Below are 144179 nucleotides of genomic sequence, written 5' to 3'. Positions count from 1 at the left end.
GACAGGTGCCAAGTTCTTTGGCCAGGTGCAAGAAGCTAGATGTGTTAAACCTTGGAAACAATCAAATACATGACACCTTCCCTTTCTAGATAGAAAATTTATCCCAGTTGCACATTCTCATCTTGGGATCCAACAAATTTCATGGAACCATTGGGCACCCCCAAGCAAATCATACATTTCCACTATTACAAATCTTTGATCTCTCTGACAATAGCTTCATAGGTGAGTTGTCATCAAATATGTTTAAGAGCTGGAAAGCAATGATGGAGACCAAATCTCAATCTCAATTTCTTAACAAAACATTTGGCAGTGGATACTATCAAGATAAAGTGGCTATCGTGAGTAAAGGGCTAGAGATGGAGTTGGTAAAGATCCTTATTGCTTTTACGGTAGTGGATCTCTCAAATAACAATTTCATGGGGACATTCCAGAATCGGTTGGGAATTTAAAGTCATTGGTTGTGCTTAACACGTCTTGTAACCATTTCACAGGCCAAATTCCAGCATCACTTGGAAACATTAAAGCTCTTGAGTCATTGGATTTATCACATAATAATGTGTCTGGAGAGATTCCTTGGCAGCTGACAAAGCTAAACTTCCTTGCTGTGTTGGACCTTTCGCAAAATCTCCTCACTGGAAGCATACCACAAGGTCAGCAATTCAATACATTCACGAATAAATCTTTTCTTGGGAACTCGGGATTATGTGGCACTCCACTGTCAAAGAAATGTGAACATGTTGAGGCACATGCATCACCACCATTGGCACAATCGGAAAGCAAATATGACTGGAAATCCATGTGGATTGGCTTTGGAGTTGGATATGGAGTGGGAATGGGAATCCTTTTTTGGACTCTAGCACTTTGGACAAATGGAATGAGAGAATTCACTATATTTATTGATAAAGTGCTTATGTTGATTTTTCCATGTGAGGCATTTATTCTAATGCATCGATGCTGAGAGGATTGGAGCTAGGAGGAGCGAAAGAACTCAAGGGAATAGAAGCGTAAGAGAAGAAGGATGATATTTATATTTTTGTATATGATGTATTCAAGTATATGTTTATGGCTATATAATAGGCGAGGCATGTCCCCTTTATGTGGAGCCCACCTGCATGTTTGTACACATTTTTGTTAAATCAACAAAGTTACAGGTGGTGTGCTCCCACCTTTCTGGGAAAAAAAAAAAATCTATATATTGATGGTTTTGTAGTTCATACTTGTTGCTTTCATTTAATTAGTTTTGTTAATTTTCTAAACAGAGTATTAATTATTCAATTTCCACTACTTGAGTCTTATATTATTGGCACTACGGTTGTTCAAGTTGTTATCTGATCTCTAGTCAATACATGACATAACCGAGTCATTGGCAAATCGTCTGGGTGACTCATGGGGTGAAACTGGATAGGGTCCATCTATCAGATAAGCTTAGAATTTTGTTGGTGGTCCATCTAATTGAAAAACTATAATTTAAACAGTTTAGTTTGAATTATGCAATTTTCGAGTAGCCTGCATATTGTCAATGGCACCTTTGTACTCTACAAGAGTATCGAGGTATTTCTCTAATATATTATCAGAATTGTTATCTTTTTGCACAATAGCTGAAGCACATGTATCAAACCATTGAAAGAAGAACCAAAGTGGAAAGGTTGAGGCGCAATGCATCCAATAATAATACACTAGACTCTATTTTAGAGAGTATTAATTACGGTGGATCACACATGAAGGTATTTCCAGGACTCAGATTGGGTGTTCAGCCTGCTACCACAATATGTATGGTGACCTTGTGGGATGCCGGAGTAGATTAGGTCTTACCCGATAAGACGTTGGTGTGTGTTACTCAGATCCAAAAATCTCAGGTGAACCACACCACTGGAAACTGTTGTGATTGACAATTAAAACCATATTGCAGGCCATAAGAGTTTTGGATGAAGCTGATCTTATGTATTTTCCCTTCAATCAGGTCCCTTTGACCTTATCAACAGGTTGGATGGCAAAGAAAAATTACGGTGGGCACTAGGGAATTTTTAATGGTGACATTCAATCAACATTGTTTCCTGTAGCGTGGTTCACTTGAGATTTGGATCTGATTAAGTTCTGGGACCACGTCATATTTGATCTGGAAGAATGAATGAATGCATGGATATATAATACATTCATAAAGGTGGACCCCATGATCAGAGTAACAACCACTAATGTGTTACCCATGTAACACCTAATCCGTCTGACTCGCTGCTGGAAAAGCACCATGGCCCCACCATGATGTAAGTGTTTTATCCGTATGGTTTATCTATTTTTCCAGCTCATTTTACCACGTGAGCTGAAAAGTTAGGCAAATCCAAGTATCAAGAGGTCCACACAATAGGAAACAGTGGTGATTGATGCCCACCATTATGAACTACCTGAGAGCCATAAAATTTGTATCAAGTTGGTATTAGGGTTTTCCCTTCACCCATGTATCTGTGTTGTGTCAATGTTGTATCAGCAAATAAACATTACAGTGGTCCCTGGGAAGTTTTTAATGGTGGGCATTCAATCACCAGTCTTCCTGATCAGGTGTGGTATACCTGAGATTTGGATCTCCTTTTTGGGCTCATGCCCTAAAATGAGCTGGAAAAATGAATGGACAACATGAATAAAGTACATATATCATGGTGGGACCCACAGCATCGACCAGTAGCCAGGTTGCCATGGGCAGGGTCAGTATGGTTAGGTCGAATATGTACCCAACCAGGCCCATCCTGACAGTAACACATGTTCCACTCAGATCCCACCACATCATGTCACCATGAACATCTGTGGTGGCAGCGTCACCATGCAGTTCTTGTTCCTCTTTCCATTGTCACTATCTACACAGCTTTCTAGGAGAATAAATAAACCACGCAGATTATGTTCTACCCCTGCTTCCACTGACATTGGCATAGGCAGGACATGGGAAGTGAATGGTGGAGCCTAGATTGTCAAAGATGGGGCAATGCATAGCATGTTTGGCCTCATCTCTGAGAGACTGGGCTCTACCTATCACACCTGCCATGTCGGGCTTGAACCAATGTTGCTACATTCAAGGGCAGTATCCAATCTACATCCTCAATGGGCATGATTTTCTGATCTGATTCGGCACCACAAGTCGTTATTAAAAATAAGGATGACTCGGGCGAGTCATGACTCAACTAAGGACCGAAGAGGGCCAGGTTGATCTTATCCTATTCCCTAACCTTCTTTCTTATTGTCAAAAGCTTCTTTTCTAAGATGGTTTTGCCAAACACTCCTACACCCACAAAATGTGGTTGAGATGACTTACTATCCCACAGACCATTGATTGGCAGACATCCAAACAATCCCTTAATTTCTAGGACACAATAAGCTTAACTTGATCCACCAAAGACCAGCTCACCAGCAAAAGGAAAAGGCCTGCTTATCAATTGACAAAGAAAAAAATTACATTAATTTCATACATTGTGATATTACAGTTCTAATTCAGTAGAAACTGAATTCAGTAGAAACTGAACTGTTTCTTGATTGAGATTTGGAGCAATGTAATTCCGAAATTTACAAAAATTACATATGAAGAACAATGCTCCATTGAGAAACGACCAAAGAAATTTCTCTATCAATCTTGATAATGAAAATCATGCCATCCCAGTGAATCTTTTTTCAAGTCAGCTGTTCATACCAATGCCATGGTCTTGGGTTCAAAAGTCTTCACAAACCATCAACACATCAATGCCCTGCCACCCCTGCCTGTCTTCTCTCATTACCATCCCACACTTTCCAGCCACATACATTGGGCTATCAACAGGCAGTGTCTGGGGTTGCTTCAGGCCCCCCTTTTGATCTGGTCAGGCTGGACTTCCTTGACCAGGCTGCGTCTGTTGCTTTAGGCTCGTCTTTTGAACTGATCTGACTGGGCTTCCTTGGACGGGCCAGTCCATCCCATACACCAATGATTTGGACTCAGCCAGACCTGGACCTACCAAATAATAATAATACACAATGATTTGGACTGAGTACGGTTTTATTGGTAGGTATTCAATCCCCACTGTTTCTTATGGTGTGGCTACTAAGGATTTTTTTTGTCTCATTTTTGTGCCACATCCAAAAATGATCTGATAAAACTAATAAACATCATTGTGGGCCCCAAAGTGCTCTGAGTTACAAGAGCCTAAAAGTAGGTAAGTGTAAAATTTAAATAAATCCAGCATTGCTTATCTCAATAAAAAAATAAAAAATAATAATAATAAAATCCAAACATGCACTAAGCTGTAAATATCTTGCCATAAATATAAGCTTGGCAGTGTATTAATAGAAGGAGAGCTACCATGTAGTGCCAGCCATGTATTCAGGATTACACTGATGGTCACTTGTGAATCATACACCAGTCCAACCTGCCACTGATTATATATTTTATTTAGAATGCTCAATGCTCATCTAATGACTAATGACTGGGAAACATGAAGAAGTAAATGAACATGAGGCAATTCTTACCTTTGACCACTTTCTTGATGAGTCTGTATTCATTCCTCTGTTTATCATAACACCGACCAGGTCTCATCTCCGAGTATGTTCAAAAATAGGGGAAAAAAGAACATGAATGGTTGCATCTTTCATGCCTAATTTGCAGTGATAGCTGTCACAAATGGTTGTACAGTTGCCTAGTTAGAGTTCTTGTGTTTAGGCGACCTCTATTAGGGGACCCACTGATTTGGAGTGGCTCTGGAAAAGTGCAGAAGTGTGCTTCATAAAACCGTACATACGGTTTTGATATCATTTGAATGAGTTATGATGGATTTATGGAAGGGTTGTATGATGGTATTTAGATAATTTGTCTTTTTTAAAAATATTTTATTAAAATGGATGGTCAGAATTAGAATAATGAGTGATGAAGACTAAATCAAAGTTTGCTTGGAAAAAAGTATATATGCATTTAATGACTTTTTTATGACTGAATGATGAATGGAATTTTAGTTTACTTGTCCCAACTCTTTTTATTTCTGTTTCATTTTGGTCTACTGACATGTTTTGTTTCTAGATGACAAGACAACTATGGCTGTACTTCAATCCTGACATTTGATTAACTAATCTTAGAATGTATTTACACAATTACCAGAACAATGCCTTTTGGAAATCTAAACATGGCACACCATAACATAAATGCTTACTATCAAAAGTCTTAACCCGTATTAGTTATACAAGGCCGAGTCCAAGAAAGGGAGAGTGGAATACAAGTGAAAAGGGCAACTGCCCACCTTCCGTAGCAGATAGATGGAACCGGCTTGGAGATCACAAGTTAATGCCTACATCTCCATAGTCACACTCTGTTAGAGAATCGAGGTATTATCTCTAATAGAAATACATTTCCTATACCTCATGATATATTTTTGCAACCAAGATAGGAAGAGGAAAGAGAAAGGAGTAAGTACAGAGTAAACTCTGTGGGCCCACCGGAGTTGTATGTGTCTTATCCAAGCCATCCGTTTTGTTTTTCCAGATCATCTTAGGGCATGAGTCAAAAAATTAAAGTATATCTAAAGCTCAAGTGGACCACATTACAGGAAGAAGCGGGAATAATGATTTCCAGCATTGAAACCTTCCTAAAGCCCATAGTTATGTTTATTTGTCATCCCACCTGTTCGTAAGATCGCACATACATAGATGAAGGGAAAACACAAATATCAGTTTGATCTAAAACTATTGTGGTCCGCAAGAAAATTTAACGGTGGACATTCAATTCACATTGTTTCCTGTGGTGTGATCCACTTGAGCCTTGAATATGCTTCATTTTACAGCTTATGCTTTAAAATTATCTGGAAAAATGAATGGACGAACTGGATAAAAGAAATACAGTAGGCCCCACAAAGTATAGTCAATACGCATTCTATTTCACAATTTCAAAGTAGAGAAAAAGGTTCAAAATTTCTTCTCCAGCCATCACGTAGATGCTGGTAACGTGAAGGTGCCTAGCTAGAGAGAGAGGTATGGTTAACAGGAAAGTGAGAGGCGGGACTTTAAGAGGGAAGGGAGGGAAATTTTTAAAACAGCCCTGGGCTTTTGGACACGTGAGTCTTAGCGGAAACAGGCTCGAAAACAGGCCTGAGTTATGATCGTTGGACAAGTGAGTCCAAGAGAAAACAGGCTTGAGTTACAACCACAAACTTGGCCCTTGAGCCTAAGCTTCAGCCCAAGTCCAGCCCATGGTGGGCTAGGCTGAAAAGCACGTCCAGCTAGGCTGATCCATTGACATACCCTAGCTTCGCACCACTATCTTGGAAGTGAATTACTTGTGCCCCAATATAAGAATCTCTTCCGCAACCTGTTGTCGAAATCTATGTGGTCCACAAAATACTCGTGATAAATTCACTCCACCAACATGGAAATAGGACATGAGTCTAAAATTCAGGCAAATCCAAAATTCATGTGCGCCTTATTGTGGGGAAAATCGAACTATACTCTCACACGGGGAGAATAAACGTGATCTATAAGTGGTATGCTTCTGAGCTAAGGAAAACTCCATAAGCTACGTTGACCAAAGCCCAACTAGAAGGGCCATCATCAAAAGATGGGGAGTTCATCCAGCTTAGAGACGAGTTATCAAGCTGAGTCATCAGAGGACAAAGCTCAGTAGGAGAGGATTCACTTCACCAGGAATGTCTACAACATAGATAAGGAATCCATGGGGACGAGCTTAAGTCTCAAGCTCCCCAGCATCTCGAGCTGACCAAATCGACCACTGCCAGAGAGGCAGTACGAGTATTCCGGAGAGAATCTCCCCCTGAATGTGAGAGAGGAAGATCCGGCCTTATCTCGGCCGAAAATCACTCTAGGAAATCCGGAATAGGAATCCCATTAAAACAGGGACTCTCTGGCGTTAAACATTTAGAGATGGAACTTCCTCTGAAACTCTCTCTCTCTCTCTCTCTCTCTCTCTCTCTCTCTCTCTCTCTCTCTCTCTATATATATATATATATATATAGAGAGAGAGAGAGAGAGGCATGCTCACCTACGCACGTGCGCACCTTTGCACACGTGTCATAGGCGTCGAATCCGAACGGTTCATAAGATGCGGAATCCCATGAGACCTTAGGGGGTGAATTTTTACCTTGATCTAAGATTCTGGTGGGCCATAGCAAAGAGACATTCAAATCAAGGGAAGAAACTGTTTTCATTTTTCATGGCCCACCAAAGTTTCGGATCGAAGTAAAAATTTGTACCAAGGGGTTTCATGAGGTTCTGCTTCATGTGGACCGTTCAGATTTGCGAGATTCATCATATATGATGAGTTCTCAAAAAAGTTCGTATGTACTACGAATTGGTTCACAGGTGAGTGTTTCCCCCCGCGCGCGCGTGTGTGTATATATATATGACTACTCTAAACTAGAGAAAGAGGGAACAAAGTAAGATTTAAACCCTATTATACGTTGTTGAGATTATTACCTACAAGCCTAACTTAGGCACTAGAGAATCCACAGCCAACCACCAGCACCGCCCACTGCTAATATCTTACCCTCCGATGCCAAAGTCAGGCCTGGACTCGGGGTCTCAAAGTATTGGAAGGTTTTTAGGAGGAATTTGTTTCGTACCTCTCAAGGTGACAAGGGTCCTCCTTTTATAGCTGCTGGGGTCCTCCTGATATTGAGCGCGGGATCTTCTCGGGTATCACGGAGATAGGATCGTGCCCATCTTGAGCCATTATCCGATCCCGTGAGCTTCGGGGTCGGAGATCTTATCCCAAGATATCCGGGATGAGATCTGACCTAGCGACGGTCGGTCTTGCAAGGCGGTCCGCCCGACACATGCCCGGAACGCTGATAAGTCGTTCGAACCGACTCAACCATTGTCTCGGTTTAGCGAACCAAGCCTCGGATTTGACGCATCCTTCGGCGACCCAAGGTATCAAGTCCGAGTCCCGAGGCATTAAGTCCGAGTCCCTGGACTTGTATTTTTGCCCCCAACAGTAAGCCCCCTTACTCCGTGTGTTTCATATGACACTGAGGAGTAGCGAGTTTGGAGTCGGTTCGTAACTCAGTCCGAGATGAGTCGTGATCATTAAATGCATTCCATGAGGCCTTTGATGGGGGACGGTTCAGCTTCTGACATCGCATGCGCCGTCAGCCGTCAAATCACACATCCCGCCAATGAGGATTGGACACGTAGCGAATGTATTATTGTTGCCAGTTGACGTGCGCCACATGTCGAGCGAGGGAATCGACGCAGGCGTCGAATCATTTCCTCATTAATTGTCTCCGCCGTATGGCGACCTTATATAACGTCAGGGGCCCCGCACTTTAAACTTTTCTGCTCTTGCCATTCCCGCTCCGCATTTTCTTTAGGGTTTACATAGCCTTTCGTCTCCTTCCTTTTCTTTCTCTTTACCGTCGGTGCCTCTTTCCGCCATCTCCGTTTTCCTTTCTCCCTCCGGTGAGTTTCTCCTTCCTCTTTATTTGGTAATAATGGCGGATAGGAGTTCTCAAAGTCCCCAGGGGGGAGCTTCCGGAGACGAAGGCGAAGCGCAACGTTTTTGGAACGTTGCGGAATCGCCTTCCTTACTGACGGAGATAGCAGTGGACGCCAACGCTGCTTGTCTACCGGAGAGAGTCACCGAAGCTCCGGCGGAGCGCCCTGCTTCCGTCGTTCCTTCTCGGGGCGGGTCGTCTCTATTAACCCGCCCGGGAAGGCCTAACTTGCCAAGGGATATGGAGGAGGATGAGGAGGAAGAAGATGAAATTTTAATCGCCGAAGGAACCCCTGATCTTGCTCCTGTTGGTGAGTCGGCGCAGGCCGAATCTGAAGAAGGATCGGGGGAAGATTTAAGCGGTCCGGTTCCCTCAGTCTTGACTGAGACGGACTTGGACAGAATCCGAGTCGGGTACCATATTCCCGAGTCGGTCATCACCTACCTTCCCCGTCCGAATGATTTACCGGATCACCCTCCTGCCGGGGCAGTCGCGATTTACCAAGTGTCGATGCAATGCGGCTTGCGTCTGCCCCTTCAGACCATCGTCCGGGGAGTTTTGTCTCGCATAAAGATTGCCCCGGGGCAGATAGTCCCGAATGGGTGGAGGAACTTACTCGGATGTGCAGTGTTGTGGGCTGAGATGGAACAGCCACCACTTACAGTCGACGAATTTCTCCACCTGTATCAAGTGCGGGTAAATCCGAACTACCCCGGCTTCTACGTCTTCGCTGCTTGGCGAGGCGGAGGCGGTTCCCTGATAACCGACCCTCCCACTTCCAACAAACACTGGAGAGAGCGTTGGTTTTGGGCATGTGGTCGCTGGGAGACGGATGAGTCCGAGTCCTACGAGGCTCGTGTCCCTCGGGCGTTCCAAAGAGCAGGTGACTTGGGTCTTCTCTCCCTCTCGCCCCGCCCCCTCTTTTTTGTTTTTGTAATATTCTGAGTCTGACGAGCTTGTGTTTGGCAGATATTCCAAAGAAGCGGCCGAAGCTCGGTACTACTGCCTCGGCTCGGATCAAAGAGTTGAGGTCGTTGGATCCGAGAGACAGGTCTTGGAAGGTGCTTCTACAGCCGGAACGCCTTCATCTTGCAGGTCTGGACTCGGAAGTTACAGGTAATTGGGAATGAATCTTCTGGATTTTCCGAATTTCCCCCGACTTACTTCGTCATAACTTATCCTATATTTTTCTTTTTTTTTTTTTTTTTTAGATCTGCCCGAAGCTCGTCCCAACCTCAGGATTGTCCCTGAACCGGAGATGACTGGAGCTCGTCCTGCCCTCAGGCCAGTTACGAGGTTGAAGGCTCCTCCGCGGTCGGTTCTTCTTTCGGAGCCTCGGCCGCCGAAAAGGCAAAGGGTGCTGCGGAAGGAGAAAGAGCCAGCGAGCTCTTCTGCTCCTTCCGTCGTCGTGATTCCCGACCCGGACGAAAGGGCGGAAGAGACGGCGATTGCTGCTTCGGAGCCTCAGGCGGCACCTGACTCGGCACGCGTTGAGACGGCTGTGCCGAGTCGGGAAGAAGAGACCGAGGCCGCGTCCTCCAGGGGGGAGGGAGAGACGAGGACCGCGTCCTCCCGAGGGGAGGAGACGAACCAGGAGGGGCCGTCAATCCTGGAGCAAGTGGTGTCGGGGATGGTTCCTTGGGCCCTGGCCCGCGGGTGCGAAAGAGAGTTCGTGAAACTCTACAACGCCCCGTCGTCGCAGACCGTTAGCCACGCTGCCCGGATGCTTTTTGAACTCGCTCCTTGCTTAATCAAGGCCAGCAAGGAGCTATCCTCAACTCATCGGCTGCAGGCTCTTCTGTCTGAGGCCGAAGGTCGACGCGGGGAGGCCGAGATCCGGGTCGGCGTCCTGACAGGCGAGGCGTCCCTTGCCCGGAAAGCTGCTGAAGACGCGAGGGCAGAGGCGGCTTCCTCCAGAAGAGCCCTGGACGAAGCGAAGGCAGAGGTCGCCCAGGCACTGGCTCGACTCTCCAAAGCTGAAGAGGAGAATCAGCGAGTTCTAGCAGTCCATGCTTCGTGCGCGGATGACTTAGCTCGGGCTAAGCTTGAGGCGGCGGAGCACATTCAGCAGGCCGTCGAGAAGACTCGGGAGGCCGAGAGGGCTAGGGACCAAGCCGTCCAAGCATTCCTCGAGTCGGCGGAGTTCGAGGATGAAAGGGACCGCTTGTTCCAAAGCGGATATCTGGAATGCGTCAAGGACATAAAGAAATCCTTCCCTGACCTTGACCTTTCAGAAATTGAGGGTGGAGCAGCCTCGGGATCCGAGAACCCGGACGCCACTGCTGAAGATACTGCTGGGGATGAGGCCGGTGCATGAGGACAGTTACCGGGGCCCTTGGACATGTATATTTTTTTGCTTTGATGTATTCACTTGCTTTGTACTTACATATGTTTTGAGGAATGAAAGAGAAATACCTATTTTTACTTATTTGACTTGGCTTTATCCTTTCTTTAATCGTTGAATATAGAACTAGGGATAGTAGACTTTGAGGTGTTCAGCGTTCCAAGGGTGAGGCAACGGCTGTCCGTTTAGGTCTTCCAGCTGATACGTTCCCGGTCTAATAGTGCCCGAGACGATGTAGGGTCCTTCCCAATTGGGTCCCAGTGTACCCGACCCAAATTCCTTGGTGTTAGAAAACACTTTCCGAAGAACCATATCTCCCATTCGAAATCTTCTAATCCTAACTCGGGTATTGTAGAACCGAGCCACTTGTCGCTGCCGCGCCTCCGTGCGCAGCCGTGCCACTTCCCTTTGTTCGTCCAGAAGGTCGAGTCCGAGTGCTAGGAGTTCTTCGTTTGCTTCTGCATTGAATGTGGTGATTCGAGCCGAAGGTAATCCGATTTCAACGGGAGTGACGGCTTCCGAGCCATAAGCTAGTGAAAACGGAGTCTCTCCCGTGGCTGTTCGAGCAGTGGTTCGGTAGGCCCAAAGAATTTTCGGGAGCTCTTCGGCCCATTCTCCTTTGGGCCGGCCAAGCTTGGTCCGAAGATGTTGCTTGATAATCTTATTAACCGCTTCAACTTGTCCGTTGGTTTGAGGATGATGAGGCGAAGAGTAAACGTTTCGATTCCGAGGTTGTCGTACATCCCGCGAAAGTCGTTATCAAATTGCCTTCCATTGTTTGTAACGATGGTACACCGAATCGGCAGATAATGTTTTTCCATATAAATTCGGTGATCTTCTGCTAGGTTAGCTAATGGTTCCGCCTCGGCCCACGTCGTGACAGAGTCAACCGCTACCACAGCACACTTGGTCTGACCTTTTCCCATAGGGAGCGGTCCTATGATGTCGACGCCCCACTGGAAAGGCCAAGGACCAGTCATCGGCGTTAATGCTTCGGGTGCTTGCCTCGGAATTGCCGCGAACCGTTGGCATCTGTCGCATTTTTGAACGAGCTCGCGGGCGTCGTGTTGGATAGTGGGCCAGTAGTATCCCTGTCGTAGGACCTTGTAGGCGAGGGATCGCCCTCCAGAGTGGTTTCCGCAGATTCCTTCATGAATTTCCCGTAACACATAGTTTGCCTCGGTGGGTTTGAGGCACCGCAGCAACGGGGCGTAGTAACCTTTCTTGTAGAGGGTTCCGTTGAATATGGTATAACGGGAGGCTCGAATCTTAATTCGTCGAGCCTCGGCACGATCCTCGGGCAACTTTTCTCCGGGATGAGATCTGACCTAGCGACGGTCGGTCTTGCAAGGCGGTCCGCCCGACACATGCCCGGAACGCTGATAAGTCGTTCGAACCGACTCAACCATTGTCTCGGTTTAGCGAACCATGCCTCGGATTTGACGCATCCTTCGGCGACCCGAGGTATCAAGTCCGAGTCCCGAGGCATTAAGTCCGAGTCCCCGGACTTGTATTTTTGCCCCCAACAACTATAAACTGACTTAGGCACAAGAGAATCCACAGCCAACCACCAACACCGCCCACTGCTAATATCTTCCCTAGCTTTTATAAGTTTATCGGAGGGCGCGGTTCTACATTGATCGTACATGTTGGCCATAATCCAACAACAACAGGCCATACCATAATAGGGAAGATTCAAATCTCAGCTAGACCACACCACTAGAAACAGTAGTGATGAATGTCTACAACACGGATAAGGAATCCATGGGGGACGAGCTTAAGTCCCAAGCTCCCCAGCATCCTAAGCTGACTAGCTGGTTGACCACTGCCAGAGAGACAGTATGAGTATTCCGAAGAGAATCTCCCCACCCTCGATGCAGGAGAGGAAGATCCGGCCTTATCTCGGCCGAAAATCACTCCAGGAAATCCGAGATAGGAATCTCATTAAAATAGGGACTCTTGAACATTTAGAGATGGAACTTCCTCTAAAACCCTATATATACGACTACTCTAAACCAGATAAAGAGGGAACAAAGTAATATTTAAACCCTAGTATACATTGTCGAGATTATTACCTACGAGCCTAACTTAGGCACAAGAGAATCCACAGCCAACCACCAACACCGCCCACTGCTAATATCTTCCCTAGCTTTTATAGGTTTATTGGAGGGCGCAGTTCTACATTGATCGTACATGTTGGCCATAATCCAACAACAACAGGCCATACCATAATAAGGAAGATTCAAATCTCAGCTGGACCACACCACTAGAAACAGTAGTGATGAATGCCCACCGTTAAGAACTCTGTGTGAGCTATAAAAGTTTTGGATCAAGCTGATACTTTTTTGTCCTCATCAATAGGTTGAATGGAAAATAAGTATTACGGTAGGCATTACAATGGACCCTAGGACATTTTTAATGGTGCGAATTAAATCAAATCTGTTTCCATTGGTATTTTCTAGTTGAGATTTGGATCTACTTAATTTTTGAGTTCATTTCATAAAAGGAGTTGGAAAAACAGATGGACCAAATGGATATACAATACATACATCAAGGAGGGCCTCATGGTCAGGGCCTCACCGTGTTCGGTGAATGTTGATGCAAAGATCTAGATCGTCCCTTCTAAGGGAAGGGGACCCTACGATGGTCTTGAAGAACCTTCTCGGGGGAGGTTACCTGCACAAAGAGGAATGTAAAAGGTAACCTTGGCTATGACAGGGGGACCCTCCAATGCTAAAGTCAGTAGCAATCTAGGTTCAATCAGGCACTAGAAGGTCTGAATGGTGCCTTCTAAGGGTAGGGGACCCTACGATGGCCTTGAAGATTCTTCTCGGGGGGGAGGGTACCTGCACAAAGAGGAAGGTAAAGGGGGACCCTGGATATGGCAGAGGACCCTCCGATGCTAAAGTCAGTAGCAATCTAGGTCCGTTCAAATCTTTTAAAAGGAGTATGCGTGTAGTTGTGTGTACCTTCCACTATAAATGGGGGCCCTATTTATAGGCCAGGAGTAGTCATGTGGCAGGAAGCGTTTCCTGAATTAGAGGCATCCGTTTGGCAAACGTTTCTCCTGAGATCGGCGGAGTCGTGCATTATACGGACGTCTCTCAACCATTATGCGAGATCTGCGATGAAGATAAGATCAATTGGTCGAGGTCGAAAAACCTGATAGGAAGCCAAGGTCGATTGTCCGAGCTACTCTCTACCATCATCCTGTCAAAAGAGTATCTCGAGTTGGGCTCTCCGGTGGTCATAATAGATTGTCAAGATCGAGCTGAATCAGGGCTCAGGCTCTTTCTGACAAATGGTCGAGCTGAGTCTCCGAAATGGATAGGACAGTGGAAGGAGCTCGTCGTCTGATAGAAGCGAAGATACTTCATCTACTGACCATTAAGGAGATCCTCAGTCTTGTTTAGTTTTGGCCAACCCTGCGGTGTTCATAAATATGCTAGGTTGACCTTATTCCTTAGTCCATTTTTACCCATAAAAGTGAAGCAAGGGTCGAGCAGATTTGTTTCAGCGATCTGTATCAGTTACCGCCATTTCTAACTATAGGAATTTCCTATGCCCCAGGACCATGTCTGGCAAAGATACAGCAGCAGTGCCTTTAATCCCAGATTGCATGTTGTGCACCGTGTGCCCCCAACATAATGTATGTGTTTAATCCACACTCAATTCATTTTTATTTTTCAAATCATTTCAAGGCATGAGTGAAAAATAAGACAGATCCAAATCTCAAGTGGACCACACTATAGGAAACAGTGGTGATAAACCCCACTATTAAAAATTTATTGTGGGCTATAAATGTTTTCACTCAAGCTGATATGTGATTTTTCCCTTTATCTAGGTTTGTATGACGTAATCAACATGTTGATGGAAAATAAAAAATTATAGTGGGCTTTAAGGTGTACCTTAGGAAATTTTTATGGTGTTGGTTAAATTACAATTGTTTCCCATGTCCTAGTACACTTAAGATTTTGATCTACCTTATGTTTGGGTTCATAATGGATGGATGACGATGGATAAATCATGGTGAGTCCTCCATAGCATCAACTAGTAGCAAGTTTCTACTGGTGTTTATATATATATATAAAATTTTCTTTTCACAAATTTTTTTTATAAGAACACAGTTATAAATAGGGAATTTCCAGTTTAATTACCTACATTTTAGGCTATTCCTAAATAAATGCATATTATCAACATATTTAGAATCTGGATCCTCTGTTCTTAGGAAAGATAAATTTTTTATTTCCTCCATTTTTTTTTTTATTGAATCACATCATCAACTAATACTGCATTTTAATGACCACATCATCAGCCGCTACTGCATTCGATGCGAATTGATGACATCGGTGATAGTGTAGCCCAATGAAAAAGGAAACTGCAAAAATTCGTGTTTCCTGAAAACAGAGGATCCAGACTCGACTTACCTTGACTAAGGTTGAGCAACGAAATTGTGATGGATTTGTCCCTACAACCTCTATTTTTTTAGACAATCATGCAGAAGATTCTACCGGGCTTACTTTTATTCATGAGTGTGATCGAAGCCGTCCATCCATTTTGTGATCTCATTTTAGGCCATGAACCTAAAAATGAGCCAGATCTGAAGCGCAGGTGAACCCTGCCACATGAAATGCTAGTGATGGAATGCCTTGTCAACTGGTTGGATGGCCCTGATAAGCATCAGGGTGGGCCCTAGGAAGTGTGCAGCGGTGGTTGTAAAAACATGGGATGCCGACTGGAATCGTCAACGGCCGCTTTGGTGGATCCAGGATTGTGGGGCCCACCTTGATGTATATACCATGAATCCATACCATCCAGCCATTTTGAAAACTCATTTTAAGGCATGATCTAAAAAATGAAGCATATCCAATATTAAGTGGACCATAGTACATGAAACAATGGTAATCAACTATTAAAAAATTTTCGTGGGAACAAGAGTTTAAGCTGATAATTGTGTGGTCTTATCAACAGGTTAGATGGAAAACAAAAGTCCGGTGGTCCTTGTGAAGCTTTTAACGGCAGGAATTTAATAAAGGACTGTTTCCTGTGGTGTGATCGGCATAGGATTTGAATTTCCCGCGGTGTGATCTGCATACGATTTGAGTTATCAAAATGCATGAATGGTGTGGATATAAGGCGTATACATCACAGTAGTTTCAAAGTTAGGAATGCACCGACCTCCATGAATCCGAAATCGGATTGCGTACTGGGTTACTCAGTAGCCTCTTATTGTACTGGGTAGACTCAGTTGGGCCCACCTTGAATGTATGTGGTCTATCCACACCGTCCATCCATTTTTTTCATCTAATTTAATGGGCTGAGCCCAAAATTGAAGTATATCCAAACATCAAGTAGATCGTACCACAGGAAACAGTAGGGATAATGAATTCAACCGTTGAAACCTTTCTAGGCACCACGATGATGTTTATTTGTCATCCAACCTTTTCATAAGATCATATAGACATGGATGAAGAGAAATAAAAAATATAAGCTTGATCCAAAACATCTGTGGCCCCCAAAAATGTTTCAACGGTAGACATTCAATTTTACTATTTCCTGTTGAGTGGTCCATTTGAACATTGTATATGCTTCATTTTTTGGTTCCAGCACTAAAGTTATCCTGTAAAATGGATGGATGGAGCGGATACAATACATAAATCATGGTGGACCTCACATAGTTTACCCAGTACCCTGCGCGCAGTGAGTTACTACGCAGTCCGCTTCCGATGAATCCTTGGATCTACGGAAACGGACGTCCAGGGTTGCATATGGCGCTGCCAGTAGTAGCGGAAAGAGGATTGCGTGGTGGTGACACCACCAAACTCCGTGGTGTTGTTCACGTCACCAATTTATATAGGGACACGGACTGGCTACTCCCCTGCCACCAGCCAATGGCAGTGCTCTGTGGGCCCCACCATGATGTATGTGTTTCATCCATGTGGGCCACACCAATGAATTTTATTATATCTATTGATCTTCATTGATCCAATGATTGGATTGATCCCAATTTGAATATCAACAGCCAAAAGAGTCATGGGGATCATTTGTGTGTTCAGGCCCACCTATTTCATGCGTTGACAATACCATTATTGCTATTAAAATCTCTATAATAATAGTATTTACATTATTATACTATTATCATTTTTTATGTTATTATTATATGTGTCTACATATATATATATATATATATATATATATATATATATATATATATATATATATATATATATATATATATATCCCTCTCATTTTCGGTATCATGCCTGAAAATGACTGTAAAAACGTATGAACAGAATGGATGAAACACATACATCATGGTGGGGCCAGAGAGCACCGATCACCATCCATCGGGCTGGTGGCAGGGAAGTATGTGTGTTATATCGAAACTGTTTATACATTTTGCGATATCATTTTAGTGCTTGAGATAAAAGAGATGCAGATCCAAATTACCTCAGGTGGACCACACCCTAAAAAGTACTGGGAGTGAATGCCTACCCTTGAAAACTTCCTGTGGGGTTTGTATGGGAGAAATCTACGACTGTGGACCCCACCTTTTATCCATTGGATATTCTTGAAACAATACAAACTTAACATACTCACTTAGACCTCCTCGTACGGACGACAAATTCCAGGACGAAAATACCCCTCCTTTTCACAGAAACGGATTGGCTACTCCGCCTGCCAACCGCCAATGGCGGATCATCGGTGGTCTGTGGGCCCCACCATGATTTATGCTTTTCATCCATGCCGTCCATATATTTTTCCGGATCATTTTATGGTATGAGACAAAAAATGAGGTATATCCAAATCTTAAGTGTACCACATTACAGGAAACAGTGTTGAATGAGCGTCAACCATTAGAAATCCTCCCCCGTCTAAGTTGGGGCCCACTGTGATGTTTGTGAGAAATCCTCCCCGTCTAAGTTCATTCATAGGGTCACAAAGACCTGGATGAAGATGAAAAACAAATTTCATAATGATCCAAAACTTCATTAACCCCTGAAAGGGTTTCAATGGTAGACGTTCAATTCCCCACTGCCTTTTACAGTGTGGTCCACTTGATAGTTATATCTATCTTTTTCTTTTTCCTCAAGCCTTAATATGAGCTCACCAAATAGATGGACGGTTTGGATATAACACAGACATCATAATGGGACCCATGAAAATAACCTAACAAAAAACGGCACTGTCGCTGAAACGTGGCTGTCTGGTAGTTTTTTTTTTTTTTAACAGAGAGAACTTTTTCTCTCCTACATTTTTCTCTAATACATAATTATGTAAATATGTATATATAAGTATATAAAAATATTTTTCTATCTTTTAATTCATTTCTTTGTCTATTTATTAAATAAGCATATCTCTTAAATTAAAATGTTTTTTTCTCTTTTTTTTTTTTTAAACATGCACACACACCCCCATGCACTCACACTAGTGGAATTTCACCACGTATGGATACTCTAACACTTGACCGGGTGTTGAAACTCCTACGAGTCTACCACCCGAGTAAGAGTAAAAATCCTAAACTAGCGGGAGAAGCATGAAAATTAGTGGGGTAAGCATGTAAATGAGTGGGGCAAGCATGATAATCAGGGGCAAACCGAAATATGAGCAGGGGTAAATTAAAAAAACAACGGGATAAATTGAAATAAGGGGAAACATGAAAAGCAACGGGGAAACATGAAAAGCAACGGGAAACATGAAAAGTAGCGGGAAATGAAATATGAGCGGGCAAACTAGAAAAACAATAGGCAAACTAGAAAATCAGCGGAAAAAACATGAAATCAATGAGGCAAACTAGAAATCGAGGGAAACATGAAAAGCAACGTGGCAAACTAGAAAACAATGGCAAACTGAAATATGAGCGAGGCAAACTAAAAAAAAGCAGGGCAAACTAGAAAATCAAAGGGGAAACATGAAAATTAGTGGGGCAAACTAGAAATCTGGGAAACATGAAAAGCAATGGGCAAACTAGAAAAACAACGGCAAATCGAAATATGAGCGGGCAAACTAGAAAAACAATGGGCAAACTAGAAAATCGGTGGGAAAAACATGAAAAGCAATGAGCAAACTAGAAATCGGGGAAAATAAAAAGCAATGAGTAAACTAGAAAAGCAATGGGCAAACCGAAATATGAGTGGGGCAAACTAGAAAATCGGCGAAAACATGAAAATCAAAGAAGGGAAACATGAAAAGCAGCGGGGCAAACTAGAAAATCAGCGTCCCTTTTTCTATATTTAGAATGGTTTATAACAGTTCCATCTATTTTGAGAGATCATTTTAGGACATGAGACCAAACATGAGGTGGATCCAAAACTCAAAGTGGGCTACACAAGAGATGAGAAATTCACATCGTCCGTTTTTCTATACTTAGAATGGTTTATAAAAGTTTCAAATTTGGAACAGCTTAAAACCAGCTCAATATATTAGTTACTTATAAATTATAATTGAGTGTGGATTGTTTATGTAGAAGGTACATTAGTGATGTTGGGTCTCATTTGTCCACATCATTTCCAAGGACTCACACTAACAAGATATGCCGGATTTCTCTCTCCCAAATAGATTGCGTGCTATGCTACATGACTTTTTGAAGGAGTAGTCCTATATTTTAGCTTGGTTTTTTAAAGAAATAAAATGAAGTTCTTTATGATGAATAATCACGTATATAATTAATAAAATCATAGATACAAAAAATAAGTCATATATTGAAATATAATAAGCTAATGTAATAACGAAAATATTAGCATGCATTCACCCGCCCACCCCAATCAACCCGTCGAGCCCTCTTGTGTTAGGCTTGCAGCAGCATTAAGCCTGGAGCGTGCAGCGGTCTTATGGGGCTTTGATTTATTTTATATATGTATTTCCCTTTCAGTATTGTACTCAACGATTATATTAGTGGATATGTGATTATGATGTTGCCTTTGTGATTTAGGTAATCTTGTAGTTATGCTCATTACGAGACAAATGTACATTGGAAAATCCTCCTTGTAGGATCCCAGGATCAGAATCTGGCGTATATATGCTGGGAGCCGAGAATGGGGTACTACGGAGGCTGTATCACTCGATTTATACTTACTGCATATATCTTGAGGATAATGCAAAAATCGCTCGGCAACCACAACATAGACTAAATCCAAACATGAAAGAAGTGGTTAAGGCCGAGGTTCTTAAACTATTGGATGTGGGTATCATATATATCCGATAGTCAAAGGGTGAGTCCAACTCAGGAAGTTCCTAAGAAGTCCGGGATCACCTTCGTAGCCAATGCCAATAATGAACTCGTGCCAACTAGAGTCACTACTAGTTGGAGAATGTGCATTGACTACAGGAAGTTAAACACCGTCACGAGGAAAGACCACTTTCCTTTGCCCTTCATTGATCAGATCTTGGAAAGGTTAGCTGGTCATTTCTATTACTGTTTTCTTGACGAGTATTCGGGCTATAATCAGATAGAGATCACCCCTGAAGATCAAGAAAAGACTATGTTTACATGTCCCTACGGCACCTTTGCTTACCGAAGGATGTCATTCGGACTATGTAATGCCCTTGCCACCTTTCAGCGATGTATGCTTAGTATCTTTTCTGATATGGTAGGGCAATATCTAGAGGTCTTCATGGACTATTTCTCTGTTTACGGTCCATCTTTCAGCAAGTGCTTAAAAAGTCTTAAATGTGTGCTAAAAAGATGTGAAGAAAAGAACTTGGTACTTAATTGGGAGAAGTGCCATTTCATGGTTCAGAAGGGAATTGTCCTTGGGCATATCATCTCGTCCAAAGGAATCGAGGTAGATAAGGCAAAAATCGATCTTATCTCTAACCTACCTCCACCCAAGAACATCAGAGACGTGCGATCCTTCTTAGGACACGCAGGATTTTACAGGCGATTCATAAAGGACTTTAGTCTCTTCTCTCGTCCTTTATGTACTCTTCTTCAAAAGGATGCTCCGTACGAGTAGACTGAGCAATGCCAGGAAGCTTTCACCAAGCTTAAGGGCACGTTAACCACTGCACCTATCATACAGCCACCCGACTGGAGCCTTCCTTTTGAGCTTATGTGCGACGCTTCTGATTATGCTCTTGGAGCGGTTCTAGGCCAGAGAAAAGATAAGAGGCCCTACGTCATTCATTACGCAAGTAGAACTTTAAATTCTGCCCAGGTGAACTACTCGACTACGGAAAAGGAACTCTTAGCTGTAGTGTTTGCCTTGGACAAATTTAGGTCCTACTTGATCGGATCCAAGATCATTATCTACACAGATCATGCGGCACTTAAGTATCTTCTTTCTAAGAATGATTCTAAGCCCCATTTGATACGATGGATCCTTCTACTCCAAGAATTTGATTTGGAAATTAAAGATAAAAAGGGAGTAGAGAACGTAGTGGCCGATCACCTTTCTCCCCTTAATACCTCGATTCCCTTGAGGCGACCCATATCAATGATATGTTCCCCGATGAATAATTTTCGAGTCTCCCATTCACCTTGGTTCCGATATTGCTAATTATCTTACTACGATGTCATACCGACACAGTGGATCGCAAGATAAGAAGAAATTCTTCACCAAGGTGCGCAACTTTTCCTGGATGATCCTTATTTATTTAAATATTGCCGCACCAAATCCTAAGGAGATGTGTACCAGACGATGAGCATCGAAGTGTCATCTCCTTGTCATTCTCAAGCTGTGGTGGTCACTTTTCTCGCTAAAAAGACCATGACCAAGATTCTGCAGTGTGGCTTTTATCGCCCACTATGTTTAGGGACACTCATGAGTTTTGCAAAGCTTATGAGCATTGTCGAAATTGGGAGCATTGTCCCGTCGAAATATGATGCCTTTGAACCCCATCCTTATCATTGAAGCATTTGATTGCGGAGCATCGATTTCATGGGACCATTCCCTCAATCATTTGAAAATCTGTATATTTGCTCTCTGTGGATTATGTCACTAAGTGGGTCAAGCAATTCCGTGTCGAACTAATGACCATCGCACTCATTAAATTCCTAAAAGAAAACATCCTTTCTCGATTCAATGTCTCGAGCCATCATTAGTGATGGGGGCCCACACTTTTGTAATAGGCTGTTTGAGAGCTTAATGAAGAAATATAGTATCTCTCATAAGGTGAGCACCCCATACCATCCACAGACAAGTGGACAAGCTGAGATTTCCAATAGGGAGATCAAACATATCCTAGAGAAAACGGTTAACCCTGATCGTAAGGATTGGTCAATCCGATTGACCGATGCCTTATGGGCATACCGTACTGCCTTTAAAACCCCTATTGGAATGTCTCCCTTTAAACTTGTTTATGGGAAAGCTTGTCACTTGCCTGTGGAGCTGGAACATAAAAGTACTGGGCGATTAAAAATCTTAATTTCAATCTGCACAATGTTGGCTCGCTACGCAAACTTCAATTGAATGAACTTGAGGAAATCCGGAATGATGCGTACGATAATTCGAGAATTTACAAGGACAAGATGAAAGCATTTCATGACCAACACATTTTGCGAAAATCATTCACGCCTAGTCAGAAGGTCCTTTTGTACAATTCTCGATTACATCTCTTTCCGGGTAAGCTTCGATCTCGTTGGACCGGCCCTTACATTGTTGTTACTGTTTTTCCTCATGGGGCCGTTGAGATAAGAGATCCCGACAATGGCAAGGAGTTTAAAGTTAATGGACATCGATTGAAACCATTTGTCGAGAAATTTGATTCAGAGGACATGTCCATGACTTCTGACTGATCCTGTGTACCAGGATTGATCTCCTAGTCCGATGGAGGTATAGGTAGGTTTATCACTTTCATAGGACTAGGGTAGTTTGCTTCTACTGTATATGATAGTTTGCTTATACTCTATTGAGTTTTGTCCAGCTCTTTATTTCATTTCGTTAGTTAGTTCAATATTTGTGGGTAACATTACTGCAAACCCTCACGAGACTACAACTCGTCCACTAGGGGTAACCTAGGGGTTTAAAGGCTTGTTGCATATGCTAAATGTAATCGAGAGTACCTGCGAAAGTGGTGTAGGTAGGATTTTATTTTTGTTATTTTATTTTACTTCTGTTGGTTTCTCTTTTGTGCTGACCCGCTCTTACGTAGATATCTTTGGAAAGCCTCTTGATTCTTTCGTCCAGGTACTATCTTTCCATCACTCCTCCTATATTTCCGTTGTCCCATGTGCATTGCATGTTTATTTCTTTTACATTGAGGACAATGTAGATTTTTGGTTGGGGGTGGGAGATTAGGTTTCCTAATCAGTGTTTTCTTGGTCTTGAGCAAAAATTGTGAAATTTTTTAATTTTTCTGGACTTTCTTGTGAATTCGAAGAGATTTTGACGGCTATCTAGGGCACTTAGAATTTCAAGATGCGTGATGTTGGTACTTTATGACTCTTGGATTCAGTTATCTATTAAATTTCACAGCTAAGTTTGAATTGTTAATCCATTACTAGAATTTGTAAACATTGATTGAGACATGAATTCGCAGGACACATCTCGCGTGTATATTAAGGTTTCAGTTCGATATTGAAGGATTAACTTGGTAATCACTAAACATGAAAGGAACCGGCCTGAGAAAATTGAAAGGATTAGGTGAACAGTCTTTACCATAGGTTTGCTCCCTATAGGTGAGGATTTGATTCCCCATGGATGATATTTGAAAAAGAGTTGGGTGTACCTTAGGTTTGCTCCCTATAGGTGAGGATTTGATGCCTCTTCTTGGCGTTACTTCTAATGAAAAAGTCAAAAATTAAAAGAATAAAAAGATAATGTGTGAGGCAAGTTCTGGTTATCGTAAATTCTCTTATTGGTTACCAATGATATCCTTAAATAGAGAAGTGAATTTTAATGTTGATAATTCGAGATTAGACTATGCATCCATGGAATTCAATGTTTAGAATTATTCTAATTGATGAACTAATACTTTGAACTTGATTATGAAGTTTACTATGAGCTTGATTTCAGGAGAAAGTAATGCCAACATTCATGATTTTTTTAAAAAAATTGTTGCTTTTTTAAAAAAAAAAAAAATATATATATATATATATATATATATATATATATATATATATATATATATAAATCACTCGAGTGCATATAAATTGTCCTGTAATTCTCAACTTATTTTTCGCATACTTTGCTCGGGACTAGCAAAATGCTGGTTGGGGGTTGTGTTGAGGGTCAAATATTGCATATCAGACCCCAGTTATTGCCAGGATTTACAAACATAGTACTGTTTAAAGGCCTGATTTAATCATGTTTGTGATGCAAGGCGTATTCACGAGCCTAGACTGGGAAAGGGTACTAAAAGCATGGATTTAACAGTCTGAGGTCACCAAGGCAAGCGACGGACCCTAAGAGACCAAGATCGACAGATTTGCAAGCCAGGGATCCAAGAAAATTGAGAAATTGAAGCTCAAGTGGCCTGGAAAGTGTCCAGAATGCAAGATCATAGGGTTCTCACCATCTGATCAGTTCGAAACTCCATATGTGGCCTGAGGACCATAAATGAACCGTACAAGTAAAATTTCATCCATTGGATCACTGTGGAAGTGGCCCAACGGACAGATCAGCCCACAATTTACTGATCTGGGGCCCACCTGATCTCTGGATACACCTCATCTTCGGTCTCAACGCCTTAAATCATGCGGAGAACCAGATGGACAAAGGAGATTTTGTACATACACCATGATGGACCCCACGTGTGCATTGCATGTATACAGTGTGCACGTGCACCAGTCGTGCACCCGTGCACTCAAAGTCGGTCAGCAGGCGCTGACCGACAAAAAATAAAATTTTTCAAAAAAAACGCAACAGCGTTGGCGCTGTCATCTGCGGCTGGCGTTTGTGGGCCACCACCGTGTTTCAACGGTCCAATTCGGACGGTCCATCAGATCCCCATGACGCATATTATCACTGCCTAGGTGGCGGAATTGCAAAAGATCGAGAGGAGAGAAATTCAGCTGTTCAAATGCAGGAATGGACGGCTGAATGAAAGCATCCATGGACCACACCGATTGTGATTCAAAAACAGTGATTCCCGCCTGGCTTTTCAAGCAGAATGCAGTGGACGGCTTGGATTGATCATTTGAAGCTGATTGTGGACCTCACCATCGTCACAGCGTAACGATACGCAAGCCCTGTTTTTACGCCGGACGCTGTCTGAATTTTACGGCAGGTTGTGCGCCCTTGGGGGCGATCGGACGGACGATCTGAACCGTTCATCATGTAGGTCTGTCAAAACACCCCCAGAGGACGCTGTCCTTTTGAAAAGAAAGCAAAGAAGAAGAAGAGTGGAGACGCCGAATTCCTGACTGCGTGAGGTATCTCGCAGTAGAGGGCGTGCGTGAAGTCCGACTCCAGGAAGGTCTCTCTTCAAAAACCTCCGTCCGCACCATCCAACCGAGACTTCTGCATGGAGTCTCCAGCTTCCACAGCCTAATTCTTTTAGGACTCCACAGCAGTTCCGAGAAGAGCTTTTTGTCTTTAAAAGGGAGCTTGGCTGAAACGTGAAGGGGAGATGTGAGGAGCAAGACAGGAGGCAGAGGAGAACGGGGTGGCGGACGTCAGGGAGCTGAGGAGCTGGACGTCAGGGAGCTTGGAGGAAGGTCGTGTGGATCTTAAGCTGGACATGGAAGGAGGCAGAGGCTGGGCTTGAACGTCAAGATAGGGAGAAAAAAAGGAAAGTTTTTTTTCCTATTTGCTGGCCTATTATTTTTTTTCTTTTCTTTCTTTCTCTCATGACTTCTAAGGTTATTAGCCTAATCATGCTTGGCTAAATCTCTTAGCTGGGGCTAAGAGGGGAAGCTTGTGGTGTGATGGGACTGATTCTATGCCTTTGATTTATGCTAGACTGATTGATGTTGATGTTAGTTCAAATAAGAGGAATATTTTCAGTTGGTTTTAATGGTTTGTTGTGACTGAAATTACAATAGATCTGCGATGGCTTTGAGTATTTCTCCCTCCTTTTTATGACGTCAGGAAGTCCTGTTGTTCACCATCGTCTCATGGGCATGGTTGGATGGCGGTATCCTTCCTAATCTTCATACATTGTTGAGTGGTTGGTAATTAGTTTAATTCTATTGTTCACCATCGTCTCATGGGCATGGTTTGATGATGGAATCTATTCTAATTCATTTATCTTTCATCTCTTTAAAACTATATCAAAAGAAGTTCAGTTTAATTAACATGGTGATGGCATAAGATCTCCCTGATCTCTACAAGTGGATCCTCTGAATCCCCAGTTTCCCTTCCTCTAAATTCCTTATGTTTAGATTAATCTCTCACCATTATTCATCAATTTACATTAGATTTTGATTGCATCTTAGGCTAGTTCTATTTCTACCTAGTTTCAGGAAACGTACAAGTTTCATCCCTATGGATTCGACCTCGGTCTTACCGAGTTTATTACTACATCACAACCCTATACTTGGGGAGTGAACATTAGTCTGCAAAAGAAAAAGAGAGAGAGAGAGAGAGAGAGAGAGAGAGAGAGAGAGAGAGAGAGGAGAGAATGCAGAAGATCGATGGAGAGATAGCACACTCTTTTATTCTGCGCTGAAGATTTTGGAACATCTGGTGGTTACTTTGCCTCTTCTTGAAGCTCCTAAAGGAAAATCATAAGAGGCTCAAGTTTCCAAATTCAAAATGAACCACGAAAACTTCAAAGTAGAATTAATGGAGAAGTGCCTCTTCTATAGGCAATCTAAACTCATATGATTTGTCTTTGATATTGAGCTGCAATTCTACCTCTGTATCTTTTAGTTCTCTTGCCTTTTCCTTATCAATTGCTCTAGGATATCCAATCCATCTGAATACAAGTCAGAACCTGAATATGAATCTTTCTCTACAACGCGAAAGAAAAACCCATAAGAAACAAATTCAAGGAGACATCATACAATTCCACTGGAATAATCACTAATCAACATTCCATATGGGCTAGCATTCCATACTATTTCTTGTGGTGTGGCCACTTGAGTTTTTTATCCGCATCACTTTTTGGTTTGCATCAAAAAAGGATACGACCAAACTGATGGACAGAGTGGATGTCATATGGACATCGCGGTGGGCCTCATAGAGCTTTCAGTTACAAGAGCTTGAAAGTACTTGGGCCACATCCACAATTCGTTCCTCCTGAGGAGCAAGCACCATAACAGGCAAGAAAGAGCTGGTGCTTTTGCAACGGTAAACACATTCAATTAGAAATTTCACAGCCATAAAATGTAAATAGATCCAACATTAGCAAGCTCAAATTAAAATCCAAACATGTACTAAGCTGGAGATATCTTTTTCCCTGAATGAAAGCTTGGCATGCATACTACTAGAAGGAGATTTACCATGTAGTACCTAGCCATGTATTCAAGAGTCACACCAATGGGCAGTACTTGTGAATCATACACAACCAGTCCAACCTTCCATTGATTATAAATTTTACTTAAAATGCTCAATGTGCAGTGACAACTGACAAATGAATAAGTAAATGAACATCAGGCAATTCTTACCTTTGATCACTTTCTTAATGGGTCTAGACTGACTCCTCTGTTTCTAAAAACACCTGTCAGATCTCATCGACGAGTCTGAACAAAATCAGAGGAAAGAAAAGACATGAAGAAAAGAAATTCCACAAAACATGATAATCAAACAAACGCATCTTTCAAGCCTAACTACATTGATATCTGTCACGAATAATTGTAAAAATAATTGTAAAGATGCCTTGATAGAGGTCTTCCACTTGGGGAACCTCTACTGGGGAACCCACTGATTCAGAGTGGCCCCACAAAAGTATAGTAAAGTGCCTTCAATACCATCCATACAGTTTTATGGGCCCTAGGTGATGATTTGATTGATCCGTGGGTCCCACAAAGTGGTTCAATTAATTTGTGCAAGAGTGTCTTTCTAGGCAATTTTTTTTTTTAAAAAAAAACTATTTTAGCCACTTAATTTGTAGGTCACTTTTTGGGCAATATATAATTTCTAAATGACATGAAATTGGTCTTGTTTGAAAGCCAACCAAAGATCATGTGACTCTAATGTCATTTTTTACAAGTACGTAGCTTTGATATCATTTGAATGAGCTATGATGGATTTATGGAAGGGTTGTATGATGGGATTTAGATAGTTTGACTGTTGTTAATATTTTAAGAAAATGGATGGTCAGAATTAGAATAATGAATGTTTAGGACTAAATTAGGGTTTGCTTGGGAAATATATATATATATATATATATATATATATATATATATATATATATATATATATGTGGGAAAAGGTACTATGCGCTCGAGCTGATGGGACCGTCCCATGAGGTCGAGCTGTGTGGGCCCCACCGTGATGCGTTTCGAACATCTACCCCATCAGTCAGATGCACCATTCTATCATGGGCCTAGGTCTCAAAAATCAAGTCAATCCATGACTTGTGTGGGCCACACCACATACAGAAGTGGGAGGGGCTGTGCACCATTAAAACATTCATAATCATTTTTTGGGCCCAATGAGATGTGGTTTGCAAATCCAGCCCATCCATTATGTGTGTCCCACTTTGATGAGGGTTCAGACCAAGTTTCAGCAGCATTCAAAACTCAGGTGGGCCCCACCAAGTGCTTTTATATGTTTTTGGCATGTCTTCACATGATTTTAGATGGTATGGCCCACCTGAGTTCCGTATACGGCTGATTTTTGGGATATCCCATAATTTAGAGGGGACCCATCAAATGCACGGTGTTGATGGTCGACACCATCAACCTAGACCAACCAATTCATAGGCCACCTCAAGGATGGGTTGTTGCCCAAGAATTGCAATGAGTGGATGATTCTAAGCATTTTTAAACATGGCCATTTTTGAACTATTGCTCCAAAATCTTTTTGGCCATCCAAGCATTTATATGAATCAGATAATTATGAATGTCAAATCATTGATGATCTTGGGGTATGCCTAATCCTAGAGTTAACCAGCTGATTAGATGGTTAGGAGTCTGAACCAACAGCAGATGCACCAATCAACAATTTATACGGTTTTCTGCCATTTAATAAATGGTACCTGACGTAGCCAATGCCTAGACCAAATCAATAAAAACAAAACCTAGTATATGCATTACCTCAACCAAATCCCCAATCAGGAAGTCATTGCATCCATAATAAGAACTAAATCGAATCTGACTTCATCTGCTTGACATAATCCTTCCTTGTGGAATCTTCTTGCCTGAAGGAATTAAAAATTGGATAGCATTTGAATAACTGCTCGAATACTCAGACATTAAGTTAAGAAAAAAAAAAGAGAGTCATATAATTGAAAGCTAGGAACATTCCACCAAGGAAATTCTTGGCATCATGGGCCATCCAGATTCAAATGGTTCAGATCATTGAACCATTGACAGCTCAATGTGAGCCTTTGCTCTACTTTCAGTATTATCCCTCTATTTGGTAACCACCTAATTGAAGACTATGAACTTCCCTCGTAGAAAATTCTCAACAAGGTGGGCCATCCACAATCAATGGTTCAGATCACTGAACCGAACGCTAAGAACTTTCCAACTAGGAGATTTTCAGCAACGCGGGGCCATCTACGGCAGGGCCAGTAACATCAATGATTAGGATCACTGAACCATGGGCCCCACTTGTACGAACTGAAATCCCAACCTAGAATCGTATGATACCTCTTCTTATAGGGGAAAACTAAAAAATGGGAAGATCAAGTCAAGCCGAACTCGAGCTAGGGTAGATTGCTGACCGAATCTAGCCGAGTGGGGCCAAGTTTAACTTAGTTCAACCCAGTGTTTTATACAATCCCGATTCTTTCCCGGCCTGTGATGGGCCAAACGAGTCCGGCAGAGCCCAGCCCTGTGCCAGATCCAAATAGTCTAGCTCAAATCTAACCTGGACTAGTTATACAACGCTCAGTACAACAAAGGGAGAGTGGAATACAAGTGAAAAGGGCAACTACCCATCTGCCGTAGCAGAGAGATGGAACCGGCTCGGAGATCACAAGTTAATGCCTACATCTCCATAGTCATACTCTGTTAGAGAATCGAGGTATTATCTCTAATAGAAATACGTTTTGTATACGATATCATATACTTTTGTAATAGAGATAGGAAGAGGAAAGAGAATGGGGGTACAGAGTAAACTCTGTGGGACCCACCATAGTTGTCTGTGTCTTATCCATGCTGTCCATTTGTTTTTTCAGATCATTTTAATACATGAGACAAAAAATTAAAGCATATCTAAAGCTCAAGTGGACCACATTATAGGAAAAAGTGGGAATAATGATTTCCACCATTGAAACCTTCCCAAAGCCCACAGTGATGTTTAATTGTCATCCCACCTATTCATAAGATCACACATACATGGATGAAGGGAAAAAACAAATATCAATTTTATATAAAACTATTGTGGGCCCCAAGAAATTTTAAATGGTGGACATTCAATTCACACTGTTTCCTGTGGTGTGGTCCACTTGAGCCTTGAATATGCTTCAATTTAGAGATTATGCTTTAAAATTATCTGGAAAAATGAATGGACGAACTGGATAAAAGAAATAAAGTAGGCCCCATAAAGTTTACTCGATACGCAGTCTATTTCACAGCTAGAGAAAAAGGTTCAAAATTTCTTCCCCAAGCCATCGCGTAGATGCAGATGACTTGAAGGTGCTTAGCTAGGGAGAGAGGTATGGTTAGCTGGGGAGTGAGGGGGGGACTTTAAGAGGGAAGGGAGGGAAATTTTTAAAACAGCCCATTCAAGCTTGGGCTTTCGGACAAGTGAGTCCAAGCAAAAACAGGCTTGAGTTACAAGTACAAAACTTTGGACAAGTGAGTCCAAGCGAAAACAAGCTTAAGTTACAAGCACAAACTTGGCCCTCGAGCCTAAACTTCAGCCCAAGGTGGGCTAAGCCCAAAAGCATGTAGGGCTAGCCCGATCCATTGACATACCCTAGCTCCACACCACTAACTTGGAAGTGAATTACCTGTGCCCTAGCATAAGAATCTCTCGTGCAACCTGTTATCAAAATTTATGTGGTCCACAAAAATACTCGTGATAAATCCACTCTGTCTATCAATTTTGAAAGACCAACATAGGAATGAGACATGAGTCTAAAATTCAGGCAAATCCAAAATTCATGTATGCCTTGTTGTGGGGAAAACCAAACTAGTCTCTCACACGAGAAGAATAAATGTGATCTATAAGTGCTATGCCTCCGAGCTAAGGAAAACTCCCCAAGCTAAGTTAACCGAAGCCCAAGCAAAAGGGCCATCATCACAAGATTGAGAGTTCGTCTGGCTGAGAGACGAGCTATCGAGCTGAGTTGTCAGAGGATAGAGCTCGGTAGGAGAGGATTCACTTCACCAAGAATGTCTACAATACGGGTAAGGAACCTATGGGGGATGAACTCAAGTTCCAAACTCCCCAGCATCCCGAGCTGACCAAGTCGACCATTACTAGAGAGGCAGTACGAGTATTCTGGAGAGAATCTCCCCCCGGACACAGGAGAGGAAGATCCGGCCTTATCTCGGCTAAAGATCACTCTAGGAAATCCAGGGTAGGAATCCCATTAAAATAGGGACTCTCTGGCATTGAACATTAAGAGATGGAACTTCCTCCAAAACCCTATATATACCACTACTCTAAACCAGAGAAAGATGGAAAAAAAGTAAAATTTAAACCCTAGTCTACATTGTCGAGATTATCACCTACAAGCATTGAACATTAAGAGATGGAACTTCCTCCGAAACCCTAAACCTACAAGCCTAATTTAGGTACCTGAGGATCCACAGCTAGCCACCATCACCACCCACTACTAATATCTTCCCTAGCTTTTATAAGTTTATTAGAGGGCACAGTTCTACATTGATCGTACCTATTGGCCATAATCCAGCAACAACAGGCCATACCACAATAAGGAAGATTCAAATCACAGCTGGACCACACCACTAGAAACAGTAGTGATGAACAGCCACTATTAAGAGTTCCTTGTGAGCTACAAAAGTTTTGGATCAAGCTGATTATTTTTTGTCCTTTTCAATAGGTTGAATGGGAAATAAGTATTATGGTAAGCATTACAATGGACCCTAGGATGTTTTTAATGGTGTGAATTAAATCAAATCCGTTTCCATTAGTATGGTCCAGTTGAGATTTGGATCTACGTAATTTTCGAGTTCATTTCATAAAAAGAGCTGGAAAAATAGATGGACTGAATGGATATACAATACATACATTGAAGTGGGCCTCACAGTCAAGGCCGCACTGTGTTCGGTGACTGACTGACTGTTGATGCAAAGATTTGGATGGTCCCTTCTAAGGGCAGGGGACCCTTCAATGGTCTTGAAGATCCTTCATGGGGGCGGGGGGTACCTGCTCAAAGAGGAGGGTAAAGGGGGACCTTGGCTATGGCAGGGGGACCCTCCAATGCTAAAGTTAGTGGCAATCTAGGTCAGATCGGGCATTAGAAGGTCTGGATGGTCCCTTCTAAGGGCAGGGGATCCTACGATGGCCTTGAAGATCCTTCATGAGGGGAGGGTACCTGCACAAAGAGGAAGGTAAAGGGGGACCCTGGATATGGTAGGGGGACACTTCAATGCTAAAAGCCAGTAGCAATCTAGGTCAAATTGGATCTTTTAGAGGGAGTATGGGTGTAATTGCTAAAGTCAGTAGCAATCTAGGTCCAGTATGGGGCCCTATTTGAAGGCTTGGAGTAGTCACGTGGCAGGAAGTGTTTCCTAAATTAGAGTTGTCCGTTTGGTGAATGTTTCTCACGAGATCAGTAGAGTCGTGCATTATGTGGACATCACTAAACCATTATGCGAGATTCACGGTGAAGATAAGATCAAGTGGTTGAGGTCAGAAGACATGATAGGAAGCCAAGGTCGATTGTCCGAGCTACTCTCTACCGTCGTCCTATCAAAAGAGTATCTCGAGTTGGGCTCTCTAGTGGTCGTAATAGATCGTCAAGACCAAGCTGATCGTAATCGACTATCGAAACCAAGCTGGATCAGGGCTTGGGCTCTTTCTGACAGATGGTCCGAGCTGAGGCTCAGAAATGGATAGGACTATGGAAGGAGCTTGACGTCTGATAGAAGCAGAGATACTTCATCTACTGACCGTTAAGGAGCTCCTCGGTCTTGCTTGTAGTGTTCACATATATGTTGGGCTGACCTCATTCCTTAGCCCATGTTCACCCATAACAGTGAAGCAAGGGCCGAGCTGATTTGTTTCAACGATTTGAACGATTTGTATCAACTAACACCATTTCTAACTACAAGAATTTCATGTGCCCCAGGACCAAGTCTGGCAAAGATACCGAAGCGGTGCTTTTTATCCCAGATTGCATACAATGCTTGGTGTGCCTCCAACATAATGTATGTGTTTAATCCAGACTCTATTCATTTTTCTATTTCAAATCATTTTAGGGCATGAGCCAATAATAAGACAGATCTAAATCTCAAGTGGACCACACTGCAAGAAATAGTGGTGATGAACCCCACTATTAAAAACTCATCGTGGGCTATAAATATTTTCACTCAAGTTGATTTGTGTTTTTTCCCTTTATCTAGGTTTGTGTGACGTAATCAACAAGTTAATGGAAAATAAAGATTATGGTGGGCATTAAGGTGTACCCTAGGAAATTTTCTTGGTGTTCCTTAAATTACTATTGTTTCCTATATCCTAGTACACTTAAGATTTTGATCTACCTTATGTTTGGGATCATACACTAAGATGACCGGGCAAAATGGATGGATGGCGTGGATACATCATGGTGAGTCCTCTATAGCATCAACTAGTAGCAACGTTTCTACTAGTGTGTGTGTGTGTGTATTCACAATTTTGTTTTTATAAGAACACAGTTATAAATAGGGAATTTCCAGTATAATCCCCTACCTTTTAGGCTAATCTAAATGAACACATATTATCAAAATATTTACAATTGGATCTTATGTTCTTAAGAAAGATGAATTTTTTATTTCCTGTATATTTTATTAGACCACAACGTCAACTACTACTTACATTTTACTGGATCACATCATCAGCCATCGGACAACCCCCACCATAGGATGATTATTAAGTGTTCGGCATGCGTAGAAAGGAAAATGAACGGTCAAGAGAAATTAACCACATTCCTTTTCCCTTACATTTTGGACTGAGATTTAAGACGGCGGAGAATGGATGAGCGGCTCTGATATGACACACATACGCCTCAAAATCGCTCGATAGTCCAACACGATTTGTCAACTAGTCGTTGAAGTTACACCTGGGCCCTCCAACTAATCTATTGACCCTTGGATATCAGGCCGGCCAGGACCATCAACATCAACGAAGGGCATGTTCTCATATTTCAAATCCAGGCCACACACAACCCATAGATAGGGCTGCAAAGGGCCGTAATGGGTCTGTCCAAACCTGGCCCACAAACTGGACGCATGACAGAAAAAGGTGTGAACCCAAGTTCGGCCTCCCACCTTTGTGCATGATCTGAGAGTTTTTAAGTGTACCCTACCCTGAATTACATATAACAAAAATGCCCTTGAAATTCTAAATGAACCAGGTCTGGGCAAGCTCTTAGACACAACCAAAGCCCAGCCCAATTAATAAACAGACTTAAATTTTAGGCTCAATCTCAGACAATGGCCCTACTATTTCATTCCAAGCCTCAAAGGCCCGGATCGGTAGCCAAACAGGGCATCTAGATCAGATGACAGCTGGAACTGCAGCCATCCATTACTGGTGTGTACTTGACCTATATCTGACGTAGACCTGAAACCCAGATGGCCAACCCAACCCAGATTATTGCTATCCCACAAATTTCCCACTATATAGTACGGTTGGATATAGGGTTGCTTCGGGCCCACCTTTTGAATTTGGGCCGGGTGGGGCGGCGGGGCGGAGAGCAGAAATATCACAACCAGCATTTCCATAAGGTCTAGAAGTCCATACAAGTGGAAAGCACGTTTAAGAAATCCCGATCATTCATCCAACACTTACATTGGATTTCTGATGAACCCAAAATCTATTTCATAAAAATATGTAAGCCAGTTTTCCTAAGTCAACTGATTGGCTATTTTTTTGTGATAACTTTCCAATTTCATTCAAAGAATGAGATGGGCAGGAGTATCTGATGGGGTAATTTCTTGCTAGTATCGTCTTTCATCAGTAGGACCCACTAAATGATTGGCATGGGTAACTTGAAAGGTCAGCCACTCAATGGTTCAGATCACTGAACCATTGATACCTGAATGCGATCATTTCCATATATACTTTTAATGTTAACCGTCTACTTGGCCTTTCTAACTTGGAGATTTTCAACAATGCGGGGCTATCACATCAATGGCTAGGATCTCTGAACAATGGACCCCGCTTGTACGAACTGAAATCCATAGGGAAGAAACTAAAAAACATAAAACGGGAAGCTTCTAAAAGATGGAGTTGTTTGGTAAGTTTTTGGGAGAGAAGGGATTTCTTCTGTTTCTTTATTGAATTAGTGTTAAGGTTTTTGTGCTTCAGAAAAGCTGCCGCCATTTGCTGCAACGGAGACGGGATAAGAAGAGGAAAAAAAAAAAACAGAATGGATTCCGTTGTGTGCCGCACACCACCGAACTTGGGCCTCAACATTATGTACGTAATATATCTAAACCATCCGTTCATTTTGTGAGATCGTTTTAGGCCTTGATTCAAAAAATGAGATAGATTCAAAGCTCAAGTGAACCACACCACATAAAGCAGTGGGATTGAATGTCTATCATTAAAAAGTTCTCATCGGTTACAGATGTTTTAGATCAATCTAATATTTGTTTTTCCCTTCACCCTCGTCTTTGTGACCCTATGAATAGGTTAGATGGGAAATAAACGTAATAATGAGCCCTAAGACTGTAAAATGTTGGAAATCATTGTCTTCGCTACTTTCTTTGGTGTGGTTCACTGCTTTATATCTGTCTCGTTTTTTTGGTTCGCGTGTTAAAATGATCCGGACGATGTGGATATAATACAAACATTATGGTGGGGCCACAAAACTTGATGATGTGGACCCTCAGCACACCATGCAATCTGCTCTCCCTTGGGGTGTGTTGACTCAGTAAAGTTACATGGCCCCATCATAACGTGTATAGTATATTCATACCGTCCATCAAGCACAAAAATAAGGTAGATCCAAAGCCCAAGTTTATCGCAACACAGAGCAGAGAGGATTAAACACCTACCACCGAAAACTTATTAATGACCATAGAAGATCATAAGTTTTTGATCAAGATAATATGTTTTCTCTTCATCGAGGTCTACGTGACCTTATAAATAGGTTGGATGACAAATATAAACATAATGGCAGGCTGTGGAAAGGTTTCAAAGGTCGGTAGCATTGTCCCACTACTTTCTATAATGTGGTCCAAAATCTGCCTCATTTTTTGGCTTATGCCTTCAAATGATATGACAAAATGGATGATGGATGGTATGGATATAATACATAATCATGGTGGGCTGACATAACTTTGCCATGTCACCACACCACCGAGGCTAGCCAACTACACAATCAGCTTTTTTTATTCAAGGGTTAGGGTATCAGTGGGCCAGGCTCGCACATGAAAAATCGGAATTTTGAATAATGCCTGCCCGACCCTGCCCGAAACAATTTTAAATGTGGGTCATAAAATGACATGCCACGGTAAAGTTTCGCCCGGTGTGAATGAGAGCCATGTGCATTTGAAAATTTTGCTTAAACTAAGGGATGAGAGACCACTAGTCTATGTATTGTCTTATCCTTATATATATATAGGAGGAAAGTTGACAGCAACGTGCTGTGCAATCACACGTTGTCAATATCTCATCTCAACCTCCTTTAGTTGCGGAACATAAGTGGATCCTGACTCACTCGCCAAACACATCACTACTTTCATCATGGTGGGACCCACCGAGAGGATCTAAACTGATCATCTGGTCTGGCCACAAGGAAAGTTCCAATGGTAGGCAGGTTTAAGCTGATTTCCAAACTGTGTGACACATTTAATTACCAGATAAACTCCATTTTTATGCATACGATGCCAGATCGATCACATCCATGTTTCAAGATATGGTTGGAACTATTTTGTGTATCTATTTAATCTTTATTAACTAGGGTCCTAGTCATGGCTGGATGCTAGACTCTATGAGTTTCAGCACCAAGGTCATGGCTAGAACTATACACGAACCAAGTTAGCTTGGTTACCTCACTCGACTTGATTCGAAAAATCTCGATTCGACTTGGTTTGAAACTAAGTTCGATCCAAGTCAAGTCAATATTTTAGCTCGAAAAGATTTCGAGCGAGTTCGAGCTTGCCCGAGCTTGACTTGACTCAGATCAAACCTCGACTTAAATCGGCTCGGTGACTCGGTTATTTTAATATTGATGTTGTTCACCAAGTGTTTGATGAAATGACTTATTGAAGTGTTGTTTCAGGTGCAGAAATTCTCCACGGGATCGTTTAGTGGCGAGTAAGGAATGGATACGAAACAAATCATTAAAAAAAAAAAACTTCACATTATAAAACTCCCCTTAAATCATGATTTTGATGTTGCCCACCCAGTGTTTGATGAAATACCCGTATACTGCTATTACTATTTTTGCATTCGGTGAAAAATTGAAGACATGCTCTATCTGTTTGAGAAAATGTCGCATAGGCTCTCGAACTTGGTTCAAATTGGCATGAGCTACAGATCGAACCGAACTAAGCTGGCTAATCAAGGTCAAGGACCGAGCCAAGCCGAGTTTGAGCTAGGGTTAGCTACTGGCTGAATTGAGCCGAGCTATGCCAAGCTCGACTTGGTTCGACTCATGTACAATTCTAGTCATGACTTCAAGTACCTATGTGGTGTGTGGGTGTCAATTTGTGTGTGTGTGTGTGTCTATATATATATATATATATATATATATATTCTGATATTGATTGAAATTTTAGGATTTTCCTATATTTAATGAATGGACATTTTAATCAACAATTGGACTATCTCGTGTCATTTAACTTTGGGATTGGTTCAGTAGTGGTTGTACGGTTTTTGAGTGAATAATAAGTCACGTCGTATTTAATGATGAGAAAGTGACGTGGACGGAAGCCTTTTTGGGCGTGAGCAAGGCCCAACTCATGAGGGTCACATTGATGTATGTGTATAATCCATACCGCCCATCTTTCTTCTTTTTTTTTTCTCGTGTCATTTTAGAGATAGGGCCTAAATATCAGCCTGAGCCTGATCCAGAACTCATGTCTGCCACATAATAGAAAAAAATGGTGACAGTGGCACCCACCGTTGAAACTTTCCAGGCTCACTGTGATGTTTGTTAGAAGTGGACACTGCCCAAGTTAGGACTTTTTGGGCCCATTGTGAGCTAGCCGACATGGCGGACAGAACAAATCACCCCATTATGAGCCTTGACCCCTATTATTTAAAAACAATCAAGTTATTAATTACATGAACATAATAACCTCAACCCTCAATACATGACAACCCCAACCCTCAACCCATGACAACCACAATCCTTACCATGTTACAACCATGACCCTTACTATATTACAACCTCGACCCTTACCATGTTACAACCACACCATATCCACAATTCGTTCCTTCTCCCAAGAAGCAATTGCCATAACAGGTAAGATGGAGCTCAAACTAAAATCCAAATATGCACTAAGCTGTAGGTATATTTTTCCTTAAATAAAAGCTTGGAATATCTATGCTAATAGAAGGAGAGCTACCATGCAGTGCTCAGCCGTGTATGGAGTGGCACCAATGTGCTATTGTGAAATCATGCACAACCAATCCAACCTGCCATTGATTATATATTTTATTAAGAATGCTGGATATATATGCAGCAACAAATGAAAAGAAGTAAATGAATATCAGGCAATTCCTACCTCTGACCACTTGCTTAACAGGTCTAGGTTCACTCCTCAGTTTATCAAAACACCAATCGGATCTCGTCTACAAGTACATAAATATCATCAAACAAATGCATTTTTCAAGCCTAACTATAGTTGGCTGTCACGAATGGTTGCACAGGTGTCTAATTAGAGGTCTTGCATGCACTTAGGCAACCTCTACCACGGGACCCACTGATTCAGAGTTGCCCCACAAAAGTGCAGGAGTGACACAAAAACTGTGTAGACAGCTTGGTTGGCCCAGATGATGATTTCATTGATATTTGGGTCCCACAAAGTTGTTCAAATAATCTGTGCGCCTGGTCTTTATGACGATCATGACGGAAGTAATATTATATAGTAAGGGTTAGTAGGTGTATTTCTAGGAAAGTTCCTCTTTAGTATTTTCTCACTTAATTAATGGGCTGGCACTATATAATATCTAAATAACATGAAATTGGTTCTGTTTGAAAGCCAGGCAAACATCATGCGACTGATGTCACTTTTTTACAAGTATGTGCCTCTGAAATTATTTGAATTAGCTGTGATGGATTTATGGAAGGGTTGTATGATGGGATTTATATAATGTCTTTTTTGAATATTTTATTAAAATGGATAGTCAAAACTGAAAAAAAAAAAAAAGAAAAAAAAGAAAAAAGAAAAAAGAAGAAGAATGTTTAGGACTAAATCAGGGTTTGATTGGGAAAAAAGCATATATATGCAAGTAATGATGATTTTATGACAAATGATGAATGAAAATTTAGTTTACTTGTTTCGTTTCCATTTCATTCTGGTCTAGTGACTTGTTTTATTGCCCTTGCATAATACAGCAATTGTTCTGGGGAAAAATGGAAATAGAAATGCTAGGGCACACAGAAAAGGGTTATAGGACAGTGCCGTTTGTAGGTGATCAGCACTCTATACACAAGCAAGCATGCAAACAATCAATAGCCCTATTAGGGTCACAGCAATTTACATTTTCCAATACACAAGCAAGCATGCAAACAATCAATAGCCCTATTAGGGTCACAACAATTAACATTTTCCAGGTTGGTTCCTTGGGGCCATTTTATTTCCTAGATGACAAGACAAATATGGCTGTACTTCAATCCCAACATCTGATTCTATAGTCTTGGATGTATTTACACAATTATTTTTGGAAATCTAAACTCAGCGGACCATAACAGAAATGCTTACTATCAAACCGTAAACTGCATATGCGTGATCAACAGAGCAGCATTTTGACCTGGCCCAAGCTATTACAAATTGGCAAATAAAGCAAGTCTTTTTTCACCTTTAGAGTTCTTGTTTGCAAGCAAATGGGTCGAGGCTTTTCAAATGCTTCTGTAAGTTCTCCAAGCATTACAACTGGAAACATCTGAATTCTAAAAAAAAATAAAAAATCAAAATCAAAATTATATCATGGCAATGCTGAAAATGATATAATTAGTAGAAGGTGTGAATCAAAAATTTATTAACTAGTAAAGAATCAGGTAACATTGAGTTAAATGTATCCAAAAAAAAAAAATTTAATTAAGAATTGTGTTCAAAATTATTTTTTTTCTTTATTATTTCAAAACCTTTTTTTCTAAATCGTTGGATTAAAGACTCAGACCAACCAAGTTAGATTTAAATTAATTCTAAACCATGTTCCCCATTCCCTATGGATTCAACCTCGTTCTCACCGAATTATTACTACATTATGCTCCACATGTATAGCCGGCCCCACATATGCTGGCTACATGTACATGGCCATACATGTACAGTTAGACACACATGCACTATTAACCCATGTGTACAATGAGTCATACAAGAAATAAAGAAATGCATATGATACAATAAGAGGTATAAAGATGGATTAGAAAGTGGGCCATACATGATACATACTTGTGTATACGAAGGGACATTAATGGATGACCAGATGCTGATGGTTGATTCCTTAAACAAAGATGGATGAGTCACATAGAGAGGATACAGTGGACCCACGTCTACAATGGGCATCATGTATAATGGAGAGTAAATCCACAATGATCTATATCACTGAACCATGAGTCTAGCCGTTGGAAGAAGTGAAGGGTGGGAATGACAAAGTCAGGCTACAATTCTCCCTATATCGAAAAGTGTCAAGAAATAAATTCGGTTCATGTAATCGATTTACCTATAATTTGAAGCATGCATTTTTACCATGTTACAGATTACACCTAAAAGTTTAATCCAATTATAGCTGGTAATCCCATTATAGATAAATACGCCCATCCAAATGGCCCATGTAAAATCCTAATCTGATTATTACTTGAAGACTTAATGGGCATACAAATGACTCCTAAGGAAATTCATAAGAGGCTCAAGATTGCAATATTCAAAATGCATTAGGAGAACTTTACAATAGAGGCAATGGAGTACCTTTTTAACTATGCCAAAACTGCAAAAATAAATAAATAAATAAAAAATGACGGGCCAAGTCCGTTGTAGTTAATTGTTGTAAAACTTGAACAATGAACAATATCTATCGCTAAATTATGACGAACCATCACCAATAATTGATGCCTGTCATTCACCACACTTTCTAAACTATAAAAATAACATTAAGCGACAGATCTCTCAGTGGACGCGACTGTCCAACATGGGGGCGTTCACCTCGCTTCCAAATGTAAATGTTGCAATATTGGCTCCCTGGCTGGATCGGCGATTGAGACTCTCCACCACCTGTTTGTCGATGGTGAGATGGCGCGCGCAGCGTGGCTGCACCTGGGCAGCATCTTCAGCGTCAGTGTCCACTCATCCATTTCGGTGGAAGCCAGGATGTCTCAATGGTGGAGTGCCATTTCAGATGGGCAAGTCCCCTTGGTGGTTTCTTTTCTACTCCCTGGGTGCCTTATGTGGGAGTTGTGGAAGGCCAGGAATGCAGCCCGCTTCGAAGGCAAGTCCACCTCCTTAATGGCATTGATGGGGCGCATAAACTGGTGGGAGAACTTCCTGAATGCGGCAATGGATAGCGACCAGGGGCTGATTTCGCTTTCTATTGGCACTCGGCCTTGGCGATATCCTTTGGACCAGCACTCTTCCTCCTTCTCGCTGGGCAAGGGAGGAGCAAAAAAGTCCAAGTTTGTTGAAGTGGTTAAATGGATTAGGCCTTGCTGTAGCTGGGTAAAAATGAACGTCGATGGTTCTTCAAAGAACAACCCAAGCTCTACAGGAGCTGGCAGTGTTTATAGAGGAGACACGGGCCAATTTTTATTCACCTTCTCGGCGGGCTACGGCCTAGGTTCAAATACTTATGCGGAGCTCCGTGCAGTCTATGAAGGTCTAACCATGTGCTTGTCTATAGGTTTTAATCAAATTATTATTGAATCTGACTCTCTGCAAGTAGTGAAAGTTCTAAACAGCCTGGATCATCCCGGCTGGAAATGGACTTATTGGCTTAAACGGATTAATCACTTGAAGGAGAAAGGCTGTATTGAATTTGCGCATATCTATGGGGAAGGGAACGCTCCTGCCGATGCCTTGGCCCATCAAGGGAACGATTCCCAACTCTCGTCCCTTTATGTTACTCTCTCGGAGCTTCCTCCTCATATCCAAGGTCTGATTTTTCTTGACAAATTGGGGCTGGAGACAATAAGAGAGGTTACATAGTGGCTGGGTTTTGTTGTTATCTGTTTTCTTCATATGATAGGTTTTCCTGGATCTTTTCAACTGGGAATCCCCGAATTCAGATCTCTTGTAATCTGCTTTTTCATCAATGAAATTCAGTTCTCCAAAAAAAAAAGTGTATTGAACAGGAGTCTAATCTCAACCAAGCGTCTTTAAACCAACCAATCTTTTCTTCTTCCTTTTTAGTAATGGTGGCGCACTTGATGATTGAACCAGGCCATTAATCATTTGCTCGGGCTTCGCCCAGTCCTCAATCCAATTTTCTGAGTCCAAGCCCCAACCATCTAGCCTACCCGTGTACCATTATCTGATCAGTACAGTCTTACAGAAGTGAAAGTCAAGGAAGGGCAAAGGCTCAACTCGTATCACATTTTGCCACTATTTTAAAAAGTGGTAGGAACTTTTTAACAGTACACGACATAGCGTGGACGCTATTGCCTACTGACATTGCCAGCAGCAAGGTTGCTACTGGACAATGCAATGTGGGCATCAGCATGATATATGTATTTTATTCACACCGAGTCTATCTATTTTTCCAAATCATTTTAGGGCATGAGACCAAAAATAAGATAAATCCAGATCTCAAATGGATCACACCATGAGAAAACAGCAGTGTTTTAACACCCACCATTAAAAGCTTCCTATTGTCTACTATAATGTTTATTTTCCATCCAACCTATTGATTAGGTCACACAGACCCTGTATGAAGGTAAAACAAAAAAAACCAGCTTCATTTAAAACTTTTGTGGGCCCCAAGGAGTTCTTTTTATTGTGGTTGTTCAAACACCACTCTTTCCTTTGGTGTGATCCACGTGATCTGGATCTGTCTCAGTTTTTTGTTCATGTGCTAAATTGAGATTAGAAATTGAGTGAAGGAATGGATGAAACAGATACATCATAGTAGGGCCTCAGAGCACGCATCAGTGGGCCATCTGCCTCCCCATAGCTTCACATCAATCCTCACCATCCTAATTGTTCACTTGATGTGTGTCCAAAATATAATAAAATGAAACTAATCATCTGATTGTGGCCTTGAAGTTTTGTATGGTTCATTATTTCTAGCCATACATTTGATTGTTGTGAATTGTATAAGTAGGATGGGGCCTGATAAATGGGCTCCTAGGATATCCGCTATCCTCAGTGGCCCACAATTTGAGTGGCGTGGATAGCATGAATGCCAGTGTGAACATGATGGTTACCCCCTATTTTCAAAAGGGGTGCACGACAGTGTCATCCGTATTACCCTAACCAATGATGCTACCTGGCAGATGTGGGGCCCAGGCAATGCACTTATGAAATATGTGTCAATGCTTGTTATACCTGATCCTGACAATAAATCTTATCCGTAAATCAAGTGGGACACATTACGGGATAAAAGATGAAAGGGAACACCTCCCTTGATTTGTGTGGAGAGTACACCATGTCGTGTATATGGAATCTGAGCCATTCCGATCTTTCATATGACCTGGATGAAGGGTAAAATCAGGCTATTTTTTATTCGGGTGGGTCCCTGTAAAAATTAAGGGTGAACGTCTTCTCTTATATTGCTCCCTGTGTTGTGGCCTGTATAAGTCTTGGATCAGGCTGGTTTTTGAAATTTGAGGGCAATATAATGTGACACATCTGATGGACAGTTTGGATGACATGCTTGTATAGAGTAAGCCACATATCTGATCATTACCACAGTAAGCAAAGTGTGGTACCGGAGGAGCACACCTTAGTTCAAAATGGGGTTAGTACGTTCCAAGTAGCGGGATAAAAGCATGCAATAATCAGCCAAAGGAGACCCTTTTGGTTAATATATATATTCATGCAAGGTTGAAGGTCGTTCCTCGTGTTCCAAGATTGCAGATTAGGTACCGCTTGGCCTCACCCAACACAATGACGCCCTGGCCATGGGGCCCACCTTGATGTATGTATTGTATATCCATGGAATCCATCTATTTCTCCAGCTCATTTTAGGGCACAAATCCAAAAATGAAGCAAATCTAAATCTCAGGTGGGCCACACCATAGTAAAGAGTCATGATTGACCATTAAAAACTTCTTATGTGCCACTAAAGTTTCGGATCAAGCTGATATTTGTTTCTTTTCCTTCATCCAAATTTGTGTGACATTATCAACATGTTCGATGGCAGATCAACATTATGGTGGGCCGTAGGATGTTTTTAATGGGTGCATTTAGTAATCACTTTTCCTATAATCCACATGAGATTTGAATATGCTTCATTTTAGGGCGTCAGTCCAAAAATTAGCCAGCAAAGAGGATGTACGGCGTGGATATACAGCACATACAGCAAGGCTGGCCGGGTGTTCAGGGCCTTACCATATTGGGTCAGGTTAAACTGGGGACACACCTATTCTGCTTCCGCAGGGAACACAGGAAGTGAAGACAGTGACATGGATCCTTCAAAAAGTATCCCGACCTTTTTTCTACCCCATTGATTGAGGACCATCTTTTTCTCCACTCTTGACTTGAAGTCAATAATATATGGAAAAGATGTGTCATCTTCGTCAGCTGCCTTTTCATCCTTGCCATTTGATCAACCTTACATGGTAGTTTGAATAAATTAATATAAATTAAGGTACTTGATTGAATAATTATTTTAAATAAGGAAAACTCATAGTTCAAAAACTAAGAAACCAGACTGGACTTATGTTTAAGCTGGGTAATTGGGTTCACTCAAGGACTAGTAGCATTTTTAATTGACTTGACTCTATATTTAATAAATTAATAATATTTAAAGTGGTAATCTATATGTGTGTGTGTGTGTGCACGGGCGTGCACTCCCTTATATATATATATATATATAGTCATGCTCCCCTGCGCACCTATGCACGTGCGCACCTTTGCACACGTGCCATGGGTGTCTAATCTGAACGGTCCATGTGATGCTGAATCCCATGAAACCTCATGTGACAAAATTTCACCCCGATCTAAAATTATGGTGGGCCATAGCAAAGAGAAATGCAAATCAAGGGAGGAAACTGTTTTCATTTTCCATGGCCCATCAAAGTTTTAGATCAAAGTAAAATATGGGTCGGAGGGGTTTCACAAGGTTTTTCTTCACATGAACGGTTCAGATTTTGGATCCACATCACGTATGATAGGTTCTCAAAAAAGTTTGTACGTAGTACGTACGAACTGGTTCGCATGTGAGTGTTTCTATATATATATATATATATGGAAAAGGTACTATGCGCTCGACCACACGAGTCCATCCCATGAGGTCGAGCTGTGTGGGCCCCACCGTGATGCGTTTCGAACATCTACCCCATCAGTCAGATGCACCATTCCATCGTGGGCCTAGATCTCAAAACTCAAGTCAATCTGTGACTTATGTGGGCCACACCACATACAGAAGTGGGGAGGGGCTGTGCACCATTAAAACATTCATAATCATGTTTTGGGCCCACCGAGATGTGGTTTGCAAATCTAGACCATCCATTGTGTGTCCCACTTGGATGAGGGTTCAAACCAAGTTTCACCAGTATTCAAAACTCATGTGGGCCCCACCAAGTGCTTTTATATGTTTTTGGCATGTTTTCACATGATTTTAGATGTTATGGCCCACCTGAGTTCTATATACGGCTGATGTTTGGGATATCCCATAATTTAGAGGGGACCCATCAAATACACGGTGTTGATGGTCGATACGCATCATAGTGGGGCCCACATAGCTCAACCTCACGGGAGCTTATAGTGAGGTCGAGCGCATATATATATATATATATATATATATATATATATATATATATATATATATATTGTTGTAAAAATTTTAAACAGAAAGAAGTAAAAAAAAAGAAAAACCCCATAAATATAGCTTGCTCTCACCATGATTGATTTGGGAACCACTGAGCCCAATGGATATAGGGTTGTAGGGCCCACTCTAAATCATTAGATAACAAGGTTCAATCTAAGATTGCAAATTAGGTACAGCCCGACCTCACCCAACACAATGCCGCCTTAGCCATGGGGCCCACTTTGATGTTGTATTGTATATCCATGGCATGCATCCATCTATTTTTCAACCTAGCTCATTTTAGGGCACGAATTCAAAAATGAAGTAAATCTAAATCTCAAGCGCGCTACACCATAGAAAAGAGTCCTGATCGAACATTAAAAACTTCTTATGTGCCACAAAAGCTTTGGGTCAAGCTGATATTTATTTCTTTCCCTTCATCCAGATTTTTGTGACATTATCAACATGTGAGATGGCAAATCAACATTATGGTGGCCCTAAGAAGTTTTTAATGGGGGCATTTAGGAATCACTTTTCATATGTTATGGTCCACATGAGATTTGAATCAACTTCATTTTAGAGCGTGAGTCCAAAAATTAGCTAGTAAAGTGGATGGACGGAGTGGATATAGAATAAATACAACAAGGTGGGCCGCGTGGTTAGGGCCTTACCATATTGGGTTAGGTTTGGCTAGGGACGCACCCATCCTGCTTCCGTAGAGAACATAAGAAGACGGTAACATCAATCCTTTAAAAAAGTATACCTACCTATTATGGGTAAAATGGACTGGCCAGAACATCCGGAGTAGGAGAATGCATAGCGCAAGTAATGAAGGTTGGGTAAGAGCCCGACCGCTTGTCATTGACTGAACTCTTATCCGAGTTGAGCATTTTCTCTATGACTAACCCAAGGACCAACCGCGAGGAGTGTCTAGCTAACACTCCATTGGCGACCAACAAACGATTGTGTACCGACTCGACCTTAAGGGTAGATACTAATCACAATTACTGATTTTGTTCGATCCGCAGAACCTCGACCAACTCCACTACAAGAGCACAATTGACCATCGAAGGCCGACCACGGACCTCAACCACCCGGTCTATGAGGTTGGATTCAGTCATTAATCTTGAACTCCTCGGAGGCCGACCACTTGGAAATGATAAGATAAGATCTCCTCGGGATCCTTGCCTAAGATTTCGGAAAGATGATAACATGCTAGGAAGAAAATCCCTTCTATGATACACATCTTCCAAGTAGGGAAGTTTTTCATCTATGGCACTAAAGCTATAAATTGAGACCCCACATACAGTGAGAGGTAAGCACAGTAGCACTTGTCAATTAGATCCAAATCCCCTGTTCTAACTTCAGCATCGGAGGGTCCTCCTACCATAGCCAAGGTCTTCATTGTTGATTGGTTTTTGCATGTACTCAATAGGTCTAACAAGGATGACCAGATTTCAGCATAAACACTACATTTTTTCTACACCTTTTACCAAGGACCATCTTTTTCTCCACTCTTGACTTAAGTAAATAATAAATAGAAAAGATGTGTCCACTTTGTCAATTGCCTTTCCATCCTTGCCATTTGATAAACCTTACACAGTAGTGTAAATAAATTAATATAAAGGTGTTTGGTTGAATAATTATTTTAAATAAAGGAAAACTCATAGTTCAATTTTTTTTTTAAAAAAATAAATTGGACTTAAGTCTAAGCTGGGTAATTGGGTTCACTCAAGGACTAGTAGCATTTTTAATTGACTTGACTCTATATTTAATAAATTAATAATATTTAAAGTGATATATATATATATATATATATATATATATATATATATATATATATATTAAATAAGAAGAAAAAAACCATAATTATAGCTTGCTCCGTTCACGGTGGATTTGGGAACCACTGAGCCCACCTCTTATTTGCCGATGGAAATGTCCTAACTGAATGAGTCGATTTGGCTCGTTACCAGTCAACCAAATTCATGCCAGAGTTACAGCAATTGAAAGCAAGTAGTACATTTCAAGCTTACAGGGTTAACCCGACCTAGCAAGCAGCTGAATTGAATTGGCAATGCCGGGTTCTAAATTTGAGTCACAAAGTTAACTAAATTACTTATTGATCAGAGCTGCCCATTTGGTTTGCCCCATCGTTCGAAGGCCACCCTTGAGCTGCCATCAAGCGGACCACCCCCATCCCCTGTATTACTTATAAGTTCTCTAACACAATTTAAGAGCGAGGTTCTCACGTAGAGCAGCAGAAACTCTGTATGACTTACCGTAATGAATGTGTCTTATCCACACCGCCCATCCATTTCATCATCTCATTTTGGGCATAACCCTAAAATTGAAGTATGTGCAAATCTCAAGCGGACATCACCACATGAAAGAGTGGGGATAATGGCATCCTCCGTTAAAACTTTCCAAGAGCCCACCTTGATGTTTAATTGTCATCCAACATGGTCCAAAGGGAAAATATAGCTGGTATTAATTGCCTGATTGGTCACCCATAAGTTCATGGCTAACCCATGATTCATATACAAAGGTCAAAAAGTGTAGTGGTACATTTAGAAACCATTGCTGCCTTTTTCTTCCTTTTTGTTTTTTATTTGTTTTTTTTTTTTTTTCGTTTCTTTCTTTCTGGTGGGCACCTGAATAACATGTATTTGTGGGCCCCACCTTTTGTATTTGTCATATACCCAACGGCCATCAAAAAATAAAATAAAAAAAAATCCAACATGTTCATAAGGTCACATATACACGGACCTGGATGAAGGAAAGTTTTCAACCGTTGGCATTCAATTCTCACTGTTTCCTGTGGTGTGGTCCACTTGAGCTTTGGATATGCTTCAATTTTGGTCTCGTGCCATAAAATGAGCTGCAAAGATGGATGGACGGTGTGGATAAGACATATACATCAACGTGGACCCCACAGTTTACTCAGCAAGTAATCGGTGCTGAGAGGAGTACCCGATCATTGCAAATATGAAACATGTGTGCGAGATCTAGCATTCCATAATGTTGGAAATGATGCTTATATCCTGTGCATGTAAAATAAGACAATGTGGCTCTCCAGGGGTATAACGTACAAAGTAAATTGAAATTTATTGTTTCTGTAGCCATTCATTTGTTTTGATATGGTGTGACCCACCTGAGGTGTGAAATGTTGTGGTTTCTATATCAGTAGATCTAAACATTGCAGCGCATCTGATGGAAGGCTCCGATCTCACACATGTAAATCACATGGCTCTAGAGTTACTCTGCCTGCCATATTCTGCTGACCTAGGATTATTAGAAAATAGTCACACGTATGACACATAGTGACCGTCCCTGTGGGTCACTATGGGTCCAACGTCTGATCAGTGGTTGGGATCATATCGATAGGCTGTACAAATTAATAAAATATGGCATCTAAAGTAAATGGCCCAAATCTCCCATCTAAATGGCTGAAAAGGCCAAATCGATTGGTAAACAGTGCTGGGCCCCACCAAATACAGATAGGACGATCCGAGCTGTGGATTGATCTAGGCCAGTTATCTGGCTCACAGATTGGATGATCCCAAATCCATCGCAGCTGGGAGGATGGTCTGGTTTCATCAATGGTGGGCCCATTTCAGAAGGTCTAGATCAATGGTGGGTCCCATTTCAGAAAATGAACAAATAAAAAAATAAAGCATTAAAAAAGAAAGAAAGAAAGAGTAAATAACGGAGAAGAAAAAGTCTTAGCAAGAGTACTGACTGCGTGATGAGTGCTACTAATCTCTCACACGTGTGCGGCATTTTATTGGGCAACGAACTGGAAAGCTCCTACCTTGCCCGTATATATAATGCCTCCCAAGCTTTTCTCTTCCCACCTCATCCCGAATCCATCTAACCAAAGCAAATGGCTCTCCCCCTTTCCTCTCTTACCAATAAAGCCTTTCCATTTCCTAACTTCTTCTCCATTCTCTCTTCCTTATGTAGGTATCTCTTATTCTCTTCCCTCCTTTTCTCTTCCTCTTTTGTCTTTGCCAGTGTCAATAACAATAAGGCCTTGTCAACCCAAAACCATTGCATTGAAGATCACTTCTCTGCTTTGCTCCACCTCAAAGAGGGCTTTAACTTCTCCGCTGAGTACACCATGACTACATTGTCCTCTTGGAATCCTGATAACAGGGATTACTGTTCTTGGGAAGGCATCACGTGCGATGGTGCCACTGGTCACGTGACCAGTCTCGACCTCAGTGAGCTCAATATCTCCGGTCGGATTGATTTTGTAAGCCTCTTTTGTCTTCAGAGCCTGCAGAGGCTTAACCTCGCTTCCAATTACTTCGATCCCTCTCCAATTCCTTCTGGGTTTGAACATCTCACCAGTTTGACCCATCTCAACCTCTCTTCTTTGCAATTTTATGGCCAAATCCCAATGGAAATCTCCCGCTTGACCACTTTGCTGTCCCTCGATCTATCTTACAATGAATATACCAATGGTTCGTATGTTGAATACCTGAAACTCGAAAACCCAGACATTGGAGCATTCGTCCAAAATTTGTGGAGTCTGAGAGAACTCCATCTCGATTGGGTAAACATATCAGCGCAGGGCAGTGAGTGGGGACTGGCGTTATCCTCGGCACTCCCTCATCTCCACAAGTTGAGCTTGAGGTATTGTGGTCTATCAGGCCCCATCCATCCTTCCCTTTCCAAGCTCCATTTCCTATCTGAACTCCACCTCAGTGGAAACAATCTCTCTTCAGCCATACCAAAGAGTATTTTCCGGCTGCCAAACCTACAAACCCTGGATGTATCTTACAATTCACTTCTCAGTGGATCATTGCCATCATCTCTTGCCAGCCTCAGCAACCTCGTGCATTTGGATCTTTCATCCAATGGTTTCAGCGGTCCAATCCCATCATCATTGTTTTCACTCCCATCATTACGAGAGCTTCATCTCCAATGTAACCAATTTAGTGGTCAGCTTGGGGAATTCCAAAATGCATCCTCTTCACTACTAGAGATCATCCACTTGAATGAAAACAAGTTCCAGGGGCCTATTCCAAGGTCAGTCTTTCAACTCACCAAGCTTACAGAGCTCTTTCTTAACTCCAATAGTTTCAATGGCACAATCCCTTCTTTATATGGAAATGCACTTCATAATTGTATAAAACTCGACTTTTCCAACAATTCACTCAGTGGGACCATTCCATCATCATTCTTTTCACTCCCATCATTAGAAGAGCTTTATCTCCAGGATAACCAATTTAGTGGTCAACTTGATGAGTTCCACAATGCATCCTCTTTGCGATGGATCATTTTGTGTAACAACAACTTGGAGGGGCCTATTCCAATGTCCATCTTTCAACTCCCAAAGCTTGAAGGCCTCGTGCTTACATCAAACAATTTCAGTGGTGACATGGACCTTGGCTTGTTCCTAAACCTTAAGAACCTCTGGAGCCTGAGTCTTTCAGATAACAACTTCTCAGTCCATGATGGCGGAAGCAATTCAACCTCTGCATCCTGCTCTCATATTAAATATTTGTATTTAAAATCTTGCAGCATTAGCAAATTTCCAGACATCTTGAGAAACCACGAGAGGCTATGTGCTTTAGACCTTTCCGATAACAGAATCAATGGTGAAATACCCAACTGGATATGGAAGGTTGGAAATGGCAGTTTGTCTTATTTGAATCTTTCTCGGAATGCTCTAGAAGGATTAGAGCAACCGTTTCCTCATATTTCTTTAAGTTCATTGAAATATATTGACCTAAGCTTTAACAAGCTAAAAGGATCAATTCCAATTCCTCCTCTCTCTTCCATTTTCTTTTCACTTTCAAGCAATTATTTTAGCGGAGAAGTTCCCTCACTTATTTGTAATTGCACTTGCTTACGAGTCCTCGATTTGTCTCGTAACCACTTCAATGGCTCTATTCCATCATGTTTGGGTGAAATAAGTGATGTCCTCACTGTGTTGAATCTTGGAGGAAATGCATTTAATGGCACCTTACTTCAAATATTCAAAGAGTGGTGTACTCTAGAGACACTTGATCTCAATGGAAATCAATTGGAAGGGCAGGTGCCAAGTACTTTGGCCCAGTGCAAGAAGCTAGAAGTGTTAAACCTTGGAAACAATCAAATACATGACACCTTCCCATTTTGGTTGGAAAATTTGTCTCAACTGCGCATTCTCATTTTAGGATCCAACAAATTTCACGGCACCATTGGACAACCCTTATCAAATCACTCCTTTCTACTGTTGCAAATCTTCGACATCTCTTCCAATAGCTTCACAGGTAACTTGTCATCAAATATGTTCGGGAGTTGGAAGGCAATGATGGAGGAGTCTAAATCCCAATCTCAATTCATTAGCAAAACATTTGATGAAGGGTACTATCAAGATAAAGTGACTATAGTGAGCAAGAGAATGGAAATGGAACTGGTAAAGATCCTTACCGCCTTCACGGTAATAGATGTCTCAAATAACCAATTTCATGGGAATATTCCAGAATCAGTTGGGAATTTAAAATCATTGCTTGTGCTCAATATGTCCTACAACCGTCTCATAGGCCAAATTCCTGCATTATTGGAGAACATGAAGGAACTTGAGTCATTAGATCTTTCACATAATAGTTTGTCTGGTGAGATCCCTTTACAGCTAACAAAGCTAACGTTCCTCGAGGTGTTGGACCTCTCGCAAAACCTCCTCATAGGAAGCATACCGCAAGGTCAACAATTCAGTACATTCACAAATGAATCATTTCTAGGGAACTTGGGATTATGTGGCCCTCCATTGTCAAAGAAATGCAACTACATTAAGGCTTCAACACCACCAGCACAATCAGAAAATAAATACGACTGGGAATTACTGTGGATTGGGTTTGCAGTTGGATACGGAGTGGGAATGGGAATTCTTTTTTGGACTCTATCACTTTGGACAAATGGAATGAGAAAATTCACAATATTCAGTGATAGAGTGCTTCTGTTGATTTTTCCATGTGAGACATTTATTTGAATGCATCAATACTAAGAGAATTGGAGGTAGGAGAAGAGAAAAGGGTGTCAAGGGAACTGAAGCATTAATAAAAAAGATGATATTTATAATGTTATATCCAATGTATCAACCTATATGTTGATGGCTGTATGATAAGTGATGCCCGTCTCCTTTCTGTGGAGCCCGTGAATGTTTGTACAATGTTTTATCAAATCAACAAAGTTATAGGTGGTGCGCTCCCACCTTTCTGGAAAAAAATCTATATGTTAATGGTTTAGCATTTCATGCATATGGCTTTTATTTAATCACTTCCATTAAACACAATATTACTTATTCAACTTTAACTACTTGGGCCTTGTATGGCCATCCAAGTCGCAATCCAATCTCAGGTCAATTCATGACTCAATTGAGTCATTGGCGAATTTTGTGGGTGACTCATGGGGTCGAACTGGATAGGGTTCGACCACGTCCATGTCGAATAGGTCGAGTAACATCCAAAGAAGGTGATCCCACCTATAGAGGTAGACCCGGATTGGGTGTTGACCTTGCTACCTAGACATGGTGACATCATACAGTGGGATTTGATTGGACCATATGCCACGGCAAGAGATTGAGCCACAAAAAGGATGTTGAAAGCTGTTGGATGTGGCTTGTGGGAGTAGAATAGGTCTTACCTTGACTGTATGGGCCCCACCTTGATGAATGTGTTGTATATCCACGCTGTCCATCTGATTTTCCATCTCATTTTAGGATGATCCCAAAACTTAAACAGATCCAAATCTCAGGTGGACCACACCACTTGACACTATAGTGATTGACCATTAAAAACTTATTGTGGGGAATAAAAGCTTTGCATCAAGCTGATCTTTGTATTTTCCCTTCAATCAGGTCTCTTTGACCTTATCAACAGGTTTTGATGGAAAATAAAAATTTCGGTCGGCCCTAGTTGGGTCCTAATGGTAGGCATTCAATCAACATTGTTTCCTGTAGTGTGGTCCACCTGAGATTTGGATCTGATTAAGTTTTGCGACCACATCCTAAAATGATCTGGAAGAACCGATGGATGCATGGATATATAACACATTCATCAAGGTGGGCCCCATGGTTAGGGTAACGCCTAATCCTCTCTTGCATAATGACCATGCTGGTCGGTGTTGGAAAAGCTCCATGGCTGCACCATAATGTATATATGTGTTTTATCCATGCCGTCCCTCAATTTTTCCAGCTCATTTTACAGCTTGAGCCCAAAAGTTAAGCAGATCCAAATATAAGGTGGACCATACTATAGGAAACAGTGGTAATTGAATGCCCACCAATAAAAACTTCCAAAGAGCCATAAGTTTTGGATCAAACTGATATTTATGTTTTCCCTTCATCCATGCTTGTTTGTTGTATGGCAAATAAACATTACAATGGACCTCAGGATGTTTATAATGGTGGACATAAAATCACCATTGTCTTCATGTGTTATAGTCCACCTGAGATTGGATCTGCCTCATTTTTAGGCTCATGCCGTAAAATGAACTGGAAAAATGGATGGACAGCATACGTGAATAAAACACATACATCATGATGGGGCCCACAGCATCCACCAGTAGCTAGGTTGCAAGATGTGAGTCCATGAATCAACTTCTTCAGCAACTTCTTCAGCATGATGCATGATACAGGCAAGAAGGAGAAGGCTATCTACTATATATCATCGTTAGGTTGAGTATGCATCCAACTAGGCCCATCCTGAAAGCAGCCGGTGGTCCAGTCAAATCCCACTCTTGTGTCACCACGGACATCCATGATGACAGGGTCACCATGCAATTCTTGTCCCTCTTTCCATGATCACCATCTACACAGCTTTCTACCCAATGGACTGTGGGCACAGATTGTGTACTGCCCCTGCTTCCATTGATATTGGTATAAGCACAACATGGGATGTGATAGGTAGAGCCTAGCCTGTCAAAGATGGGTCCCATGCAAAGCATATTTGTGCTCATCTCTAACAAGTTGGGCTCTACCTATCCAGGTCCTCAAGTTTCTTTCTTATTTGCCAAAAGCTTCTTTTCTAAGATGGTTTTGGCAAACACTCCTGCTCCCACAAAATGCCGGTGGGATGACTTACGATCCCACAATCCATTGATCGGCAAACATCCAAATAGCCCGTCAATTTCTAGGACACAATAAGCTTAACGTGATCCACTAAAGATCAGCTCACCAACAAAAGGAAAAGTCCACCGTATCAATTGACAAAGAAAAAAATTACATTAATTTCAATACAATGTAATGTTACAGTTCTGATTCGACAGAAACTGAAACCATATCTCAATTGAGATTCCGAGCAATGTAATTCCAAGATTTACATAAATTAGATATGAAGAACAAAGCTCCATTGAGCAACAACCTAAGAAATTTCTATATATATCCTACGAACAAAAATCATGCCGTTGTAGTGAATCTTTTGTTACAAGACGGCTGTTCTTACCAATGCCATGGTCTTGGGTTCAAATGTCTTCACAACCATCAAAGCATAAATGCCCTGCGACCTGCCCATCTTCTCTGAGTTGTACACGTTGTCGAAAAAGGATACAAGGAAATAATGGAATTAAGCTTAGAAGCACGCCACGATCTTCTCTATTCAACTACAATTTCAAATTCGTCTCTTAACGGAGGAAAAAACTAACCTAGAATCATAAAGAATGTTACTGTAGAAGCTTAAAAATGAGTTTCGTGTTGAGAATTGTAAATGAATTCCTAGATCCTAATTTCTTATGCAAATGAATCCGTTCCTTTTTCGACCTCTGAACAACCAAAATTACATAATTTAACTTTAGCCATCCCACACAATGTCTACATTCTCTCTGCAAGTAGAAAGATCAGGTCGTTTTCTTATCGCAAATCTCTTCCTGAAACAGCACACTTTCTAAACCCAAGCGACAATTCACAAACCATTGCATCTTGGTCAATATCCCTTGAGATGCGATGGGCCCTACAACTCCAGTGCCTCTAGGAAATACAACGGAGGATTCTCGTGCTTGGTATTTTCCAGCTGGGGGATGGGAACGGTATTAGCCAACCTTGGCTTAGTGATATAAATCAACGAAAAAACAAAATCCACCCACGCAGTCGACTGCAATGGATCTCTTCTATTTTCCCAGTATGAAGTCCTCAACTAGTCTGAACATTTCTTTCATGTGATCAGCCAGATTTGACATCACATTCTTATATATTAATCCTTTTCTGAAGCTTGTTGTTTTTCAGCCACGCAACTCCCGTTAAATACTTTCAGCTCACAAAAGTGGGTCACATTTGTCTGTTTCGTCAAAAAACATGTACTTTCAGCTCAAAAATGGAAATTTAAGAAAAATTACTATTTTTAATAAAAAAATTATTTTTAAAGTTTTAGATTTTTCTTATTTTTTAGAAATAACTTGTAATCATATTAAGACTCTTCTAGTAAAGTTTATTCTGAATTTTTATTTTTACAAATTAGCCTTAAAAGAGTTTTATTAGAATTAGAATTTTTATTAGAGTAGAATTTTACTATTTTTAGTAATTATGAATTTTAGGGAGTATAGGTTGGAGTTTGATTATGAAACTTATTCCTAGTTTTGGTATCACTGTTTCAGAGATTGTAAATTCATTTTTATTATCTACCTAATAAAATTTTGAATTTCTAGAATTTATTTATATTTTCTTATTTTCCCTCGCGGATTCGAGGTATATGAGGAGTCTAAAGAGGCTCCTTGGATTCAGAGTAATTATCCTCGTAAGGAAGACAGTGAGGAACCTCATCACACCTATCTCGTTTTATTTATTTATTTATTTATTGAACTCTCCTGCATTTCTGAAGCTGCAAACCAAACAAAAGCAATGATTAGACATGAAACTCATGTATCCCGATCTAGAAAAAAGCGCAACCCTTAAAGTAGATCCTGTGGATCAGTGATTCACAGGGTCCAACCACAAATGTGAGATACCCCAAAAAAATCTCTATATTGGAAGATCAGTCAGTGGTCCAAATTTCATGGCCATGATAATTCGTGGAATAAATGGTTTGATGAAGCAAATACATATGCTGAAATAATCACCAAGTGGGATCCCTTGGAGGGTCATGACCTCTTCGACAACCCATTTGTTTCTGTCGGGACTCAGGGATTTTTGTTGTGTACTTGTCATTTGCCCTCCGTAATGAGAGAAATGCTTGTCGAACTTGTAACAGAGCCATCTTTGGTACACATAATTCTCTATTACTTTACGGTCCAAGTAACCTCCGTTGAACAGTTCTATCAATGAGTTGGCTTGTGATGCACAATAAATAAATAAATAGTGTAAGAGGGAGAGAGATCATAATTGACCCAAAATGCTCAAATTAAAACTTGAGTTCAAACTCCATATGTTCGAAAAGGAAAAACTCACATATTAATTAAAAGTTTAAAACTCTGTGTACAAAAATCTTTTCTTGGGTAACACCGAGTTAAACATGTTTTTTTTACCTCAATAAAACACATTTTATTCAAAAAGAAAATCTTTTGGGGCCAATATCAAAAATAGAGTCCACCTACTCTTAAAATGATAGTAGTGACAGACCGATTTATATGTGGATTACTTGAAAAGGAAGGATAGGATTTTACCTTTTAAAAATAAAAATAAAAATAAATGAGATATATATATATATAAGCATCACCCCAACTAATTGATCAGCAATAGGTGGAGGGCAGCTACATGGATCCTTTTTTGCCATTCCACTCTATCAAAGGGCATAGGTCATGTCTTTTCTTACCATCTTCAACCACATGCTTTTAAGCCTTTCCCTTGCTCTTTTAGAGCCTTAAACTTGTACCAACCCACTCCTAGGTCTTAACCAGCCGTTCTTAGCCTCCATTTTTCATACCCAAATTGCTGCTACTCCTAATTAACTATCTATATATTATTGTCATAAATATAGAAATTCTATATATTCTATTTTCATCCTTATTTATATATAATATATAGACACATAAATGCATGTACATTGCCCCATCGAGCTGGGGTGTCGGTAAGCAATTGAGCCTTGGATTATAGGCCCATTGAGCCCATTGACATTAAGAAATGGCCTATTCTCGGATTTCAAATCCAAGCCAAACTCGACCCATGGATAGGGATGCAAAGGGGTGGGCCCTGTCTGTCCAAGACTGGCCCAAAAGTGAAACTACGCTCAAGCCCATCTAGGCCCATGACAGAAACAGATGAGAACCGGAACCCAAGCCACCAAGCATGGCCTTCCACTTTTTTGCATGATCTAAGGGTTTTCATTAAGTGTACTCTACCATTGATGACCTATGATAAAAACGCCCTAGAAATTCACCATGGACAAGACCTTAGACTCAACCAAGCCTAGCCCAATTAATAAGCAAACTTAAATTTTAGGCCCAATCTTGGACGACGTGGCCAACGTTCATTGTTCTATCATGATCATGATAAAAGGTTGAGAATTGTGAATGACTAGATATAAATGAGTCAAATTAGATCTTTGTAAATTTCATGATAATGTCATGGTTCATATTGAAATCGGATTGTTGGATAACTTAATAGGTCCATAAGGAGTATTCTCGATGGTTTAGATCGATGAAAAAGCAAGCATATAGCATTATGTAAGTTCAAGATGTATTAAAAAAAAAAGTGTGTATGTACATGTACTTAGGATCAGGGTAATTAGATCGTGATTCCGACATTAGGTTAAGCTTATACTTGAGTAACAGGTAAAATGATGGTTCATGATCATTGTTGGGTGTGTAGATGGATGAATATTGTAATGATCCCAAGGTCAGTTATCTATGATTGGGTGATCCAAAATAAAGTAGATGATCAAATATCTTAGTCTCATTATGAGTAGTTCTTTCAATAAAAGATTTGATGAATGCTTGAGAATACTAGAATATACGAGGGTCCGAAGTTTATTAAAATGTGTATGTATGATTAAGTGTGTGTAAATATGTATACATCTATGAGCATTTTATTCAATTCGAAGAAAAGAAAAATATTTCACTAAATTATGCACCTGGTCGAACAGCCATGCACATACTCGTGCATGAAAATTTTTGAATTACTACACCTATATATGTACAACTTAAGTCATGCATGGTCTATTACTTGGGTGAAGACAAGAGTGGATGGACAAATCAACAGGCAAGGATTGGTATAATACATTGCCATGTGTTGCAATAGGATATATTGGCACTTTGGTGGTTGGATCACTTGTTTTCTAATCTAAACCATTTATTGTGCTGGTCCTCATGGTCCATGGGAGATTTTTTTTAAAAAAAAATTCTGATATTGAAATATGTTAATCTATTATTTTTCAAAGCTTAATAGACCATCTATATTTAAAAGGAACTAATCCAATGATCAAATGATTCAATATTTAGCAGTTATTTGATACTCTTGTAGAGTGTGTGCTTGACACAAACACTCTGAAAGTATAGCCATGGCATTCATTAACTTGAATTAAATAGACTAATTAAACTGCTAACCACTGCTGACCATTCCAAAGTCTGGCTGGACTGGTTGAACAATTCTAGCCTCAATTGGTTGACACATGTTTGTAAACACCACCTGCTTTCAATTTTAATATGCCCATAAACCTGTGTATATGGTTTGGGCAATTTAGTTTGGATATGCTAATTTTAAGTAACCTGTGTATCATTATAACACCTTCATACTCAGATTATCAAAGTTCTCTAACATATTCGCAGAGTTTAATCTTTTTGCTATTACCCATCCAAAGGTAAGACACATGGATGGGACCATTTAAAGATGAGCCCAAATCGAAAGGCTAGAGCCCAATCTATCTAATAACAATACATTGGAAAGTATTTTAAGGAACATTAATTAAGAAGGAAGGAGGGTCCACATTTTAATAGATGGTCTTTTTAGGTCACCATCGGCAGGCGTGAATAAATTAATAAAGGGTTTGACTAGCTTGACTCACTTGTCGTCACTCCCTTGCCTCTCTTTTTTATGTTGGGCAGCCCCTTGTGAGGCTACTCACACTAGTAGCCACCTAGCTAGTTTCAAGGCTCCGTGGGCCTCATCATAATGCGTGTTTTATCCATGCCGATCATCCATTTTCAGCTCATTTTATGACATAAGCCAAAAAATTAGGTAGATCCAAATCCAAAGTGAACCACAACACACTAAATAATAGGAATTGAGCGTCCACCATTAAAAATTTTATAAGGTCACTGGTTGACAAGATCACATAGGCCTGGATAAAAGGGAAACACATGCATGAACTTGATATAAACCTTATGTGGTTCTCGAAAAATTTTCAGTGGTAAGTGTGAGATAAGCTTTCCATAATGTTGGAAATGATGCTTAAATCTTCTGCCTATAAAATTAGACAGAGTCGACTTTCCAGGTGAGGCATAACATACAAGATAAATCGACATTTATTTGTTTGTAGTCATTAATTTGTCTCGAAGACCAGGGCCCACAGTGACCGTCTTTCTTCTTTGATACCAGATCATCCAAGATGTCCAACGTCAGATCAATGGTTGGGATTATATCCATAAGACTGTAAAAATTGACAAATTATGCACTTAAAGTAACACAGTGAGGATATATATATATATAATATGAAAAAAATGATAAAAAAATGATACGGTAAAATTGATTGACAAAGTGGATATATAACACACATCACGGTGGGTCTTGTAGCCTTTCTTTCTAAGTCTTACCATTGAGTTGGGAAGCGTATTCTATAGAAAATTTTAAATACTCAATAATAGGTATATAGTTATTGGAATTGAACTTTAATGATGTATAATGTTCATCAATATATCAGGATCATGATGAAAAGTTTAGAATCACAAATGATCTGATCTAAATGGTTCGAATTAGATCTTTGTAAATTGTATAATGATGCAATGATACAGATTGAAATCGAACGGTTGGATAGCTTAATAAGTCCATGAAAAGTATTCTCAATAGCTTAGATCAATGATATATCAAGCTTGTAATGTTATGGAAGCTCGGGATGTATAAAAATAGTGTGTACATACATGTACTAGGGAGTGGGATAGTTAGACCATGGTTCCTATGGTAGATTTGAGTAACGGGTAAAATGAATGGTTCATAATCATTGTTGGGTGTGTAGATAGGTGGATCTACTGATCTTGATATCTATTTTCTATCATCGGTGATCCAAAAGTAAAGTGGACAATTGGATATCTTAATATAATGATGAGTAGCTCTTTCAACAGTAGATTTGATGAATGCTCAAGAATATCATAATTAATATATGAGGGCATGAAGTTTATTAAAGTACAAATGTATGAGTGTGTGTATATATGTATGCAGCCGCGATGGTTTTCTTCAAGCCGAGGATGAAATTTTTTTGAGTAAATTATGCACATGATCAATTACTTGAATGAAGACAAAAGAGTAGATGGAAGAATCAACACAAGATTTTGTATAATTCATTCCCATGGGTTGCAATAGGATATATTAGCACTTTAGTGGTTGGATCATGACCTTTTCAATGATCAAAACCATTTATAATGATGGGCCTTATGGTCTGTAATACTCTGAAAATCGGGGGTCGTGCATACACTCAACTCCCGAGTTCTCAAATGTCACTTATAATAAATTTTCATTAATGCGTTTAATCAGGTTTAAATATGCAGCTTGGAATTTCCTGTAACAAGCACAGCTACACAAGTTTACTGAAATGAAAGAAATCTATCATAAATACAGGTTTAAAAATATAAATGGGTCGCACAAAGTGTTGTCCAACCCATACAACAAAAGAATACTATGTCCAAAAAAAGAATAAGGCTGAGCCCACTGCTCAGCAATCTCAATCTTGCCCATCAAGTCGATGGAGAGCTGTCCATCAACTGGAAATAGAATAGATCGTCCTCCTCGTCGAAGCTCGCCTCGTCAGGCTCCTCCAGCCCTGCGTCACCTGCATCTATGAACGGGTCTGGTTGGTATTTTAAAACACCGTCCCCAGTGGGAGTGAGTGATTAACTGGTGGGTGCTATTAGTCTCAAGTTATAACAAGTATCAATTATACTATGAATTTAATGAAAACAGTCAATCATAAACACCTAGCTAATCTTATTAATGCGCATGCATGATAAATGATATGATGTGTGCCCTCTCCACAACGCTCCCTCGAGCGACTCCATCTAACGATCGCGTATGACAACACTCCCTCAGAGCGACCTCGACTGCCGAGTCGCCACCCTAACTAATGCGATGCGATGCGATCATGTTAGCCTAGTTATTAGTTAAGTCCATTCATCTAGCAGGTTAGGGAATCTGGTATACCCCACGTATCAATGCCCTATGTTGGTTGCGAGGCCAAGACCCCTCAATGCATGAGGCCGAGACCCCGTGGTCTGTGATCCCTTCGGGTTCTTCATCCCCGACTTCAAATACATGTGGAGTGCCGAGAGGAAGGGATTGCTCGCGGTCACTGCGGGGAGGCGCGACACCCCAATGTAGGCCGACAGCTCGAACACAGTGTCTCATTCCACCATACCCGACTCACGAGGCTGTGGACCAGTTGCAATTGGTTATTGGTAGGCCGCTTACGGTTGTAGGGTGTTTCAGGTTCCATACATGTGTGAGCAGCAGGGTTAACAAACAAAGTTGGCCAGACAGTAGGCTAGACCGCACGAGTCGGGCGAGCGCCAGACGAGTGACATCGGGCACAAGGGACCCATGTAGTCGAACTACAACCACCCGAACATACCTGCCCAAACCCACGGATCTAGCCCTAGCATAGTCCTACCGATGGGGCTACCGTCTCTCCTTATGTTCCTGGCCAACCCAAGAGTGTGAGGGTGATTCATAACCTACCAACTATCCAGGTTATCAACAAACATATTAATAACATGTTCTCATGCATCTCAAACATACAAACGAATACTCCTACCAAGCTAACATACATTATTAAGAATAAGGTGTGTGTGAGTGTGTGGGTTTGTGAGGAAGTTAAGTACTTCCTCTATCTTAAGAAATCATGGGCACAAGGGTAATAAATCATACACACAATGTAGCACCACATACGAGGGAAAAGGATCAAGCAAGCATGAGCATACTATCATCCATACATAATATCATATGAGAGGCAAGATCAATACCAAATTGAGAGTTAAGCATGCACATCCATAGAATTCCAATAAACATATAATTCCTAGGGTTTCTCTAAAATTTTGAATATAACATCTAAGCAATCAAAATTATTAAGCTCGTACTAAAATTGGTGTTATGCCTCCTAAGAACAATAGTCTGCACCTTCGAATTTGTAGAAGGCGTGGGATCGACCTAGGAGGGTAGATTTTGGGGGTTGATCGGGCAGAATCCCTACAACAACATTTGTATATTAGAACCCAAGCAAATCCCTTCTCAATCACATGGGTTTCAACGAAAATGGGTGATGGATCTTACCTAGATGATTAACAGAGTAAAAAGGGCGCTCGTGGATGAGGAGTTCTTCTTGGAGGGTCCTCCTAGCTCTCCTTCACACTCTCTTCTCTCTCCTTTGCTCCTTTGCTCTCTCTCTCTCTCTCTCTCTCTCTCTCTCTCTCTCTCTCTTTACTCCTTGGTGGTTGTAGTAAAGGAGGGAGTTATGAGAGAGCTAGGGCTTTATTTCCTAGACTTGGGCCCTCTGGCCTTAAGTTTCTTTAAATGCCTACAATGGCCCTTTAGGACCCCATATTGGCCTAGGGGCGGCCCTAACACCCCTCCGGCCACCAAATTTGGTGGGTAGGTGCCCTATTGCCCAATGAGGGGTCATATAAAATTTGAGAATAAACGGATGAACGGTTATGGGGTTTGAGTCAACGATTCTGATCTTCAAATGCCCCTGTGGGGGCCATTCCGGTGATTGGAGCAGTTTTGGGGGCCCTCTGGCCATGAAACTTATAGGATAGATACTCCATGGCCCGATGAAGGGCCATGCAAAATTTGGGGACGATCGGACCTGGGGTTTGGTCGTACGGGTTCGATTTGCGATCAACGGTCACTGCTCCTCGATTGGGTCCCATAATTTGTGGACGGGTGTAGAAAAATTCATTAGACCTTCACCAAAAATGTAGAAGAGATCCGACGGCTGGATAGCCTGGTATCTCGGTTTCATTAGCACGTGCCAGATCCGACCCTAGCATTGGTGGGGTGCATTTAGCTTGTGCCAGATCCCACTTCCGGGTGCCCGCTAGGTCCGTGGTCCGTGATGGTCCACAAGCCCAGTGAGATCTATACTTCTCTGAATTTTTAGATTTTTCTGACCTTCCCGCGTCGCGGTATAACCCGTACGGGCTGTTGCTAAGTGCAGATGAGTCATCTGGCTTGACGGCCCGCACTGGGTCCTATCATGACCCGGGATCTATTCTAATGAGCTAATCCTAAGTCAGTTAACTTGTGGTATCCCACCGCGAGTGGTTTAAACGAATGGTCTTGCGAAAAATCCTACGTGGATGCTCCAGGACACTGTGCTGGTTGGACAGGATGTTACATGGTCCATGAGAGATTTAAAAAAAAAAAAAAAACTCTAATAATGAAATTAATATGTTGATTTATTGGTATTCCAAAGCTTAAACAGACCATCAATATTTAAAAGGAACTAGTCCAACGTTCAAATGATTCAATATTTGGTAGTTATTTAAAACTCTTGTAGTGTGTGCCTGGCATGCAAACACTCTGAAATTATAGCCATGGCGAACATTAAATTGAATTAAATAGACTAAACTATTAACCACCGCTAGGTGACCATTCCAAATTCTAGCTGGGATGGTTGAACGATTCATAGCCTCTAATTTGTTGACACATGTTTGTTGAAACACTAACTAGTTTCAATTTAAATATTCTAATAGATGTCCACTAATTTAGCTGTTAGAAAATCAAATAAGCTTGTTGGCAATAAATCTAATGGGAACCAAAGCTTGGACAATTTAGTTTGAATATGCAATTTTTAAGTAACCTACGTATCATCATAACACCTTTGTAGTCAGTCAGAGTATCATAGTTCTCCAAAATATTGCAGGAGTTTTAATCTTTTTGTCCTTCCCCATCTAAAGGTGAGGCACATGGATTGAACCATCCAGAGATTAACCTAAATCTTAAAATTAAAAAAAATAAAAATAAAATAAAATTCAAAAGCTAGAGCCCAACATAACAAATAGCAATACACAGGAACGTATTATATATTCTAGGGAACATTACTTAATGAAGGTGGGCGTACGTTTTGACAAATGGACGACTTTCCAGGGTCACCATCTGCAGGCGTGAAGAAATTAATAAATCGTGTGAGGTGAATAAATTAATAAAAGGTAATAACGTGCTTGACTCGCTTGTCACCAATCCCTTGTATGCTTTTTCATGTCGCAAGCATTTTAGAAGAGTAGCTTGAAAGTATACGCTCACACAAGAGACTCTTTCTGGTCCGCTCTCAAAAAGTTTTTAATGATGGGAGTTCAATCGGACTGTGTGATCTACTGGAGCCTTAGAACTGTTCATTTTTTGATACATATTTAAAATAATCTAAAACAATAGATGAATGGCTAGATAAAATCCATAACTCACGGTGGGCCCCACAGAACTTTGCCTGGGCAGAATATCGTTCAAGGGGTCTGGACCCAATCAGCTACCCTGCACATCCCTAATATCTGCATGTGTTTAGCCAGTGACCCCAGCACCAGCCACCTACCTAGTGTCAAAGCTATGTGGGCCTCACCATAGTGTATGTGTTTTATCCATGCTGACCATCTATTTTTTCATCTCATTTCATGGCTTGAGCCAAAAAATAAGGCAGATCCAATTCTAAAGTCGACCACATTACAGGAAACAGTGGAGATTCAATATCCTTAAAAATAAATATCTACTTGATCTAAAACTTGTGTGGCTCCCCCAACAGTTTTCAACGGTAAGCGTGAGATCTGAGCATTTCATAATGTTGGAAATGATGATTAGATCTTCCGCCTGTAAAATCAGACAACGTGGCTCTCTAGGTGAGGCAGCAGGTACAAAGTAAATTGAGATTTATTCTTTTGTAGCCATTTATTTGTTTGTATATGATGTGCCCCATTTGAGGTGGGAAATGGCGTGGTTTTATATTAGAGGATATAAACCTTCCACATGTCAAACACACGGCTGTAGAATTAATCTGCTTCACATATTTTTCCACCTGATCTGGAATTATTAGAAAATAAGTACACATGTGAGATTGAAGAAGCTGTAATTGTGTTGATGCTTTGTCTCAAAGACTTGGGCCATAGCATCCCTCCTTTCTCTCTTTGATGCTAGATCATCCAAGATGTCTAACGTCTGATCAATGGTTGGGATCATATCAATAAGCCGTACAAATTGGAAAAACATGGTGCCTAAAGTAAACAATGCTCGCCGACATATCCCAACGATGGGCCGTATTGGATAATATGGTTCAATTCATCACACCTGGGAGGATGATCTGGTTTCATCAATGGTGGGGCCCATTGCAGAAGGTCTGAATCGATCCATGGTGGACCACAAAGAGTACTGTTCGTCAAAATTGGGGAAGACAAAAGGGAAAAAAAATAAATCAAAACATGACATGAAAAAAATGTAAAAATAAAAAATAAAAAAATAGAAGGGAAAGAACAAAGATAAAACACCTTAGCAAAAGGTGACCAAGTGCCTGATGAATTGTACTCATCTCTCACACGTGTGCATCATTTTATTGGAGATTTTGATCAAAGTAACCTCCATAAAATTGCTAACTAAAAAAAAAACCTGACTCGCCCTTTGCCTGGAGGGAAGCTACGATGGGCAAGAGGGATTTGGATGGGGTAAATTTTATGGTGGGCACTATGATGTTTATGAGATATCCACACCGTTCATATATTTTTCCAAATCATTTCATGACATACGCCTAAAAATGAGGTAGATCCAAAGCTCAAGTGGGCCACACGACAGAAAATAGTGGGGGTCACACACCTCCAGTTGAAGCACTCATGGGGCTGTAGAAGCTTTGGATCATGCTAATATTTTTATTTTATTTTTTAGTTCATTTAAAGACTTTATGAACATTTGGGTCACTTTATTAATAGTTTGGATTGCATAAAAACATTAAAGTGGAGCCTAAAAAGGTTAGAACTTAGGCAACCCATTCCAATGTTTCCAGTTGTGTGATCCATTTAAGTTTTAGATCCATCTAATTTTTTGTCTCATGTCTTAACATAAAATTCCAAAATGGATGGATGGAATGGATTTCCGACAAATGTCACAGTGGACCAAACATAGTGTTGGATAAACAGTACCAATTGAGAAAATATGACACATAAAGTAAAGAGCCCAATCATTGGTTAGGATAGACAGTACAAATTGACAAAATATGGCACATAAAGTAAAGGGCCCAAATCATCCATATCGAGGGCTGAAAAGGCTGAAACATTAGTAAACAGTTATCTGGTTCACAGATTGGATGACCCCAAGAATGGGCCTTGTTAGATAACATGATTTCATCAGTGGTGGAGCCCATCGCAGAAGGCCTGGATGGATCATTGAACAAAAAAAACGAAATAAAAAGCAAAACATAAAAAAACTAATAATAATAACAATAAAGAACGAAGGGAAAAAAAAAAAGAAGTAAGCAACGGTACTTGACTGCGTGATGAGTGGTCCTCATCTCTCGCACGTATCGGTCTTTTTATTGGCCAACGAAGTGGAAAGCCTTCTCCCTCGCCTATATAATGCCTCCCCAGCTATTCTCTTCGTACACCATTTCAAATCCTCCCAACCAAAGCAAATGGATCGCCTCCTCCTCTCTCTTCCTAATAAAGCCTTTCCACTTCCCATCTTCTCTATTCCTAGGTTTCTCTTACTCTCTTCCCTCCTTTTCTCTTCCTCTTTTGTCTTTTCCAGTGTCAGTAACAGTGAGGCCTTGTCAACACAACACCAATGCATTGAAGATCACTTCTATGCTTTGCTCCACCTGAAACAGGGCTTTAATTTCTCTGCTAGGTACAGCAAGACCGGACTCCCCTCTTGGAATCCTAAAAACAGGGATTGCTGTTCTTGGGAAGGCATCACGTGCAATGGTGCCACTGGTCATGTGACCAATCTCGACCTCAGCAAGCTCCGTATCTACGGTCGGATTGATTTTGTAAGCCTCTTTCGTCTTCAGAGCCTGCAGAAGCTGAACCTCGCTTCCAATGAGTTTGATCCCTCTCCAATCCCATCTGGGTTTGAGCAGCTCACCAGTTTGACCCATCTCAACCTCGCTTCTTCAAATTTTTATGGCCAAATCCCGCTGGAAATCTCCCGCTTGACCACTTTGGTGTCCCTCGATCTATCTTACAATGAATATTTCAATGGTTTGTATATTGAATACCTGAAACTCGAAAACTCAAGCATCGGAGCATTCGTCCAAAATCTGTCCAGTCTGAGAGAACTCCATCTCAGTTGGGCAAACATCTCAGTTCAGGGTAGCGAGTGGGGCTTGGCCTTATCCTCGGGACTCCCTCTTCTCCGCAAGTTGAGCTTGAGAGAATGTGGTCTTTCAGGCCCCATCCATCCTTCCCTTTCCAAACTCCATTTCCTATCTGAACTTGACCTCACCGGAAACAATCTCTCTTCGATGGTACCTAACTTCATAGGGAACTTTTCTTCTTTAACTTCACTGCGCCTCAGAAGTTGTAGTTTGCATGGCGAATTTCCGGAGAGTATTTTCAGGCTGCCAAACCTACACACCCTGGGTGTGAAGCTCGAGAAACTCGTGTATTTGGATCTTTCATTCAATGATTTCAGCGGACCATTGCCATCGTCTTTTGGCAACCTCAGCAACCTCGTTGGTTTGCATCTTTCATCCAGTGGTTTCAGCGGACCATTGCCATTCACTCTTGCCAACCTAAGCAACCTCATTTATTTGGATCTTTCATCCAATGGTTTCAGTGGTCCTATCCCATCATCATTATTTTCACTCCAATCACTAAGAGGGCTTTATCTCCAAGTAAACCAATTTAGTGGTGAGCTTGGGGAGTTCCAAAACACATCCTCTTCAGTACTTGAGATCATCAACTTGTATGAAAACAAGTTGGAGGGGCCCATTCCAAGGTCAATCTTTCAACTCACAATGCTTACAGAGCTCAGACTTTACTCCAATAATTTCAGCGGCACAATCCCTTCTTTGTATGGAAACGCACTTCATAATTGTACAGATCTCGACTTTTCAAACAATTCACTCAGTGGGACCATTCCTTCGTCATTGCTTTCACTCCCATCATTACAAATGCTGTATCTCCAGGATAACCAATTTAGTGGTCAACTTGGCCAATTCCACCACCCATTCTCTTCTCTGCTAATGACAATCAACTTGGATAACAACAAGTTGAATGGGCCTATTCCAAAGTCAATCTTTGAACTCCCCATGCTTGTGAGACTCCATCTTTCGTCAAACAATTTCAGTGGTGAAATACCAAACTCGCTATGGAAGTTGGGAAACATTTCTTTATTTTATTTGAATCTTTCTCACAATGCTCTAGAGGGATTAGAGCAACCATTTCTCTATCATTCTTTAAGCTCGTTACAATATCTTGACCTAAGCTTTAATAAGCTAAAAGGCTCAATTCCCATCCCTCCTCTATTTTCTATTTTTTTTTCACTTTTAAACAATCATTTTAGTGGAGAAGTTCCCTCACTTATTTGCAATTGCACTTACTTACAAGTCCTCGACCTGTCTCACAACCGCTTCAGTGGTTCTATTCCACCATGTTTGGGTCAAATCAGTGATACCCTCATTGTGTTGAATCTTGGAGGAAATGCATTTCATGGCCCGTTGCTTCAAACATTCAAAGAGGAGTGTACTCTAAAGACACTTGATCTCAATGGAAATCAATTGGAAGGACAGGTGCCAAGTTCTTTGGCCAGGTGCAAGAAGCTAGAGGTGTTAAACTTTGGAAACAATCAAATACATGACACCTTCCCTTTCTGGATAGAAAATTTATCCCAGTTGCACATTCTCATCTTGGGATCCAACAAATTTCATGGCACCATTGGGCAACCCCAAGCAAATAGTACATTTCCACTATTACAAATCTTTGATCTCTCTAACAATAGCTTCACAGGTAAGTTGTCATCAAATATGTTTAGGAGTTGGAAAGCAATGATGGAGACCAAATCTCAATCTCAATTTCTTAGCAAAACATTTGCCGATGGATACTATTATCAAGATAAAGTGACTATAGCGAGTAAAGGGCTAGAAATGGAGCTGGTAAAGATCCTTATTGCCTTTACCGTAGTGGATCTCTCAAATAACCAATTTCATGGGGACATTCCAGAATCGGTTGGGAGTTTAAAGTCATTGGTTGTGCTTAATACGTCCTATAACCATTTCACAGGCCGAATTCCAGCATCACTTGGAAACATTAAAGCTCTTGAATCATTGGATTTATCTCATAATAGTATGTTCGGAGAGATTCCTTGGGAGCTGACAAAGCTAAACTTCCTTGCTGTGTTGGACCTTTCGCAAAATCTCCTCACTGGAAGCATACCACAAGGTCAGCAATTCAATACATTCATGAATAAATCTTTTCTTGGGAACTCGGGATTATGTGGCACTCCACTGTCAAAGAAATGTGAACACGTTGAGGCACCTGCATCACCACCATTGGCACAATTGGAAAGCAAATATGACTGGAGATCCATGTGGATTGGCTTTGGAGTTGGATATGGAGTGGGAATGGGAATCCTTTTTTGGACTCTTGCACTTTGGACAAATGGAATGAAAGAATTCACTATATTTATTGATAAAGTGCTGGTGTTGATTTTTCCATGTGAGGCATTCATTCTAATGCATCAATACTGAGAGGATTGGAGCTAGGAGAAGAGCCAAAGAACTCAAGGGAATAGAAGCATAAGAGAAGAAGGATGATATTTATATTTTTGTATATGATGTATTCAAGTATATGTTGATGGCTATATAATATGCGAGGCCTGTCCCCTTTTTGTGGAGCCCACCTGCATGTTTGTACACATTTTTATCAAATCAACAAAGTTACAGGTGGTGTGCTCCCACCTTTCTGGAAAAAAAAAAAATATATCTATATATTGATAGATTTGTATTTCATACCTGTGGCTTTCATTTAATTAGTTTTGTTATTTTGCTAAACAGAGTATTAATTATTCAATTTCCACTACTTGAGCCTTATATTATTGGCACCACGGTTGTTCAAGTTGTGACCTGATCTCTAGTCAATACATGACATAACTGAGTCATTGGTGAACCGTCTGGGTGACTCATGGGGTCAAACTTGATAGGGTCCATCTATCAGATAAGCTTAGATTTTTGTTGGTGGCCGTCCATCTAATTGAAAACTATAATTTAAACAGTTTAGTTTGAGTTATGCAATTTTCGAGTAACCTGCATATTGTCAATGGCACCTACGTACTTATCAGAATTTTTATCTTTTTGCACAATAGCTGAAGCACATGTATCAAACCATTGAAACATGAACCAAAGTCGAAAGGTTGAGGCCCAATGCATCCAATAATAATACACTAGACTCTATTTTAGAGATTACTAATTAAGGTGGATCACAGATGAAGGTATTTCCAGGACTTAGATTGGGTGTTCACGCTGCTACCACAATATGTATGGTGACCTTGTGGGATGCCGGAGCAGATTACGTCTTACCCAATAAGACCGTTGGTGTGTGTTACTCAGATCCAAATTTCAGGTGAACCACACCACTGGAAACTGTGGTGATTGACCATTAAAACTTTATTGTAGGCCATAAAAGTTTTGGATGAAGCTGATCTTATGTATTTTCCCTTCAATCAGGCCCCTTTGACCTTATCAACAGGTTGGATGGCAAATAAAAATTACGTTGGGCCCTAGGGAATTTTTAATGGTAGCATTCAATCAACATATATTATTTCCAGTAGTGTGGCTCACTTGAGATTTGGATCTGACTAAGTTTTGGTACCACGTCATATATGATCGGGGAGAAGGAATGAATGCGTGGATATATAATACATTCATCAAGGTCTACCCCACGATCAGGGTAACAACCACTAATGTGTTACCCAGGTAACACCTAATCCTTGTGACTCGCCGTTGGAAAAGCAACATGGCCCCGCCATGATGTAAATGTTTTATCCTTGTGGTTTATCCATTTTTCCGGCTCATTCTACCACATGAGACCAAAAGTTAGGCAAGTACAAGTATCAGGTGGTCCACATTATAGGAAACAGTGGTGATTGAATGCCCACCATTATGAACTTCCTGGGAGCCATAAAAATTGTATCAGGTTGATATTTCTAGGACACAATAAGCTTAACCTGATCCACCAAAGACCAGCTCACCAGCAAAAGGAAAAGGCCTACTTATCAATTGACAAAGAAAAAAATTGCATTAATTTCAATACATTGTGATGTTACAGTTCTGATTCAACGGAAACTAAACCGTTTCTTGATTGAGATTTGGAGCAATGTAATTCCAAATTTTACATAAATTACATACGAAGAACAATGCTCCATTGAGAAACAACCAAAGAAATTTCTCTATCAATCTTGAGAACGAAAATCATGCCATCACGCTGAATCCTTTGTTATAAGTCAGCTGTTCATACCAATGCCATGGTCTTGGGTTCAAAAGTCTTCACAACCATCAACACATCAATGCCCTGCCACCCCTGCCTGTCTTTTCTCAGCCATACGGATACAGGGAAATTATGGAATTAAGCTCAGACACACTCCACAATCTTCTGTTTGGCTACCATTTCAAATTCCTCTCTCAACGGAGAAAAAAACTAGTCTGGAATCAGAAAGAATATCACTCTAGAAGCTTAAAAATGAGTGTGTTGAGAATTGTAAATGAAGTCCCAGATCCCAATTTCTTAAGCAAATAAATCCTTTTCTTCGACCTCTTAACAACCAAAATTACAGAATTCAGCTTCAATCATTTCACACAATGTCTCCACTCTGCAAGTAGACAAATTGGGTCATTTTCTTCATGCAAATCACTTCCTGAAACAGCGGACTTTCTGAACCCAAGCTAGAATTCACAAACCGTTACACCTTGGTCAATATCCCTTGAGATGCGACGGGCCATACAACTCCAGTGCCTCCAGGAAATACAACAACTGATTCTCGTGGTTGGTATTTTCCAGCTGGGGGAGGGGAACGGCCTTAGCCGACATCGGCTTGGTGATATAAATTAACGACATCAGCTTGTGCACCATCTGAAAGTTTTCATTAAATGGCCATATGACAAAATCACCCTTGGCCTGAACCTGACGGTGAAATGAAACCCAAGGCCAGCCCATTACCATCCCACACTTTCCAGCCACATACATTGGGCTATCAACAGGCAATGTCTGGGGTTGCTTCAGGCCCACCTTTTGAACTGGTCAGGATGGACTTCCCTGGACCAGGCTGCTTCTATTGCTTCAGGCCCATCTTTTGAGCTGATCTGGCTGCGCTTCCTTGGACAGGCCAGTCCATCCAATACACCAATGATTTGGACTCAGCCAGACCTGGACCTACAGAATAACAATACACAACGATTTGGACTCAGTAAGGTTTCACTTGTAGGCATTCAATTCCCCACTGTTTCTTGTGGTGTGGCCACTTGAGATTTATTTGTCTCATTTTTGGCCAACATCCAAAAATGATCTGACAAAACTGATAGACAGAGTGGATGTTACACGAACATCATGGTGGGGCCAAAAGTGCTCTGGGTTACAAGAGCTTAAACGTAGTTAGGTGTAAAATTTAAATAAATCCAGCATTGCTAATCTCGAAAAAAATTTTCAATCATGCACTAAGCCATGGACATCGTTTCGTAAATATAAGTTTGGCACTGTATTAATAGAAGGAAAGGTAACAGATACCATGTATTGCCCCACCAATGTATTCAGAAGTCACAAGACTGACAACCAAAAAAAAAAGAGATAGAGATCGAGAGAGAAAGATTAAATGTTACGGATAATGAGAGATTTTAGCTACGAATATAAACCATAGCTTTTTTACAATTTAATCCGTAGTAAAAAACTCTCCCCACCATGCCAAAGTTACGAATTAATGGTCCCTTATAAGTTCTATGGGGCCCACCACAAATTTTGTGTTTAATCTAAGCCGTCCATCCATTTTGACAGATCATTTTAATGCATTAGCTTGAAAAAGTAGTAAATTTAAAAGTCAACTCGACCACACCATAGGAAACAATGGAGATTAAATGCCTTTTGTTAATTTGTGGTGTGGTCCATGTGAGTCTTCTATTTACATTCTTTTTTGGGATAAAGCTCTAAAAATTTCTTTGAATTGAATGGAAGGCATAGATAAATGACATACATCATGCTGGGCCACACGGAGCCCCTAACATGACTATTCATCTCAAGTCGGCGTCGACCAAAAAAAAAAAGCCTGCTTGCGTTTTTCATTCTCGCACCCACGCGGAAATACAATTCTTCGGCCCCGTTTGTTAAATCTAAAGTCTAAAGCCTGAATCTGAATTCTTAAGGCCCCGTTTGTTAAATCTGAAATCTGAAGTCTGAATTCTGAATCTGTTTGGCAATTTTGGATGAAGTGAGTATTAGGTACTGAATTTGAAATAACCTGTTTGTTAACAAACATATGAAATGTCCGAATTACATTAATCTGATGCATTTGCCCCTATCTCCTAGTTGGAAATGTTTTACATTATAAAGAAATTATTTTTATTAAATGAGAATAAAATTATTCTATTTAATTCAAATAAACTAAAGTACTGAAGAGAAAATTAAAATGTTGGATAAAATATCATCATTCATTATAAAAACACATAAATTCCTTGTGGGGCCCAAGGTGGATTTCTCACAAACATGAAGGTGGGCTCACCTACCAGCGCGGTAAATATCGCATATGGACGTAGCATGAAGTTCTAGCACAAGGATTTTGGGTGGGGCCCACTGTGATGTTTGTGAGAAATCCAACACGTCCATCCATTTTTCGAGCTCATTTTAGGACATTCAACCAAAATGAGGAGTATCCAAAACTCAAGTAGGCCATACGATACGAGATGAAATAGTGGGAAAAGGAATGCCTACCGTTGAAACATTCCTAGACTCCACCTTGATGTTTAAATTCCATCCAAACTATTTATAAGGTCATTGTGACTGAGATGAAGTGAAACATCGTGAGCTTAAATCTATACAAAACTTTTCTGGCCATATAAATGTTTCAATGATAGTCACAAAATCCCCACTATTTCCTATCATGTGGCCCATTTAAGTTTTGGATACATCTTATTTCCTATTATGTGGTTCATTCAACACTGTAGATTCAGGCTTTAGACTTTAGATTTAGCAAACGTGGCCTAAGGCATGGCCCCTAAAAAGTTTTTAATGGTAGACGCTCATTCAACACTGTTTCCTATAACGTGGTCCACTTGAGATCGTGATATACCTCATTTTTGGTCTCATACAATAAAATGATCTAGCAAAATAGATGGACAACATGGATGAAACAAATACATCATGTTAGGGCCCACATAGCACCGACTACCAGCCATTGGCTGGTGGCAGGGGGAGTAGCCAATCCCTTTCCGGATTGGTTGATGTATCACACGCCAGCTATAGCTAGTCAGCTAGTGTATTGACGTAAACAAGTTTTATGGGTCCCATCATGAGGTATTTGTTATATCCAAGCCGCCCATAAATTTTTTGAGCTCGTCATAGGTCTTGAGCCGAAAAATAAGATAAATCCAAAATTAAAGTGGACCACACTTCAAAAAGAAGTGGGGAATTGCACGTCTACCATTGAAAACCTTTTGGGGGTCACAGAAGTTTCGGTCAAGGGGATATGATTCATTTGTTAGCTAATGCTCTAAAATAATCTTGAAAAAATTGATGAACAGTGTGGATATAATAAATACATCATTGTAAGGCCATGTAACTTTGATCTCCTTTGAACCGAGAGCGAGGAGCGTCCGACACGATTTCCTGCGAAAGCCTTTCGCATGAAGTTCCTTAACTGGGAACCCAGGTGGGGCCCACTGTTATGTTTGTGAGAAATCCTCTCCGTCCATCCATATTTTGAGTCCATTTTAGGATATGAGGCCAAAAATGAACAGTATCTAATGCTTAAGTGAGCTGAAAATGTGATAATTGAACGTCCACAGCTGAAATATTCATGGGGCCAAAAAAGTTTTGAATCATGCTATTATTTGTGATTTCAGTTCATCCCAGCACAAATGATGTTATTAACGGTATGGATGGCATATAAACATCACTGTGAAACCTAGGGAGGTTTCAACGGTGGAAATTTCCCTTAACGACCTTTTCCTTTAGTACGGGCTACGTGAGTACTGTATCCTAAAATGAGCTTGTAAAACGGATGGAAAGAATGGATTTCTGAAAAAAAATCACGGTGGAACCCACCAAAGTTTCAAGCGCAGGAACTTCGCGCTAAAGGATTTCGCAGGAAATCCGCGTCCCAGAGCATCGGCGCTCCGTCTTCGCACGGCGTCTATCGAAAATGATTGGCTACTCCCAGACATTTCAGTGCTATGTGGGCTCCATCATGATGTACGTGTTTCATCCATTCCGTCCATCTATTTTTAAAGATCATTTTATAATATAGGAAAAAAAAATTTGAGGTATATCCTAATCTCAAGTGGACCACATTACAGGAAACGGCGTTGAATGAGTGTCGAACATTAAAAACATTTCAGGGGCATAAAAGTTTTGGATCAAGCTGATTTTTGTTTTTTCCCTTCATCTGGGCTGTATGACCTAATCAACATATTAGATGTCAAATAAACTGTACAGTAGGCCTTAGGAGGATTTTATGGTGGATATCCAATCACTTTTGTTTTCATGTGTTGTGGTACACCTGAGATGTATATCCCTCTAATTTTTGGAATAAATCCCTAAATTGATCTTTTAAAATGGATGAACAGAATGGATAAAACACATACATCATGGTGGCCCTACAAAGCACCGACCACCAGCCACGGGCTGTGGAAGGGTAATTTTGAAAATAAAAAATTGTTGTTTAATAAAAAATTCACTGACCACATTCAGCGTTCACCATTAAGCAAGATTCCGCATTAAGTGTAGAAATGCAGAGTTAACAAACAGGCCCGAAGATTCTCTCGCTTCTTTTCTCTCTATCTTCTCTCCACTTGTCTCTCTCTCCCTGCCCATCCTCGACTGCATGAGGGACTCGTTCGGACGGCTGACGTTGGCCGAGTGGTGGTCCAAGGCCCTCCCTACCCACGCACGGCCTTCATTCCTCTCTCGATCACGACCTCCATTTCTCTCTCTGATGCTCGATTGAATTAGATTCACAAACGCGAGGTACTCTCTCTCTCTCTCTCTCTCTCTCTCTCAGTGTTGATTTATGAATTTGGGGATTTAGTAATTTGTGGATTTTCAATTCGAATGTGGACCCTCGTTTAGGGATTCGGAGATTTTAGGGCTTACAGATTTGAATGTGGACACTGAATTTGGATTTTTCTCATTTTACAAAATGGGGATTTGGGGATTTTAGGATTTTGGGAATCTGAGAAATTTTAGAATTAGGGATTTCACCTTCCAGATTCGAGAGAGCAATTTTGGTCTCAAGTATAGTTAGAATGGGGCTGGAGGAGTGGCTGCTTTGTGGCATTTGTTTGCTCCCTGTTTGTAATTGTTGTTGATTGCACAGATATGGAGACATACAGATATGGCTTAGGTTTCCTATTCTTTCAACATGCATGCAGGGCTCTCTTTCATCTTCCATAGATTCTATTGCCTCTTTTACTTATTCTTATATTTGTTAGACAGGAAGAAGTATATCATTAGTAAAAGTATATTTTGAAAGGATTTATTTGATCTGTTGGTAGAGTATTAGTATTATCATCCATGCGAATACCCATTGTAAACATGGCATTAGTGTTCCTCAATCAGAATCATCTAGGTAGTGGGGCCCATTATGTGTTTTTCACCACTATGAAATCATTCTAAATGATTGATCCCACTTCCTGTCCTTGTGGCCATCAAAACTAAGAAATAAATTCATGTGTTTGATGGCTCTATCCTTATAATCTTCTTTAGATTGACACCCGACGACTGAAACTACAATTTTCTTATGTTATATAAAATCCGAGGAGTCATGGCTATCCTTTACTCAAGAGGCTTATATCTTACATAACAACAAAGTAAGATCTCACAACTTCTCCATTTTTTTTTGCTATACAATGATGCAAATGACCTTTGTGACATCAGTGGACTCCATTTTTAAGATTGCTTTCAAGAGGTAATTGTTTGTGAGAGAACCTCATGTTAAAATCCAAGTTACCTCATGTAGTGTACAGAAACATGAAATCTAATTTTACTTTGGGTTTAAACTAAAATTACATTTGCATATAGAGGTGATTCTTCAGGGTACTTATAATTTATCTATTGATAATGAAAATTGAGTGGTTATCAGATTTTTGTTGGGAAATAATGCACTGGAAAGGAACTACAGTGCATTTCCAAGAGCAGGGTTTCATATCATGCTTGCCCTGTTCTTTCGTTGGAGACCCTGGTTTTTTCGTTGTGTCCTTACATTACATTATATAGAACATGTTCTACTATAGGTTCCCGTCCTCCCTAGCTTAAGTGTTTATTTCAGTTTTATAGATACAATGGCAGGTGGTGTATGCTCCCACTTTCTTTGAAAAAGCAAAGAAAGGAAGGAATTGTAAATTTGAAGCTCTCATGAAGCTTTGGTCCTTTCTTTACTTTTCTTTTCTTCTCTTTGGTCCAAACCTCTTTTGTATTCAAGGTTGGTGGCATTGAACCACCTTCGCCCAAAATAATAATAGTAAACAGGAAAAAATATTAAAATAATGCAACTGATTTGAATGTTTCTGTTGAAGATTACTTGTACATTTAGGAAATCTAGATTTTGTGATGATGTAGAACACCTCTAGCTTGGGAATTCCTCTTGTTACCTTTTGCTTAAAATCAGTTTCTCTTACGGCCCGAACTCGAAAACCGGGCTCACAAAATTTCGATCACCGAATCCGGGCCGAAGCCTCCGTAGAACCCCATTCTCGGATCCCGACACTTATATGCCAGGTTCCGATCCTGGGATACTATAAGGAGGATTTATAATCATCGATCGGTTCATAATGAGCATAACCACAAGCATAACCCACCAATAACCACAAGAACACCATCACAAAATCCATTATAATGAAAAACTTTTAAGTACAATGCGTCCGAAAGGAAATACAAGATAATGCAAATAAAAATTTCATAATCAAAATCCTAAAAATCTAAACCGCGTCCTGGCGTCTCCTGCACCCATCAATCGTGCATAAGCTTATACAAAGCTTAAAGGGTGGTGTAAGTGTGTGAGCAATATAAGCATGCTCAAAATGTAAGATCGAGTAATGTGGAATCATGGTGATGAGTACATGGATGTAATCACATACCAGGCTATGCGGTGCAAGATATGAATGCTATCGGCCATAAAACGCCATGCGATGCGAGATGCGACTCAAGCATGCTAATCCTCATCATATATCAGTACTCTTTGGATAATCATCAGGGTTCAATACACTCCAAATGACACTGCCGCTCTCCTAGCCGCCACCAAGTGAGCGTAAGAAACCTCACTATCCTGGCCAATCGGCACATCGATATGGACCCATTCACGAGCTAGTCAAACTCCCTAAGTATTGCCCCTACCCTCGAGTGAGTAAGGTCACACCCCTTTCCAACCGACCACGACACAGTGGGAGATGCGGCCTCCTGGTATTCGGCCCTCGTGCGCTCATATATCCACTCGATGTCGACGTTGGAGTCATCCTCTGGTACCATCAGGTTTAGAGATTTTCACCCAAGGACATCTATGGCACCTGTATGCTAGAACCAAACATTTTTGGTATCCAACCCAGCCACCCACGATGTGTCTGTGGAGGCTATGGCCCTGATGTTGCTAGGGCATACAATAATCATGATCACACAAATGCAAGTGTATGAATCACCCTACCAAACATGCAACAATCCTGCGCGTACCGAGCGCTCATGTGGGGCGACTCCGCTTATCAGGGAGCCCATAAACGATCTGCCCAAAGGCATATGCTATGATCAATCACTTCTCATATCAGGCATATATATGATGCGTATGATCATGAATCATGGATCTATGCTATACATGTTATGTGGTGATGGGCTTTGATCAAAACGAAGATAGGCCTAGACGGCCTATATGCTATAGGTATGGGCCTATTAATGGGCCTTAGGGAGAGTCGTAATGCGGACATTTAACCAACATTCTCCTTACAATGTGGACATCAAACCAACATTGCTCCCAAGGCACGGTCTGCCATGAATTACACATTGCAATAAGCCTTTTGTACATCCTATTGGGCCTCGACCCAAGGATCCAAATACATCAAATGGGTTACATAGCATGAGCCCCATATCTATATCAAGGTGGGACTCAATGGGCCTTATATATGTATATCGAATAGGCTGCGCCAATTGGGCCTTACATAAACTGTAATGGCCATAACCCATGGGCCTTGCATGCGTCACAATGGGCCTCATAACCTGGCCATAAACATGGTAAATGGGCCAACCCAAATCTAAGTGGTGATAATGATTCCCACCATTAAAATTTCCTAGGCTCGCCATAACATTTATTTCCCATTCAATCTGATCATAAGGTCTCAAGGGATTTTAATGGTAGCCGTTCAATCCTCGCCATGCTTCGTGGTCCACATGATAAATAGATCTATCTTATTTTTGTCTCAAGTCTTAAAGATGATCCTTTAAAAATGATTGGACAATTTGAATGCAACACATGTATCACAGCGGATTCCATATGGGAAGGATGGACGGCAAAGATGAGGTACATACCTAATGGTGGGGCCCACACTATGGAAGGTGTGGATTATAACACATACATCAGTGGGTCCCATGTGGGCCCACCTTAACGTTATTTTCCACCCAGCCTAGGCCCACTGTAATGTCTATTTTCCACCCAACCTGGGCCCACTGTAGTGTTTATTTTCCATCCAAAATGGGCCCACTATAATGTTTATTTTCCATCAAATCTGTTCATATGGTCACGTGGCCCTAGGCCCACCGTGATATGTATTGCCATCCAACGTATACATGGGGCCCATCGTGATATTTATTTGACATCCAACCTGTTTAAAAGGTCACGTGGACCTGGGAAAACGGGGGCCCACTGGGATGTTTATTTGCCACCTAAATTATTCATAGGGTCACGGTCAGGGGTCCACTGTAATGTGGTTCGCCAATCCAATCCACCCATTATGTGTGTCCCACTTAACTGAGGGTTCAGACAAAGTTTCAGCCACATCCAAATTTCAGGTAGGCCCCACCAAGTGTTTTTATATGTTTAGGCATGTCTTCACATGATTTTAAATGGTGTGGCCCACCTGAGTTCTGTATACAGCTGATTTTTGGGGTGGTCATCTGGTCCGAGGGGACCTATCAAATGCATGGAGTAGATGTTCGAAACGCATCACGGTGGGGCCCACAGCTGGGGCCGTGAGCCCCAGCCCGTCCGCCCGTCTGTCATGCAGGCAGCGCCTGCTGTGTGCACTTACAGCAGTGGCTGCTGCTATCTGATTTTTTTTTCAGTGGTTTTTAGTAGGTGGGGTCCACATCAGCAAGATCCACCTCAGCCATTGGATTCCTTGGTCCAAGACCGACCAAAAGAGTCCAATATGCGGCCCGTTTTTGGCAAATAGAAGGGTCAGGGTGGATTTTAATGGTAACACCGCTACTTCCCTCATTTTTCGGTTCAACGCCTAAAATGATTTGAGGAAGAGGATGGATGGCTTGGATTGTATACATACATCAAGGTGGGGCTTACATGAGTAACCCACCTTAAAAGTAATTTTTTTGTTAGTACACACCCATATCAATACATGCACTCCACGTTAACTACCCCTGCCTCACGTCCAGCGTCCAGAGACGCTGGACGGCTGGGATAGACACAACATCATGGTGGGTCCCACATGTACGTGGCCCTCCTACATGTATATACATATAATATATATATATATATCTTATATTATATATTATATTATATATCATATATATTATATAAAATATAATATATAACAAGAAGGGCATTGGGTCCATTTTAATAGTGGATGGTGTAGATCTTCACCTTCAATAGGGTGGGCCACACCGTCTGATGTGGATGAACGGAGTAGATATCACACATTTTGATGGGATCCACACCATCACAATGGAAAGAGAGAGAGAGAAAGAAACAAGAGGGACGGTGATGGAGAGGAGGGACCCTACCACTATGGGCCCTCCATTGATACAACACATACATCAAGTGGGTCCCACAACAAGTGGACCCTAAAATTTAAAATTAACGGTGGATCACCCACCTTATTGGCCTTCTCCTTGCACCCTTAGACTCCTTAGCTCCTTACCTTCACTTTTAATGGAGGTTGATGAAAGATGAATGGTTAAGATGAGAGATGAGAGCGTGGGCCACACTTGGAGTTGAGAGAGAGTGCTTGGACGTTGGATTTTTGGGTTGCTTGAGAGATTTGAGAAATGAGAGAGAGGGAGTGAGGTGATGGGAATAATATGGATGGGGTGATGTAAGGAAGGGTATGGGTTGGGTTGAAAATTTGTAAAAAAGGTATGGTTGTGGTTGAAATTGTGTAAAGGGGAATGGTGAGGTGGAGAGAGAGTGGACTTTTGAAAAAAGTAGGGATGGGTTGTTGTACTTGGGGTAAGGCTTGTACTTGACATTGATTGATGGGACATATTGTAGAGATTCCCTCGATAATCACAACACGCGGAGTTTCTATCCCACACTCTCCAGCCACATACATTGGGCTATCAACAGGCAATGTCTGGGGTTGCTTCAGGCCCACCTTTTGAACTGGTCAGGATGGACTTCCTTGGACCAGGCTGCTTCTATTGCTTCAGGCCCATCTTTTGAGCTGATCTGGCTGGGCTTCCTTGGACAGGCCAGTCCATCCAATACACCAATGATTTGGACTCAGCCAGACCTGGACCTACAGAATAACAATACACAATGATTTGGACTCAGTAAGGTTTCACTGGTAGGCATTCAATCCCCCACTGTTAATTTCTTGTGGTGTGGCTGCTTGATGTTTTTTTGTCTCATTTTTGGGCTACATTTAAAATGATCTGAAAAAACTGATAGACAGAGTGGATGTTCCACGAGCATCATGGTAGGCCCAAAGTGCTTTGGGTTACAAGAGCTTAATATTAGTTAGGTGTAAAATTTAAATAAATCCAGCACTGCTAATCTCAAAAAAAAATTCCAAACATGCACTATGCCATGGATATATTTCCGTAAATATAAGTTTGGCATTGTATTAATAGAAGGAAAGATAAAAGCTACCATGTAGTGCCCCGGAATGTGTTCAGGAGTCACAAGACTGACAACCAAAAAAAAAAGAGATAGAGATCGAGAGAGAAAGATTAAATGTTACGGATAATGAGAGATTTTAGCTACGAATATAAACCATAGCTTTTTTACAATTTAATCCGTAGTAAAAAACTCTCCCCACCATGCCAAAGTTACGAATTAATGGTCCCTTATAAGTTCTATGGGGCCCACCACAAATTTTGTGTTTAATCTAAGCCGTCCATCCATTTTGACAGATCATTTTAATGCATTAGCTTGAAAAAGTAGTAAATTTAAAAGTCAACTCGACCACACCATAGGAAACAATGGAGATTAAATGCCTTTTGTTAATTTGTGGTGTGGTCCATGTGAGTCTTCTATTTACATTCTTTTTTGGGATAAAGCTCTAAAAATTTCTTTGAATTGAATGGAAGGCATAGATAAATGACATACATCATGCTGGGCCACACGGAGCCCCTAACATGACTATTCATCTCAAGTCGGCGTCGACCAAAAAAAAAAAGCCTGCTTGCGTTTTTCATTCTCGCACCCACGCGGAAATACAATTCTTCGGCCCCGTTTGTTAAATCTAAAGTCTAAAGCCTGAATCTGAATTCTGAAGCCTGGATTTGAAATATAAAGGTTGAATATAAAAGTTGTAGCCAAAAAACTTGTTTGGTAATTATGGATGAAGTCTGAAAATTAGGTACTGAATTTGAAACAAGTTATTTGTTAACAAACATTTGAAATTTCTGAAATACATTAATTTGACGCATCTGCCCCTATCTCCTATTTGGAAATGTTTTACATTATAAAGAAATTATTTTTTATTAAATGAGAATAAAATTATTCTATTTAATTCAAATAAACTAAAGTACTGAAGAGAAAATTAAAATGTTGGATAAAATATCATCATTCATTATAAAAACACATAAATTCCTTGTGGGGCCCAAGGTGGATTTCTCACAAACATGAAGGTGGGCTCACCTACCAGCGCGGTAAATATCGCATATGGACGTAGCATGAAGATCTAGCGCAAGGATTTTAGGTGGGGCCCACTGTGATGTTTGTGAGAAATCCAACACGTCCATTCATTTTTTGAGCTCATTTTAGGACATTCAACCAAAACGAGGAGTATCCAAAACTCAAGTTGGCCATATGAGATGAAACAGTGGAAAAGGATTGCCCACCATTGAAACATTCCTAGACTCCAGCTTGATGTTTAAAATCCATCCAAACTGTTTATAATGTCATTGTGACTGAGATGAAGTGAAACATCGTGAGCTTAAATCTATACAAAACTTTTCTGGCCATATAAATGTTTCAATGATAGTCACAAAATCCCCACTATTTCCTATCATGTGGCCCATTTAAGTTTTGGATACATCTTATTTCCTATTATGTGGTTCATTCAACACTGTAGATTCAGGCTTTAGACTTTAGATTTAGCAAACGTGGCCTAAGGCATGGCCCCTAAAAAGTTTTTAATGGTAGACGCTCATTCAACACTGTTTCCTATAACGTGGTCCACTTGAGATCGTGATATACCTCATTTTTGGTCTCATACAATAAAATGATCTAGCAAAATAGATGGACAACATGGATGAAACAAATACATCATGTTAGGGCCCACATAGCACCGACTACCAGCCATTGGCTGGTGGCAGGGGGAGTAGCCAATCCCTTTCCGGATTGGTTGATGTATCACACGCCAGCTATAGCTAGTCAGCTAGTGTATTGACGTAAACAAGTTTTATGGGTCCCATCATGAGGTATTTGTTATATCCAAGCCGCCCATAAATTTTTTGAGCTCGTCATAGGTCTTGAGCCGAAAAATAAGATAAATCCAAAATTAAAGTGGACCACACTTCAAAAAGAAGTGGGGAATTGCACGTCTACCATTGAAAACCTTTTGGGGGTCACAGAAGTTTCGGTCAAGGGGATATGATTCATTTGTTAGCTAATGCTCTAAAATAATCTTGAAAAAATTGATGAACAGTGTGGATATAATAAATACATCATTGTAAGGCCATGTAACTTTGATCTCCTTTGAACCGAGAGCGAGGAGCGTCCGACACGATTTCCTGCGAAAGCCTTTCGCATGAAGTTCCTTAACTGGGAACCCAGGTGGGGCCCACTGTTATGTTTGTGAGAAATCCTCTCCGTCCATCCATATTTTGAGTCCATTTTAGGATATGAGGCCAAAAATGAACAGTATCTAATGCTTAAGTGAGCTGAAAATGTGATAATTGAACGTCCACAGCTGAAATATTCATGGGGCCAAAAAAGTTTTGAATCATGCTATTATTTGTGATTTCAGTTCATCCCAGCACAAATGATGTTATTAACGGTATGGATGGCATATAAACATCACTGTGAAACCTAGGGAGGTTTCAACGGTGGAAATTTCCCTTAACGACCTTTTCCTTTAGTACGGGCTACGTGAGTACTGTATCCTAAAATGAGCTTGTAAAACGGATGGAAAGAATGGATTTCTGAAAAAAAATCACGGTGGAACCCACCAAAGTTTCAAGCGCAGGAACTTCGCGCTAAAGGATTTCGCAGGAAATCCGCGTCCCAGAGCATCGGCGCTCCGTCTTCGCACGGCGTCTATCGAAAATGATTGGCTACTCCCAGACATTTCAGTGCTATGTGGGCTCCATCATGATGTACGTGTTTCATCCATTCCGTCCATCTATTTTTAAAGATCATTTTATAATATAGGAAAAAAAAATTTGAGGTATATCCTAATCTCAAGTGGACCACATTACAGGAAACGGCGTTGAATGAGTGTCGAACATTAAAAACATTTCAGGGGCATAAAAGTTTTGGATCAAGCTGATTTTTGTTTTTTCCCTTCATCTGGGCTGTATGACCTAATCAACATATTAGATGTCAAATAAACTGTACAGTAGGCCTTAGGAGGATTTTATGGTGGATATCCAATCACTTTTGTTTTCATGTGTTGTGGTACACCTGAGATGTATATCCCTCTAATTTTTGGAATAAATCCCTAAATTGATCTTTTAAAATGGATGAACAGAATGGATAAAACACATACATCATGGTGGCCCTACAAAGCACCGACCACCAGCCACGGGCTGTGGAAGGGTAATTTTGAAAATAAAAAATTGTTGTTTAATAAAAAATTCACTGACCACATTCAGCGTTCACCATTAAGCAAGATTCCGCATTAAGTGTAGAAATGCAGAGTTAACAAACAGGCCCGAAGATTCTCTCGCTCCTTTCTCTCTATCTTCTCCCCACTTCTCTCTCTATCTCTCCCTGCCCATCCTCGACTGCGTGAGGGACTCGTTCGGACGGCTGACGTTGGCCGAGTGGTGGTCCAAGGCCCTCACTACCCACGCACCACCTTCATTCCTCTCTCAATCACGACCTCCATTTCTCTCTCAATGAAGATCGATTGAATTAGATTCACGAACGCGAGGTATTTCTCTTTCTCCCTCCCTCTCAATCTCTCCCAATCTCAATGTTGATTTATGAATTTGGGAATTTAGTAATTTGTGGATTTCCAATTTGAATGTGGACCCTGAATTTGGGTTCTTCTGATTTTACAAATTCAGTGGGGATTTTAGGATTTTGGGAATCTGAGAATTTTTAGGATTAGGGATTTCACCTTCGAGATTCGAGAGAGCGATTTTGGTCTAAAGTATAGTTGGAATGTGGCTGGAGGAGTGGCTGCTCTGTGGCATTTGTTTGCTCCCTATTTGTAATTGTTGTTGATTGCACAGATATGGAGACATACGGATATGGCTTAGGTTTCCTATTCTTTCAACAAGCATGCATGGCTCTCTTTCATCTTCCATAGATTCCATTGCCTCTTTTACTTATTCTTATATTTGTTAGACAGGAAGAAGTATAGCATTAGTAAAAGTATATTTTGTAAGGATTTATTTGATTTGTTGGCAGAGTATTAGTATTATCATCCATGTGAATACCCATTGTAAACATGGCATTAGTGTTCCTCGATCAGAACCACATTAAGTGTTTTTCACCACTAAGAAATCATTCTAAATGATGATCCCACTTCCTGTCCTTGTGGCCATCAAAACTAAGAAATCACTTCATGTGTTTGAAGGCTCTATCCTTGTAATCTTCTTTAGATTGACACCCGGCCACTGAAACTACAATTTTCTTATGTTATATAAAATCCGAGGAGTCATGGCTATCCTTTACTCAAGAGGCTTATATCTTACATAACAACAAGGTAAGATCTCACAACTTCTCCATTTTTTTTGCTATACAATGATGCAAACGACCTTTGTGACATCAGTGGACTCCATTTTTAGCATTGCTTTCAAGAGGTAATTGCTTGTGAGAGAACCTCATGTTAAAATCCAAGTTACCTCATTTAGTGTATGGAAACATGAAATCTAATTTTACTTTGGGTTTAAACTAAAATTATATGTGCATATAGAGCTGATTCTTCAGGGTACTTATAATTTATGTATTGATGATGCAAATTGAGTGGTTATCAGATTTTTGTTGGGAAATAATGCAGTGGAAAGGAACTGCAGTGTATTTCCAAGAGTAGGGGTTCATACTATGCTTGCCCCGTTCTTTCGTTGGAGACCCTGGTTTTTTCGTTGTGTCCTTACATTACATTGTATAGAGCATGTTCTACTATAGGTTCCTGTCCTCCCTAGCTCAAGTGTTTATTTCAGCTTTATAGATACAATGACAGGTGGTGTGTGCTCCCACTTTCTTTGAAAAAGCAAAGAAAGGAAGGAATTGTAAATTTGAAGCTCTCATGAAGCTCTGGTCCTTTCTTTACCTTTCTTTTCTTATCTTTTCTCTTTGGTCCAAACCTCTTTTGTATTTAAGGTTGGTGGCACTGAACCACCTTCACCCAAAATAATAAGAGTAAACAGGAAAAAATATTAAAATAATGCAACTGATTTGAATGTTTCTGTTGAAGATTACCTGTACATTTAGGAAATCTAGATTTTGTGATGATGTAGAACACCTCTAGCTTGGGAATTCCTCTTGTTAATTTTTGCTTAAAATCAATTTCTGTCACGCCCCGAACTCGAAAACCGAGCTCACAAAATTTTCGATCGCCTAATCCGGCGCCGACAGCCTCCGTAGAACCCCATTCTCGGCTCCCGACACCCATTTACCAAGTTCCGATCCTGAGATACTACAAGGAGGATTTATAATCATCAGTCTGGTTCATAATAAGCATAACCACAAGCATAACCCACGAACAATAACCACAAGAACACCATCACAAAATCCATTATGATGAAAAACTTTTAAGTACAATACGTCTGAAAAGAAATACAAGATAATGTAAATAACAGAAACTCCAAAAGCTCGGCTACACGCTCCAACTCTGACGAAGCTACGACTGCGTCCTGGTGTCACCTGCACGCATCAATCGTGCATAAGCTTATACAAAGCTTAGAGGGTGGTGTAAGTGTGTGCGCAATATAAGCGTACTCAAAATTTGGAATCATGGTGATGAGTACATGAATGTAATCAGTCATACCAAGGCTATGCGGTACAAGATATGAATGCTATCGGCCATAACATGGCCATGCGATGCGAGATGCGACTCAAGCATGCTAATCCTCATCATATATCAGTACAGTTCTCATTCTGGATAATCACCGGGGTTCAATACACTCCAAATGGCACTGTCGCTCTCCTAGCCGCACAGTCCAAGTGAGCGTAAGAAACCTCACTATCTGCCTGGCCAATGGACGTCTGCCAATACCTATCCGGCACGTCGATAGTGGACCCATTCACGAGCTAGTCAAACTCAGCATGGTATTGTCCCCTACCCTCGGGCGAGTAAGGTCACACCCCTTTCCAACCGACCACGACACAGTGGGAGATGCGGCCTCCTGGTATTCGGCCCTCGTGCGCTCATATATCCACTCGATGTCGACGTTGGAGTCATCCTCTGGTACCATCAGGTTTAGAGATTTTCACCCAAGGACATCTATGGCACCTGTATGCTAGAACCAAACATTTTTGGTATCCAACCCAGCCACCCACGATGTGTCTGTGGAGGCTATGGCCCTGATGTTGCTAGGGCATACAATAATCATGATCACACAAATGCAAGTGTATGAATCACCCTACCAAACATGCAACAATCCTGCGCGTACCGAGCGCTCATGTGGGGCGACTCCGCTTATCAGGGAGCCCATAAACGATCTGCCCAAAGGCATATGCTATGATCAATCACTTCTCATATCAGGCATATATATGATGCGTATGATCATGAATCATGGATCTATGCTATACATGTTATGTGGTGATGGGCTTTGATCAAAACGAAGATAGGCCTAGACGGCCTATATGCTATAGGTATGGGCCTATTAATGGGCCTTAGGGAGAGTCGTAATGCGGACATTTAACCAACATTCTCCTTACAATGTGGACATCAAACCAACATTGCTCCCAAGGCACGGCCTGCCATGAATTACACATTGCAATAAGCCTTTTGTACATCCTATTGGGCCTCGACCCAAGGATCCAAATACATCAAATGGGTTACATAGCATGAGCCCCATATCTATATCAAGGTGGGACTCAATGGGCCTTATATATGTATATCGAATAGGCTGCGCCAATTGGGCCTTACATAAACTGTAATGGCCATAACCCATGGGCCTTGCATGCGTCACAATGGGCCTCATAACCTGGCCATAAACATGGTAAATGGGCCAACCCAAATCTAAGTGGTGATAATGATTCCCACCATTAAAATTTCCTAGGCTCGCCATAACATTTATTTCCCATTCAATCTGATCATAAGGTCTCAAGGGATTTTAATGGTAGCCGTTCAATCCTCGCCATGCTTCGTGGTCCACATGATAAATAGATCTATCTTATTTTTGTCTCAAGTCTTAAAGATGATCCTTTAAAAATGATTGGACAATTTGAATGCAACACATGTATCACAGCGGATTCCATATGGGAAGGATGGACGGCAAAGATGAGGTACATACCTCATGGTGGGGCCCACACTAATGGAGGGTGTGGTTTACAATACATACATAAGTGGGTCCCATGTGGGGCCTACCATAATGTTTATTTTCCATCCAACCCATTGATAAGGTCACTCAGACCTGGGGCCCACAATAATGTTTATTTTTCACCCAACCTGGGCCCTCTGTAATGTTTATTTTCCACCCAACCTGGGCCCACTATAATGTTTACTTGCATCCAATCTGTTCATAAGGTCACGTGGACCAGGGCCCACCATAATGTTATTTGCATCTAATCTGTTATATGGTCACGTGGACCTAGGAAAACGGGGGCCTACTGGAATGTTTATTTGCCACCTAAACTGTTCATAGGGTCACGGTCAGGGGTCCACCGTAATGTGGTTCGCAAATCCAGCCCACCCATTATGTGTGTCCCACTTGGCTGAGGGTTCAGACCAAGTTTCAGCCACATCCAAATTTCAGGTAGGCCCCACCAAGTGTTTTTATATGTTTAGGCATGTCTTCACATGATTTTAAATGGTGTGGCCCACCTGAGTTCCGTATACAGCTGATTTTTGGGGCGGCCACCTGGTCCGAGGGGACCCATCAAATGCATGGTGTGGATGTTCGAAACGCATCACAGTGGGGCCCACAACTGGGGCTGTGAGGGCCTGCCAGGCCGTCCGCCCGCCCACTGACACCTGCTGCTGCCCCTTTTCTTTTGTGTTTTCTTTTTTTAAAAAAAAACCATTAATCCGATGGTTTTTGATAGGTGGGGCCTACCTCAGACAGATCCATCCTGGTCATTGGTCCCTGTGGCTCAATACAATCCCAATGAGTCCAATATTTGGTAGTTTTTAATGTACAGGAGCATCAGGGAGTATATCAAAGGTATGAACATTGTTTCCTATACCATGGCCCGCCAGGAAACCAGATTAACCTCATTTTTCGATTCAACGCCTAAAATGATCTGAGTAAGAGGATGGATGGCTTGGATTGTATACATACATCAAGGTGGGGCCTACATGAGCAGCCCACTTTAAAAGTAAAAAATTTTTTGTTAGTACACACCCATATCAATACATGCACTCCACGTTAACTACCCCTGCCTCACTTCCAGCGTCCAAAGATGCTGGACGGCTGGGATAGACACAGCATCATGGTGGGTCCCACATGTACGTGGCCCACCTACACCTATATACATATAATATATATATATATCTTAAATTATATATATAATACATATTATAATATATATCATATATATATTATATAAAATATAACATATAACAAGAAGGGCATTGGGTCCATTTTAACAGTGGATGGTGTGGATCTTCACCTTCAATAGGGTGGGCCACACCATCTGATGTTGATGAACGTAGTAGATATCACACATTTTGGTGGGATCCACACCATCACAATGGAGAGAGAGAGAGAGAGAGAGAGAGAGAGAAACAAGAGGGACGGTGATGGAGAGGGACCCCGCCACTTTGGGCCCTCCATTGATACAACACATACATCAAGTGGGTCCCACAACAAGTGGACCCTAAAATTTGAAATTAACAGTGGATCACCCACCTTATTGGCCTTCTCCTTGCTCCCTTGGACTCCTTAGCTCTTTACCTTCACTTTTAATGGAGGTTGATGAAAAATGAATGGTTGAGATGGGAGATGAGAGGGTGGGCCACACTTGGAGTTGAGAGAGAGTGTTTGGACGTTGGAATTTTGGGTTGCTTGAGAGATTTGAGAAATGAGAGAAAGGGAGTGAGGTGATGGGAATAATATATATGGGGTGATGTAAGGAAGGGTATGGGTTGGGTTGAAAATTTGTAAAAGGGGTATGGTTGTGGTTGAAATTGTGTAAAGGGGAATGGTAAGGTGGAAAGAGAGTGAACTTTTGAAAAAAGTAGGAATGGGTTGTTGTACTTGGGGTAAGGCTTGTACTTGACATTGATTGATGGGACATATCATAAAGATTCCCTCGATAATCGCGACGCGCGGCGTTTCTTCAGAATGAACGCAAGTCCACATCTCCTAGCCTAGGTATCAGTTCGGTGCGCAAGTCCACTTCTCCCAGCCAATTGGGTTGGACAATTGCATCACCGTGGGCCTGGCTGTCCGTTGGGCAGTTCTGCTCGGCTGGATCTGTCCAGCTCTAAGACGCATGTCCAAAAGTGATCTCTTCAAAATGGATGGTGTAAACATAGGTCACATACATATCAGGGTGGGGTCCATGTTAGTGGGCCACACCACTCCAAATCCTACTGTAAATGGGGTGTTTCCCCACCTGACAAGCCTGCTGGACGGTCCGGATGATGCCAGCTGTTGGTTCTGTCTAGACCGTGGGCCATACTTACAATCACATCTCCACATGGACGATGTGGATACCAATTACATTCATCAAGGTGGGGTCCACACATGTGGCCCACCAGTTATAGGAATAAGCTGATATTTGTGTTCTCCCTTATGTCCAGGCCTGTTATTGGATAGCTGCCGTCCAGATCGTGCAGCAGCGTGGGCCCTGCCTACTGGACAGCGTGGATCGAAATTCCCACATCATAATGGGGTTTAAACATGGGGTCCACACGACTAGAGGCCAAACCAAAATTTGGTGTTTTTCCCCCATCCATACTGTCCATCTGGGTGGTCAGTCCAGCAGGGTGGATAGCAAGGCCGTCCCACCTGCTGGACGGTCCGGATCGCCCCTAGGTGGGCCAACAAACCAGGAAAAGGAGTGAGGGAGATGGGAAGAGAGAGAGAGAGAGAGAGAGAGAGAGAGAGAGAAGCACCCACATGATCTTATCCTTCTTCTTCCCATGGGTTCATAAGCCTTCTAGGACCCCCTTCCAATGGTGGAGATGGCTTCTAAGGGTTAGATTAGGAGGGATCTAAAGGTAAGAGGGCTGGAAATGGAGCTTGCTTGGGACGTCCATGGCTAGCAATGGAAGTGAAGAAGAAGAGAGAGAAAGTGAGATGATAGAGAGAGTGAAAGGATGGGTTGTAAGAGCTTGTAATAATGAGTTTTGAAAAAAAAAAAAAGAGCATTTATGGAGTAGGCTACGTAGGGGGTAGGTTAGGTTGTAAAATAGGGTGATGTCATCCCTAGGATGATATCAGCCTCATTATGATTATGGGAAAACGTGTACACCATGGCCCGCAACGTGTGGTCCACCGCTATGATCATGCACGGGTCATATCTTAGGATCTAGACGTCGGATTGACACACGAGATGCGGCGTCGGAATCGTAGCAACGACATGGTCGCAATGGCATAGGTCTCAGGTCGAACTGACTCGGGTGTATAGGGTGTGACTCACGGTCGAGCGCAAATGAAATCTACAGGTTGCGGGTCGCCAGAATTCGACCAGGAGGATCGCAGAGGCATACGGAACAGTACGGGCTAGAATACGGGTCTTACACCGGACTGGCGATACGAAGTTCAGCCAGCGTGGAAGCTAGACGACGAGACATCACCCTCGGAAAGGGAAGAGACGGTCCAACCCTCTCAATCCAGCAGTGGACCTGGAGGATGACCCTAGAAGAGCTGAAGATCGAATTGTCGCAGTGGTCTCTGTTTCTCTTTACCCAGATTTCCCAGAAAATGAATGCGGGCATGAGGGCATGCAGACTGCTCCCTGAGTGTTGCGTGGCCCACTAAAGAGTGGCCCTGGCAATAGTGGAAGATTGGGCCGAAGAGTGCATTAACAAAAAATGGGTGAAAATGCTCCCAAATGTGAACTGCGGAGTGGCTTGCTGAGAATAGATGGTCGATAGATTCCGAATCCAGCCGAAGAGGAGTGGGGCAGCGCCAACACTTGGATGCCATCTGGACACCCTTCACTTGGGTTCTCTCATCTACCAGAACCGCTTTCTAGATAATCTTCCAAGAGAAGAGCGCCAACTTTTTTAGAATCGCTGGATGCCACACCCATTTAGCCCACTGCACCTTTGGGCCCGCTGGATGCAATAAATTCCAAGCCGAGCTAACTTGGAACTCGCCAGAAGAGGAGGGGACCCAAACGCGTATGTCCACATCAGAGGAGGTGCAGAAGCCCTTGTTAGCCATGTGGTCCACGACCACTTGGGGAAGTAAGGCGCGGGCAGCGTCCTAATCAATCCAGCCAAGCGGGCCAATGAAGTCATGGACCCTAGAGGGATGAGGAGGAGGCGAGGCTTGGGCCCATTCAGAAAGCAGACCAAGCCCTGACCAAAGATTGGTCCAAAAATTTAGCTCACCTAAGGCCCATGATCCAATGTGAGCTGGATAGCACTTCCGGAAGATAACTACAGATCCGTTTCCAAGCAGGGGACGCGTGGAGGGATCGGCTGGTCCCTGGGCTCAATGAGATCGTCATGGTATTTAGCTTTGATGAAGTTTGCCCAGCCGTTGTGATCTCCCCTACAACAACAATTCAGCCCAGCTTCATTTTGAAAGCACCCATGACATGTGCCTGATTCTTAATGCCAAGGCCACCTTCGTCCTTGGGGCGAGTCATGCGATCCTAATGCAACTAGTGGCATCATCTGTGGTCCCCATCCCAACCCCAAAAGAAGTTAGCACAGGCCCTGTCAAGGTCCTCGAGAAGCGATAGGGGGATGTCAGTAGCGGCCATGATGTGGGTTGGGATACTTTGTAGCACGTGATTGATGAGGATAGCTCGGCCAATCTGGGATAGAATCTTGGCCTTCCAACCTAAAATACGCTGCTGGAAATTTTCAACTAGTGCTCTGAAGTACCTCCTCAAGGATTGCCCTTTGAAGATCGGGACGCCTAGGTAGGTGAAAGGAACTACACCCCGAGTGAAGTCGAGCGTGGATTGGGCAGCTCTGGCCCTGGCTATTAATCAGGACAAAGAGAGAATGAAGAAACTTTTCGTGGAGTTGATCTTTTGCCCAGAAGCAGACTGAAAAAGTTGGAGGAATGAGGTGATTTTCCTTAAGGTGGCTCTCCCACCGTTAGCCAACAAGAGCGTGTCATTGGCAAACAGTTGGTAGGAAACGACCGGGCAGGATCGATGCGTGGAGAATGGGATGCAATCGCCATTGATGAAGAGTTGCTGATAACCTCTACTTAGAACCTTTGATGCCACAATAAACAACCCTGGAGAGATCGGGTCACCCCACCGAAGACCTCTAGAAGAATGGAAGAAGCCTTCGAGTTCACCATTGATTAGAATTGAGAACTAAGAGTTGGCCCAGCATTTCTTGACCAGATTTATCCAGCCAGGCCCGAAACTGAACCGATGAAGGACTGATTTAAGGAAGTGTCAGTCTAATCTGTCATAGGCTTTCTCCATATCAAGCTTGATGAGAATGTTGCCCTCTCTGACTTTCCTGTCAATATCCTTGAAAATCTCTTGTACTAGAGCACAACTTTCAATGATGGATCTCCCTTGTACGAAAGCTCCCTACTCAAGAGAAATGATTTTTGGGAGGACTTTACTCAGCCAATCTGCAAGCAACTTGGAGAAAATTTTGTAAACATATTTACATAAGCTAATGGGGCGAAAATCAGAAAAAAAATTCGGGTTAATGGCCTTAAGGAAGAGGTATATCATAGTGGCAGAAAAAGCCCTGGGAAGGGGGGTCCCTCTGAAGAACGATAGGGCTGCTTAGACAATATCCTGCCCAATGATATCCAAACAACCTTGGAAGAAGGCACCGGTGAAACCGTCTGGGCCTGGAGGACCGTCGAGCGGAAGGCTCCTGACAGCCGAGAGGACCTCATCAATGGATGGCACGCGGAGAAGCTTCTTATTATCATCAGCACAAATAAGCGAGCGGATGCAGTTGAGTAGATCCTCATGTGCAACAGTGGGTTCAGCCCTCAAGAGAGGAGTAAAAATCAGCAGCAGCCCTCTTGATTGAATCATTGTTAGCTGCTTCCGAGCCATCTTCTAGCTCGATGTGATGAATTAGAGATTTCCTAGCACATTCTGAAGCCATATTGTGGAAGAAACGCGTATTTCGATCACCCTCTTTCAACCAATTGCATCTGAATTTTTGCTTCCAGTAGATCTCCTCGCATAGTTCCAGGTAGGTGAGGTTATCCTTGGCAACGTGAAGATGCTGCAGGTTCGCCTGGGCAGCTGACAACAAGGATTCATCCTCAGCCCTGGCTAGATCAGTCTCAGCAATCTTAATCTTCTCGAAAATGTTCCCGAATACCTCTTTGTTTCACATCCTTAACGCTGATTTCACGTTTTTCAGCTTGCTATGCAAGGTGAAGAGCCGATCCCCCACTATGTCTGCTTTCCAGGAGGACGCAATAAGGTCGAGGAAAGATGCATGTTTCAACCACATCCTTTGGAACCTAAAAGACCTCGAAGAAGGAGAGGACGCAGCTGGGAAAGAGAAGAGCATTGGGGTGTGATCTGAATTAAGCCTAGGCAAGAGCTTAACCTGGAAAATTGGGAACAAGTCGATCCAAGCAGAATCACAACAGGCCCTGTCGAGCCTTGCCCAATTCCTAGCTTGACCGCTCTGATTGTTGCACCAAGTGAAAATATTCCCCGTAAAGTCGGCATCCATCAGATTAGCCTTTTCCAGCCCCTCAGCAAATTCAGCAGCGCTCCTAGAGTCGAATGGGCCTGATCTTCTATGCTCAGCAGGAGCAAGGACAACATTAAAATCACCTGCAACCAGCCATGGCAAAGTGGAATTTGAGGCAATGGTGGCTAGTTGATCCCAGAGAAGTCTGCACGTCACTCTCGAACACTTGGCGTAGATAGCTGAAATCAACTTCGCGGGATTACCCCAGGCTGAGACCGAGATTGATAGCATTTGGGCCGAGCTATCAACCAGATCAATGGTGCAGGCTGAATTATAGAACAACCACACTTTGCCCCCTACCGAGGCATTGGAGAGGGGAAGCATGGTAGCCTAATTTCAGGCCTGTACCAACTCTCTTTCCATCACTGAGCATAGGTTCGAGAATAGCCACAATGGCAGGCCGAAATTTATTGATTAGACGCTTTAACGTCGCTATAGTGGGTTTATTACCCACCCCTCGGGCGTTCCGGACGAGGAAGCTATCCATAAACAAAATCCTCAGACCTGAATTTCTTGTGTTTAACCCTCCCAAGTCTCTCTTTCAAACTTGATGTAGGGGCGGGGGCTGTAAAGACCTTAACACGTATTTGGCCCTTCCTCGAAGAGGTTCTGGAAGACCTCTTATGGTAGGTATGCTGGGAGGGAGTGGGGGACACCTTAGGATCTCGCCTCTTTATAGAAGGAGAAGGGTTTAGATTCCAGGAAAAGTTTGGAGCAGGAGAGATGACATGAGGGGGGGTATTGCAGGGGGGATATGAGGCTGGATTGGGACTGAGGACCGGGTGGTTTGGGAGTGGCTGTTGGGAGAACGGCTATGAGTGGGGGACACCATATTCAAAGCTCAAGCGGACCATACCACAGGGAAAAGTAGAAGTATCAATAAGAGCTACTCCGGATTGGGTAGGTTCGGATCTGTCCGGATCGGGTTTTCGGGTCAAGTCGGGTCGGATCAGGGGCAATCCGAAGTCGACCTGAAAGATTTCGGATCTGAATGGAGCTACCCGATCAACACCGATCCAGACCGTCGGTTCGGTTCTGATTGGGTCGGATCGGGTCTTATGGGTCGGATCCACCGGATCGGGTCTCTTTTGCCCAACTCTAATTATTATTATTATTTTTATTTTTTTTTGCTATTGTAATCCCCACCGCTTTTTGTGGGTCCTATTATGAGGTATGTGTTATTCCAAACCGTCCATCTATTTGGCAAACTCATATTAAGGCTTGAGACAAAAAATAAGACAGATCTAGCTATCAAGTCGACCACACTAAAAAAGCTTTGGAGGATTGAACGTCTACCATTGAAACCCTTTTAAGGGTCACAGAAGTTTCGGATCATTATGAAATTTATTTTTCTTCTTCATCCAGGTCTTTGTGACCTTTGAATAGATTGTATGGAAAATAAATGTTATGGTGGGCCCTACAAAATTTTTAACGGTGAAAATCAATTTTCCTGCTGCTCTGTGGTGTGGTCCAGTTGATCTTTGGATATGATTTTTTTTTTTGATAATGCTCCAAAATGATCTCGAAATATGGATGAATGTTGTGGATATAATAAATACGTAACTGTGGGGCCCATGTAACTTTGATATCTTTTGAACCGTTCGTACAACTTAGAGTTCGAGGAGCGTTAGCGCTCGTCTTCGAGCACCACCGATCCGCTTGAAGGAAAAAGCAGGGGCATTTTCGACCTTTGGCAAGCCGTCCGTACATCTGGGGCTTATTTTTGAAAGGTTAAAAGAAGTGGGCTTAGAAATGTAAATGGACCTTAAATGGGTCGTACAGTTGTAAATTTCTCTCTCTCTCCAGGGAAAAGGTACCATGCGCTCGACCTCACAAGATCGTCCCATGAGGTCGAGTTGCGTGGGCCCCACCGTGATGTGTTTCAAACATCTACCCCATCAGTCAGATGCATCATTCCATCTTGGACCTAGTTCTCAAAAATCAAGTCAATCCGTGACTTTTTGGGCCACACCACATACAGAAGTGGGGAGGGGCCGTGCACCATTAAAACATTCATAATCATTTTTTGGGCCCACCGAGATGTGGTTTGTAAATCCAGCCCATCCATTATGTGTATCCCACTTGGATGAGGGTTCATACCAAGTTTCAGCAGCATTCAAAACTCAGGTGGGCCCCACCAAGTGCTTTTATATGTTTTTGGCATGTCTTCACATGATTTTAGATGGTATGGCCCACCTGAGTTTCTTATATGGCCGAGTTTTGGGATATCCCATAATTTAGAGGGGACCCATCAAATGCACGGTGTTGATGGTCGACACGCATCACGGTGGGGCCCACATAGCTCGACCTCACGGGAGCTCATAGTGAGGTCGAGCGCATAGTACCTTTTCCCACATATATATATATATATATATATATATATATATACACACACGTCCATCAATAATGACGTCCACCACTGAAACCTGCACAGGGCAGTAGGTGATGCTTATTTGTCATCCACTATTCATTAAGTAACAGTGGGCCATACAGTCCTCACACGACGGGAAAGGGATTGGCTACTCCCCCTGCCACCAGCCAATAGCTGGTGTGCTGATTTATGTGTTTCATTCATGCCGTCCATATGTTTTTCTGGATCCTTTCATTGCATGAGACAAAAAATAAGGTATATCCCAATCTCAAGTGGGCCACATTACAAGAAACAGTGTTTAATGAATGTCCACCATTAAAAACTTTTTGGAGCATAAGAGTTTTGGATCAAGCTGATCCTTGTTTTTTCCCTTCATCTGGGTCTGTACGATCTAATAATTAGATTGGATGTCAAAGAAACAGAACAGTGGGCATAAGGAGGATTTTAATGGTGGATATCCAATCACTATTTTCCTGTGGTGTGGTCCATCTGATATTTCTATTCCTCTCATTTTTGGGATAAAGCCTTAATATGATCTGTAAAAATGGATGAACGGAATGGATGAAACACGTACATCATGGGGGCCCACAGAGCACCGACCATCAGCTGGGGCCGGTGGCAGGGGGAGTAGCCCATCCGTTCTCCACACCACCTGGGTCGGTTAAGTAAAGGTTTCCCCACAAACTACGTCCGTGACAGCAGGAATGTGCTGGGATGCTAGATGGGACTCATCACGATGTTTAGTAAAGGTTTCCCCACAAACTACGTCCGTGACAGCAGGAATGTGCTGGGATGCTAGATGGGACTCATCACGATGTTTATGAGAAATCGACTCGTCCATTCATTTTGAGAGCTCATTTTACAATGTGCCAAAAAAAAATAAAAATATAAAAATCCCAAACTCAAGTGGGCCACATGAGAGGAGAAAAAACACCTGCCATTGAAACCTACCTAGCTCTACTTTAATGTTTGTATGTCATCCAATCCATTAATACTAAAAACGCATCAAACCTAGCCTATGTAAAACTTTTGTAGCTATATGAATGTTACAATGGTAGTCATTGAATCCTCACTGTTTCCTCCCACGTGGCCCACTTGAGTTTTGGATCCGCTTCATTTTTAGTCAGCATGTTCTAAAATGAGCTTGCAAAACGGATGAACAGGTTAGATTTCTCACAAACATCGTGGTAGCCCTCCTAATATCCCAGGGCTGGAACTTCCTAATAAAAGGCTTTTCCAAGGAAATCCGGATACGAAATATGGAAGCGGATTGCGTCCCACACCCGCCCTTGATGAAAAAGTCTTATCCAGGCAGTCCATCCATATTTACAGATCATTCTATGGCATGATACAAAAAAACGAGGCATAACCAAGGCTTAACTGGGCCACTAAGTGGGGATTGAAGGCCCACCATTAAAAACTTCTTGGGAGCTGCAGAAGTTTCCGATCAAGCTTATATTTGTGTTTTCACTTCATCCAGGTCTACATGACCATATAAATAGGTTGGATGGTAAAAACAACATCACAGTGGCCCTTAGAGAGGTTTCAATGGTGGGTGTCATTATCACCACTGCTTCCTTTGATGTGGTCCACTGGATATCTGGACCTGCTTTATTTTCTGGATCATGCCATAACATGATCTGTTAATACGTATGGATGGTGTGGATAAGACGTTTAGATCACAGTAATCCCCACAGAGTTCTGTCCGGACCAATTACCGTCTAATCAGGGGTAAGACGCAATCAGCTTCCACCGAATTAGTGGTAAGCTAGGTCCCACACCGCTCCCTTTTCTTTGTAATTGTCTTCCACGGCTGTCATAGGCAGCCGAGTGTGTTTCCCATGGTGTGGGGCTCACCTGAGTCGGTCGAGTAAACGTTGACCACGCAAACCGCCTCCCGTAGCAAGCCTGGTCGGACACGCAGCACCTAGTTCTTTGTAATTATATTCCACCAGCTGTCATGGTAGTGGGCAGCCCACCCATTTCTTTATAAGTATATTCCATCAGCTGTCATGGTAGTGGAGTTAGCGCTTCCCTGACCGTGAGGCGCACCTTGATGTATGCGTGGTATACGCAAGTCGTCCATTAGTTTTTCAGCTCATCATAATTCCAAAAATGAAGTGGATCCAAATCTTAAGTGGACCGCACCACAAGAAATAGTGGTCATTGAATGCCCACCATCCATTGAATCTGTTGATAAGGTTACATAGACCTGGATAAAGGTAAAAAAACAAATATATCAGCACGGTTCAAAACCTTTGTGGCCCACAAGAAAATTTTAACGGTAAATGATCACTACTTTCTATGGGTATGGTCGGCTGAGATTTGGATATGCTCGGGGACTATACTTTAAAATGAGTTGGAAATATCGATGGACAGCGTAGATGCAGAAGACATGTATGAAGGTGGGCCTCAAAGTCACGGAAACACTCATTATACGTTAAAGCTATACACGAGCCAAGTCAAATTGAGTTTGACCCAAGTTTGGTTTGATTTTTTTACCTAACACGCCTTGTTAGAGCTTAACACGAGCCGAGCTTCTGGTCTATTCCTGCTGTTTGATAATGATTTATTTCAAATCATATGAGCTTGAGCTTGGTTTGATTTGGTCCAAATATTTGAACAAGGCTGAGCCGAACCGAATCAAGTTCGAACAAAGGCTAGCTCTTGTTTTTTTTTTTTTTATTCATTAAATAAGTAATATATATATATATATATATATATATATATATATATATATAAAGGTTCTATACGCCCGACCGGCATCACGTTATTCTTCAGATGATGAAAATTTTAAACAAACCAAGAAATTTTATAGGGAAATTGGATAAACAGAACCTATAACCAGTTATTAAAATATCCCTATTTGAACAAGGCTCGAATCAAGTTCGAACAAAGGCTAGCTCTTGTTTTTTTTTTTTTATTCGTTAAATAAGTTATATATATATATATATATGAAAAGGTTCTCGCCCGACCGGCATCACGTTATTCGTCGGATGGTAAAAATTTTAAACAAACCAAGAAATTTTATAGGGAATTTGAATAAACAGAACCTATAACCAGTTATTAAAATATCCCTCCACCTCCATCTCTCTCATGCTTATTTTATGCCAAAAAACTTGCCCTAAAAACTTAGGTGGGCCTACCGTGGTCTTTTTTTAAAGAAATCCACCCCGTCCATCCATTTTTGCATATCATTTTAGGACAAGAGGCCAAAAATAAGCCAGATCCAAGACTCAAGTAGGCCGAAAACGTGAGGATTAAACGTCCACAGTTGAAATATTCGTGAGGCCACAGAAGTTTTAAATTAGTATAATATTTTTGTTTTCAGTTCATCACAGTAGGAATATTGTTATAAACGGTATGGATGCAATTGAAACATCACTTTTGACCTAGGGAGGTTTCAACGGTAGAAATTTTCCTATCCACCTTTTCCTTTAGTGCGGCCCACTTCAGTCTTGGATCCGGCTCATTTTTATTCCTGTGTCCTAAAATGATCTCCAAAAATTGATGGATGCGATGGATTTCTCACGATCCTCGGACCACTTATCATGTGGACCCCAGTGGAAGCACACGCACGCGGGAGCGGATTATGTGCCACCTCGGATCCACGGGTGTAGCCCTTTCTGTGGGGCCCACCTTGATGTATGTTACTTAAATCCACTCCGTTAATCCGTTATGAAAGATCATTTTAGTACAGGATAACAACAATGAATTATATCAAAATCTCAGGTGGACCATGCCGCAAGAAAAAGTGGTGATTAACCATTAAAACCTTCTTGTGGGCCACAAAAGTTTTTGATCAAGTTGATATTTTTGTTGTCCCTTCATCTAGATATTTTTGGCCTTGTCAATAGGTTGGATGGAAAATAAATATTCGGATGACCCCAAATAATTTTTAATGGTGGATATTCAATCACCACTGTTTCCTGTGGTATAGTCAACTGAAGATTTAGATCCACTTCAATTTTGTTGTTATACCCTAAAATTAACTGAAAAAACGGATGGACGGCGTTGATGCAAGCATCAAGGTGGCCCTACAGTAAGGGATCCGCGCACACACCCGGGATCCTGAGTCACCACAGAGGTAAAACAATCTCCCCTACTCAGCTTTAGAGCGGATTAGGTGCGGCCCTTACCGTGGGGCCCACATTGATGTCATTATCAGTACAACCTCCTTTATTATGGTCCACTAGAGCTATGGAGCTGCCTCATTTTTAGGATAATAACTTAAAACGATATGAGAAAATCTTTTAATGGCGTGGATAAAACACTTACATCACAGTGGGCCCCACAGAGCCCTACCTATTTGGACGACGCAATATGCGTCCTATTAAAAGTTGCAATGGACTCCAACGTTAGCTAGACACAAATTAGATACGACATGTTACATTACCAGACCCACCATGATGTACGTGTTATATCCATACCATTCATTCACTTGGAGATATCAATTTAAGGCATGAGACAAAGAATGAGTAAGATCCAAAGCTAGAATGTACCCACCACAGAAAACAGTGGATAAAGTGATGCCCACCATTAAAAATTTCTAAGGGGTACAAAAGTTTTCGATCAAGCTGAAATTTGTGTTTTCCATTCTTTCATGCATGTCTTAACTTATGAATAAGTTGGATCTCGGATAAACATCATAGTGGGCCTTAGGAAGGTTTCAATGGCGGGCACAAGCTTTCGCAGAAAATACGTGTGAGAGAGGTGGATAGATATTTTAATAACATGTTTCACCAGTTTTGTTTCTCCAATTTCCCTATAAAATATCTTCATTTGTTTAAAATTTTCACCATCCGAACCAATAACTTGCCGCCAACACTTGGAAGGTATAATAAGGTTGAGCGTATAATACATTTTCCCTATATATATATATATATATATATATATATATATATATATATATATATATATATATATATATATTTGTGTGGTGTGTGCGCTTTACCTGGCCTTATCAACAGGTTAGATGGAAGATAAAGATCCGGTGGTCCCTATGAAGTTTTTAATGGCAGGGATTCAATAAGGGCTGTTTCCTGTGGTATAATCGGCGTAGGATTTGAATATGCTTCATTTATAGGATCATGTCCTGAATGAGTTAACAAAAAGGATGAACGGTGTGGATGTAAGACACATATATCACATTATTTTCAAAGTTAGGAATTCACCACGCGACCTTGATAAATCCACGGATCTACGGAAGTGGACGTCAGGGTTACGCTGTCGTGTTGTTGACGTCACCAAGTTATATATATATATATATATATATATATATATATATATATATATATATATATAAATATATATATATATATATATATATATATAGGATATATTTGTGTTCTATCAAAACCGTTTATACATTTTGCAAGATCATTTTAGTGCTTGAGATAAAAAGAGAGGCGTATTCAAACCTCGAGTGGAATAAAAATCAGTAGAAGTGAATGCCTATCCTTGAAAACTTCTTACGGCACGGAATTCCTGGTATTAGTTTTTTTCCATTCATCCAGGACATTATATGGAGCGCGGATTGCGTACTACCCCCGCCCGTCAACAACTGAGAACGGGAGGATAAGGATATAAGCCCGAAACTAAGGCAGATCCAACCATAGGTGGACCACACCACAGGAAACAACGGTGATAATGATTCCCACCATTGAAACTTTTTGACTGCCCACTGTGATGCTTATTTGCCATCCGACCTAGTCAACTGTATGAATTTAATTCCCATTGTGTGGTCTACCTGTGTCTTGGATTTGTCTCATTTGTTGTTTTTTTTTTTTTAACTCTAAAATGATACAGAAAATGGATGGACGGTGTGGATAAAACCCATATGTCATGGTGGCCGCTCAAAGCTCTCGTCTTTTCCCAACTAAAAACTGGTGGGGGTAGGACATAATCAGCATTCAAATAAGCATCATGGTGGAGCCATGAAAGGTTTCAATGGTAGGCATCAGTCCCTACAGCTTTATGTAGGGTGGTCATTTGTGGCGCAAAATAACAGGAAGGTTGGTGGTGCTGGTACACACAGGCCTCCCACTTTTGCAAATTCATTTAGTACATGCGACTAAAAACGAGTGGAATGGAAGACCCGAGTGACCCACATGGGAGGAAACAATGACTAAAAACGAGTATAATGCAAGACCCGAGTGACCCACATGGGAGGAGAGAGGGACCAAAAACGAATAAAATGCAAGACCCAAGTGACCCACACGGAAGGAAACAGCAACAAAAAACGACTAGAATACAAGACAAGTGACCTACACGAATGGAGACAGCGACCAAAAACGAATAGAATGCAAGACCCAAGTGACTCACGAGAGGAAAAGGTGGGATTGTACAACATGCTTCAATCATTTATATGACCACAATTGTTTTGTGTCAAGACAAGTTTTTCATATTTTCAGTTCGTCTCAGCCAAAATGACTTTATAAACTGTTTGTATGGCATATAAACTTCGAAGTGGAGCCCACAGGTTCTAACGATGGGCATTTCTTTCCGAATTTATATCATATGCATTAGCCATGACTCGTACCTACATGTTATGCAGATAAGGTTTGATTTGGGTTGGGTTAGTTTGCCCAAAGCCTCCACCCAAACCCAACTTTGGTCAATCCAACACAAACCAAAGTTCAGGTCATACTAAGAAGCTTTGAATTAACCTAGCCAAGTTGCACCCCTAGCTAACCCAATCCGACCAAAGCCCAACCTGATCAATCACTTTCCCAACCATAACCCATCTTAGGTTGAGTCCGATTGAGTTGAGTAGGTTAGTTGGGTAGGTTAGTACTTGACGCAGGGGAGGACGTGAGGTCGAGCACCATCTTCCTCAAAAGGATAACTATTCCGAATCCACAGAACTTCTCTGGACTCCTCACAGAGACTTCTCAAATCCACGAGGAAAGAAAGCAGAAAATTGAAATAAATTCTAATAAATTTGAAATTGATTGATGAATACTTGATGATTCTATAATGTCTGTCCTTACACCATTAATATAGAAAAAAAATAAACTAAAATTCGTAATTACCAAAAATAGCAAAATTCTAACTCTAAAAAAAATCTTAATTCTAATAAAACTCTTCTAAGGCCTAATTTTTAAAAATAAAAATTGCAAATAAACTTTCTCTAGAAGAGTCCTAGTATAACTAAAAGTTATTTCTAAAAGGAAAGAAAATCTAAAACTCTAAAAAATATTAAAAAATTCGGAATTACTAAAAATAGTAAATTTTTTCTAAAAATTCATTTTTGAGCTAAAAGTGCACGTTTTCTGACGAAACGAACAGATGCGACCCACTTTGTGGGTCAGTTCACCTCGGATGGCCCGTTTCAGTAAAGATTGATAGATTGTACGCCCCATAACGATACCCGGATCAAAAGTTATGGTTAATTCACCGTCCATCTTCTTTTGGCTCAACCATGCTGGAAACGTATTTGTGATACGTTCTACATCAATACTGCACTGATTAGGGATGACCTAGAGTGAGAAATGGGACCAAGGGAGAAATTTGTATGTGTAATAAATAAATGATCATGATCATTGATAGGTTTTAAGGTGGGTTTGGGCCAAGCTAAATGTGCAGTGAGTCGGGTTGGAAATATGTGACCCGTTTAAATAAATGCTTGGGGCTTGGATTGAACCCAACTCTAGCTGGGCCGCCCAGATAGGTTATCAATGAGTTGGGTCACATGAAACCACCTGACCATATATCCAAAACCCAAAACAATGTAGAGGGGAAAAGTATAGATGATTTTTTTATTAATTTTTTAATCATACACATCCACTATCGAGGCTAGGAGCCTTAATGTCATATTCAGGCTAGTCGAGTCCAATTTGCTTAATGAATTTTTTAGCGGATCAGATCGATCAGAGGGTAATGGGCCATCGGTGAGGTTTGGGCAAGATTTCTCAAGGCTGGGCATGCTCTCCCATTGATTCATATGGTGTGGGCCATGTGAGTTTTAGATCGGCATGATTTTAGGTGCACCTCGTTTTCTTGGTGGGCCTCAATGGATTCACTGTTTGGATGGTAGACAAATATTACTGTGAGCATAAAAATATTCCTGCAGCCATTCTTTTACTAGTACCATACACTCAGGCTAATGAATCATTAATTTCTTAGTTTTAAGTTTCCATGTATTTGATATTCTTGCAGAATATCATGCTTGATACAAATGCATTTGTAAATTGTACATGCGGACTACATTAATTCAGATTTAACAAACTAATTTGTAGCATTCATCCTTCTTTGTTTTTTGTTTTTTTGTTTTAATTTTAATTTTATTTTTATTTTTTTTGGTTTTGGCAAACTCACCCCCACACGCCACATGAGCACTTTAACCCATGACCTCAGTGTTGAATTCGCACACTGGCTACCACTAAGCCATGAGTAGGGACCTATCCTTACTAAGTCACTGTACCAAAATCAAATTGGCTGAATAGTTCCTTGTATTGATTCAGTAAATGCTCACCAACCTATTATCAAAGAACCAAACGAGTGTGTTTCCCATAATGTGTGGCTCACCTGAGTCGGTCAAGTAAACGTTGACCACCCAAACTGCCTCCCGTGGCAAGCCTGGTCCCATAGGCAGCCCCCGTTTCTTTGTAATTATATTCCACCACCTGTCATGGTAGTGGGCAGCACCCATTTCTTCTTTGTAATTATATTCCACCAGCTGTCATGGTAGTGGAGTTGGTGCTTCCCTGACCGTGAGGCGCACCTTGATGTATGCGTGGTATATGCAAGTCGTCCATTAGTTTTTCAGCTCATCATAATTCCAAAAATGAAGTGGATCCAAATCTTAAGTGGACCGCACCACACGAAATAGTGGTTATTGAGTGTACCCATCCATCGAATCTGTTGATAAGGTCACACAAACCTGGATAAAGGTAAAGAACAAATATCAGCATTGTTTAAAATTTTTGTGGCCCACAAGAAAATTTTAATGGTCAATGATCACTACTTTCTGTGGGTACGGTCGACTGAGATTTGGATATGCTCGGGGACTATACCTTAAAATGAGTTGGAAAATGGATGGACAGCGGGGATGCAGAAGACATGCACGAAGGTGGGCCTCAAGGTCACGGAAACATTCATTTTAGGTAGAGCTGTACACTACTTGAGTCAAAAGGAGTTTGACTCAAGTTTGGTTTAACTTATTTACCTAACACTTCCGTTAGAACTTCACACGATCTGAGCTTGGGGTCTGTTCCTGTTGTTTGATCATGATTTATTTTAAATTATACGCAGCTTGAGCTTGGTTTTATTTGGTCCAAATATTTGAACAGGGCTGACCCGAACCGAATCAAGTTCAAACAAAGGTCAGCTCTTTTTTTTTTTTTTTTGTTAATTTTTGTTAAATAATATATAAAACCGGCCACAATGAAACCGGTATAACCAGTTTCTCTCCTTCAACTGCATTAAAGCGTCAGCCGATTGGATGCAAAATGCCTCCATCCGACGGCCAGCGTATAGTACCTTTTCCCATATATATATATATATATATATATATATATATATATATATATATATATATATATATATATATATATATATATATTTGTGTGGTCTCTTCTTTTAGATATAGTCTTATCAAGAGGTTGGATGGAAGATAAACATCCGGTGGTCCCTGTGAAGTTTTTAATGGCGGGGATTCAATAAGGACTGTTTCTTATGGTATAATCGGCATAGGATTTGAATATACTTCATTTACAGGACCATGCCCTAAATGAGTCATCAAGAAGGATGACCCGTGTGGATGTAATGCACGTATATCACATTAGTTTTAAAGTTAGGAATCCACCGCGTGACCTTGATAAATCCATGGATCTACGGAAGTCGGACGTCAGGGTTGCGTATGACGCTGTCGTGTGTTGTTGACCTCACCAAGTTATATATATAGGCCCACCGTCATATATGTGTCATATCAAAACCGTTTATACATTTTGCAAGATCATTTTAGTGCCTGAGATAAAAAGAGAGGCAGATTCAAACCTCAGGTGGACCACACCATAAAAATCACTGGGAGTGAATGCCTACCCTTAAAACTTCTTGAGGCACGGAATTCCTGGTATTTGTTTTTTTACATCCATCCATTACATTATGGAACGAGGATTGCATACTACCCCCGCCCATCTCCAGCTGAGAACGCGCAGGATAAGGATATAAGCCCAAAACTAAGGCAGATCCAACCTTAGGTGGACTACACCTAGAGGTGGGCATCGGACCGAGTCGGATCGGATTGGGTCTAACCCGATTCGGTTCGAAATCTAGCTGGATTGACTCGAACTCGATCCCGGGACGAGCGACTCGATCCGATCCGACACACAGTTGGCCTGACCCGAACTGAGTCCGACTCTGTTTCCCGGGTTGGGTGCGATTCGGATCAACTTTTTTAACGATATAAATCATTATCCTCGTTATTATTTTCGATATGGTCCATTTGAGCTTTAGATATGATTCATTTTTTTTCCAAACGATCTAAAATGATCACGAAAAATGGATAAACGGTATGGATATAAAAAATACATCATTGTGGGGCCCATATAACGTTGATATCATTTGAGCCGTTCGTACAACTCGGAGCTCTAGGCGTTACAGCTGTGAACGTCACAGCAGCTATAAAGTGTTGTGCAAGCTTTCACATTAGCAAGTTCTGTAGGTTCAGGTTATAAATTATATCATGGGATATTTGTTATATCCAAACTGTTCATCCATTTGGCGAGCTCATTTTAAGGCTTGAGATGAAAAATAAGATAGATCTGACTATCAAGTGGACCACACTTGAAAAATTATTCTCAGTAGCTATTTGTGGTGTGGTCCAGATGATCTTTGGATATGATTTATTTTTTGGATAATACTCTATAATGATATCTAAAACTATATGAATGGTGTAGATATAATAAATACATCACTTTGGTGCCCATATGACTTTGATCTCCTTTGAACCGTTCGTACAACTTGGAGAGCATCAGTGCTCATCTTCACACGACATGTGCCTACAGCTATAAGCTTATGGACGTGGATTGCGTACTACCCTCGCCTGTCCCTAGCTCTGAACGAGCAGTTCTGTGGGCGGGCCCACCATGATGTATCTGTACATCCAAACCGTCTATCCCTTTTCTTGTATTAATTTAAGGCATCAAAATAAAAATAAGGCAGATCCAGCAATCAAATGGACCACACTACATATAACTCTTGCATTTAATGCAACTGACATTTAATGCTTTGTACATTTTAATGCAACCAAGTTTATGATTATTATTTGGTATGGTCCACTTGAGCGTTGGATATGCCTCATTTTTGTGTCCATACCTTAAAATAATTTGAGAAAGGGGATTGACGGTTTGGATGTACAGATACATCACGGTGGGCCCACGCACAGAACTGCCCGTTCGGAGCTAGGGACTGGCGGGGGTAGTACGCAATCTGCATCCTAGGCTTATATATATATATATATGGGAAAAGGTATTATGTGCTCGACCTCACGAGTCCGTCCCATGAGGTTGAGCTGTGTGGGCCCCACTGTTATGCGTTTTGAACATCTACCCCATCAGTCAGATGCACCATTCCATCGTGGGCCTAGGTCTCAAAAATCAAGTCAATCTGTGACTTGTGTGGGCCACACCACATATAGAAGTGGGGAGGGGCCGTGCACCATTAAAACATTCACAATCAGTTTTCTGGGCCCACTGAGATGTGGTTTGCAAATCCAGCCCATCCATTATGTGTGTCCCACTTGCATGAGCGTTCAGACCAAGTTTTAGAAGCATTCGAAACTCAGGTGGGCCCCACCAAGTGCTTTTATATGTTTTAACGGTGTTTCACTTGATTTTAGATGGTATGGCCGACCTGAGTTCCGCATACAGCTGATTTTTGGGATATCCCATAATTTAGAGGGTACCCATCAAATGCACGGTGTTGATGGTCGACGCGCATCACGATGGAGCCCACACAGCTCAACCTCACGGGAGCTAATCGTGAGGTCGAGCGCATAGTACCTTTTCCCTATATATATATGGGAGGGGGAAAACTTGTAATTTACTACTTACTACACCTAGTCCGGTCCGGATCGAATCGGATCGAATCCAAACGGATTGGACTTCGGTTTGGTTCGGTTGGATTTGTTATTTACCCGAATCCGATTCGATTATCGTTCGGATCTGCCCGGTCTTACCCAAACCTGACTGATTCAGGCCATCGATTCTGTTCGATTTAGGTCAGATCGGGTCGAATCAGGTCGGATCCGCCGAATCAGGTCCATCTTGCCCTCTAACGCCCATCAATGCAGCCACGTAGCCAAGCTAGCACGCTGCCTGGATCCCACTAGACTACCTTTAAGTTTCTTAGGGCTGTTTGGAGAGAAAAAACAAATATCAGCTCGATCTAAAACTTCCGTGGTCCTGATGTCCTAAGAAGTTTTCAACTATATGAATTTAATCCCCGTTGTGGGGTCCACCTATGCCTTGGATTTGTCTCATTTTTTATTTTCAATTCTAGAATGATACGGAAAATGAATGAACGGTGTGGATAAAACCCATATGTCACCGGGGGCCACGTAAAGCTCCTATCTTTTCCCGACTAGAAACTGGTCGGGGTAGGACATAAAGAGCTGGGCATCGGACCGAGTCGAGTCAAATTTGGTCCAACTCGATTCGGCCCGAAATATACGTGGGCTAATCCAAACCCGATCCATCCGGGACTGAGTTTAGGACATTTGAGTCGAACCGATCCGATACATTGTTTGCTTGACCCGAACCGAGCCCGACTCGGTGGGAACCAAGTCGGATCGAGTTGGTTTGTTAACGGTGAAAATCATTATCCTCACTGCTATTTTTGGTGTAGTCCATTGGAGCTTTAGATATTATTCATTTTTTTCCAAATATTCTAAAATAATCACGAAAAAATGGATAAACCTTATGAATATCATCTTTTATACAATTACTCTCGATCTAATCTCTTGCTGAGTTTTTTTTTAAACGTCTTAAAGCGTATCGGTGTTAAAACTAGAGATCTGTTCAGCACTTAAATGTTCAAATTTTCGTGTTGAAAATCAAATTGAGAGTTCATTATATCCTGAAGACAATTTACAGATTTCCTTCGTTTGCACTTGTTGGAATTTCCAGAAAAAGGGCAGCAAATCTGTCTTGAGAAATTGACTATTCAAGTCGAGCCTTGAACCTGATAGATCTGATCGTTTCGTTATCGCTTTCTTCTATCCTCCGTTGTGTACAAGAATCTCTTAAGTTTCTAACATTTTTATGGTAGGGGTGCCCGAATGTTGGTCCAATCAGTGTATAGCTACAATTCTATGCAATGAAAAGTTCCTTTAAAAAAAATTTGCCTTTGGGCCTGATTAAATTAGCACATGAGCTCTAAAATCAAACAGATTTGAAACTCAAGTAGGCTGCACCATAATAAATAGGGGAGATTGAGTGCCTGCCATTGAAACTTCCTTTGCACCGACGGAAGTCTTTTATTATGCTGACATTTGTGTTTTCTTTCATCCCAGTGGGGTTACCTTATAAACCGGTAGGAATGCAAATACGCATAACCATGCGCTATAGGAAGATACCAATGGTGGATGTTTCCAGTCGTGCAGCCCACTTGAGATCTGATTTTACTAATTTTTATGATCATGAGCTAATATGATCCGGTGAAACTGATGAACAGAGTAAATGTCTAATAGACATCACGATGGGGCTCACAAACTTTTGGGTTGCAAACCCACTTATATTGATGTGTGGCATCGCCGAATGGTTTATGTAGCCTAAATCAATTCACGGTGGACCGCAAAGATCGTTTCTTAGAAAATGGGGAAGACAAAAATGAAAAATAAAATAGCAAAAAGGGAGAGGAAAAAAACAGATAGATGCAACCCACTTTGTGAGTCGGTTCACCTCAAATAGTCAATTTCGGTAAAGATTGATAGGTTGTACGTCCAATAACGATACCCGGATCAAAAGTTGTGATCAATTTACGGTCCACTTTCTTTTGGTCCAACCATGCTAGGAATGTATATCTGACACGTTCAACATCATAAACTATACATGTGGACTATATTAACTCATTTAATTGACTAAATTGTGGTAGCCATCTGTACCAAGTCCCAATATCAAAAAAGTGAATTAGTTGAATAATTCTAACATTTGATTCATAAACACTTGTTTATTGAAATAAGACGATAGGATATTTTTCACTTTATGGGTCTAGTAAATGCTCACTAACGCAGTTGTCGCAAAATTAGAAAGTTTAAATTTTTGTTCTTGATAGACCCGACCTCACCCAAGATGGTGCAGCCCATACCATGGGGCCCGCCTTGTTGTGTGTATTTTGTATACACTCCACCCATCTGTTTTTTAAGATCATTTTAGAGAATTATTCCAAAACTTAAGATGATCCAATTATCAGGTGGACCATGCTCCAAGAAACATTAAATCCCCATGGTTGTTTGGCAGCATAAAGCAACTGGGGATTGCCAATCCAGGGGGTTTCCAATCCCCTCTTTGAGGGGTTTGTAATCCAAGGTGAGAGCTTGGATTACACCTAAAATCATTTGAATAGTTGCATGTATAAATGTATGTCATTGTACACTATCATTCTACTGGGCACATGGCCCACTAACGATGATCAGCACCGTCCAAACATTGTTCATGTAGATCAACACCGTCCAAATATTGTCCAGCACCGTCCAAACATTGTCCATATCAATCAACGATTAAAAATCGTTGGTTAGTCACTCAAACATAATCTTGTGCTTGCGGTCTATCTGAGACTTGGAATTTCATCACTTTTAGGCAAAACATATATTTTAGCGGGCTTATCACAACCATAGTGTCAAAAATTATATATCTCACTAATTGAGGATATTAAAGTTGATTTAGTAATTAAATTCAAACCCCCGTGATTATACCATGTATAGGTATTTTTGAATTAAAGTTGATTCACACTCAAGGGTACCAAACACACCGAGAGGATTGCCAATCCAGGGGTTTCCAATCCTGGGGGTTGCAAATCCAGGGGGTTCGAGAATTATTCCAAAACTTAAGATGATCCAATTATCAGGTGGACCATGCTCCAAGAAACATTAATGATTGAACACACCACTATTTGAAAGTTCTTAGGGCCCACGTTAATGTTTTCTTAGTTTTTATTTGCTATCTAATCTGTTGAATAATTTCCTATGGTATGGTCCACCTGATAATTGTATCTGCTTCATTTTTTAAAGTAATTCTCTAACATGATATGAAAAAGCGGATGGATGGAGTAGATACAGAATACACACATAAAGGTGGGCAACCATAATAGAGCCGCACCTTCGCAGTGAGTCCCAGATCACACCTAATCCACGCTTGGTGGTGCAGCACATTCCAGGTATAGAGAAGAAACCGGAAGTGTGGACAAGTGAAACTTTTGTGGGCCTCATCATGAGGTATATATCAGATCCACACTGTCCATATATTTTTTCATACAATTTTATTGAATAAAACAAAAAACGAGGCAGATCCAAGGACTAGGTGGGCCACACTACAGAAGCTGTACGAATTAGAAGCCAACCATAGGAAACTTTTTGGGGCCACATAAGACTTTGATCAAGAAGCTGATATTTGTGTTTTCCCATCATCTTCATCCAGGTCTTTGTGACCTTATGAAGAGGTTAGATGGCTAATAAACCTTACACTGGACTCTAAGAAGATTTCAATAACAGTCATTCAATTCCCGCTGCTTCTGTGGTGTGGTCCACTTGAGCTTTGGATGTGCCTCATTTTTGACCTAATGCTCTAAAATGATCTGTAAAAGCTAATGGACGGTGTGGATCTAAAATATAAATCAGTGTGGGGCTCAGAGAAGTTACAATTGTTAAAAATTGAAATTTGTTCTTTTATAGTCGTTGTCTTTGAGGACAGATTATCGGAGATGTCCAACGTTAGATCAATGGTTGGGATCCTATCAAGACTGTACAAATTGACAAAATATGGAATATAAACTAAAAGGCCAAAACATTAGTAAACAGTGCTGGCCCCACCATGGACGGATTGGACAATTCGACCTGTGGATTGATCTAGACCAGTTATCTGGTTCAAAGATTGGATGACCCCAATACATGGAAGACAAAAATGAAATTAAATAAATAAATAAAAATCAAAACATAAAAAATAATAATAATAATAAGGGAGTGGAAAGACTTTAGCAACTGTACTGACTGCGTGATGAGTGGTCCTCATCTCTTGCAAATATGCCTCTTTTTACTGGGCACCAAAGTGGAAAGCCCACTCCCTATCGCCTATATAATGCCTCCCCACCTATTCTCTTCCTACACCGTCACAAATCCCCCAAAAACCAAATCAAATGGATCTCCTCCGCCTCTCCTCTCTTACTAATAAATCCTTTCCATTTCGAATCTTCTTCTCCATTCTCCCTTCCTTATTTAGCTTTCTCTTATTGTCTTCCCTCCTTTTCCCTTTCTCTTTTGTCTTTTCCAGTGCCAATAACAGTAATGCCTTGTCAATCCAACACCAATGCATTGAAGACCATTTCTCTGCTTTGCTCCACTTGAAACAGGGCTTTTACTTCTACAACACCACTACACTCTCCTCGTGGAATCCTGATAATAGGGATTGCTGCTCTTGGGAAGGCATCACCTGCGATGGTGCCACTGGTCTCGTGACCAGTCTCGACCTCAGCGAGCTCCATATCTTCGGTCGGATTGATTTTGTAAGCCTCTTTCGTCTTCAGAGCCTGCAGAGGCTCAACCTCGCTTACAATGACTTTGATCCCTCTCCAATCCCATCTGGGTTTGAGCAGCTCACCAGTTTGACCCATCTCAACCTCTCTTGGTTGCAATTTTATGGCCAAATCCCGCTGGAAATCTCCCGCTTGACCACTTTGGTGTCACTCGATCTATCTTACAATGGATATGATATTGATTCATACTTTGAGAATCTGAAACTCAAAAACCCAAACATTGGAGCATTCGTCCAAAATCTCTCGAGTCTGAGAGAACTCCATCTCAGTTGGGCAAACATCTCAGTTCAGGGTAGTGAGTGGGGCTTGGCCTTATCCTCGGCACTCCCTCTTCTCCGCAAGTTGAGCTTGAGAGAATGTGGTCTTTCAGGCCCCATCCATTCTTCCCTTTCCAACCTCCATTTCCTATCTGAACTTGACCTCACTGGAAACAATCTCTCTTCAGTGGTACCTAACTTCATAGGGAACTTGTCTTCTTTAACGTCACTAGTTCTCAGTGATTGTGAATTGAATGGAAAAATTCCAGAGAGTATTTTCAGGCTGCCGAACCTACAAACCCTGGATGTAGGATACAATCCACTTCTGATAGGTGAAATCCCTCCAAACAATACTCTCCGGGAGTTGTCCCTATCCGACACCGGATTTTGTAGCAACCTACGGGATTCATTCACTAATTCCAAACTGCTGACAATGATCCAGCTTAGCCATTGCAAACTAGCTGGCCAATTTCCATCATGGCTTGTGAAGCTCGAGAAACTCATGCATTTGGATCTTTCAGACAATGGTTTCAGCGGACCATTGCCACCATGGCTTGTGAAGCTCGAGAAACTTGTGTATTTGGATCTTTCATACAATGGTTTCGGCGGACCATTGCCATCATGGCTTGTGAAGCTGGACAAACTCATGCATTTGGATCTTTCAAACAATGGGTTCAGTGGTCCAATCCCTTCTTCCTATGGCAACAAGTTTCAAAATCTTCAATGGCTCAGCGTTTACGACAATTTACTTAGTGGGACCATCCCATCATCATTGTTTTCACTCCCATCATTACAAGTGTTGTATCTTCTATATAATCAATTGAGTGGTCAACTTGGCCAGTTCCAATACACATCCTCTTCAGTGCTACATATCATTGATTTGTCCAACAATTCACTCAATGGGACCATTCCATCATCATTGTTTTCACTCCCATCATTACAAGAGCTGTATCTTCAAGATAACCAATTTAGTGGTCAACTTGGTGAGTTCCACAACCCATCCTCTTCTCTGCTAAAGTTAATCAAATTGGATAACAACATGTTGGAGGGGTCTATTCCGATGTCCATCTTTGAACTCACAAAGCTTCAATACCTCTTTCTTTCATCAAACAATTTCAGTGGTGATGTGGACCTTGGCTTATTCCAAAACCTTAAGAACCTCCGGCTCCTGGATCTTTCAGATAACAACTTTTCAGTCCATGATGGCAGAAGCAATTCAACCTCCATGTCCTTCCCCCATATTCAATATTTGTCCTTGAGATCTTGTAACATTTCTAAATTTCCAAATATCTTGAGAAACCAAGAATCTATGCGTTCCATAGACCTTTCCAAAAACAACATCAATGGGGAAATACCAAAGTGGCTATGGAAGTTGGGAAACAGTACTTTATTTTACTTGAATCTTTCTCACAATGCTTTTAAGGGATTAGAGCAATCATTTTCCTATCTTTCTTTAAGCTCGTTGCAATATCTTGACCTAAGCTTTAACAAGCTAAAAGGCTCAATTCCAATCCCTCCTCCATCTTCCATTTTCTTTTCACTTTCAAGCAATCGTTTTAGTGGAGAAGTTTCCTCATTTATTTGCAATTGCACTTCCTTACAAGTCCTTGATCTGTCTCACAACCGCTTCAATAATTCTATTCCACCATGTTTGGGTCAAATCACTGATGCCCTCGTTGTGTTGAATCTTGGAGGAAATGCATTTCATGGCCCGTTGCTTCAAACATTTAAAGAGGAGTGCACTCTAGAGACACTTGATCTCAATGGAAATCAATTGGAAGGACAGGTACCAAGTTCTTTGGCCAGGTGCAAGAAGCTAGAGGTGTTAAACCTTGGAAACAATCAAATACATGACACCTTCCCTTTCTGGATAGAAAATCTCTCCCAGTTGCACATTCTCATCTTAGGATCCAACAAATTTCATGGCACCATTGGGCACCCCCAAGCAGATCATACACTTCCACTATTACAAATCTTTGATCTCTCTAACAATAGCTTCACAGGTAAGTTGTCATCAAATATGTTTAGGAGCTGGAAAGCAATGATGGAGACCAAATCTCAATCTCAATTTCTTAGCAAAATATTTGACAATGGATACTATCAAGATAAAGTGACCATAGTGAGTAAAGGGCTAGAAATGGAGCTGGTAAAGATCCTTACTGCCTTTACGGTAGTGGATCTCTCAAATAACCAATTTCATGGGGACATTCCAGAATCGGTTGGGAATTTAAAGTCATTGGTTGTGCTTAATATGTCCTATAACCATTTCACAGGCCGAATTCCAGTATCATTCGGAAACATTAAAGCTCTTGAGTCATTAGATCTGTCACATAATAATGTATCAGGAGAGATCCCTTGGCAGCTGACAAAGCTAAACTTCCTTGCCGTGTTGGATCTTTCGCAAAATCTCCTCACTGGAAGCATACCACAAGGTCAGCAATTCAATACATTCACGAATAAATCTTTTCTTGGGAACTCGGGATTATGTGGCATTCCACTGTCAAAGAAATGTGAACACATTGAGGCACATGCATCACCACCAGTGGCACAATCAGAAAGCAAATATGACTGGAGATCCATGTGGATTGGCTTTGGAGTTGGATATGGAGTGGGAATGGGAATCCTTTTTTGGACTCTAGCACTTTGGACAAATGGAACGAGAGAATTCACTATATTTATTGATAAAGTGCTTATGTTGATTTTTCCATGTGAGGCATTTATTCTAATGCATCGATACTGAGAAGATTGGAGCTAGGAGGATCAAAAGAACTCAAGGGAATAGAAGCATAAGACAAGAAGGATGATATTTATATTTTTGTATATGATGTATTCAAGTATATGTTTATGGCTATATAATAGGTGAGGCATGTCCCCTTTATGTGGAGCCCACCTGCATGTTTGTACACATTTTTGTCAAATCAACAAAGTTACAGGTGGTGTGCTCCCACCTTTCTGAAAAGAAAAAAAAAAATCTATATATTAATAGTTTTGTATTTCATAGTTGTTGCTTTCATTTAATTAGTTTTGTTAATTTTCTAAAAAGAGTTTTAATTATTCAATTTCCACTACTTGAGCCTTATATTATTGGCACCACGGTTGTTCAAGTTGTTATCTGATCTCTAGTCAATACATGACATGACCGAGTCATTGGGGAATCGTCTGGGTGACTCATGGAGTCAAACTGGATAGCGTCCATCTATCTAAGCTTAGATTTTTGTAGGTGGTCCATCTAATTGAAAAACTATAATTTAAACAGTTTAGTTTGTATTACGCAATTTTCGAGTAACCTGCATATTGTCAATGGCACCCTCGAACTCTACAAGAGTATCAATATATTTCTCTAATATATTATCAGAATTTTTATCTTTTTGCACAATAGCTGAAGCACATGTATCAAACCATTGAAAGATGAACCAAAGTGGAAAGGTTGAGGCCCAATGCATCCAATAATAATACACTAGACTCTATTTTAGAGAGCATTGATTAAGGTGGATCACATATGAATGTATTTCCAGGACTCAGATTGGGTGTTCACCCTGCTACCACAGTATGTTTGGTGACCTTGTGGGATGTCGGAGCAGATTAGGTCTTACCTGATAAGATTGCTGGTGTGTGTTACTCAGATCCAAATCTCAGGTGGACCACACCACTGAAAACTGTGGTGATTGACCATTAAAACCTTATTGTAGGCCATAAAAGTTTCGGATGAAGCTGATCTTATGTATTTTCCCTTCAATCAGGTCCCTTTGACCTTATAAACAGGTTGGATGGCAAATAAAAATTACGTTGGGCCCTAGGGAATTTTTAATGGTGACATTCAATCAACATTGTTTCATGTAGTGTGGCTCACTTGAGATTTGGATCTGATTAAGTTTCGGGACCACGTCATATTTGATCCAGAAGAACGAATGAATGCGTGGATATATAATACATTCATCAAGGTGGACCCACGGTCAGGGTAACAACCACTAATGTATTACCCATGTAACACCTAATCCGTCTGAATGGCTGCTGGAAAAGCACCATGGCCCCACCATGATGTCAGTGTTTTATCTGTGTGGTTTATCCATTTTTCCGGCTCATTTTACCGCATGAACCTAAAAGTTAGGCAGATCCAAGTATCAGGTGGTCCACACTATAAGAAACAGTAGTGATTGAATGCCCACCATTATGAACTTCCTGAGAGCCATAAAATTTGTATCAAGATGATGTTAGGGTTTTCCCTTCATCCATGTATCTGTGTTGTGTCAATGTTGTATAGCAAATAAACATTACAGTGGACCCTGGAAAGTTTTTAATGGTGGGCATTCAATCACCAATCTTCCCAAGGTGTGGTATACCTGAGATTTGGATCTGCCTCATTTTTGGGCTCATGCACTAAAATGAGCTGGAAAAATGAATGGACAACATGAATAAAATACATACAACATGGTGGAGCCCACAGCATCGACCAGTAGCCAGGTTGCGATGGGCAGGGTCAGTATGGTTAGGTTGAATATGTACCCAACCAGGCCCATCCTGACAGTAACACATGTTCCACTCAGATCCCACCACATCATGTCACCGTTAACATCTGTGGTGGCAGGGTCACAGTTAATTCTTGTCCCTCTTTCCATGGTCGCTATCTACACATCTTTCTACGAGAATAAATAAGCCACGCTGATTATGCCATGTCATGCTTGTACCAATGTTGCTACATCCAAGGGCAGTATCCAATCTACGTCCTCAATGGGCATGATTCTCTGATCTGATTCGGCACCACAAGTCAGTATTAAAAATAAGGATGACTTAGCTCAATCATGACTCAAATAAGGACCAAAGAGGGCCAGGTTGATCTTATCCCAGTCTCCAACCTTCTTTCTTATTGTCAAAAGCTTCTTTTCTAAGATGGTTTTGCCAAACACTCCCACACCTACAAAATGCGGTTGAGATGACTATCTATCCCACATTCCATTGATTTGCATACATCCAAACAATCCCCTAATTTCTAGGACACAATAAGCTTAACTTGATTCACCAAATACTAGCTCACCAGCAAAAGGAAAAGGCTTACTTATCAATTGACAAAGAAAAAATTTACATTAATTTCAATACATTGTGATGTTACAGTTATGATTCAGCAGAAACTGAACCTGTTTCTCGATTGAGATTTGAAGCAATGTAATTCCAAAATTTACATAAATTACAAATGAAGAACAATGCTCCATTGAGACGACCAAAGAAATTCCTCTATCAATTTGAGAGCGAAAATCATGCCATCGCAGTGAATCTTTTGTTAAGTCAGCTGTTCATACCAATGCCATGGTCTTGGGTTCAAAAGTCTACATAACCATCAACACATCAATGCCCTGCCACCCCTGCCTGTCTTCTCTCAGCTGTACGGACATTGTCGGAATGGGATACAAGGAAATTATGGAATTAAGCTCAGACACACAACAATCTTCTGTTTGGCTACCATTTCAAATTCCTCTCTCAACGGAGAAAAGAACTAGTCTGGAATCAGAAAGAACATCACTCTAGAAGCTTAAAAATGAGTGTGTTGAGAATTGTAAATGAAGTCCTAGATCCCAATTTCTTATGCAAATGAATCCGTTTCTTTCGACCTCTGAACAACCAAAATTTCAGAATTCAGCTTTAATCATTTCACACAATGTCTCCGCTCTGCAAGTAGACAAATTGAGTCGTTTTCTTCATGCAAATCACTTCCTGAAACAGCGCACTTTCTGAACCCAAGCTAGAATTCACAAACTGTTGCACCTTGGTCTGTATCCCCTGAGATGCGATGGGCCCTACAACTCCAGTGCCTCTAGGAAATACAGCAGATGATTCTCGTGCTTAGTATTTTCCAGCTGGGGGAAGGGAACGGCCTTAGCGACATTGGCTTGGTGATATAAATTAACAAAAAATAAAAACTACCCACGCGGTCAACTGCAATGGATCTTTTCTATTTTCCCGGTGTGAATTCCTTCTCAACTAGGCTGAACATCTCTTTCAGGCGATCGGCCAGATTTGATATCACATTCTTAGTAATCCTTTTTTGATGCTTGGTGCTTTTCAGCCACGCGATTCCCATGAATACTTGGACATTGCATGCCTTCGATCTAGATGGGAGACCCTCAACCTGGTATCTTATATGAAGCTGCAAACCAGACAAAAGCAATGATCACACACGAAACCCATGCATTCCGATCCATAAAAAGGGCAGCCCTTGAAGTGGATCAGTGATCGACAGGGTCCAACCATGAATGTGAGATGCACCAAAAAAATCTCTATATTGGAAGATCAATCAGTGGCCTACAATTCCTAGCCATGATAATTCATGGAATAAATGACCAGATGAAGCAAATACATACACTGAAATTATCGCCTAGCGGGACCCCTTGGAGGGTCATGACCTCTTCGACAACCCATCCATTTCTGTCGGGAATGGGGGATTTTTGCTGTGTGCTTGTCACTTGCCCTCCGTAACGAGAGACATGCTTGTCGAACTTGTAACAGAGCTGTCTTTGGTACACATCATTCTTAACGAATTCCCATGGAGTGGAAGAGTAATCAAGACAACCGACTTTCTCCATTACTTTACGGTCCAAGTAACCTCCATTGAACAGTTCTATTAATGAGTTGGCCTGAGATGCACAATAAATAAATAAATAGATAGATAGATAGGGGGGGGGGGGGTGGAGAGAGATCATAATTGACCCAAACTCCATATGTTTGAAAAGAAAAAAACTCGTATATTAATTAAAAGTTTAAACTGTATGAAAAAAAAAAAAAAAATTTCTTCTCTTGGGCAAACTGAATTAAACACGTTTTTTTTTTTTTTATTGTTTTCAATAATACACATTTTATTCAAAAAGAAAATCTTTTGGGGGCAATTCCAAAAATAGAGATTGGCAATCACCACCCACTGGAAGGATAGGATTTTACCTTTACAAAAAATGAAGGATTTGAGAGAGGCAAAGAACACCATTCAAGTATATGTATATTCATCATCATCTAAGCATCATCCCAACTAATTGGGTCAGCTACATGAATCCTTTACCACCATTCCACTCTATCAAAGGCCATAGGTCAACAGTCTTTTCTACCTACACCCACATGCTTTTAGGCCTTTCCTTTGCACTTTTAGAGCCTTCAACTTGTGCCAATCCTCTCCTAATTCCTAACTGGCACAGCTCTGTCTCCATTGGACAGGCCCAAACCATCATTACCTATTGCTGCTGCTCCTAACTATATGTATATTATTGTCATAAACATAGAAATTCTATTTATTCTACTTTTAACCTCATTTATACATAATATAGAGACACATGCACATACATAGCCATTTTTTCACTTTGTTTTTCTTTTCTTTCTTTTCTTCTTTTTTTTTCCTGTAGTTCAAACCATATTAAAACCGAACTATTCATTCTTAGAATTTTTGGCTTTTCTGTTTTCTTTCCGTGTTTTTAATGATTAAGACTGAATTAAACACGAACATTTCCTGTCCGTTTTGCTTTTTTTTTTTTTTTTTTTTTTTTTAGAATCATCTTTCTGGTATACATGAGATATTTGGCCCATTCATGAGTTTGCCAGCAAGAACATATCTTTTGGCCAAAAAAATAGGCCAGTCAGCTCATCAGGTGGGTATGATGGAAAGATGGCTAACATAAAATAACCGACTGTCTGCATTCAACATACATGTGGGCCCTAAATGATGAGCATGGTATTCCATAACAGTAACGGTGTTTTGGCCCTGTAATTGGTCTTCTTTTTTTTCCGTAACAGCCATTTAAGGCCCACCGTTTACATTATGTAAACCATTTTGGAACATCTTGATTATGAGCACATCAACCCTTTTTTTTTGGTGGGGGCCGCAATCCAAAATACTGTCCAAATCTCACACATCCAATGCTCACATTGAGCGTTGCAGAGAGGTTTTTATATCCTCTTCATTCTCTATTTATCATTACCATCTTAGCCATTCTCCCAACAATTTGGCGTTGGCATTTAAGTGGCAGATTGGCAAAAGTTTTATGACCAGCTGCCGGCCAGACAGAGAATGTGAACATTTTTTTTTTTTTTTTTTTTTTTGAGAGAGAGAGAGAGAGAGCTCACAGGAATAGGAAGCACAGAGGAATAAACCTCGGACATGCTAGCATCTTCTATGCCCAAGAAAGATCCACTCTCTTCAGTTTGGAGGAACTTGGCATCGGATTCTTCTTCCACTATTTGAACCTTCTGCTCAGGACTCAAAGCTCTTGCCTTCCATAGTGCCATGATGGTCCTGTTTCATACAAGTAAATAATTTAATAACTTTGCTAATCATCAAATTTTAAAACAGTGTCAAAAAAATTAATGACATGCAAGACTACAGGAGAAAGTGGAACCAATGCCACATCCATAAAGGTATAGGCCCAAGAGGAAGGAGAACATAGAATTGATAGATTTCTAGCTAATTGTGGTGATGCCTAAAATAATAACTCGGGTCAAGTGATGTTGGAATGACATGAACGTGGACCCGTTTGAAAGCTTATAAAATTAGCTCTACAACGAGCCCAAGATTATGCAATTCTGATGCTAACAGAGCAAATCATAACCAAAATATGATAGAGTATCACATAATAGAGAATTTGAAAGGTAGGGTGATCACGTGGCTCTAGGGTCCTAACATATGTGGTGCACATATAAGAGACTGATTTTGGGTTTCTAATCTTTGAGACTTCAAGATGGTTCTGGAGTTCTCAAAGCTTCTAAAGGTGTTGTTAATCAGAGTTGTTTTATATATGTTAACTTAATTAGTAGTTTAATTTGGTTAGAATTAATTAATACTTGAGACTTTCTTTACTATTGTTTTCAGTTTCATGGCTTTTCAAAGATATTTCAAAAGAAGAAGAAGAAGCTTGTGTTGCTAGTTTTTCAGGCCCTTATCTAATGCTTATGTAATAGGGGCTAACGGGAAGAAGAAGCAAAGAGGGTTTCTTTTAAGTTAGGAATAATTAGTTTTTAGAATCTTTTACGTAATTATTTTTTGGAAAGATCTAAAAGATCTTTAGCATAATCTACTTCCCTTAGGTTTGAAGTCTATTCTTGAGTTGTATGGGGTTCTAGAAAGTCCAGTATTTAGATCTTTAGTATAGTCTACTTTCCTTCAGGTTTGAAGTCTATTCTTGAGTTGTAAAGGGTTCTAGAAAGTCTAGTGTTCTATGAATAGACAATATCAGACCATATTTTCAGTAACAATTGTTGGAGATATGATTCCATCCTGGAATACAATAAATAAATAAATAAAATTGTATAATGATAATATTGTCTTTACATGCCGATATATCATGATACCTTTGATATTACCCGATATTTCCCATGATATCTGCGATATTGAGAGCTGTTTGCTATATTTTCCTCTTGTAAGTTTCCACTTAGAGAACTTAATGACATTGGTTTCTCTTGATCAGTCTTCCCTGCTTCACATCTCATCTTCTTTGTGTCTTTCAATCACGGAAGTGACTTTTAATCACTTACACAACAGCTTCCTTATCAGATCTTCTTCCTTGGGAGATTTTTGTTCTTTTACTTAGCTACTAATAGCGCTCTTAATACTTAGGTCTCTATTCAGTTATTTTCTTTCCTTAACTTTCTATTCAGTTCTAAGTGTGTAATCCTGCATCTTTTAACATCTTGTAAAGTGTCACTGAAAAATTCCACCATTTTCCTAAAGTTCCAAATGTTTCCCTTGGACTACAATACATGTGATATTTCTGACTTTCCCCATGATATTTCCATATCCCAAGGATTCAATGCATAGTCCAATACTGATACTTCGAACATAGGTTTGATAATGAGTTGAGTTAAAAGCCTTTTGACATTAGGAAATTGTTTCTCGACATTGGTTTAATAATGAGTGTTTTTTAAAGGAAATTTTACAAGAAACTACCTACTTAATATAAAATTTACATTCTGGTATTTTTTTTCAAAAGGGTTTTTAATAAGCTACCCCTTTAATTTAAGCAATTATCATTGGAGTACCTTCCATTAGATTTCTCAACAGAAGTTGGGGTTGGCAATGCCAACAAAGGAGTCAGTGGCTCAGTGGGCCCCATCATGATGTTTATGTGAAATCCACTCGATTACCGGGTGTGTCACCCCATGTTAGGCCCGGGGTCCAAAAATCAGCCCCATCTATGGTTCAGGTGGACCACACGATTGGAAACAATGTATAGGGCAACCCTCAGCCTCCAAACTGTTTCCCTTCATCTGGCCCACCTAAATCACATATGGGCCTGATGTTTGGGCCCCAAGCCTAAATTTTGGTGGCATCTAATGATTGGAGTGGAAATCATATAATCATCAGGATGGGTTCTATAAAAATCAAGGGTGGACGTCTCTCTCCTAATTGTTTCCTTTGGTGAGGCCTAGCTGAATCACAGGTCAGCCTTTTTTTTCTTTTGCCCTGGTCCTAACATGGTATTACACATCTAATGGTCGGAGTGGTTCTCACAAAAACATCATGGGGTATCGGTCAAAAATTGGAATTTAAATAATCCCCTTGAGAATTTTTTAAAATTTACACTTTATAGGATGGCTTTACTATGCCCACATGCATGTGTAATAAAGCTCATGTACATACCACACGTGCCAGCATGGTGCGACAGGTCCGAGCTCCAATCCATCTGTCAAAACAGCACAACCATATTGATGCCCTAATCAAGCTGATCCACCGGTCAGGTGGGCCACACTTTGTAAAAAATAAAAATTACCTCTAAAATACTTGGCTAAGGTTTTCTAATCCACCCACCCGTTTCCAATATTGGGGCTCACATTCTGATTGGTAATAGATTTTATTTTTGGGAAAACATGTAGAAGATGGGACAAACCTAATGGATGGATTAGATCTTGCACCTATGTGCCATGTGCTGGCACATGTGTGGCATGTACACGAGCTTTATTTCACATGCATGTGGACTTAGCAAAGCTCCTTTGCAGGAAGTGTTTATGCTTTTGGGTGTATGATCTATCCATCTTTTATCCTTCAAATTTTCTATTTTCTATGGTATTCTATCTACACTTGTTGTTCAGACTTTGACAAAGACTCATCTCACTCTGAAAGCAGAACATGTAGGTGTCACCAACCTGATGGATGGATTAGATCTCACACCTATGTGCCATGCTGGCACGTGAGTGGAATGTATTCTAAAAACATAGAGAGTAACAGAAGATCCACAATCAAATAAGACTAAAATGGCATAAATCATTGTACCTATGCGAGTCCAAATGATAATAAGCCAAACTCTTTCTCATTGTATCATTAAGAAAATTGAATGATGAATTCGGGGCCTACCTTGGATTTTGTAAGTCCAACATATTATAAAACATAGAAGTGTTGAATCAGTCCTGATTACTGGGTGGAACATTGTGAAGCACTGGCATATGACCAAAAAGTTGCATTGTGGGGCATGATCTCAATCACAGGTTACACCAATGTTTTAAATAGCGTGTAGCGTATAGCGTGGCTAATGCAGGGGCATTTCACACTGGGCTCGAGTGGGGTAGCCCGTGGGATGCGGGGACACACTCGAGGTGGGCGGCCCGTGTGATTTGGAGCCCACGAGCCCACGAGGGGGGTTCGGCCGAGGTCCTAACCCATGAGGTGTGGGGCCTGGGATATGAGATAAAGGGATTAATTCGTCGTACTCTAACAGTTCGAGCTTTTAGAGCAAGTGGTTAATTGTCCTACATCAAATTGGTATCAGTGCAGGAGGTCTCGTGTTCGAGACTCCTCCCTGTGGGTAATTAATGTAGGGGTATTTTCACACCGGATGTGGGGCCTGGGCTATGAGATAAAGGGATTAATTCGTCGTACTCAAACAGTTCGAGCTTTTAGAGAAAGTGGTTAATTTTCCTAAATTAGTGGCGTTTGGCCCTCAATAGCGTGTAGCGTAAGCTAGACAATCCTAATATTTTTAATTAAAATAATAGAACATATGATAACTTTTTAAAAATGCATAATTTCTATCAGTTCTTGACTACGAATCCATATCATCAACTACTTATTTCCATGTAAAATCCCTCTCTCTTTGCCTTTAGACATCTCTAAGTATGACTTCTTTTTTATTTATTGAAATATCACAAATTCATGATATAGACCACAATTTGGATGGTCCAGATTGATCTAAGTGCTCTATCTACGATATGGACCACAATTTGGATGGTCTGGATTAGTTTAACGTAGTGCCATGTGTCATAGGTATAAGTCATCACCATTTTAAAATAGGTGTTTAACTAACATAGAAAAAACACTTGAAAAAAATGATATTTCAGGTAGTTTACGCTACATACCCTATAGCTTACACGCTACGCTACATGCAGCGTAGCTTACGCTACATACCCTGTAGCTTACACTACCACACTACATGCATCATAGCTTATGCTACATACCCTGTAGCTTACACTACCAGGGAATTACGCTACGTAGCGTACGCTACACTACAACGCTACAGAAAACACTGGGTTACACAACCCCAAAAGTGAAACAATGATAGACAAAAAGAATTCCACCTCAGCCCCATCCTTTAAATGGCAATGAAGAAAGCCAACATTGGTCTCTCGTGATTAACAATTCAGTCCTTTAAAGGACAGGAAGTTGGGCTGCACCTTTGGGCTTGTTTGATTTTCTAAATCCTTGGTAAATACCTGGTAAATAGGCAGTTATTACACTTTCACTCTGTTTGAAAATTCGCATATTTCCACTTTGAAAACAGGTTCCCAATGCTTTCCTGTGGTGTGGTCCACTTGAGCTTTGGATCTACCTCAGTTTTTGGCTCATGCCCTAAATTCAGCTGGCATAACGGATGGACTGTGGATAATCCACATACATCACAGTAGACCCCACATATTTTGCACCTCCTCGGTTTCCGTGTTCAAAAAGTAAGCCTATCAAATCACGCATTGGGAACCATGCAGTAATTATGTAAGGAAATAATCATTACCCATTTACAAGGTATTTACAGTGGAAATGGAAAATCAAACAGGCCCTTAGTTGCAGGAAACCATCTGCAAAGTGTGTAGCATGTTTCCTAGGAAAAAATGGGTTTTATTTGTTTTGCCGAAATAATATGAAAGAGGAACTGAACAAAAACTCAAGGATAATAGAGATATCAGGCAGGGATCATTTCTTATATTTTTCCCTTTTCGCTTTGATCTATTTATAAGGTATTCTTTGATGTCATCGTTCTAATTTTTTTCATTAAAACAAAAATATTTTTTCATATGTGCAAATGCTTTGAGCTAATTGTTTGTTTGTTTTTTGAAACACAGGAAATTGTTTGCAATTATATGTTCATTTTGGCATGTATGTGTGAATGCATTTAACATCTTTATATCTGGAAATAAAAACATTCATATTCATCTGTACGAGTACAAAAGTTCTGGCATTTATGCAAAGAATGCATGTTTAATGTAGAACCAACTAATGGGATGGATGAAGTGGGACATGTGCAAGGTTTGGTGGGCTCATGTAGGAGGGTCTTGTTAATGGTCAATGGATGAGCCAAAGGAAGGATAAAACAGTTCACACATAGGAAGTAGTTGAGAATAAATAATATTATATTTCCTAAGCATTCATGGGCAAGGGATGCTTTGGTAAGGATTGTAATTTGGCAACTCTAATGGTGTGTGCTTGTCAAACTTGTTAGTTGTTGATTTTGTAGGTCTCTAGGGTCATTTGTCCGCTATATTGTGTGGATGTACACGAGCTTTATTGCACATGCATGTCCGCTTAGAAAGCTCCTTTATAGGAAGTGTTTATGCTTTTGGGTGGATGATCTGTCCATCATTTATCCTTTGAATTTCCTCTTTTCTATGTTGTTCTCTCTCTACTTTGATGTTCTGACCATGACAAAGACCCAACTCTAAAAGCAAAGTCTTGGAACTGTCGAAAGAAATCATCTACATCTCCCCCACAGTTCCATCAATTGCAGAGGGAAGGGGTGTAATGAGGACCCACAATTTGAAGATAGATAAATGATCTTGTTCAGTTTTCCGATCGTAAAAGTGAGACCCATGGTTCCGACCCACCACAGATGGACCATGCCTGAAGGTTCTCCCAGACTAGAAGATCCTATTCTTAACTATCCAATGTTAGGTCTTGTTCCAGTCAAAAGCGAACCATTTACTGGATTTCTCTTCCACCATCTGCTTGCAGGCCACCAAAGGATAGGATCAGCCCATCAAAATGATTTGTGGGGTCATGCTTCATGTAGAGTGGGCCCAATCATATCAATGCTTGAGATCACTGAACCATGGGAATCAGTTTAAAAACCTGATCAAATATCACAAATTTGCCTGGGGTATAACATTCATGCTGACATTTTAAGAGAAGAAAGTGATTAATGCATAGAAGAACGTGGAAGAGCATGCATAATACAAGCTGGATGAAGACACAGGACATGAAAGGCTTAGTGACAAGAGATAAAAATACAGAAGACTGCTAACTTCTCAAGCACAAACCGGTTAGCGGATAGAAGCATGAAGAAGACTACACATTATACAAGCTCGATGAAGACAATTGAAACTTGAAGGGAATATTGACGAAAAGGGGAAAATTACTGAAGACTACTAACTTCTCAAGCATGGACTGGGGATCGGATCCGTAGGTCATTTGACTAAATCAATCTTATTGTAGCATGATCCTTGAAAGATGATTGAATAAGAAATTCTCAATTTCCACGAAACATTCGGTGCACTAGCTGCAGCACAGCCATACAAGTTGCCACATAATAGCACATAAAGCAAATGCATTAGGACATGTCCGGTTGTCATGGCTGCCCAGTCTGTACAGGTGGACCCATGGTTCAGCGACCACAATGGATTTGGTGGGAGAAACTTTGAATGGTGATGCTCCAATTAGCGTTCGAAATATCAATATTGCGTTACGTATCGCACCCTTGGGATACAGATACGTATCAGTTATCGCACGGGATATATCGTTTGTATTGGGTAAATTATCGCACTTTCTGGGAAACATGAGGAAACATTGGGAAAATGGTAGAATTTTTCAAGGAAACTTTAGGGATTGTTTTAAAAAAAGACTTTAATACACACTTTTAAATCATAACATCTCAAAAAAGAAGTGCACATAATAGGTTTCCTTTGTATAGGGTTCTAAGCTATGCGTCCTCTAACTGAACTAATGCATATTCAAATTGAATGCATAACATTTAAAGTGTTTGTGTTGTGATGATCATTTCATCAAACACTCCTAACTACATTGAAATTAGACTCAATTGACAGCTGGTTGAAGGGAAATTTTTAAAAAATATATATTTTTCAATAATATTTTATTAATTTTTAATTAAAAAGTGATTTTGAATTTCTGAAAATTGACAAGGACTTAACGAATCAGTAGATCAGCCCTCATACATGCTTGATTTCATGTTTGGAGTACAACATTGCAAGCAATTTGGGAGAAATTTCGAATTTTCCCCAAATCAGACCACCTACATTCAAATTTCGAAATTAGAGTGTATGTGATGATCATTTCATCAAATACTCCTAAATAGTTCGAAATTAATCTCAATTGATGACTAATTGAAGGAAAATTTTGAAGAAAAAAAAAAAAAAACATGAAGAACGAATGGATATTGAAATTAAAGCTCCAACTCCATGATTTTTTCATGCAAAACATGAAGAACTAATGGATTTATAACCATTTAATACTGATTTAACATAATTTCAACCAAAAAAAAAAAAAGTATCGAAAATTGAAAATGCTCACCAGATTGAACATGTGGGATATATCGGCACTACCTATGCGTTTCGCATCGCACAGGTGGGATACAAGATATATCGTGGGATATATCGGCCAATATCGTCAATATTTAAAACATTGGCCCCAATAATCCCCAAATTAGAGGATCCTAATCATCATAAACATTGTTCAAATTATCTCCAATATTATTGAAATATCTCCGATAATATCTCTATCTCCAACTCGACGATACCGATAACACTGGTAACGATACTAATAACATGGGTGGTATTAAAATTTCCAAGTATCAGTGATTTATTGCCAATGTTTTAATATGGCAAACATTTTTTACTACATAAATTTCAAGTGTCACTTGTGTTGCCAATGTATCAATATCACCAATGTATTGCTAATATTTGCAACTATGTAAATTCCAGATGTTGCTTGTATCGCTAGTGTATTGATGATATTTCAATAATATTGCAAAAAAAAAAAAAATGTTTATTAAAAAAAAAAAAAAAATCTTTTCAAATACTTTATGGGAGCATGGTTGCATGTAGTGTTTAATTTGTCGATGATAATATCTATAATATCATGATATTAGCATTATCGCAACATGCGCAAAATCGAGACCGCAATATATTCTTTCTAGTTGTCGACGGTTTCTCAGCAAAATATCATGTCGTCGATATTCCGAAATATCAATGGATGCTTGGATAGAAGGTTTGATGGATATATGGGATGGTTAAGATGGTTAGACTGATTTCTTACAACAACACATGCTTTTAGGCCCCCATTAAATGAAAACTTATTATACATGCATTCTTTTTGTAATTTTTTAATTCCTAAATATGCAAATGTGTATTTTAACATCTCCTGAAGTTTCACTGAAAAATCTATCATTTTCCCCATGTTTGTCCAATGTTTCCCACATTTCCGGTTATCGGCGATATTATGGGCAATATCAATATTGTTTATGTATTCCCAGCCAGTGAAACATGTAGTGATACTGATACTTCGAACACTACTCATGAGTGACTTACGTAGGGATGTGAATGGGTTGGGCCTGAGGTCGGCTTTGGCTCGGATTTTGAATTGTTTGGGCCGGGCCTAACAGACCATCCCTATTCGAAATTTTTATTTTGCTTGGCCCAAGCCTGGCCCATTGACAGCCCTAGACTCACAAAATAAAGAGAATAATGTTAAAGAAATTTCATGAAATGGTATAGAAAAGGCCAAAAAAATAGGAAGAGTTTTCTGGGGCATCCCCCATCCATGATGGTGCCCATCATATCAACATTATGGATCATTGAATGATGGATTCCACCTGTACCAACTGGTGCATCAGGATACCACATGCCTTGATGCATCAAGATCAAAACTTGATAATTTCCTTGTTCACAAAAGCACGTAAAGAACTTCTATTGAAAGTAGAAAGGATGTGAAACTCGTACCTGTTGGCTATATGGAATGATACAAACGACTGGAAATGGAACTTCAACCTGCCTTCTTCATCCTGTGCCTTGGCACCATGCTTGGCATCCATACCCCTGCCTCGGCGAAGAATAATGATAAGAGATGGACTGCCAACAGATGCTAGAGATGGAGGGACCACTTGGATGTCTTCTATGTCTTCCCAAAGAAAAAAGAATTTTGTTTTATGTCCAAACAAGTTTGCATGAAACCCAATTATTCTTGCAGATAGAAAGAGACGGCCCTGCAGAAAAGGAACCAAATAAGCATGATCAAGCATACATGGTATCAACAGGAAGAATGTATGTATGAGTCATTAAAAAGAACGTGGAGATATATGATCCTCAACATTACGCATGTATGATATCATCAGGTTGTTGGTAGTTTGTGCAAGTGGCACCTAATATTTCTTGATCCAAACCATTGCTCTCGTGGGCTGCCACGGTAGATGGACTGTTGCTAAAAATCCCCAGATGGAACAATCCTAACCCGTCTCTTGCTGACCTGCAAATAGACTGCTAAGAAGAAAAATATGGACATAGTCCATATTCAATTGAAAGAGCTTTTGGGACATGGCCCATCAAAGGAAGAGTCCATCGGATCAATGGTTTTTATCACTGAAACATGGCCCTCACTTCTACAAGCTAAAGACCCAAGGATACTAGGCATAACCTTGGGTTGTTTTCATTGTCATCGCCATCATTATCATCCTTCCTTTACCAAGGCTGCCCACATTCATCAACCCTCCTTTACTGGGGCTGGGGTCTCTTAGTAGTTTAATCAGTAATATGATCCATAACACAAAAAAGATAACAGCACCTGCAGAGGCATTTTTCGCTTCAAGTGACAAGTAAAGTCATTGATGAGGAATTCCTCTGGTGGAAGCCCAAATAGCTTCTGGAATGCTGAGTTTGTCTGTGGTGACCGCAAATTTATCTACAAATATTTTCAAATGTTAATAAAATAAATGAGAAAAACAATAGTAGAAAGATGGATATGTAGCATGGGTAATGAGCATCCCAAAGCAAGAACAGTCATTCACCTTCTTCCCAACCTCCTTCTCCATCTTTGTTATGTACTCTTTAACGATATCAGTACCTCTTGTATTGTTCAAAAAGATTCGTAAGTGCAACTTAGACTGGCATGCCTGAGCTAACTTTCCCTGAAGAGGAATCCATATATCCGCCAGTTCAGACAAATTAGATTTTACGAAATTGATTTCAGTGTGTCCAAGGGATGTTGCTTCGTCAAAGGGTCCATCAAAATCAAACACTTCCACATCCATCATAGATGGAGGCTCATCCATTGCATCAAATTCAAATATTTCTGCAAGAACAACAAAATTCAATAATAAAAATCCATACATGAGAAATTGGGATCATGAGTTGGCTGTCTGAAATTCTACTAGGGACTTTCCAGCAAAAGTGCTACAGCTACTATCTTCTAGTAGCTAGGACTGCAAGGGGCTAGCCTGGCTCTTCAGGATTCCTGGCAGAACTTTATGACTGCAAATTGGACTAAGGCATGATACTTGGGCCCAACAAATAAACAACCATGCCCATGACAATGTTTAGCAACTTTTTCAATTGAAGCCTGTTCCAGGTCTGGATGTGATTGGTGATAAACAGCAGGCCTGAACCTGAATTTCAAGCTTGATAACAGTCTTGCCTGAGCTCGGGCTTAACCACACATTCAATTGTCCCCTTGCCATATCCTAAGTGGCATCACAGATATGCTCAATACATTAACAGTACAAATACAAAACAGAGAAATTACAATAGCTTACCATTCCATTGAGGATCTAGAGTTTGGAACTTGATTGAGCTGGTTCTTGTTTTACCATTGCAGGTCAATATCACATATGGGTCTGAAAATCCAGTAGAATCCACAGCCGCTAAGTTGGTTCCTTCAATCAAGGCAACAGTTAGCAACCACCCATCACCCTGTGCTTTGACTCCATGATCGCTGCCTAAAATTCAAGATGCAATTATTCAAGTTATTTACCAGAAAGTATGCAACCACATAAACTTAAATTTTTCAAGAGAAAAACATGTATATTTTTGTCAATCAGAGACGTTGCAGCTAAGAAAACCAAAATCTTGATGGCCCTGAACAAGGCAAAGAAAGTGGGTACAATTATGAAAACCAAAAGCATGCTTAGGTTTGTACTATATATATAAATATATATATAGGGAAAAGGTACTATGCGCTCGACCTCACGAGTCCGTCCCATGAGGTCGAGCTGTGTGGGCCCCACCGTGATGCGTTTCAAACATCTAACCCATCAGTCAGATGCACCATTCCATCGTGGGCCTAGGTCTCAAAAATCAAGTCAATCCGTGACTTTTGTGGGCCACACCACATACAGAAGTGGGAAGGGGCCGTGCACCATTAAAACATTCATAATCCGTTTTTTGGGCCCACCGAGATGTGGTTTGCAAATCCAGCCCATCCATTATGTGTGTCCCACTTGCATGAGGGTTCAGACCAAGTTTTAGCAGCATTCAAAACTCAGGTGGGCCCCACCAAGAGCTTTTATATGTTTTAACGGTGTCTTCACATGATTTTAGATGGTATGGCCCACCTGAGTTCCGTATACGGCTGATTTTTGGGATATCCCATAATTTAGAGGGCACCCATCAAATGCACAGTGTTGATGGTTGACACGCATCACGGTGGGGCCCACACAACTCGACCTCACGGGAGCTAATCGTGAGGTCGAGCGCATAGTACCTTTTCCCATATATATATATATATATATATATATATATATATATATATATATATTGGACAAAAAGAAACGAAGTGACTTAGACAAATCTTGTTTGTCGATAACCTCAAACCAATCAATCGAATATTGATTAATACGTAATCGATCGAACACTACTTGAAAACGGTGCTTCTGTTCAGAAACGAAATGTTCCTGGAAATTCTTGCTCCCATTGGACCATTTGTATCTATATGCATCAGGATCCCGATTCATGGATCTCTCGGTTCGAGAAATATATATATATGTGTGTGTGTGTGTGTGTGGGAAAAGGTACTATGCGCTCGACCTCACGATTAGCTCCCCTGAGGTCGAGCTGTGTGGGCCCCACCGTGATGCGTGTCGACCATCAACACCGTGCATTTGATGGGTGCCCTCTAAATTATGGTATATCCCAAAAATCAGCCGTATACGGAACTCAGGTGGGCCATACCATCTAAAATCATGTGAAGACACCGTTAAAACATATAAAAGCATTTGGTGGGGCCCACCTGAGTTTTGAATGCTACTGAAACTTGGTCTGAACCCTCATTCAAGTGGGACACACATAATGGATGGGCTGGATTTGCAAACCACATCTCGGTGGGCCCAAAAAATGATTATGAATGTTTTAATGGTGCACGCCACCTCCCCACTTCTGTATGTGGTGTGGCCCACATAAGTCACGGATTGACTTGATTTTTGAGACCTAGGCCCACGATGGAATGGTGCATCTAACTGATGGGGTAGATGTTCAAAACGCATCACGGTGGGGCCCACACAGCTCGACCTCATGGGACGGACTCGTGAGGTCAAGCGCATAGTACCTTTTCCCATATATATATATATATATATATAATTTTCTGAAACTCATCCATTTTTAAAAGCAAAATGCAGGATTAACATATCTAAAACTAGTCCATTTGTAATAATTCCCCTCAAAATAAACTCTTGGAGGACATGACTGGCATTTCAGCCAGGGAAATATATCTTTAGGAAGTCAGGTATCAGAATATATGCCTTCATGTGTGAGTATTAATATTGTGGTTGGTATGGTTAAGGAAAATGAATTCATTCCCAATCATACTTTACATAAATGCTCACAATTAATACTATCGTGCACTGATTAGAATCAAGAACCCTCATGGTAAGAGGAATTATAGCTCCATAATGTATCAGGTCATGCTTGCCATTCTCGTGTGCTCAGCTCATAAAAGTCAGACCCATAGAGTGGAGATCTGGATCCCGGAAGGTTCATTTGACAGGCTCCAGCATAAACAAAGGACACCCTAAAATCCCCCAGATTGCAAGATCTCAGCCTTCCAAACCTTGGCCTTTCCACCAAATTATTTCTTTTTTCAACTCTTAACCATATATCTGAATGCCATGGACCAGAAGGTTAGGATCTTCTCTAATCTTGAAGAGTTATTGGGGTATCGCCCATCCATGATGGGGCCCATTAGATAAATGGCCATGGTGACAACCATGGGCTGCACATGTATGGACAGGGAACGGGAATGTGTATATATCCTGATGCATCATGGCCCTACAATTCCTCCTGCTACACAATACTCCCTTTTAACTAAGAGAAATCAAGTTGATCCGAAAATAAAGGAGTTTACCTCTTTGCATTCTAGCCTGCATAAAGCGAGCTATCTTCTCTAGGACACGTTCACCTTGAAGAACCAAAACCCCACACACAACAACTTCCCCAATTGAGTCTGGCAAGTCTAATCCCTTAAACTCGAGCCCTTGGATGGTGCTGGGCATAGCTAGCATGATATGTGTGAATACATATAATCCCATAAAAACAGCTGAGACTACAGTAAAATTCCCGAAATACCGAACAGCCAGCTTCCAATCGGACTGCTGCTCCGTCTGCAGAGAAGCCAATATCTGCTCCTTATCAGACCCAAGATCTTTCGAATCAACGAGTTTTACATTCTGAGCTAACAATTTTGCAAACTGCTCGTAGCTGTCCTTGAGACCTTGTCGGGCCCCACTTTCGATCATGCCTTTCATTATGGTGCTCTGTAGAAAATTCATACGCCATGATATTACCAACCGCGACGATTGATCTCCCGATGGCAACTCAGTCCCTGGCATGATACAGAAGAGCAGTTCTACCTTGAAACAGCTCCCATATGGAACATCCGGGGTGCTCGCACTTAATAAAACTGCAAAAAACTTCCCATCAGCTTTCACATATACTTGCTCCTCAGTAGCTTTCACAGCCTTGACTAATTTAGTTGCAGCCTTTGTGTAGGAAACAACTCTTTTTAAGCTGTCTGCACCATTTTCAATCATCCAGGGTCCCTCTTGCAGGTCTGTAGTTCCCTGCAGCTCTGCCAAAGATTTCATAAACTTCGAACCAGGTGAAAAAATAAGGGAATTCAGGTCAGCTGGTGAAATCACATATTGTTGGTCTAGAAGTACTCCTCCCGGTAAATTGCTAGGCAGTTCTGCTCCTTGATCTCTTAATTCTATACTTCTCAGTGTTTCTTCAAATGTGTTGTAAGAGGACATGTCTTCGACTTTGTTATCCTGAACCTCAGTCTTGGGTAGTGTTTCTTGCAGGTCTGACGAAACAGCAACTTCATTGGTGGTGGATGCTGTTTCCCCATTTTTGTTGAGAAAAATTTGAACAAGACGTTCAGCAAGTGTCTGCGCATATGACTTATCATCCTTAGCAGGTATGGCTTCTTCCACAGTACCATTAGTAGACACTGACAATTCTCTGGGAGGGGTTGTGGGTTTCTCTGGTGCGTGATCATCATTCACAGACCTCGAAGCAACTGGCAGTTGGTCTACAAAAGAGTTGTTCTGAGATAAAGATATGGTGAGACAAATTTCACCTGAAAAAATCAAACCAACGGTTATGGCCATGGCGCATGATAGGGTCCTAAACTTTTAAAGAATTTACAAAACATTACAAAATCCCTGTTTCTGTGCAAACATACTGCTGATTATTTGGCAATGTAAATGAATAGGTTCTACAATTTCCTGAATAAAAAAGTTCCCAATGCTTAAATTATACACACGAGAAAATGAAAAGCCTGATACTCTACAAGTCTTAAATCTAAAATCCAAAACATTCATGAAATTCACAAAAAGACCATATCCACAGGGAAATGCATTTTCCCTTAAGGCCTGTTTGTTTCACCACATCCTTTTATCAGTGTAAAATGCAAAACATCCATGTTAACTAAATGAGTAATACATTAAAAGGGCCAGGATAACACTGATCTCCCCAACTGACGAAAACACCATTTGCAAACAGAGTAATTCAATTATTATGTAAAATATAAAATAAGATAAAAACTGCAAATTTTTGCGGATCTAGTACAGCTCAAAAAGGAGCTAGAAATACTGAGCTGATAAGCAGTTTCATGTGGGTCTAATGGTAAAGTAGTCCAAGAAGCAAGACATAAAATCTATTACAACCTAATCTAGAAGAGATTAGACTTTTTTTCCTTCTTTCTTTTTTTTTTTTTAATTTGATAGGCAACTTGGACTTGAACCTGAGACCCCAATTCCGAATACAGGCTGTCGACCACTGAGCTACAGGCTCAAACCCATAGGTCAGACTAACTTGGAAGAGATAAGGCCAAGCTTAGACGTGGTCCTTCAATACCATCTGGAAGTCTGAAAATTGATAATCAAAAGGAGATAATTAAAACAAACAAAAACTAACTGAATTTTAGTTTTTCACCATGAATTAGCAATTTCAGCCACCAAAATAAAACGTTTTGAGAATTTGAAGATCAAAGGGAAAGCAGGAAACAAATTAACTATTTGAAAAAGAACAACAATAAATTCTCATAATGGAGAATACTCTAAAAGAAAACTGATGGATGCATCCAAAATAGTTAGCGTCATCTAAAAAACACCAATCTTACATTTTTCACCCTAGCAACTCTCACAACAAGTACTAGAGATCTGTGAAGTAAACATGCAGGCATTTATGAGGAAGGTTCTAGGCTACTTCCACTGTTTTCAGAAAGTAGTTACAGCTTTAACAGCACCAAAGATGGTGAATATTGTGATTGTAATTATTACTTAAAATAAAAGTATTTAATTTTTAAGTTTAACGACGGCATCCATGATGCCTAATTGTTCAAGTGCTTTTAACAAGATGCAGGTAATTTAATTTTCATCTATAGCATCAGGATCATCCTTTCATGCTTAAAAAAATCAAGAGGGTGCTTTTAACTTTTAGCAAACAGCATAACTAGCAACACTACCAAAAACAGATTTTGCAATTTCGCATAAAACAAAATGAAATAAATCACGACATCAGCAATGAAATTGAGAAGTACACAAAATGATGGTTTCATATTAGGATCAAACTTTCATCTTTAAAAACTCACAGAAGTAGATTTATGGTGTTTTAAATAGAAAATAATATAAGCCATTTAAAGACATGCTGCAAGTGAAATCTGAACCGTCGACGGACAACAGCCACATTTTTCAATTCCCAAAATACCCAAACTTCATTTAAATTGCCTTCCAATGACCCTTCAATATTCAAAGTTCTCTGCCTAGGAAAACTATTTCTTGGCCAAAATTGTCCAAAACCTAGCCGTGTAACTCATGTTATGTATAGTATACATGTTCATGTCCACAGCTGAAGTGAGTATTTTACCATTAACCAGTTGATGAGATCCAACCACCAATAACAGATTTCTGATAAGATACAGATGAATCCCATTTAAAGATTATCCCAAGCCCAGGTAAAGAAAGATTGGCAGCCAGTAATTGAACTTTGTCAAAGCAATTATGATAATTCATGCCAAACCCAAATAGCTGGGACCAGGTACCTGAAGATGCTGATGATTATTTATGATGTGAAATTAACTTCAATTTTCATATAATAAGATCATGTGGTGCAATCTAATGATACTCAGTCAAAAGAAACAGCATTATTTTTAAACTAATCAAGTAACAGAACAGGTGGGGCCCACCTATTTACAAACCTATGAGCAATTGATCTTGCGGGACCCACCATGAAATGTATCATTTCTTGATGTCTTCACTATCAATGATCCTGATGGACGACTACAAATCAGATGGTCCACATCTAACAGGGTCCAAATCAGATGACAAGGATCATAAGGGGGGGCTTTTTAGGTGTCTCCCATCCACAATGGAACCTACAATTTGAACCATTCAGACCACCAAAACATGGGCCCCAAATGTCCCGAATGCTCGATCAAAAGTCAGGTGTTTACCCCATGTCTAAAAACTCAGTTTTCACACACCCAGACAAGGAAATCAGACCAAACTACCAAAAAGAGATATCAGAAAAAGAAACAACCATAACAAATCCCAGAACCCAATCTACAATTCAACATCTATAAATAAAAATAAAACAAAAATAAAATTGAATAAATTCTGTACGTACCGCAGTCTCTGTTCTTGGACTTCTTGTTCTTGGGCTGCAGCGGATACCACACAGTTCCAAGGGTCTTATTCTCTGCATCAAAGACTCTCCACACAGGCACTTTCAACTGACCCACGAAGTCATCGTTAAAGTACTTGTCCTCATCCAAGACAGACACCGTCAGTTCCTCATTGAGATCTTCGACTCTGAAGCTGAATTCTTCATCCCAAAAAGGATTCAAGCACTTCTTCACGACCTTAGTTCGGAACCTGTACTTCCCGAGCTGTATGCGGGCATACGGATCGCTGAAACCGTTGAGATCCATAGCGGGCAAATTCCGCGCCTCAATCACGTGGACAGAGAGCTTCATTTGGAAAATTTTGTGGAAATTTTAAAAGAAGTTCAAAATCGCAGGAAATTAACGCAACAAAAATGCAGGAAATTTTTGTACAAATCAATAGAGAATGAACGGATTCAGTGGCTAGAATTGCCTAATTTTCTTGAATTAAAGAATACAAAATTTTTCATTTGAACATGAAAATCACCCACGAAATTCTATGAAAACAAGTACGGAACAACAAAACCAAATAGGAATTTCGACAAGAAAAAATCAGAGAAAATGACAAAAAAAAAAAAAAATCCGATTTAAAGTGGAAACCCCTAATTTCACAAATATTCGAACAAAATAGAAAAATCATCCATCAAAAATCAAGAAAAAATATTTTTTTTAAAATACATAATTTCAATTTTCATACAGAGATTTAAAAATAATGTTCACGGAAATTCCATTTCCAGATATAGAAGAAAAAGAAAAAAAAAAAAAAAAACCCTAGAACAAATTCTGAAGCCTAGGACCCAAATTCTCCCCCCAAAAACAGAGAAACCAGATTGAGAGTGAAAAAATCGAGAAAGGAATTACAGAAGAATTACAGAATTGCCATCATCAGTTGCCGAAAGAAACCCTAGATTTTCCGAAGAGAGATTTGGGGGATTTTTTTGCGCTTAAAACAGAGACATCGGTTTCTTCCCTCTCTCTCTCTCTCTCTCTCTCCTAAAACCCGCGCTTTGAAATTTCCAAGCTTATGTTCACATACAGCGGCTGTACGTGACCTGTAACATACATCCCTTTCTTTATCCGAACACGTCATTACTGTACGAAATCTGATTCGTCAAAAACGTGGCCTAATCCATGATAATTATTTCAATATTTTTCTTAAGTGGGACCCGACTTTATAATCAATATTAAAACGACGGTATGGAACATTATAATGCGGACCAATATCAACAAATTTTTCTTATTTTCATAATGTACGGTTATTATCTTGTGTCTCATCTTTTCCACGGATCGGATTTTCTGAAATTTGATATATTTTCAGGATGGAAATGCATTTACGTTTGTGATCATTTCTATATTAATTAACATTGATTAGTATTAGTTGATTTTAATAGGGTGATTAGGGATTTTACTGGTCAACGTAAAAAATTTGACTTTTCTATGACTTCGTCTTCCGCCGCATCGGTTCTTCTTACTTGGGATTTGTCAAGTGGGAAGGATAGCTTCCGGCGCGATTGACAGAGCCAGTTTGGTTCACATCGTGGGGGTAATCCGGATCGTCCATAGGTGGGGTTATCTGTTGATGGGCAACTGATGAGAGGATACTTGGAATGTTCGGCCACAATTGATTGATGATTTGTGACGTACAATGTTGATGGTCCACCTAGGATGATCCAGACCGTTCATGGGCCAGGAGGTGATTACACTAGTGATGGACATTCTTAGAAGATCTGAACCGTTAATCAGTGGATTTCCGCTCTATATATACATTTTCTTAAAAATCGGCCGATCGAAGTAGTGGACCTGACTTTAATCATCCACGGGGAGATTTCAACCATAAAGGCTAATCTGCAACATGCTTCGTGAATGGTACGGATCACAAAAAGGTGGGCCCATCTAATACATAAATAGTTAAGAATCTACATTGATAGAGCAGCTAGGATCGTAAATTGATTCCTCTAGTGGGTCCACCTTTGGACGGCTTAGATTATCTGGCCATCCCTCTGCGTGTACAATAACGAAATGGATTGGCTACTCCCCCTAACACCAGCTCCGGGGCTGGTGGTCGGTGCTCTATGGGCCCAACCATGATGCATGTGTTTCATCCATTCCGTTCATCCATTTTTACAGATCATTTTATTGCTTAATCCCAAACATGAGTGGTATATAAGTCTTAGGTGGACCACACCACATGAAAACAATAGTGATCGGATATCAACCATTAAAATCCTCCTAAGGCCTACCATACTGTTTATTTGACATCCAATCTATTAATTAGGTCATATAGGCACAGATGAAGAGAAAAAATAAATATCAGCTTGATCCAAAACTTTTATAGCCCCCAAAATGTTTTTAATGGTTGACTCTCGTTTAACACTGTTTCTGTAATGTGGTCCACTTGAGATTTGGATATACCTAATTTTTTGTCTCATACAATAAAATGATCTGTAAATGTATATGAATGGCATGGATGATACACATACATCATGATAGGGCCCACATAGCACTGACCACCAGCCATTGGCTGGTGTAAGGGGGAGTAGCCAATCCGTT

At 40.9% G+C, this 144179-nt stretch overlaps 5 protein-coding genes across 5 annotated transcripts; 3 read left to right on the top strand and 2 right to left on the bottom strand.

Annotated features, from left to right (window-relative positions):
- Window positions 1-49923: 49923 nt before the first annotated feature.
- LOC131255257 (receptor-like protein 35) lies at window positions 49924-53022 on the top strand. The gene has a single exon (XM_058255950.1). It carries the CDS (start codon window positions 49924-49926, stop codon window positions 53020-53022), a length of 3099 nt encoding a protein of 1032 aa, XP_058111933.1.
- A 14740-nt stretch (window positions 53023-67762) lies between these two features.
- On the top strand, window positions 67763-70819 carry LOC131255256 (receptor-like protein 7). Its single transcript, XM_058255949.1, has 2 exons — window positions 67763-69447; window positions 69637-70819. The coding sequence occupies exons 1-2, from the start codon at window positions 67763-67765 to the stop codon at window positions 70817-70819; spliced, it is 2868 nt and encodes a 955-aa protein (XP_058111932.1).
- Window positions 70820-96493: 25674 nt separating this feature from the next.
- LOC131255255 (uncharacterized) lies at window positions 96494-97192 on the bottom strand. The gene has a single exon (XM_058255948.1). It carries the CDS (start codon window positions 97190-97192, stop codon window positions 96494-96496), a length of 699 nt encoding a protein of 232 aa, XP_058111931.1.
- An 18400-nt stretch (window positions 97193-115592) lies between these two features.
- On the top strand, window positions 115593-118985 carry LOC131255254 (receptor like protein 22-like). The gene has a single exon (XM_058255947.1). It carries the CDS (start codon window positions 115593-115595, stop codon window positions 118983-118985), a length of 3393 nt encoding a protein of 1130 aa, XP_058111930.1.
- A 2296-nt stretch (window positions 118986-121281) lies between these two features.
- Window positions 121282-142288, bottom strand: LOC131255885 (C2 and GRAM domain-containing protein At1g03370). The gene is made up of 9 exons (XM_058256805.1): window positions 141593-142288; window positions 137811-139043; window positions 135229-135411; window positions 134485-134768; window positions 134262-134378; window positions 133424-133686; window positions 124343-124511; window positions 122599-122871; window positions 121282-122384 (listed from the first exon to the last, which is right to left on the bottom strand). Exons 1-9 carry the CDS (start codon window positions 141939-141941, stop codon window positions 122190-122192), a joined length of 3066 nt encoding a protein of 1021 aa, XP_058112788.1. The 5' UTR covers window positions 141942-142288; the 3' UTR covers window positions 121282-122189.
- Window positions 142289-144179: the final 1891 nt, after the last annotated feature.

Source organism: Magnolia sinica, chromosome 9, assembly GCF_029962835.1.
Source record: "Magnolia sinica isolate HGM2019 chromosome 9, MsV1, whole genome shotgun sequence".
Lineage (NCBI taxonomy): Eukaryota > Viridiplantae > Streptophyta > Magnoliopsida > Magnoliales > Magnoliaceae > Magnolia > Magnolia sinica.
The sequence above is the reverse complement of the archived record's forward strand: the minus strand, read 5'-3'. Positions and strand labels throughout refer to the sequence as shown.

Excerpts from the sequence above, each read along its gene's own strand:
- LOC131255257 (XM_058255950.1), top strand. The coding sequence starts at position 49,924 with ATGGCTCTCCCCCTTTCCTCTCTTACCAATAAAGCCTTTCCATTTCCT.
- LOC131255256 (XM_058255949.1), top strand. The coding sequence starts at position 67,763 with ATGGATCGCCTCCTCCTCTCTCTTCCTAATAAAGCCTTTCCACTTCCC. Across the intron at positions 69,448-69,636 it reads ATACCAAACTCGCTATGGAA|TGGAGAAGTTCCCTCACTTA; the intron begins GTTGGGAAACAT and ends CAATCATTTTAG.
- LOC131255255 (XM_058255948.1), bottom strand. The coding sequence starts at position 97,192 with ATGCTTCCCCTCTCCAATGCCTCGGTAGGGGGCAAAGTGTGGTTGTTC.
- LOC131255254 (XM_058255947.1), top strand. The coding sequence starts at position 115,593 with ATGGATCTCCTCCGCCTCTCCTCTCTTACTAATAAATCCTTTCCATTT.
- LOC131255885 (XM_058256805.1), bottom strand. The coding sequence starts at position 141,941 with ATGAAGCTCTCTGTCCACGTGATTGAGGCGCGGAATTTGCCCGCTATG. Across the intron at positions 135,412-137,810 it reads GCAGGCTAGAATGCAAAGAG|GCAGCGATCATGGAGTCAAA; the intron begins GTAAACTCCTTT and ends CTTGAATTTTAG. Across the intron at positions 134,769-135,228 it reads TCTAGATCCTCAATGGAATG|AAATATTTGAATTTGATGCA; the intron begins GTAAGCTATTGT and ends TTGTTCTTGCAG.